The sequence below is a fragment of the Schistocerca piceifrons genome, chromosome 6 (assembly GCF_021461385.2).
Source record: "Schistocerca piceifrons isolate TAMUIC-IGC-003096 chromosome 6, iqSchPice1.1, whole genome shotgun sequence".
Classification (NCBI taxonomy): domain Eukaryota; kingdom Metazoa; phylum Arthropoda; class Insecta; order Orthoptera; family Acrididae; genus Schistocerca; species Schistocerca piceifrons.
The window spans coordinates 69,232,100-69,376,278 of NC_060143.1; the positions used below are offsets into that span (position 1 = coordinate 69,232,100).

A 144,179-nucleotide genomic window follows, 5' to 3' on the forward strand; every position below is an offset into this window, starting at 1 on the left:
GTAAACTTTCGATTGAGCCACCATCGAAATGGCCTCAAATTTGATGCGCTGGGCTACTTTAGCAAGGAATGCAAGACTAATTCAGCCCATTACATGTTAACTCAGCTTCAGTTACACATTTACAAATTTTAGATACTTTTATCAATTTTTCAACTGATTTCAAGAAAATTTTTCTGTAATTTACTAGACCCCAGCCAGCTGCTGACTTTCTCCACATGTAACAGCAAACAGGTTTGTTCCAACCATGGGAACTGTCACGGAGGTGCTAAAAAAACTGAACTGGCAGATTCTTGAATATGAGACGTGAACTATCACGAGAAAGCCTACTTCTACAAGCCCTCGATGTATTGATCAAACAGGTATCATGAGGACAAGATTAGATTAATTACAGCACGCGCAGAGGCGTTTAAGTAGCCATTCTTGCGCGCGCTCCGTACTTGAATGGTACAGGAAAGAAACCCTAATAACTCGCACAATGGGATGTGACCTCCGCCATGCACTTCACAGTGGTTTTTAGAAATAGTTGCAGACGTAGATGTACACAGCACTACAGTAAACAGTGTCTTATGAATAACATGTCATTATAAAATTAGATAAGACTTTTTTTGTATTTTTGCCCCAATTTTTACGATGGAGAGTGGAATAATTTGTAATTTTTATGTTTTCTTTCTTCCATTCAATTTAATACGTAACACAGTTTTATTTAAGCTAGAATAATACAAGATGTATAGTTCTTTGTGCTTTCACTAAAAGCTTCAAAAATCTCGGGAATTTATTTAATGCAAATTCTTCCTTTCTTTCATATTTAGCACTGGAATAAAAACATTTTTTTCTGTTACAGAGAACCGGGTATATGTAGCAATTTTGTTAAAACAAACCAGAACCCATCTCCACCATCACTAGATTTATATTTATTTTAAAGTTGTCACCAAGAGACCAAAGAAGGCAACTAATGTCAGGGGGGAGGGGAGACGACGCCAAATGATATTATGTCTGTTGTGTACCTCCTTTTTCAGCAGTGATATTATGTCTGTTGTGTACCTCCTTTTTCAGCAGTGAATTATTTCCTTATTTCTTCTCCTATTACATTTTTCCCTCTGTCGCTCACTCCTTGTTCCCTGTGTGTCTTCCTTCATTACACGCACTCGCTGTCGTCCACTGCTGCCACACTGAGAGGCTTCATATGCCCAGCTGTACGATTAGCTCTCCCATTCTCCCTCTCACAAACAAACTTCAACTGCGTATTAGATTGTATCTGATAGTCTTATTATTCTTTCTAAATGTTACATTTCACTTAAAATATGAGACCTAGTGGAACACAGTAAGAGTATGAAAGAGAGTGCCTTAAGGCCTAGTATTTTATTTTATTTTATTCATTTGATACTCTTAGAACTGGGCCATAGCTGTTTCTGTCGACGTTTTCCCAGTACATGTTCCAGGTGATGTTATATGCCGCTTGAGGTACAGAACAATTCGCTGTAAGTTTGAAGAAAGACTTTCTCCACCACACTGTGTATAATTTTTTTTATTTTTCACATTACCAACTTCGTGCGTTGTCCATTCTCAAGTATGTCTCTGGCAATTTAAGTGACTAGGGACACACTTGAGAATAGGTGATGTCCGAAATCGGTAATATATATAGTCTGGAGGAAAAATGTTGTTCTTCAAATTACGGAGGCTGTGGGGCCCAAGTAGAAGAAACTGATCGATGTAAGTGCTCTTCAAGACAATGGTGGTCTTTCTGTGTTGATCACCGTTGATTCTTTTCGTTCTGTCGATAGTCTGGATATTTGTTCTGTTATGTAACAGGTCTTTTACTCCTTATTTTAACCCTGCATGTTTAAATGCTGTACTACGTGTCTGAAATTTTCATTTGTTGGAGTTCTTGTACTGAGTGGTGTGACAGTGTCGGACGTTCGTTTGTTGTACTGAAGTAGTAATCCCGCTTAACTGGTCTGCCACCACATTACCACGAATTTCACCATAGAGTAGCATCGATTAAAATATTACTTACTTCTCTCCCTTAATAATTTATTTCCACTAGATATTGTTTTGACGATGGCTAACATTTTTGGATGTTCTTGTAAGTACACTGCTCGAAAAGCCCGTGTTGAACGCTCGAAATCGCTAGTTACTGAAACTAATTTTGTCCGAACAGACAACTAAGGCAATGCAACATTTACGACCTGAAATTCATTGTAGTAATTGATGCATAATTGATAATAATTGATCGTAATAATTGATGTAACTCTGCAAACGTTATGGCAGAAGGAAAAGAATTGTTTAGGCTTACACATGGTGATTCCTTAAAAATGTTACAAATTTTCAGGGATTATGGAGAAAGGTAAATGTACCAATTTTAGGTGAGGGATGCTGGTCTGGAAACGACCGAGTGGAAATCAATAAGCGAAAATCGTTCCGATACCTCTGACAGTGTACGTCTTCTACTCCAAGTTTTTGCATGTCCATCCTTTTGACAGGAGGTCTTGCAGACGACGACCGTTTACTGTTGTGAGAAAATGAAACGCCTACAGCCGCCCTTATGATTTTATTTATTTACCAGTTTCGGCGCTTCAGTGCGCCATCTTCAGGCTGTAGTTGATGCTGAAGGGGTTGACACGACCCTATTTCCACCAGTGGCCAACATAACAGGTCTCGCAGGCTACCCATCAGCATCAACCACTGCCTGAACATGGCACATTGCAGCGCTGAAACTGATAAGTAAAATAAAATCGTGAGGACGGCTGTAGGCGTTTCATTTTCTTCTGCTGCAAGCTCTTTGGTTTCCATATTTTTGGAGGAGGTAGTATGGACCAAAACAAGGAAAATGCTCTGTAAACATGGGCTCTAAAGTACATACCATAAGAGCTATGCACACTAGTTCATCTTTGCCACTGCGATACGCGCCTCTTCTACTCAACAGGCGCTCATAGGCATTAAGGTATGCCCTTTACAGCCTATGTTTATTGGACTTTTTTTTCTTGTTTTGGTCCATACTACCTTCTTCCAAAAATATGGTAAGCACAGAGCTTGCAGTAGAAGAGATCCTCTGAAGGAGGCATGAGAACGATTTCCGCTTATAACCTTCGACTCTGTCGTTTCCGGACCAGGGTCCCTTACGTCCGTCATCACTCAAAATTGGTAACGTCACCTCGGAATCGTCGTGTATAGTACAACAACTGTCGTGCCACTTCCTTTGTTACAGGGATCCGATCTTGTTAGGATAAATGAATAAATCTTTGACTAAAGGGAGTTTATTTAAAGAAATATTAGCTGCGTAGTTACTTTAATAGCTTAGGAACAAAACACCTCTCTAGTTTGTCCCCTGAGTATGAGCATTCTGCTAAGGGCATTTAATGACTGATGTCAGGAGGTTGTCGCCGGCTCTGGAGTGAACAGTAATTCACGTATCAACTTTCATTTGTTGGTTGTTTTAATTTTGCACCTCGTGTTGTCCGTACGACGTCATTACTGGTACTGCAGTGTTATTTAATCGGTAATGATGGTGCTCATTGCGGCGCGCTCGGACAAATAAACGAACTCAATTGTCGACTGTCCAGCTGGCTGCTCGGCGCGTCCGCCATCAGTGAAGCGAAACGGACTCGAAGAAGGGCGAGTGTTGGCGGAGGGGGAGGAGTCGGTGGGGAGGGGGTAGAAGGGAAGAGGGGGAAGAGCGAGCGTTGCATTCGAACGCATGGGAGAGGGAGCAGGCGACAGAGGCGGGACTGTTGAGAGGGGAGAGGATGCTGTCGGCGTGTGGAGGGCTTCGTTATCTCGCGCATCTGTCGTGTGGGGTGTAGACGAGTGACACTGCACATAGAAAATACTTGTCACCTGTGCACACACACTCCTCCAGGACGAGGGAGTAGTTTCCAAAGAAACGTGCTTAAACTTTAAGTCAGAGTACTCCCCAAGTGATTGCACGAAGATCAGTTCACACTTGTCTAAAACGTTCACCAGCAGCGATTCCTCATTTTACAGTAGAACTCTGTGACATCTTAATCTTCATTGCTTTGCTTCGATTTCGTGACCCAATTGATGGTTGCACGAGGACTTGGACATTTCTCGTACAAGTGTTTTTACGCAGAACAGGTCAAATATTCTGAAGTGGAAAAGATTCACATTTTATAATACCTAGACAAAGAAAAATCCCAACTGTTCGTAAATAATAAAATAATATTAAACAATATTCATTAAAATACCTTTTTTAATACTGAAAAGGTGAGCTCTACTGAAGGAGAAAAATCAGTTGCTCACGTTATTTGCGGCGTGGCGGGGGGGAGGACACGACACTGAGAATAAAATAGGACAGTAAAATTAAATATTGTTTGTATGTGCATATATTATCGATCAAACTCATGGTGTCGTGTACGATTCTTTCAATTGTCAGCCGTGAGCAAAATTTAACACACGATCTTTGACAAGAACATCAAGTATGAATTTTGTTTTGGGCATTAATGAAGTCTATCATTGCTAATTCCTTAATTGTGGTACTACATTACGTCATATGTATCACAGATGGTATCTCGTACCTTCACTATTGACGGTGACGTTCCTTTCAGTTACATTGAGAACCAGTGTAAATCGACCTACTGAAACTGAATCGCACGATCAAGTCAAGGTGAGCCCCGCACCATGCGAATTCCGACGTCATTGCCGCGGGCCAGTGGCTTAAGGCTTACATCATCTCTCATTCGCGTTATGCGCCTCTTCTCGTGTGTATGGCGTGGACGCCGTGGTAAGTGCTGAGGCAGTGTGTTATGGCTGGCTGTGCACGGCGATGAAGGGAGAGGGCGAAGTCTGGTTCTGACACAATTTCAAGTACCAGTCGGCCTAAACTGCTTTGTACAGAAGACAGGTCACCACTCAACAACGCACACAACAAGACTAATAGTGTTTATCACGCTTGCGTTACGAATCGTAATAGCGTTACCAGCAAAGGCAGATGAAGACATGCTACAGAAGCACATTAAGAGAAACAATTTCGGAGCTGAAATTAATAACGTAAAAACACTTTTGGATAATTAAGTATCACACTAAAAATTAATAAAAAGATTGGTCAGATGCGAGTAGGACTCGCGCACTGAGGGTTATTATGCCTACAGACAGTTCATCCATTAAGGAGTCGAGAATGTCGACCATTTTTTCCCGCATCGACATTGATGCTGCCAAAATATCAGTGCCTGGAATTCCAAGATTTTCGAGAACATTTTAATTTCACTAATATAAATGTGTTCTAAAGTCATGCAGGAAGCAGGCGACCATTATTATAATAATCAGTAGTTTTCCATTCAGGCCGACTGGGTCACAGTGGTAAAGTCAAACTGCAGGCAAGGAATGACTAGTCTGCGATTGTTTATTTCACATACAACTTGAAACGCCAGCCATATCTACGTGCATATCTATTGGATATATCGTGATGGATCAATTACGAAGCTCGACATATGAGCAATCAAGTCGTTCCTTGCTCGATGTTTGACTTTTACCATTGCGACCCGTCAGTTTGAATACATAACTAATGATTGTTTTAATTTCAAGTTTGACATCGGGTAACAGATGACAAAAGAAATTTTTTTTCGTGTGATATAATTACAGATTAAAATTTTCGGATTTTGTTTTTTCCTTTACGTTTACTGTGAAACTTTGCTTCTTGCCAAATTTTTTTATTATAGGTTAACGGGAAGCACCCTATAGATTTTCGTGAGTTTGCGAGTATCAAAATATGTGTCATAAATTGCCGTACCTTTTGATTGTATTCATTTAGAAGGTAAAGTATTTTTATTTCGCTAAGGGACCATGGAAACTACATACGTCTACTCGTTCCTGAGAAAAAGTGTTTTGAATAGTCGGACGGACAGACAAATACAGTAGGTAGACAGACAGGCCGGTAGGTAGGTAGGTAGGTAGGTAGGTAGATAGGCAGACTGAATGGCGGGCAGGAAATTGATCGTATAAGGGTTCCTTTTTTACCGATTGAGGTAGGGAACCCTAAGCAAGATATTTCGAAAAGATTTGTCAGCAGCGTTTTGATATTTTTACAAAAATGAACAGAAACATATATTTTTAATTTTTTGAACGTGATAATTACTAGTATAGTTACGATTTTCGCCGGGCTTGGAGTTTCTGTAGTGGGCTTACGAGAGTTAACATTTGGATGCGTTTACCCTTTCATTGAGTAAAAGGTCTCAGCTGACCACAGAACGTGTAACAACCATTCCTTACTATTTTTCAGTTGCAGGAACGAGCACAATGACGTGTAACGACTTTGTGACCTTTTCGATGCTTTCTGTAGCTTATGTAGTACAATATTTTCGTTATTAAAGAAACTGTGTATTTTTTGCGCATTCCTGAGAAAAAAGACACTTGCGCTGCTCGTAAAATTCTACGGTTTTGTCTTCGTTTCCTTATCTGTAACTCATTTTTAGTAATATAACAATACAGTTAAAAAGATACTCATTCCCTTGCATACTATGATTTGCTGAACACAGTAGTTCGACGATTTCACTCCGTTTTAAAGCATTAAGGTACTCTCCGGGAAATGAACGAATCACCTGAAACAGGCGCCATGTTAAATTAGGATTACCAAACCACCCGTTTTATCCGGATTCCACGTGGTTTTTAATGCTCTATTTCAACCGTCGATTGAAAATTATAAAACAATAAAAAAAAAGTTTTTCGGACTTCAATATCAAGTTGTTGTATGATGTCAAGTGTCATCTGGCGTACTGAAGTTGTGAATGGGCATGAATTGGGAGAGATAACGACAGGTTGGCAACACTTCAGGCAACTGTCGTGGCGAGTTACTGGTATTAGCTGTTGTGATTGTAGAGAAAGTTTCGAATATGCGTAAATGTGACTATAAATGAAAATTTAGGGAAAATTACGTGAATGAATTTCCATTTCCGCGAAAACGAAGAACTGTATATGAGGCAGAATGCTTGATGTGCTGCTTAACGTATCGTATATAAATAAACTTGTGCACGAAAACAATGCGAGCAGAGCCTGCGTCCTGCGTGACCGGTATTTTACATGTAGCTTAGTCTCATTTTGAAGTCTATTTACTTCCAGGTATTTCTTCTCTGTATCACATGATGGGAGATCTGATATTATAGACCATATAATAATAAAAATCAGAGAAATATGTAAAGAAGCACAAGGCACATCGCAAAGAATCGGTGAGCTCTTGTCGAATATCTACAGTGAAAGTGATCTGAAGATAGCAGCAGCTGAGGCAGCACATGCATTTCTTACTGCAAAACAGCATCAGCGTTTTAGCTCGATGAACTGTAGCAACAAATTGGCTAGAAAGGATTTCCATGGCTTTAAAATTGCTGGAAACTTTTCTTGTGCTACAACGAAACGTGAGGCAGTAGTCAGCAATGTCTTAGCCCGTGAGTACCGTTATCAGTTAAAAGTTCAGTTGGAAGGAGTTAATTTTCTCGGTCTTACTTTTGATGCAAACAAACATGGAAATGTTAAACTTACTCCTGTGGTTATTCAGTTAATTTCTTTTAATCATGGGGCCGTATACATACTAAGCTAATCGACATGCAAAATTTTCCAAACTAAATGTGAGACACTGTAGTCAAATATAAAGAGGAAGTGCTTCAGGAAAAGAATCTGTCAGGAAAGTGTGTCGCATTTGATGGTGATAACGTCAATGACAGCTTTGGCAGACTGCAACGATCTGGTTCCAACAATCGACATGCAAAATTTTCCAAACTAAATGTGAGACACTGTAGTCAAATATAAAGAGGAAGTGCTTCAGGAAAAGAATCTGTCAGGAAAGTGTGTCGCATTTGATGGTGATAACGTCAATGACAGCTTTGGCGGACTGCAACGATCTGGTTCCAACAATGTGTTCAGTTGCGGGATAACATTTCAGGAAGTGGCTGTTCATGCCATATTATTTGTAATGCAGGTAGAATTGCTTCAGACATTCTGAAGATGAATGTGGAGGTTTTTATGCAGAAGGTATTGTCAGTTTTCAATTTTTACGGTGAGATCGTGAAACTTGGTCGAATTTTGTAATGTGGGACTGAAAATAAGACAATCATGGTAAGACAAGGTAGCTATCACTTATGCCTGCTACTGAAAGAATTTAGTAAATTTACGAGGCTCTTAAATCTTACTCTTGTCTCAAAATAATGTCTCCATTACAATTAGGCATTTGGTGGAAAATCCTCTGGTTGAAAGACACCTGTGGTTTCTCCACTTACCTGCACAAGCAAATATTGCGCATTGAAGGTGGGGAGAAAAAGGACTAGTGGAAGTGTATTCAGCCCAGAGTGATACTGTGTCAAGAGTGCAAGACACAGCTAAAAATAATTTCGTTCGCCTAAAGGTAAGAAATGTCTTCTCCAAATGTGACAATGCCCAGCTTGTTAATGTTTTCAGAAAAGATATGTATGATTCGTATTCTGCTTGTAATGATTGAATTAGCAAATGGATGAGGGAGTACAGTGAATTAACTGTGTTCGATTTGGTTAACTCTTTGCAAAGAAATTGATTGGGAAAGTGTGGAAAATGCTGTGGCCTATCTGAGAAATAGAAATATTCTTGTGGATGACAATGAATTGTCTGCTGAAGTAAATACCTTAAAATTGTTTCTAAGTGAACAGGTCAGATAGGAAACTAGATAAACCTTTTTAGAGAAAACTGTGTCTCTGATACATGGTGTGATTTCATGCAATACTTTTTTGGAATCCCTGTCCACAATGCAACTGTCGAAAGGATATTTTACTTACGAAATATGCATTAGACTGATGAGAGAAACAGACTTTCTGACAATGTCCAAAGAATTGATTGATCGACAGTTATAACTACGAAGATCTCATTTGTTATCTGTACTATGATACCATCAAATCCAAGAAAGTGTAACTTAAGGAGATACGAGGAAGCGGGAAATGTGCTCTTGTTGGAAAGTAAACCATTGTAATTCACATAAAGGTTGTTTGTAATACCTCCTGGTTTTGTGTTTGGTAATACGGTAACCCTATGTTAAATGGTATTTCAAGTTGCCGAGAGGTTAGTTTCAACAGGTTCTTTTAACGTTTTACATGACTAGCTGTGTAAACAGTATTGCGAACGACACGTAATTTTTGGCCTCAGAATAATACAGCTAACGGCTTGCTCCGCCTGTATTTGACGCAGCTGAACGAGTGTTCTCTACCTCCAGTGTTTAAGTAGACGTGCGCGGAGGGCAGGAAAGAAGGGGCTCGAAGACAGAGCGACCAACATCTATCTGGTTATACGTGGAGGTGGGGGGCAGGCGAGGAACATGGAGTAGGAGGCATGCCGTGCTGTCGCGCATGCGCAGTCTGCTGCAGCGCAGTGTCTCTCTCTCTCTCTCTCTCTCTCTCTCTGTGTGTGTGTGTGTGTGTGTGTGTGTGTGTGTTTTAACATTTTACCTCACGTGAACACCCATTTGCGGGTCTGTATTGCGCTACAGTACCTCTGCACACATCGCAATCAACGTTATGTTTTGCTGGGCTGCAGAGATACTGTGAAGTACCGCATGCCAACCCCTGTGTAGAATGGCGTTCTTGTTGCGGTGGTTTACGTCACGGGCGTTGTCAAACCTGTCTCGTTGACTGCCAGGGGCGATGAGATTTATTGACAGAATAGCATCACGGCAGTCCTGCCAATACGCACTGTTCCATTTGCGACACATCGCGCGTGCGCACATTCGTTCGGTGCTATTCCGCTGTAACTGCTAGCTGTGACACTGTTGGTGGCAAGTGTGAATTGCTGTCCCATGTCATATTCATCCGATTAATCAACAGCTACGCTGCATGACCTGACACTCAACTTCAGATTTAGTAGTCCCATAGGCTTAGCAAAATCTTGAGGAGACATTTTAACTTGTTATTTCCTCAGCAAAGCCCACAGGAAAGTGGCGCAGTTAAAAGTTTAAAAACGTTTAACTTTTGCATGGGCAACCATGATTTTAAAGAGAAAAAACTTTTCTTTTGAATAACGTCATCAGATACAACAACAGTTTGGTCCCATTACACTGAAAAATTCAACAGCATTCATGTTTTGCATATGTCCTCATTTCACCGTGTGTCCATTTACGAATTACCTGGACATTCAGAAAGGCAAGAACCTTGGTATTATAAAATGAATAATAAACCGTCATGAACCATAAATCGTGATTTTTTTTTTTTTACTTCAATACACGATGGATTTTTAGCCATCGGGGCTTAACTTAAGGTGCTTCATCAGTCTACATTGTTTTTCGAGTTTAGATTGCTACAGGTTCTGTTAAAAGAGTGCGTAGGTACACACATGGGCGGTTCGGGGTCATTTTCCACACAAGCGACATATCACTTGCCACCCCCCTCCCCCTTCCCCACCTCACCACTCATAGCCTCTTTTCTCTAGTACATAGTACACCTTCACCCGTGCCTATTTTTCGCTAGTAACTGTGGTACGCACAGTCCGTATAGCTCTCACTTGGGCACGTAGCGTCCCTCTTACACTACAAAGAGGCACCTTGTGACTACTATTTTCATGAAACCAAAATAAACCCGAAAAATCACTCATTGATTTCAGTAGTGGTTGCACAGTATTACAGCACGTTAGATATAAAACACATTTATCTACACACTATGTAAAGACAAGTCGTTGTTTGAAGTTTTGCTACCAAAACCGATTTACCTGAAATTTTTATACAATACTCTAATAAACAGACATAGGCTACACATTGTTAATATCTATGGCATATGATTACATACATACTATTTAAAGAGGAAATGTTGTTAGCAAAAATGTCGAAAAGTTCTTCAACGGTTTGCTTCAGAGTTTTACACGGTATACTAATAAACGTTCAGATGGATATAGGCTACAATGTTTTTAAACTACAGCGTACGGGTTTCCTGTGAAAAAAATCAACTGCGACAAAGAAAATATTGTGCTGTGAAAATTGCTGTTTCATTTTCTTGCTGCCGGCCGAAGTGGCCGAGCGGTTAAAGGCGCTACAGTCTGGAACCGCACGACCGCGACGGTCGCAGGTTCGAATCCTGCCTCGGGCATGGATGTGTGTGATGTCCTTAGGTTAGTTAGGTTTAAGTAGTTCTAAGTTCTAGGGGACTTATGACCACAGCAGTTGAGTCCCATAGTGCTCAGAGCCATTTGAGCCATTTTCTTGCTCGCAGTCAGTTTAACTTCGATAGCAGGGAATTTAAACCATTAGACAAACTATTTCTCCCATATATATTGTTCCTCCGTATTTATAACGTTAAAGAAAAATGGTATGACAATTCTGTGCTGTTTTGTTTTCCTCATCACAGTTGTATTTATGACTTGTCACCCTGTGACTAGAATACCAATACGGAATCTGTATTGTGCTTAGCAATCCTGCCCGTTGGCAGGTTAAAACTATGCGAAATACTGTCATTAAAGGGACTATCCTTACAGATCCAGTAGCAGGAGATACCTCTCATACCACATAAACCAGCGATCCCAACAGTTTTGCCTATTTTTTTTTTTAAAGCGACTTCAACTTAGAATAAAGTTTTCATTAGATATAACAATTTTGAACAAGGCTGAAAACGAAGGAGTAGGATATGGACAGAGAGATTGGAGGGGGATATGGACATAGAGAAAGGGAAAGAGGAGATGGACGGAAAGAGGAGGGAGAAGGAAATAGACAGGGACAGTGGGTGGGGGGAGGCGGAGGACGTGATGGACAGCGAGAGGGGGGGGGGGGGGGATGAGATATACAGCGTGTTACAAAAAGGTACGGCCAAACTTTCAGGAAACATTCCTCACACACAAATAAAGAAAAGATGTTATGCGCACATGTGTCCGGAAACGCTTAATTTCCATGTTAGAGCTCATTTTAGTTTCGTTCTTCCGCCTACGCTCAATGGAGCACGTTATCATGATTTCATACGGGATACTCTACCTGTGCTGCTAGAACATGTGCATTTACAAGTACGACACAACATGTGGTTCATGCACGATGGAGCTCCTGCACATTTCAGTCGAAGCGTTCGTACGCTTCTCAACAACAGATTCGGTGACCAATGGATTGGTAGAGGTGGACCAATTCCATAGACTCCACGCTCTCCTGACCTCAACCCTCTTGACTTTCATTTATGGGGGGACATTTGAAAGCTCTTGTCTACGCAACCCGGTACCAAATGTAGAGACTCTTCGTGCTCGTATTGTGGACGGCTGTGATACAATACGCCATTCTCCAGGGCTGCATCAGCGCATCAGGGATTCCATGCGACGGAGGGTGGATGCATGTATCCTCGCTAACGGAGGACATTTTGAACATTTCCTGTAACAAAGTGTTTGAAGTCACGGTGGTACGTTTTGTTGCTGTGTGTTTCCATTCCATGATTAATGTGATTTGAAGAGAAGTAATAAAATGAGCTCTAACATGGAAAGTAAGCGTTTCCGGACACATGTCCACATAACATATTTTCTTTCTTTGTGTGTGAGGAATGTTTCCTGAAAGTTTGGCCGTACCTTTTGTAACACCCTGTATATTTAACAGTTGCGAAACATTGCCAGGTTCGCTAGTAGACATGTACATACTCTTCGTTTCAGAGCCCATATATGAACAAAATTCAAATGAGTACAGGAATATGCTGATGTTATTTCTACATACACACACAGGTGTTGCTATTCCTAAGATGATACAAAGAGGTTATATTATAATTAACATTTACATGTCATTTGCAGGACAATTATTTGTGCAGAGATCAGATGTAATCTTATGTTATTAAATGGTTGCAGCTATTAAATAATTGTTTCTTTAGGAAAAAATAAGCTTTCTAAATGGCTGAAAAAAAACAGTGGCTGTTAAACTTTGTCATTTATGTTCTCAGAAAATTTTTCTCTGTGTGTGACAGTACTTATAATTGTTCTAGCAGATCAATTTATTACCCTTCATTTTTGTGTGGAATAATAAGGTACTCTCGTTGTCTTTTAATTTGTGCCTGTTAAGGTACAAATGATTAGCTTTCTGAAGATTAACCAAGTGTTCGAGATGAAAGTATCAGTGTGTTCCTTGTAACATGTATTGAAAGTTCGTCCTTTTTTCCGTATGTAGAAAACAGGGCAAATGTTATACTGTAATTTGTGTGTTCCACTGTGCTCTGTTATTAGGGTGTTTATGTTTGCTGTGTAAGGCAAGTGGTATCAAAGTTCGTTATTGGTGGAGAAACGTGTTTTTATATTGTTATTTCTAAATAACCTAGCAGTTTTTTGTGATGCGCGAATTTTGGAAAACTTGTGTACTTATATGTTGTCAAGTTGTTCTTGCTGTTGTGGTGCTAACATTGATGTTGGTCTTTATTTTGCTGGATAGTTTGTCAATTGATTTTACTGAATATCCTTTATTCGTTGCAGCCGCTTTCATGGTATCTATTCCTTTTGTCTGTGCTTTCAGTTTTAATGGTAATGAATGTGCCCTGCTCAGCGTGTCGTCTGTGTTGGGATGTTGTGATGATGGTACATGTATTGTGATATCTTTGTATGTTGGTTTCCTGTAGATGTAAAAGTTGTGTCCTTGTTGTTCATTAACAATTTTCAGTTTTAATTAATTTATGGACTGCTACGCTTAATGTTCTGTTTTGCACTTTATTATTTTATGGAGTGAAAAACAATGTCGGAAGTTTCTAAAGTTAATCTTATATGCCGTCAATTTGGAGTAGTCTGTGATCACATATCTCCTTTTAAAGGCTATGTTTTCCCTTCAAAAAAAATTATTTTCTAAGTGGACCACGAATATGTCGTCCTGTAGGTTTGAGATGATGTTATCCATACCTAAATTTCCTTTCTGTTGGTAGATCTTATCATGAAGTAGTACTAATTCAAGTGGATAGATAAATCTCCAGGAAGGTTAATCTATTGCGCTAAATAAGATTTTTCCAATTATTCTAATTGTTACTTTGACGAGTACGTTTTTTAGCAGATTAACAGTGTCAAATGGGGCATATCTATCTTCTCTGGGGTTTTATACCTTTGATGAGAGTTGTTAGTTCATGTGTATTTATTATCTAATGCAGGGATTCACAATGGTAATGTTCGCTGAGGATGTGCAACTTTATAACAATAGCATAGTGTTTATTGAGTTTACGTTTCAACTGTTTTAAAAGTTCGTTTTCTTAACAGATTGTATTGAAGCATCGTTTTTACTTTCTTTATTCGTATACAATAATTTCATTAAAATTATGTAGTAAGGCAATCTGTTCATTATGGTTCTGCTTGATCGAACCTGCAGATTCCTTAGTGGTCATTATGATGTTTTTTGAGTTATAATGATTAAACTTTGGTGCGATGGCAGTGCTCAAGACCTTTGTTCAATAAGGTTTTTCCCGTATTTATGAAACTAATGCTGGTTATCTTTATGACTGTTTCGTAGAAATTTTGTGTTTTTTTTTTAGTTCCATTATTGTGGTCATTGCAGTATTTCTTTTGAATAGATTGAAGTTTTTCGTATATATGTCAACTACAGCAATTCTAAATAAGGCTGTAACACATTCGTCAATGTAATTCATTTCTAATGGATGTAGCTTGCTAGTGAACTCAAGATGTAGCTAGTAAAGGTATCTATTAAATTATTCCTTTTTGTGCTGTAGCTTTATATCTGTATGTAACTAGGCATTCACAAATTTTCTTTTGTCTTGGTATGAACAAAGTTTTAACAGCCACAGTGTTTTGAGCAATCTCAAAAGTTTATTTTTTCTTAAAGAAATAGTTATTTAACACCTGCAACCGTTTGACGACATGAGGACAAATGTAGTCTCTGCACAAATAATTGTTTTGCAAATGACATCTATGTATAAATAAGAATGTAACATCTTTGTGTCGTCTTAAAAATAACAGCACCTGTATGTTTGCAGGAGTAACATTTGACTCCTTTGAAAATGGTTCAAATGGCTCTGAGCACTATGGGACTCAACTGCTGAGGTCATTAGTCCCCTAGAACTTAGAACTAGTTAAACCTAACTAACCTAAGGACCTCACAAACATCCATGCCTGAGGCAGGATTCGAACCTGCGACCGTAGCGGTCTTGCGGTTCCAGACTGCAGCGCCTTTAACCGCACGGCCACTTCGGCCGGCAGACTCCTTTGATTTTCGTTCACGAATGTGCTATGAGAGAAAGATGTGTATATATGTTTATATATAAATCTATCTGCTCTTACCTTACTTAAGAACTTTAAGATCACTAGGTGGAAACAATAAGAGATTTTTCGGTCGTATTTTAGTCTTGTAAAAAATATTGGTCATAACTTGCCACCTTGTAATATGTATACCTATGTACTCATTAACAGGGTCAGTAGTAAGCACTCTAAGATTAGCCACCAGCGTTCGAAGTGCATCGTGTTTTCAAATAAAATTCACGGTTTCTGACTGAAGACGATTTGCTTCCTTTTTTACGAAAGTAATAAAGTCACAGAAGCAACACGGCACTAATGGAGAAAAGTAAATTTGGTATTATCTTCGGTATCAACCAGTTTAAAATGAGGTGAACTTAGATGTGGGTGCTCTCCAGGGTAAATTAAGAGCCTAAATGGATGAAGGCTGCTGGTATTTATATTGCAGCTTTTGCCTATGTTAAATCATACTTTAACCGAAAATGAATTTACACTTAAAACTTAAAAGATTTCGTTATGAATATATAATTCTAGCAATCAGTTTGCGTTAATATGATGTATAAAGTGTGTTCTTCTTCTTCATTGTAGGTCATTTGACGTGCGCAACTTGCGAAAGTTTCCTGTGGACCTTTCCATGTATTGCCACTTCGAGCTATACGCACCCACGTTTCTCCTCGTAGGGTGTGCTGTCATCAGCCACTCTATCATTTCTCTGTTGGTCCAGGGGACATCGGCAGTGTCAGTGAAATTCCACAACAGCTGTGTAACTCAAGATGTTATTTTATTTTGAAGGCTACCAGTCTCAGAATTTCACTATCCCATCTTCAAGTCCCAGATGCATATCTCCTCTAACATTCTGCGTGGTGTCTGTTTGTTCTATATCGTGTCTCCCTACCACTTTCGCGCAACGACGCTCTGAGCGTGTTTTTTGGGAATTGACTAGTTTGAACCTGGGACCTGTTGCTGGTAAGGAGACGCCAGACCACACATGACAAGTAGAGTTCAGAAGAGTTCAGTGAGACTAGCGATGATATAACCAAATACCTAATGATTTCAGCGTCAGCTCCACTGCACTCCCTGTAAAAGAATCTTAATACTAACTAAATTTAGTGGAAGGGGTTCAAGGCTTTCCTATTTTTAGTTAGCTGGTAAAATAACGTCGAAAAAGCAGTTAAGTTTACCATTGGAAATTTTATTCTATTCACAAAACATTGTTTATAAATTGCACTATTGATAAAAGGAAATGTTTTAATACAGGATGGTAAAAACCAACTGCTTTCAACAAAAATGTGAACGAATATTCCCTGAATGGGTTTCCAAGTTCTACAATGGATCGAAGGATGACCTATGCCATATCTAGGTTTAAATTAAGTTTCACAAAAGAGAAAACTATCAAAATGGTCTACAGTGACCCTCAATTATCTTTAATTACTTATCTAACTTGTCATAAATTACAGTGGCTGATGTGGCTTCTCAGTAACTATAGAACAGAAAAATCATCGCGTTTCAGATTTTTACTTCAAATGGCAAATGTGAACACCATGAGCTTTAATTGACGATCGACACTAGTATTACGCAAAAAGGGGGTGTAACAGATGAGACTTCTGCAGTTCTGAGTGAAGCTTTATGCGCTGTTATGCAGCATCGCGTGCGTTCATTACCTTGTCGGTGTTCGTCAGGGGGCGGCGGGCAGCGCGGCTCCGCTCACCTCACCGTCTCCAAAGCAACTCTGTCCTAACTTCTCCTTACTACAATTTACAGAAGTTGGTTTAAAAAAACTATCTGGCTGTGTTTTCATCTGACCAGTCAGGGTCTCAATGTTAACCTTAAGCTCCACTTACAAAAATTCTGTCTATTCAATGAGAAACGTTATACTTTTCGTGGTGGGGCAATGTTTTTAAAGTTTGCAACGTAACAGAGAAGTCTCACGCTAAAACTTGCAGCTGGTGTGGTCCTTTTAGCGTTATCGTAAGATCTATACTGTTCTTCTGGAGGGCTCTAGCTTTTAACATGGGCTGGGGGGTGGTCCTGACGTAACAGAGACGCGAAAAAGTCTCACGCTAAAACTTGCGGTTGGGGTGTGGTCCTAGCGGTTAGCTGGCGACGTGGGTGTCCGTCCCTTATCGTAGGGCCTTCCAGCTTAACGCGGTTCTGCTCTCGGCTTCTGTTCTCGTTTCTCCCCTCGGAACTGCGTCTGTCTCACGGTGGGAAGGTATGACATGCATTTAGGCATTCGTGTGTTAGTCTGTGGTATTCTATTTGCTCACTCGTTACTCATATTACTTTGGTTAATTTAATGTCACGAGTTATTCGGAGCTATGTGACATACTACTGGATTTGCTTATCATGTCAGGGTTTTCATGGAAGGTGTTGGATTTTCCTGACACCTTACACTCCAAATAAACGAGAATGTCATATAGAGCCACAAGTCTCTGGATGTCGTGAATTCATTCGTTACACTAGTGCTTCATTCGAAGACCTGATAGATTTTCGGTCTTTTCATTTGTTTGGAGAGATGCAGCTGTGGCCTGAAGATGGCATAGTGAAATTCTGAAACCGTTAGCCTTCAAAATAAAATAACATCTTGAGTTATACACCTGTTGGTGAATTTAATTGACATTGACAATTAATCTTTCATTTGATCATCCTCTCGTTCTGCACCCGTCATTCGCAAGCGAACAACGAGCTTGTTTGGCCAACCTATCATCCATCGGCCTGGTTACATGTCAGCTTACCCAATTTCATCTTCATTACACTCATGATGAAGTCTTCCAGTCTAACTTTTTCATACAAACTTATTTTTTGAATTTTTTCCTGCCTCCCGTAGCACCGATAATTCCCAGTATAGATATTTCTTTCGCTGACGTAACAGCCCTCATAGCCACGTTAAAAGTGCATGGTTCACTGATAGTAAATTTTCCGTGAAAGACACGCTGGAATTTTGAATTTGAAAACCGTTGGGTTTACCAAAAGCAGCACGATGTTCTGGGAATGAATGGATATAAACACTACACAAATACAGGAGGATCTACGTACAAATTGTGGTCTTATGTTCCTCATCTAGATGTCAGAACTGGTGCTACAGTGTGTCCACCACAAATTTCTCCAGCTTTCTTCATCCCACTTGGCCAGAAGCTCGGTCTCTAAGGGACCTTCAAATCGCAACAGACTGAGATGAGCATACTTTGGACGGGGGTCACTTGGTGACGTGATGATTGAGATTCGTGGTGCCAGGGATTGCTAAGTCTCTTCGGTTAAATAAGTCACCTGACACAGTCTGTTCATTTCCATACACTTGTTGTCCATGCATACACATTCCGTGGCCGTCCAGTGAGACAATAATGTTAATTGCGTCTGCAGACTGATTTATACTTTGCACATCGCAGAATTGTGTCGAATTACAGCTGCGTTTTCGGGGCATTACATGTTTTTGAAGTTATTGACAGTCAGGGAAGTAGAACTCTCATCCAGAGAAAAATTTATGGCCTCCGTAGGACTTAACGTCTACGTCTTCGCCATTTCCTACTCAGTCTGCGTACTGGGCAGCATTTTTTCCCCCTAGAGATCAATGTCAATAAAGTTACGATATATCTGACAACACAGACCAGACTTTATTATTATTTGACCTTACAGTTAATTATTTTTAAAAATTTCTTCCATCTTTGCAAGTGATACTTAAGTCCACCTGGAATCCACAAGAGAATGAATGTTAAGTGAAATATTCTGTGCACTTTTTAGTGGAATGCCACAGTGCTTTGAAACACATGCAGTGGTCTCGAGGGAAGTTCACAACGAGGATGCACACTACTGCAGATATTTCGGCATCGTTGGTTTCCCAGGAGCAGTGCCCTGATGATGCAGCATAGCCTCCGCAACGCCTCATAAAAAAAGAAAAAAAATCTTAAAATTTACATTGTGTTGTTATTTACATTTAAAACTGTTTGCCTTGGAAACAGCATGTTTATGTCTATAAGAAAAAGTTCCAACTTTGACGTATTTCCATTTACTAATATGGTATGGAATAGTAGGAGTATCTGCATTCTAAGACAGTTCTACATGATCCAGGAAACATCGAAGGAAAGTGTAATGTACAATAACAATGACGCATTAAAAGCGCCAGCAGGCGATTATTTTAGCAGCTATGCATGCTAACATTTCTGAGCTTTGGAATGAGTTGAACAGGCAGAATGACTACTGACTGCGCTTGTTTCGCCACTTTACCAGGCGGGACGCGATGGAAATGCGACGCTGCAGCGGCTTCAAAGTACTGAGCCACTCGTGTGTGTGTGTGTGTGTGTGTGTGTGTGTGTGTGTGTGTGTGTGAGAGAGAGAGAGAGAGAGAGAGAGAGAGAGAGAGAGAGACAGACGGTGGGTCGATATGCCGGCTGGTGGGGGGAGCGAGCGGCGGCTGCGCTCTGCTTAATCCGTCCCCATCTGTATTCAGCAAACTGCACTCCGTGCTTGGCGGACGGTATTTGACGCGCTGTATAATTAACTGCGATGTTGGACGCCATCGGACGATGAAAATGGGATTTTGAAGTAACTTGTTAGCGGTTATAAGTTTGAAACTCTCAGGAGAACGTACATCGAAGAATTCCGTCATTTGCGTAAAGTACGGCATAGTTCCACAGTTGAGCTACTTGTGTCTCACGCAAACGTGTGGAAAAAAAAAAAAAAAAAAAACGGACTGCCACTTCCTGCGTAATCTTTGCATGCTGCCTCTGTCCGAAGTACTGCGTTGCTCACACATCGCTTCGAATGCGCCGTTTCAAAATTTTGTTATCTCATTTACAAACTAGCAAACTACAAGCATAGTAAGGGAAATACAGTATAGGAAATAATTTTTGTACAATATTTGCGTTATACAGTGGCGGAATACATTATAAGTGTAAAATAAAACAACAAGCACGGCGCTGTACTTTTTATTTATGTGAAAAAATACCCTTAACCATTGTGGTATCAAACAAATCTACGTTTTCTGGCGTCTTTTAGAACAACTTGCATAAGAATGTCGAACATATTACTTTTGTTAGGCCTTTCGCTCAAAAATACATCTACATGATACCCGTGTTTGATAGTGTATGAAGCAGGCAATAACGGCGTTCACTTTAGTTTTCTGGTGGCCGCATTTGTTTGAGCTGTATTGTCACACGTTCACAAATATTGCGCGTTAACGGAGAGTTCTGTATCCTCTACCTTGTTCAGAAACTTGCTGAACAAGAAGACAATATGCGGACAGGGCATACTGTCTTAAGGGAATGCGGTCTCCTTCTTGTAAACAATTTTTTAATTTTCATAATTTAAGCCCATTTTTGTTATGATAATATGGTTATTACGTTGCGTCAGCAAGGGTGCTACCTTGTCCGCCCTCCAGAGTAACTCAGCACAGTACTTTTGCACACGAAATTTTTCATGCACTTGGAAAGATGCTGTTACAGGATGATCTTCTTTGCTTACTTTCAGTGCTCATAGATACACGAGAAGACGCAATCAGTAACTGTGATATAATCATATGTGCAGTTTTCGCCGTTCAAATGGTTCAAATGGCTCTGAGCACTATGGGACTTAACTTCTGAGGTCATCAGTCCCCAAGAACTTATAACTGCTTAAACCTAACTAACCTAAGGACATCACACACATCCATGCCCGAGGCAGAATTCGAACCTGCGACCATAGCAGTGACGCGGTTCCAGACTGAAGCGCCTAGGACCGCTCGGCCACCGCGGCCGGCTCGCCGTTTACAATGTTCTCCTGTTATCATAGAAAAACCTAGACGACGTGATTTCACAGTTACCTACCAACGACAGTAGCGTTGAAAACCTTTTTCCATATGTTGAACGATACGTGGAGGACTTGTCGTTTGAGATTCTTATCTGGAATCCATTTACTGTGGTTAAAGGATAATTCTGGCGTAAGTTACAATGAAACGCTGGCAGAATTAACACAAAGGAGAATTCCATGAAGTCGAAGTAAACAGGTTTAGCGCACGAAGGAAGAGAATACACCAACCACCGACGATTCAGGCTGTGGACCACACTGACAAGGAAGACAGCCCTACCTGTGTATCTGAGCGAAGCAAGTCTTTCCCGCCAGTCGTCATTACATTGCGGTTAGGCCTAGAGTTAAGATCCATTTTCAATTATACTTTAAGGTTGCCTTCTTCTTTAGACACATCGACTAGTCTTATGTTTACTTTAGTTGCGAAGATTTCCAATTTCTGAACCCGAAAGAGGAAACGGAACTTTCCGTGAACATGGAAAATATATGTATAGGGGAGGCTGGGCTGGAGGGGAATTACGGACTGGCACCAGAGACAGATACATAACCTTTTTCTGTCCGTTCGTTGAATTTACTCTAAACTGCAGAAATGTTGTTAACAATTTGTGATTTGCATTGATGCCTCCGCCCTCGTCACAAGAACCTTTTAATAACACAGACGTAGTTTCCCCTCCGCGACCGCTTTCTCGCCTAATTTTCAAAAGATTCCTCTTCAAAAGAAAGCCTCTCCCTTTACTTTGAGGAAAGAATTATCTGCTTTTAATCGTTTTTACTTTTTGCGTCGGGGGTATTGGGCAAAACCGAGATCTCCATTTCCACGACTTGGCGTGAAATCTTCTTTTTCGTTCAGAAAAGCAGATTTCTTTTCTGCGGCCGTTCTTCTTCTTCTTCTTCTTCTTCTCTTCTTTTTTACTATCACGAGGAAATTGATCAAAAACATAGGCACACCATGAACATGGCCATAGTGTTAACCAGTCGGATGCTGTATCACACACAGGAAGTGAAGACGAGACAAACACACAATCCTATCAAAAGTAAGCGATGGTTCTACAACACTAAATCGAATCAGTCTGAAAAAAATATCTCTGAGTAGCAGTTTGTTATACTCTTTCGTAGCATATAACACTATATGAAGATGTGACACTTCTTCATCTTTCGCTGCATCAAGTGTTACAAGGCTCGTAGTCTTACCGAGCCCTCGCTCCTGATGCAGCTGACTATGACATTTTAAATCAGCTCCTGATCTCGACTGTTACTTAAATTCGGAAACACTTTATAACCTAACTAATCAATACATTAAATTAAGTATTACCACTGTCAAGACAGCATATGTAACAGACGTAACCATACAAGCAGAAAGTACAAAGGGAAGAACTGTCACAACATATCTAAGTCAAATTTCCGTCTCTTGTTTCTTCTGTTAAATACATTTTAAATTTTAATTTAAAATACTTCCAAAATCTATTATGTATCTTATATATTATGATTATATATGTGAGCAACAAGTTTAAATTAAATTGTGTATATGTATTTGTACTTATATATATATATTCAGTACCTAATGACGTCCTTCTTTCAATCTTGACAAAAGAATGCTACACAAGCATACAATATAGCGTCACAGGCTCATCTTACTCAACGTAACTCCAAGAAGACGACAGAGAAATTAGTGCTCGGTCACTACTATTTATACTCATTGTGACATATTCTCATCTTTGTTTGATATTTAATTAGTATCGTCTGTGGCGGTTTCAGTAATCACCGACACAGATATTATCTTTAAAAAAATCGGTCATAACTCTATACAAGTATAAAACATGACACACAATGGTTTCTCTTTATTACATAAAGTTCACACAATCGTTGTCCACGCAATTACAATCGTCCAGCTCAATTATTCTTTTCTCCTTTTTTACCACATATAATATGTGTTTTGCTAGGAGACGTTACAGGCCCCAAATAATCAATATAGAGCTTGTACATGGGAGAGGACTCTCGTTCAGAACTCAAGCAGCCTTGTTGAAGGGCATTGTTGGGTTTGGCTACGCTACACAAGCGGCATTGAGCTACCCTTTCTCTAACCCGCTAGTCCACAGAGGGCCAAGTTAAATGTTCCTTGATCTTTTGGAGCGTCTTATAAGTCCCTAAATGGCCGCCCACCAATGAATCATAAATATAACGAAAGACCGGACGCACCAAGGTAGCTGGCAAACAGATCTTAAACTGCTTAGCATTGCCCACCTTCCTGCAAAGAATCCCCCTCTTAATCTCACATTCTTCCGAGAGCTCTCCTGCCAACATACGTTGCTTAATACCAACCCATACAGGGTCCTGATCCTGGTGGTGCGCATTGTCTTGAAACAGAAGGGGAATTTCACCTAATATCATACAATTAGGATTGTCGCCGTCTACCTGCTTGCTTCCCTGACTAGACACGTCTTCGGTAAACATCCGGCTGAGAACATCCACCAAGACATTTTCAGAACCCTTCATATGTTTAACTTCGAACTGATATGCCGAGATACGTACTGGCCACCTGGCAATACGACGAGTCTTACGCGGGCTCGCCAGCACCCAGCTCAACGTTTGATTGTCGGTTTCCAGTTGGAAAACCCGATCCTCAAGGTAGCACCGATACTTCTCTAATGCGAACAAAACGGCCAAGGCCTCGCACTCATGGACAGAGTCCTTAAGCTCGGTGTCTGCTAGCCGCCGAGACGCGTAAGCTAATGGTTCTCTCTACCCCTTAAATTCTTGGAGTAGAACAGCTGGAATACCGGCATTAGAAGCATAAGTCTGCACAATAAACTTCTTGCTAAAATCGGGTACTCCAAGAACCGGCGGGTTGACTATCGCAGTCTTAACATGCTCAAAGGCGGCATCCTGGGCAGGTCCCCACTCAAAACGCATGCCCTTACGGCGTAACTGATTTAAGGGTGCCGCCAACTGACCAAATTGGGTACAAAACGTCTAAAGTAATTCGCCATGCCTATAAATTTAGCGATTCCCCGCTTATCAACAGGAAGGGGCAATGCCCGCAGGGCTTTCGTCCGCGAATACTCTGACCCGAGACAATATGGCCCAAGAAGGATACCTCCCGCCTAGCTAGCGTAATTTTACTAGGTTTAACAGTTAGACCAGCTCACTGTAACCTCCAGATGATCCTCAAACGAACGGCCATAGATAACCAAGTAGTCCAAATAATTATAGACGCAAACTAACTTCAAATCCCCAAGAACATTATCCAACAAACGAGTAAGCACCGCCGCTCCGGTAGCTAACCCAAAGGGGACTCTGTTAAACTTGAACAAGTTCCAGTCAGTACGAAAGGCAGTACATTTTTACATTCCTCACCCAACGGAATCTGATAATAGGCCTGATTCAAATGAAGAACAGTAAACCAAATTAGCGCCGGCAAACGAGGTAAAAGAATTATGCAAATCCGTCAAGGGTACTGATTCGAGTACAACCTTGGCGTTCAAACGCCGGTAGTCAACAACAGGTATATATATATCATAAGTCGTCGTGTTCATTGCTGAGCGTCGTGGCCCCATGAACCAAGCGTCTCCATCCCAGATGTTTTCCAACTTCCCTTAGTGCCTGCTAAAGAGGTAGACCAGAGATCTTCTTGATTTGATCTACCCATCTGCTTGCTGCTCTTCCTCTTTGTCTCGTACCCTCGATCTTTCCTTGAAAGATTATTTTCTCTAGATTTCCTCCATCTCTTCTCACAATATGGCCAAAGAACTGGAGAATTTTTTCGGTGACTCGAAAAGAAAGGCGTCTGGATACATCGAGTTGTCCAATAATGGACACATTTGTTCTTTCGGTCCATTTTATGCGTAGCATCCTACGCCAGCACCAAAGCTCAAACACATCAATGCGCTGTTTGTCTCTGGCCTTGAGTATCCATGTTTTGCAGCCATAAAAGAAGACGGAAAACACGAGTGTTTCAACTAGACGGAACTTTGTGCTATTTGTTATTCCTCTGCTCTGCCAGATCTTGGTGAGCTGCTTCATAGCCACTCGCCCTAGTGTATATATATATTATTTTTAATTGATCCTTTTGTAAAGTTTTGAACAAAAGATGTACTAATAAGAAAACTGACTTTCTACGATATAACATGTCAAATGTCCCGCTGTATAATAACAGACAGCAGTTCTTTCCTGGAGAAATAAATAAATGAAAAAAATGACCTGTTTTCTCATATTGACGGCCTGGTGTGAGAAAGGAGACAATATGCTTTGCAGTGATTTGTAATTTGCCATTTTCTCCGTTGATGCCCGAGATCGCTCTTCCATTTTCTTATTATTCTTTTTCGTGTTTTTTTCCGTGCTAGACTACGATGTGAGCATATGTTTCGAGCTTCGACCATCGTTCGATTTCCATCCAAGATACCTACAAACAAATGAACTACCAACTCATATGAGACAAAAAGAATCTGCGGAAAATGGTTTAAATCCTCTCGTTAGTGTAATGTTCATGAGGCAAGTCTCGTCCTGTATACATTTACGGCGCTGTATGAAAAGGCCGCGCGTAGAATCGCGGTTTGGGAGCGTCTTAGTGCTCGGTTGTTGTTTAAGATGGGAACGTAGTGTAAAACGTTTTTGGTTTAGCCTGAACCAGCGGCCAGTGTATAGACATTCGAAAATTTGTAGCTATGTTACAGTATATTAAGCAATGTTTGAACAACGAACCGGAGATGGCGCCCAGGCAAATTGTGCAATTCGATTAATTCCTCTTCCAAAAGATTTTAACTGGGCTGAAATTAATGCTAGTCAATGACGCAATTTGTATTTCCACCATTCGGATTTTACGTGCAAGAATACAAGGAAAGGTCGTCTTGTGGGAGATTTTTGAAGCACGCCTCTTCTGCGTTGCAGACTTGTGTAAACAGGTTCAAATTTTGTAAGAAAGTAGAAACATTTGTAATAAATGGTCGTCCTGTTGTTTTGTGAAAGCTTGATCCGTTGCCTCAATATAAGCAAAATGGTTCGGAAGATAGTAAGAAAACATATACGTATTAATTGTCACCCCAGTCAACAAACAGCCACATCGGTTGCCAATCTACGGCGGTCTTTTGTATTTGTTTTTTATTCGTCTCGTAACATACATTAACAGATCATCCGATCATGCTGTACAGGAGACACGTCATTTTAGCCTTTTGTATACATAATTCCCTAACACTACCTTTTACCAGTACAAGTTGATATTGGACGTAGTAATATTATTAGATGGTTTTTCTTATGACGTAAAATTACGTTATTTTTATATATTAATACAATGTTATACGCAGTTCATAAATTCCTCAGTTGAATAGTAGCATTTTTCCACTAGGAGATCATGTCGTTTTCTCTTCAGTGAAACTATCTCCAGGCTCAGTACATCTCTACCCTTGAGTTTATTGTAAATTTTCAATCCCATGTCATGGGGTGTCTGTTGGTAGAGTTTTCAGCGATGTGATGGAAGCATAAAGTTGTACATGCTGTATGTTTGAAATGGTTTTCTTCCATTAGCTCAGGGTTACTATGTAAAAAGATGATGATTTCAAATATGTATAATGCAGGGATAGGTAATATTTTTAGGTTCCTGAGTAATTGGTGACAGTATGTTCTTGAAGGGGCAGCACACATTTTTCTAACAACCTGTTTTTTGAAGTAGCAGGATTCGTGACATGTAGCTTGAATTCCCCCAGAAAATTAATCCTATCTAATTATGGATTCACAGTAACTGTGGTACACCACTTTTCTGCAGCTTATGTCAGTTACACCAGATAGAATATCCACTGCAAAGGCAAGGCTGTTTAATTTTGTAGTTAAATAGTCTGTATGTGCTTACCAGGCTAGATTTTTGTCCAAGTTTAGTGCCAAGAATGTAATGGACTGAGCTTTGTCCATAACTTGATTTTTATGTACAGTACTGATGTCACTGATTTTTGATTGTTTGGTTCTAACTAAATTGTGTAAACAAGGTCTTTGAAATGTAAAGTTTAAGGCCATTTTGTTGAAACCATATATCTAGGTTGTTCAGTGTGTTTATTACACCATCTGGAATTTCTCCCACATTTTATTTTTCAAGTGGTAGGGAGGTATATTCAGTAAAGGTGGCTGGCTGGGCATTGATATTAAGAGGTAAATCATTTATGTAAAAGAGAAACAATATTGGCCCTAAGATTGAGCCTTGAGGGACTCCTTGTGATATTGTACCCCACTGAGATGCGTAATTTATGGTGTTAGATTTTATGATTACCCTTTGCGTCCTGTTTGTCAGATAAGACCTGAGCCACTGCAGGGCATTTTGTCTTATGCCATATCTATCTAGTCTATGAAGCAGCATGGAGTGATACACAGAATGGAATGCCTTTATAAGGTCCCAGAAGATATCTGCTACTTTGTTGCTTTTGTCTAGTGATGAGCAGATTTTTTTCAATCAATTAATTAATAGTACTCGTGGTGTTTTTCCCTTTTTGGAACCCATTTTGGTTTTTAAGGATAACACCATGTTTCACAATAAAATTTATTATCTGGACTGCAGCTATTTTGATAAATTCTTTGGATAGGACTGGGAGGATGAAGATGGGGCGGTAATTTCCCATATCCTCTCTTGATCCTTTTTTGTGTAGTGGTTTTACCTCTGCATACTTCAGCACATCGGGGAAGTTGGCTTGCTCAAATGGCTGATTGATTATTAAGGACAGAGGGTGCGTAATTTTGTCATATACAAATTTAATTACTTTGGTGATCCCACACTGCAGAGTTTTTTTAAAGGAGAAAATAGGATTTTTTGCATCTCTGGCTGAGACTTTGTTAAATGTCACATGCGGTTCGCTGTTGTGGTCAAGGCCAAAGAAATTCACATTGTTTTGATAAATAGTCACATTTACTGACGTCAAAATTATGCTAGCTAGAATGGAAGTTTTGAACCAGAATGAAAAAATGCTCCGATCATAGCACAAATAAGGGAAGATGTCCTGGATATAGTTACGGATGTAAAAGAAGACGACTAGATTTTCGACTTACCTAGCTTCTACAAATACATTTAAATCAAAACAGTTTGATATATTCACGCTTTTTTACGAGTTACCCTACTTCCCCAGCGCAGTGAGCTCTCTTAGCTGCAAGGTGCTGGCACATCTATATATTGCAATTTATAGCCAAAAATCCTTAATTGTGTGCCCAAAAACCCAGAAGATTCGCTAGCCACATATAGCAATATGTAATATCATATGGCTGAAGAGCATACGTGTAATAGCTAAAAAAATGTGTGTGTGTGGAGGGGAGACATAAGAGTCTGAACTTTATCTTACTTCAGCTTCTATCCTTATGACATGAGCAGTTTTCATTCTGGTAACCTTAAGGAGTAACCATAATCACACTGTGGAGGGCAAGTATGTGGCTGGTAGCTGTTTAATGCCTAATCTAGGACAGGAAATGCTGTAATAACTGTCTTGCGTTTTTTCCTTTTCTCTGAGTTTTTAGGAGGCTCATCCCTAATTTGACGTTATACACCAGTGAGCACAAGATGGAGACCGTTGCCGAAATGTATTGAGCCAACAGAAGGATCATCACAGTAACTGTTGCAGTATAGTAATTACAGTTAGCACGGAAGGCACTGAAGCTAAATCCATGATTTACCAGCGATACTTGCATTATCAGAAAAAATGTTTGGTGTTGTGGTCCTCAGTCCGAAGGCAGGAATTTATGCAGCTCTCTGGGCTTGTGTATTCTGCGAAAGTCTCATCACTTGTGCGTAACTACTCAGCCTGCATGTATTTCAACCTTCTTTGTGTACGTAAGCCTTGTTCTCCCTATACAGTTTTTACCGGCCATACTTCTTTTCATTAGCAAACTGACGATTCCTGGATGCCTCAGCGTGTGCTCTATCAACCGACCGCTTCCTTTAATATAGCTGTGCCCTGAATTTCTTTCCTCCCCAGTTCGATTCATTACCTCTTCAATTACTTACCTGGTCTCTTCCCATGTAATCTTCAGTATTCCCCAGTACCGCCATACTGCAAGAAGTTACATTCTCTTCTTGTCAGGTCTGTTTATGGTTATGTTTATATTTCATCCACACACCAGAGAAATATGTATGAGCGTAAAAATTATAACGCAGCCTACGTGGGTTTGTATCAAGAGATCTTATCATCGCGCTGGGAAGGAACAGAATCACTCTGGCTTACGCAGTGTTATCTAATCGGAGCTCTAGCGTCCTGATACAGGTGAAATCACCTGGTACAACTTTTATCAGTCGTGTTACAGCATCATCGTTGCTTTTCGTGGTTACTCGGCGCATGCGCGGAAACACTCTTCACGAGCAGAATTAGCTGTTTCTTGTTTCCAGAGAATAGCGTGCTTGCTAACGGCTCTTCTCTTTGGCGCTCTCTCTCTCCCTCTCTTCGTCCCTACCTCTCCCCCCTCCATCTCCCTTTCCCTCAAGGCAGCACATGTATAATGTAGCCGCCAGGCAAGTGGAACTCCACGCGTTCCCTGCAATAGCGAGACACGGTCTGTTCACGGCGACCGCCGCACCACTCCTGCGATATATCTTTCCATTATACGTATTGAGGTGCTCAAACTAGCACAAAGAGCTAAGCAGCCGTATCGATTAAGGCACTGGCTTCCTATTCCAGTGCAGCGGGACTCGGCTTCCCGTGTAGCCATAGCCGTCCTAGTGTACGTTGTCCTGAATCGGTTCGCCCGAGTTGTGTGTAGTCTAGAACATCACACCACTAGTACAGAATGGACAGAAAGTTTCTCCGTCAAGATCTCTTTTTAAAATTTTTTATTGCACAGAACCCTTCATTCTTAAGGAACATTCGTTTCTACATTTGAATGAAAGATTCGGACAGTCATCTGTTCCCTCTTTCCATTATTTTGTATGTCGTCCTTGATTATGACGACGTTCTGCAACTTGTCTGCTAAAATTCTCTGCAAACGCAGCTGTCTCTGTCTGCGACTGAGTTCTGTTTCCACATAAGCACCTGCAATAAGCTGGTCTCAGTTGCACATAGGTGCTCTGTGGAATTTAGGTCTGGACTGTTTCCAGGTGTTAGTTCCATCAAGCATTATTCTTTCACCAAATGCCTGACGATCAACAATATTTTTTTTTCTGGCAGCATGCGTTTTGTGGGCTGGATATAAGCATCTTTTCCCCTGGATTGTCTACGAATAACGTCTTTTACAGTTGGTCCACCAATGATATAGCGTCTTTGCTGTTAGTCATTTCAGCATTCAGACCTTTTGCAACTACTATAGTACCGACGCCAGTTTTTCTCCGTCACCATGTGTGTGACATTGTTTTTGTTGGTCGGTGCGAGTTTTGTTGGCCGTCCAACTCTGGATGCTCTCACTAACATTACCCACACGTCTATTAACTCAGAGTCTAACGATTTTTTAATCAATATCCAATGTTAAAACAATTTTCCTGTTAGACATTTCACTGGCATGGAAAGCTTGTGTTGGAAAGTGGACATGTTCATGTCTTTGATCCAATTTTTTAATGATTGCACTAAAACAAGATGGAAAATACAAATTACCTTAGAGCAGTATACAGACTTAAAAAATTAATTCAAGCGAGCAATGTGTAAATCCATTAAACTTCAGGTAATTTAACTTTCTCATCACTGTCTTTTTTATCTTCCCAATTAGAATGTAGTAATTGATTATTTTTCTGTTCTTTAATTAGGTGCAAACATAAGAATACCTAATAAATTATTGAACGACGTATTTTCATTAACTTAACAAGTACAGGAGTGTTAATTTTATAAAAATGGTGTACTTTGAAGTGCACCATCATAACAACACTCGCTAGTAACAGATGAACAAGTGTGGGAATATGTTTACGATGATTCAGCAACTGGTAGAGACTAGCGTGAAGGTCATACAGCCAGCGCCATCTGTTGGTGCAAAGCGGTACTGTCTCCAAAAATCATCAGATCTCGGTGGCTCTGTTAAAAAAACCGGTGGGACACTTTCTGTCCACTTTGCTGACTGCACTGCAAGGCTTGCCAGAAAAAAAGAATCAGATGTTTGTACCGAATGCCGGAGATTCGCGGACAATACACGTGGCAGGATAGCCGATTCCGAGAATTGCGGCTGACGGCTTGCGCGGAAGTGTTCCAGAATCCGTCCCCAATACCCGTGGCTCGTCTCTAAAATCTGCCCAAACCGACATCAGCGGCAGTCCTGTCAGTAAGATTGTCGCACAGAAAGGTCATTTCCAGTTACAAGCAAGTACCGGGATCATAGATATTTACGAGCATAGGCCATCTGCAGTGTCTTACAAACAACAAGTGTTGTTGCTGTTCCTGAGAACGTCTACGAAATTCCAAAGAACAGTATTTCCTTACCAGATTCTTGCTACCGCCAGCTGTTGTAGGCCAAGTCCCACAGCATACTGTTTAGATTCTAGTGAACTGAGGTACGGCCATCTAGTTTCATCATTAAACTGTGTGGAATTTCTGTTGTGGCATTGTAATTATGGATATAGTCATTCTTTGTGAACTGTAAACTGTTGCACGAAGCCGGCTGTAGTGGCCAAGTGGTTCTTAGGCGCTACAGTCTGGAACAGCGCGACCGCTGCGGTCTCAGGTTCGAATCCTGCCGCGGGCATGGATGTGTTTGATGTCCTTAGGTTAGATAGGTTTAAGTAGTTTTAAGTTCTAGAGGACTGATGACCTCAGCAGTTAAGTCCCATGTGCTCAGAGCCATTTGAACCATTTTGTTGCACGAACTACACGAGAAAGTGTGTACTGCGAAGTTAAAGATGCAATGTATAACTACTCATCTTCTACTAGATCGTGTGGAGTACCGAGAATCATTCTTACGCACGTTTTTATCTATGTAAATTCCACAGGAATAACTTAATAAAAATAAGTGGAATACTCTGTATTATTCATTTGTTTCTCGCAGTCGCATTAGTTGATATTAAGTGCACAAATGCACGATCCAAGTTCGTCCACTTTTGTTTTTAATTTAGATTTTCGTCAATACCTATATACCCAAAGCTATCAACGACTGAGCGTTAATCACTAATTCTGTATTAATTTATTCTTACGTAGAGTACGATAGATGTAATGTTTTCATTTTCTGTTGTACCCCTGATGTGCAAAATTGCATATTCTGTGTTGTTTTTTTATTTTATTTTACTTTAACATTAAGAGCGACGTTGGTTGCAGGAAAATTACGCAGTGATTATTTTAAAGACAGTATCTACAGTTTCTTCTCTTCCTTTATTTTTATTGACTTTGTCTATAGTACTCATTAGCAAAAAAAAAAAACAAATTTGCGTGATGTGCTGCGGAAGGTCAGTTGCATTAATGAAAACTGAAGGTTGTCCAAAGATTTAACCTTGTGGAATTCCAGTACTGATTGTTACCTTGTCACAAAGTGTTACCCCTGCGATTTTGTTCAGATACGTGACAACAGCTTTCCTGCATTATTTTCTGTAAATATGACGTGAAACTTCCGTTATTTACGCCATTGATTCAGTGTGTAACAAATAGGTGATAGTAAAAAAAATGTGATTTACGTGATGCACTCAGTCTCATGAACACGTTGGTGGATCATTCAGAGAGGTGCTTTTTTGTTGTTGTCTAGTATGTATTTTGTTGGTGGCACAACCATATCGTGTCCCACATATCGTATTGTACGTTTCAGTTGGAGGAGGCAGCTGTCGATTACGGTCTCTTCACTCACCCTGCCCGGTTACAGTATAACCACACAGCCACAATAGACGAGCCTGCTTACCTGCCCGAACACCAAGACCAGAAGACAAGTGCGCGAAATACACGTTGGTAATGGTGGGCTGGCGGAAGCAGTTGCTGTAATACTACGGCGTTCAACCCAGTTTCGATTCTTTCTGTGGTCTGCCGTGTCGTTTATTATTATAAATTAATTAGTGCAACGCACAATGAAGTGTGTGTGCGTGTGTGTGTGTGTGCGTGTGTGTGTGTGTGTGTGTGTGAGTGTGTGTGTGTGTGTGGGGGAGAGAGAGAGAGAGAGAGAGAGAGAGAGAGAGAGAGAGAGAGAGAGAGAGGGGTTGGTTAACGTGTTATTTAGACCACTCTCTCTGTGTCATGTAAGGATTGTTCACATCAATGAAAAATTATTTATATGACTGCATCTTCATAGTAAGAATGAATATTCGCAAGCAGGTACCAATTTCTGTTCGGGAATACCCTGCGGAAAAGAAAAAGCTGACGCGAAGAGACCCCAGTGATATGAATTTGAACATGCTGTTAATTTGCCAGGACATCTGTGTGCGGATGTCTATTGTCAAAGGGATATATTGCTATGTAAATGGTTCAAATGGCTCTGAGCACTATGGGACTCAACTGCTGTGGTCATCAGTCCCCTAGAACTTAGAACTACTTAAACCTAACTAACCTAAGGACATCACACACATCCATGCCCGAGGCAGGATTCGAACCTGCGACCGTAGCAGTCGCACGGTTCCGGACTGCGCGCCTAGAACCGCGAGACCACCGCGGCCGGCATTGCTATGTATTCAAGTCCTTTCTACACCAGACTTCAATTCTCAAGGGGATACAGCAGATAATCAGTCTCCTATTATCGTCACCGTCGTCATTGTTGTCTTATTCTTATTCTTAATTAAAATAATAATCATCAGTGAATTTGTTACGGGTCTCTCGCATCGCACTAGCCACTCTTACCGGTGTTCCGTGCTCCACACGGTTCCCCCAATTTCCGTTCCCAAATTTCGTGTAGTCCGTCCTCTCTCTCTCTCTCTCTCTCTCTCTCTCTCTCTCTCTCTCTCTCCCCCCCTTGTCTATCTATACATCTCGGAATGTCTGTTCCATAGGGTAAGGCAGCCAAGGCCTCTCATTCCAAATATATTCGTGACGACTAAATACAGGCTGTTAAAAAAAAATCGAACTTTGTGACGCGATAGAATGGACCAAAACAAGAAAAATGTTTAGTACACATGGGTTTTGAAACGCGTACGTTAAGAGCTGTGACCACGTGTTCAGTAGAAGAGGTATGTTTCGCAGTAGCAAAGATGAAGGAGTGCTCGTAGCTCTTCAGGTAAGCGTTTTGGAGCCCGTGTTTACTGCTTATTTTTTCCTTGTTTTTGACCTTCTTCTAACACCCTGTAAACAGAGGTTCTGTTTCTGCTGAGTTGTAGTGGACAATGTGGATAATTTTCTGATCAGTGCAATTAATTTTTAACATTTATAGCTGCCGAATTATGACAGAGTCTTTAATGCAACAATACATCTGTTTCCGTGGCGTTGCAAAGGGCCATCGAAGAGGACGTCAACGACATACGTAGAACTTGAATCAAATAGGAGCAAAATCGCAGCGCCACATACCGCTAGTATACTTTCATTTTTTTCCAAATTCGATAGAAGCCTATTTATGCAAAACCAGTTGATAATTTGCGCAGAAACATCGTTCCCTCTTTTCTCTGGTGATGCTTTTTGCTCTCCTCGGCAATAGCTGTTCTATTAACAGCAAAAAGTATTAATTGTGCCCCCTGATTCGAATAAATCGGCACACTATTAACGTACAACAAGAATAGCAGTAGAGCTAAGGACGACGGACGCAGAAATGCAATAGTGGAGGTTGTGACGTAGAGAGGAGAGGTGGAACGTGAAGGGGAGGCAGGCATGCATCAGGTATGGAGAGACGTATGTTCATCTAGTTCCCTATTTCTGGTTTATGTGCATTTTCGAAGGAATCTTGGTTGATTCTTTGTTTTACAATAGTAGATTCGGCAATGCTCTGCGTTATTGACCTTCATTTGTATGGTTTATGATTGGTTTGTGTCTGTCCCCCGTTCATCCCCTTCCCACACTCCGAAATAAACCACCTGATTTATTATTGAGCTTCTGTTTAGATACTTCTGACTGGTGATTTTAGTTTTCACTCTACCTCTCATGTATGTTTTTAACGCCACTACAACTATACATCGGCGCCACCTAGTACCACGGATTGATAGTCAGTTTTTTGAAAGAACATCGCGGCGTAAGTTGAATCCAGATGCCGAGAATGTAATTATGTGACACAATACTATGTATTAAGGCATTTTATATGTTGTGTAAATTTAAATGTGAATATTTTTAAATATTTTTAGCTATGACGTCATGTTTATATAGTGCTTGTATTCTCATGATTTCATGATAGTGTACTGACGGTGAACTTCGAACGTGGTCAGGTGATTGGGTGTCACTTGTGTCATACGTCTGTGCGAGGTTTCCACACTCCTGAACATCCCTAGGTCCACTGTTTCCGATGTGATAGTGAAGTGGAAACGTGAAGGGACACGTACAGCACAAAAGCGTGCAGCCGACCTCGTCTGTTGACTGACAGAGACCGCCGACAGTTGAAGAGGAGCACACATGACGCCGGTAAATGCCAAATGACGCCTCGCTCGGTGTAAGGAGCGTAAACATTGGCCCCTCAGGAAACTTAATTTTTAACAAGTGATCTGTTGATTTTAGCGACCTACCAAAAAGAGTTGATGTAAGTAGCCCGCAAAGTAATTCAGAGTAGTGTGCTTGCTAGCCAGCACACAACGATAATTTCCGAACAAACATTAGTACACCCCTAGAAGCGGTGTCTATAGTGCGACGCGCACTGGCCAAGTACGTACACAGCGGTACTGGCACATTGCCTCTCGCATGCCATGAGTGAGAACGCTATTTGACCGAGTTACGAAAGGGTCGGTGATATTGACACGGGGATTGAAGGAGGATGGATGACTGGGTGGGTTACAGCTCCTTGCGTTTTTTGCGTGCCTATGCAACGAAAGTGCTTCGAAAGTGTACTGGTGGCAGATACAAAGTGAATAACGGCTTAGAAGCTGCGCAGCTACCCGTAGTATTGGATGTAGAAGGTGAATGTCAGCTACGACGGCGAGCGAAGGCCAGCCGAGGCGCCACGTCGGAAACAGAAGTAAAAAGTCTCAGACGCTACTGCGGTGTTTGTAGCAGAGAGCCGCAGTCACGTCCTACGGGGCTGCAAATGTGCACTGATAAGCCATAACATTATGACCACTGCACACCGCGAGGTTGGATGCCACCTGGTGGCGTTGCGGGCACGTGATGCTCTATGAAAACAATATAAGCGCAGCAGAACCGGATAGGGCTTACAATAGCGAAGGTATGGGCTGTAAATGGGGAGGTAAGCGAATTTGTCCGATTATTATTCCGCAAAGCCTTTGAACGAGTATCTCAAAAAAGGCGAAGCTGGTCGAATGTGCACGTGCTACTGTCGTGAAAATCTACGGAAAGACGTAGGACAGTGAAACTACCATTACGCACTAAATGGTTGGAGGTCCACGACTCTTCACAGAACGTGGTGTTCCGAAGCTTGTCAGCTCTGTAAAGTGGGATGGACGGTGCTCTATGGAATGTCTGCCAAGAGAGTACAATGTTTGTCCACGCACAAGTATTTCGGAGCACACCGTTCACCGTACTCTGTTCAACATGGAGCACCGCAGGAGACGTGTTCATATGTTCACCCTAGGACATCATCAGTTACGATTAGATGGAACACGGGACCTTCGGGATTCGACTGGAGATCAATGGAAACGTGTCGGTTCTTCGAACGAATCACATTTATGCTACACTAGGTCGATGGTCGTTTCCACAAACGCCGTCATCGAGCTGAACGGCGACTCGAAACTTACAGCGCGCCACGGACTCAGACTGTTGGAGGCAGTATTGCGCTACGGGAGACATTCACCTGCGCTTGCAGGGACCTGAAGTGGTAATCGAAGACACGCTGACAGTTTCGAACCACCTGCATTTTTCATGCTTGATGCCTTCTCGACTGCGATGTCATCTTTCAGTACTAGAATTGTCCTTGTCTCGGAGCCAGAACCGTGCTACAGTGGGTTGAGGAGTATTATAGTGAACTCACGTTGACGTCTAGACGACCGATTTCGCACTATGTAAATCCACGGAGCCCATCTTCGTCGCTACCGGGCGCCATCAACGCGTACGCGAAACAGCGACCCGTTATTTACGCGAATTACATGACTGTGTGAAGACATCTAATGCCACGTACCTCCACAAACCTACCAAGAAACTGTCGGATCCGTGATAAGCAGAATCAGTGATGTATTTCGTTTCAAAGATGGACGAACACGCTATTAAACAAGTGGTCATAATGTTTTGGCTCTTCGGTGTACGCAGGAGGGACACAACTTCGTGGCCAACTTCGCTAAGACCAGCCAACGCGAGCAGCAGCCAGTAACTGAACATTAACCTGTTGTAGGGGAAGAATGCCTTTGCCATTAGCCCAGTGACGATATTCCTCTGACAAAACGGCAGCAGCTTGAAAGTACTCGGCCCGGCACATCGTGCAGTTCGCTTGTGATCCGTGCTGTGTTACCCGACCAACAGCTAAAGTGCGTTGATGTCAACTGCCACTGAGTCATCGGTTTGCAGCTTGACTTTAGCGGAGTGTGTGAGACGGCGATTTATTGTGGAACTACCTGGGTTTCAATTTTCTTAGCTTGTATTTGTCCCTTTTATATTGTATTCTATGTCCTCATGGTACAGTAACAAACTTTGAACGTTTATGCTTTGTGTTACATTGTTGTTTGGTCAGAGTGTGTGAACAGTAGACCACGTAAAGCAGTTAGCAATGGTATCCTTCGTCGTTTTCTTCTTAGTATCTTAGAACTCTTCCACGTTTGCTTTTTCCATTTTCTGGTAAATCCTGAAGGTGTTTAAATTTAGGTTCGGAATGTCTGCATTCGACATATCAATCTTTTATTGTGTAATTTTTTTTTAACTTCTATTGAAAAATTTTTGCACTGTTTTTTCATGTTGAAGGGTGGGGAGACAATGACTTTACTATCGCATACTGTCACGAGTTACGGGATATTTCGATGAAGTCTTTTTATGGAATTTCAGAGTGTATCTGCCAACATCTATTGTCGGCCATTTTATTACCAATATTTATTTTGTAATAGCATGTAGCAAGAAGTTTTATTTATTTATTTAAACTGATCACATTTGTTCCTTCAGGTTTTTCTCACTTCTGTCCAGAATATTTTAAGGAGTCATTTAGGAATTTTCATTGTAGTTTCGTACCTTGTCAGTTCGTCTCAAGACATTCCCAATTCGCTGGCTGTAGCAAATAATCTTAAGTAAAGATACTGCGAAGTGAGATTCTTATCGTTATTTTTATTAGTATTGTTATCACTGTTAAATTTGTGTACTTTTTATTCAGTTAACGTCATGTAATATTCAGTAGCCAGGTGTCAGTAATTTAGTGATGTTACTAAATAAACAAAGTGTTTTGTGACATCTGCCGCAGTAGTAGGTAGCGAAGGAGAACACCATGGTAAGAAATACAGCAAACGGACGCTCTTTATATATCTTTATTTATGCCAGGACGCATGGCTTTTCATCTATCTTCAGTTGGCGTAATACTTTTGTATCTTCATCAGTGCAGCATTGTTGTCAACTGCATTTTAAACGTCGCAGCTGGTCTGTGTAAAATAACAGTACAGAGGTACGGAGCTCACCTACCATTATCACGGTTAAATTAATGTTAAAACAGATCCACTTCATTGTACAACAATTTTTTTAGGGGGGGGGTTGTATAAAATTGTAGATCCGGTACAGTGGACGTAAAGATGGACACGTGTGTAAAAACATACAAATAAAAATGAAACTCGGTACAGGATGTTAAAGGCATTTGAATTTTTTTTAACTAGGCGTTCTTGTAGTGTGTGTGTTTGTGAAATGCTTCTGAAAAGCTCGGACCACGCAGGCGGGACGCCCCCCCCCCCCCCCCCCCCCCCCACGAGCCAGCCTGCGCCACGTGTGTTGCAAAGCACTCTCGTCCCCTTCCTTTTCCTCTCTTCCCCTTCGCTGCTCCCCTCCGCAGCACTCGGCTCCCGCTCCCCCCACCCGGCCAGTATCCCCCCCTCCCCTCTCTCACTGTATCTCCCCTTTCCCGGTCCCCACTCCAGCCACCCAACATTCCATTTACTCACCGCTCCGCTCCTTTCCTTCTGCCTCTTCCTCCGACGTTCCTTTTACTCAGCACCTTCCGTTTTCTCTTGTTTTATTATTTCCATAGAAGCATGATGCACGCTTTAGGAAATGAACATCGCAGGTCTGTACGTTTTATTTACTTTTCGTGGCACGCACTTGATAACACAAAGAGGTTTCTTCACGAAACGATGCGGTACGCATTCCAGATTTCTGCATCTCTAGAGCGACACATTCCAAAGATCGCTCGAACGAAAGGAGGTTCGTTAACGATGTATCCCTGATCCATGAAAGGTGAATCGTTTAGCTATATATGAGTCACTTTTCCTCCGTTGCACTGACAGTCTAGTGTTCCGCTCCAGCATCCTTGTCCAATAATTTAGTGATAGAAACGTATATTCAATGTACAGGAACACCAAGTGGAACTGCATAGTACCATACTTGCCGCTCTGAACAAACATAAACACTATGTAGATAGTGGTTCTGTAGGTAAGAAATTCGTTCTAAGCTGTAATGTGTCGAAATCTGAAACCGAAAATGTTTCCGGCTTCTAAATCTTCTGGTCTGTTGTGTAAAATAACTGCTTAAAAATAGTACGCTTTATTCAAGGGTCTTGATTGCCTGTGATTTGCTGTCTAACATTAATGACTTCCTATCTGTTATTCTCCGCCAAACTGAAACTTATAGAGCTCCGTATCCCACCAACACGTTTTCTTTCTTTTTTTTTTCTTTTTATCATTTAGAACAAAATATGCTCTATCATCGGCACATCACTTGCCGCCATCAGACGAGCAAAATATACTTTCCTTCTAAAGTAATCTCGCTCTCGCCGATAACTGAACAAATAGAATACTCAGACGGAGACCAGAGCATAGATTTTTTCCTGAGCGACCGGTGAGAGACAAATATTTACGCATTGTAAGAGACTTATTTTTGTTCTTATTTTTTGCCGTTAGGGAATGCAGTGGAGCTGGGTCCACTTTTCATACCGGATTTAGAGTAATTTTTTACTTCTAGTAGTAGTAGTAGTGTGTCTTTCCTTTCACATCACAGCCTCACTTTCCCCTAAGATGGGAGGAAAGTTGTATTCTACATGTGTTGAGGTTTTGGCCTCTGTGTCAGACGAATAGTCGGGGATAGCCGAGTCTCCCCATTGCGGCACTCTTACACGCTACCGCACTACACGTAACACTGAACTAGAGTGTCAGCTCTTCTTCGTGACACACGAAGCTGAAAGCAGAAATTCCTGCAACCCAGTGCCCGCAAGTATACTGTCACGTTCGTGCGATTAGCCAAATGATAAAACTCTTGAACACAGTGTGCAGTATCTATAATCCACGATTACATTGGAACGTATCCGTGCCCGTTCCACAAAACAGGTGCAGGAACTGTGACGGAAAGGTCGTGACACAGACAAGTTTCAGTGTATTTTTCAGCCCGCAGAGACCACTCCACTTCAACAAAGGCGCTTTGCGGAAGCCATTAAGGGAGCCCGCCAGGAAATGAATGTGCCAGGGACAGCGGCTGTGGAATAAATTGGCAGCTAATGCTGTTAGCGCTCTGGGCTGCGAGGTTATGCGGCAGTTTAAGTAATCAATAAATTAAGAAGGCCGCTGAAAAATGATTGCTCGCCTTTGGTGGCTTCCCCACTGCGTAATTGCGGGTGAAATGCAATTGTTATAATAATTGCGAGACTTAGAGTTGGCCGCAACGGCTTCGTGGTTTGGTGGCCGCTTATTCAACTCTCAGAATGCGAATTCAACGGAGGTTCGGTACCCTATGGGATCTGGTGTTTTGCTTCTGGCAGTACTTCTTGCATGTGGAGAAATCAAGTTGCGGTTGGAATCGCATGGTAAATCCTAGATCTTCCTGTAACTGGCTTGCAAGTCGGGAAGTCAAGGGCATGCCACTTCCAGTAGTAGTGACTACAGAAAAGTGCAGTGGTGTCCAAAACGAGCCATCGGGTTCAAGACAACCTTACATATAACTAGCCGAGGAAAGCGAATGAAAACCACCTCCGTCAACGAGAATGCGACGAAACCACTATGGTCTTTTCAACAACCTTTTTATTGTACAACGACAGTTCATAAACCGTCGCGAACAACAGGTGATAATGTAATGTCCTAATATCTGCGGCGCTTCCTTCTATTTTGATGGCTTACTGCTGTTTTCGACGTTGACACTATTGTGTTCTAGTTTTGTGTCGGTAATGTTGCCTACGTTTTTGTGCAGGGCACGCTGGTATGTTCTGTTTCCTGTGACATGCTGACGTGTTTTCCCGTCGTTGCTTGATGGAGCAGTGACGTGTATATAAATGAAAAACATAAATTGTCGCCGGCCGGAGTGGCAGAGCGGTTCTAGGCGCTACAGTCTGGAACCGCGCGACCGCTACGGTCGCAGGTTCGAATCCTGTCTCGGGCATGGATGTGTGTGATGGCCTTAGGTTAGTTCGGTTTAAGTAGTTCTAAGTTCTAGGGGACTGATGACCTCAGTAGTAAAGTCCCATAGTGCTCAGAACCATTTGAACCATTTGAACATAAATTGTCAATTTGCTCCAATATTAATTTATATAGTGAGTCAGATTTCTGCTTAAAAGGCTATCATCAGGCAATTTTTATATGTTGATGCCCTTTTTAAGCCGAAAATCTGTTCACGAAATAACTGAGGCAAAATTACGTTATACAGTACTTTCTCCTATGAGCTGATGATGCCTGTCATTATGTATGGTTTTAATTTCACTTTGTGATTACAGGTATCCATGAGCTCTTGGACTTAACATTCTGGCATTTAGTAAGAGGGACATTGTGAATTCAGAATTTGTCATTTGCGACGTGCATGACTGTATTGTAGTTTTACGCTTGAAAAGGCCGTGTGAGCTGAAAATAGTTATTACCACTTGTTCAAAAACTCGTTACCAGTTAAAACGTTCCTTTACTGTTTGTACGGTTTGAGGAAACCAAACAAAGAATGTGTGTGGCAGCAGCGCCTCTGGTAGGATACTTGAACTTGCGCGTGCGACAACCTGATTGGCTAACTTTAGTGCTAATTAAATCGAAAAAGGCACAACGCATCGAATATTTTTCTTAACATTTATTTCTCAGCACAGTGTAGCCTGCAACGCCGTTCATACTGTTTCTGGGAACAATGAGTACGACGTGAGCAACGTGGGCGCTAATAAAAGTATAGGTGCCTTAAACAAATTTGTGGCCTTAGCGAAACGTTCTTTGGCACTGGTGGTCAGTTTTTGATGAAATGTGAGTTCTGTCTTCTAATCGGGCCTCTGTTATCTTTGTCTGTAGACTTTCAACTTAAGCTTGGACGATAAGTGGGGGAATGATGATGACTGTGGTAAACACCAACTGACCTGTTAATGTTTTTCGCGTTTCACAGTCATTCATTTTTTTTATTTTTTTTTGTTTTCTTCTATTTTGTAATTGGGAAAGGGGTTATGTTGTTGTTGCTTTTGGCGTTTCTCGACTCTTTGTTTGGGAGAGAGAACACCATTAACCTCTCACTACACAACCACGTTACATGGAGCAATGACTGAATTACAGCAACGCCAGCGAGGTGACACTTTGGTTAAGACTCTATTTGTAGCGTTGTAGAAGGTTTTTTGTCCGTACTTCTCGCCTAAAGAAATTGGAGACCAGGGTCTCATATAATTGTCTAGAGGAAGTTTCCTCCGAGAGTACGCTGTGCATACTTTTGCTTTCGAGGAACATATCACAGGAGAGAAAAACAAGGAAAGGGGCGAGGTTTCATTATGATGGACAACGCAAGATGATGCGGTAGCTCGAACAGTGAGTTCAGGTTGTGATGATGTGATGCTCAAATCCCCGTCCGGCTGGCCAGATTAACTCTTCCATTCTTATTGAAGCCAAGTAACGGGGTGACTTCTTTCAGAAGAATGTGGATGATTTCTTTCAGTTTCCCTCTCCACCAGGTTGTCGAACCTTATCTTGGGTTATTGCGGCTCTAGACATTATCAGATCACACAGTGTCGAAAGAAAGTGGTTCTTACCAGCATTGAACTCGATGATTCCAATTGCTGTACAAATGGGCGAGTGAAATTACCGTCGAACCCAATTTTGTGTGGTAGAAAATGGAGCTTAAGATGCAGTGGAGAATCCTGGATATTATGTTTAAGAGATGTGAAAAATACTTTTAAAAATGATTTAAATACAAAATCCAAATACTTTTTGTGTTTGAAATGCAAAATACTAAATACATTTTTGATTTGATGTTTAAATACAAAATACGTATTTTCCACATACCTTTATGAAAATACTTTTTAAAATACAGTGCCATAATCATTGTTTGATTTCAAAATAATTAGTTTCACAAACAATTCGTCATTAATTTTCCTCCTATGAGGCCTCACTGTCATTCCCCTAAAGAAAAAAAGACGTTCTACTGGAACAGAGCTTGGTAAACAAGTATTATACTTTACGAAAATTTTCTTTACTGATGGGTATTTATTAAGTGAATCCAAATTAGTGTCATTATATTTTCAGAACTACTGTCTCTAATTCAGTGGAAGTGTTTCTGCTGTGCCGGCCGAAGTAGCCGAGCGGTTCTAGGCGCTGCAGTGTGGAACCGCGCGACCGCTGCGGCCGCAGGTTTGAATCCTGCCTCGGGCGTGGATGTGTGTGACGTCCTTGGGTTAGTTAGGTTTAAGTAGTTCTAAGTTCTAGGGGACTGATGACTTCAGAAGTTAAGTCCCATAGTGCTCAGAGCCATTTGAGCCATACCGTCTGTAAAAGTCTTAGTCGTGAGTTACAGTCTGTAAAAGTCTTACCTTGGGGGGGGGGGGGGGGAAGCAATTGTAGCAATGCCGAGTGCTAGCAGACTACTACGTTACGGTCATCTACTTTGAAGAAATGTCACACAGAAGTAATAAGATTTCGTAAAAGTGCGGTATGAAGACGCCCGTGTTTAAATATCATACTATTTGTAGTGGTGCACATGACATTAAATTTAACCTGATGAACACTTGCATTTACTGTTCTATCGCAACAATGACAGTATTGAGAAGTGCCACGATGTCTAACAACAGCTGCCAAGCGGAACTAGGGCAGGTAAAGCCACTAAGACTTGTAAAGACTGTACAATTTTGTTTGCTAGTTCAATTAAGAAAAGTCGCAAGCAAAATAAGAATAAAGACAATGCCTAGTCACTTGATGTTACTTTTATTGTAACAGTTTCTAGCGAAGAGAAAAGCCACGATACTTTTCATACGTTTCCTCCTAAATATATAAATTATAATTACAGTACGAAGAAGACTAACGAGACAATTGAATCTCTTATTCAGATTAGGTAACTGTGCAAATTGTCAGTTAAAGAAGGTTGCATTCTACAGTCATTTATACAAGTAACAGATAATACTTTTTGTACTGACATATCGAAGTTTCACGTATAAGGAACAAATAGCCTATAAACAATCCCACAAGGAAAAATGCCAATGAAACAATACAATCTGACAATGAGTGCTACGCTACTCGTATGGTCACTGTTTTCAGCAGCAACATATTAATACATTTTAAGAACAGTAAACATTCCGGGAGGAACTTTCCAGTGTTCCCAGCTGCAGCTGGTCAAGGCACCTGGTCGCCAGAAGAACAGTTCCTCGTACAGGGAAACTGAGGGCGCATCTCGTAAAACGCTTTTGACATGAAGTTCCAATTCTTCACTGCTGGGTACCACTCATTGTCACGTAGTGCAGATCGCACGTTGGAAGTTGATTGTTTACTAACGATAAATATATGAACTATTCGAGTAATTGTAATGTAACTAACGTTTCAAGGTAAAAATAACATTGTGCGTATAACGACAGTTTGTTAAAAGGAGTAGGAATGATGGCGTCTTTTGATTTACGTATATAGGAACATATCTCCAAAACTGAATCGAAATCCGATTCAGGCCGTAAGTGTATAATTCACCATTGAAGAGACAATAATCACAGCGAAATTTACTGATTTAGTGAGCACAACGATAAAAAGTTCTATTTCGAAATCAGCTAGAGAATCAACATATTATTCGTAGTATTGTACTTATGCAAGTCGTAAGAAACAAATAAAAGCAGTGCTTTGACAAGTTTAAACAATAATAATAATAATAATAATAATAATAAAATAAGTGAAAGACAATTTAAGCTGGTGGGGCTTACTAAATTTTGTTTTGAATTGGTTTCCATATTGAAGATAGAGATTTAGTAACACAGGAGTTACATGAATCCACGTCAGAGAGACCTTCAACTATCAAAATCATTTTAAAAAGACAAAATACATTTCAAAAAGTATTTTACACAAAATACAAAGTACCTTCATTGAAAAGGTATCTCGAATATAAAATGCAAAAACGTTTTAACACGTCACATCACTGTTTGCTTATAGGCTCCGACACCTTCCGTGCCAGTTGGCTGCGGCAGGCCAGAATGAGAGTCCACTTAGTCGACGTGCCCTGGCTTTGTCTTTGTTTTCAGTGGTCAGACATCGCCCACCTGTCGATTGAAGCGCCACTTCTGAGGCGCTCTGCCCTTGACAAGCACAGGAGGAACATCATTCTGAAAAACGAGAGCCAGATTGAGTCTCCTGTATCGAGCGTGAGATGAATGATGGCCAACGTGACCGACTGATAGACATTCTCAGCATGGCAGAGAACGGCGTCCCGCGACGCCACGCTAGGTGCCGGGATGGGGAAGCCGTGTCAAGGCGGGGGCAAATCGCAAACTAACCCGCAGAAGTTGGGACTCGAGGTCGCCCGGCACCCGTCGAGCAATCCCGGTTGAGGTCTTATGCGGATTGTTCAAATCATTTGGCCGATTTTCTTTGCCAACCTTGCTCTGTTGATCCATCGCGGATTCGGGATAGCGGCCGGTCAGATATTCACCAAAGAAGAATCACCAAACAGCCGTATATTCTCAGAAGTTGTTATTTTACTTAGACGACCAATTTTATCATTTCATTAATGCCAACTTCACGCCCCTGTATGTTAAAAACGATTATACATGTAGTGTACATCAAGGTATACCACAGCTGACATTACAGAAAATGAGGAGTAATAAAAGAAGTCCTTAAAAGCAACAAGATGCAACATTCAGCGTTAAGTGGGGTACCTGTGCAGATAAAGGACAACAAAACAATATCTATACATACTGGTTAGCATCGAAATTATTTCGACATGACAGAGTTATAATAGAATAGGCCAAACTTTACAAAAATCCGAAAATCAGACAGTTTACAAAAACAGAAGAGCAAACAAATAACAATTGTCTAGCAATTTTTTCCTTTTCCTTTCCTTTCATTTGTAAGTTTTAACTTTTTTATTTCTTATGTAAAACATTTCTAATTCCTACTGGTAAGAAACATCGTAGTTTTTAGTAAGACCTATCCTCGTTCAAATTAAAACGTCGCGATGTGTGCTAACCAATGGATTACACAACAGTGTGCGTATATGTCGCCCGCGTATCATCACCACGAGTGATACATCAGAATTAGTTGTCACAATGCCAGTTAAGAATTGCGAATATTTTTATATAAAAATAAAAAATAAACAATTGAACAATAAAAGAGGGAAGAAAAAGAAAAAAAATAGTAGACAGCTTTATTCGTTTGTGCTTTTGATCTTATATAGTGCCAATTTTTTGATTTTTTTGTAATGTTAAAAAGTTTAGATGCTAACCAGTATGTGTACATATTCTATGTTGTGCTTTGTGTGTAGAAATGGTTCAAATGGCTCTGAGCACTATGGGACTTAACTACTGAGGTCATCAGTCCCCTAGAACTTAGAACTACTGAAACCTAACTAAGCTATGGACATCACACACATCCTTCTACTCCATAGAGGAATTTTTAGATATAAATTAAGAAAAAAAGAAAAAAAAACCAAACCGAAAAATTATAAAAAAATTAAAAAAAACAACAAAATTAAAAAGTTGTTATATTAACTTAACTATGTTGTTAAATTAACTTAATTATGTCATGTATTGGAAATTTGACTCATTCCACATCATTACGAAATATAGTATTCATGATCCATGGAACTAATATTAATCTAATCTTATCTAATCTACCATGCCCGAGACAGGATTCGAACCTGCGACCGTAGTGGTCGCGCGGCTCCAGACTGTAGTGCCTAGAACCGCTCGCCCACCCCGCCCGGCTTTGTGTGTAGAGGTGTTTTCCTTAACGCTGCATACTGCATTTTGTCGGTTTTAAGGACTTTTATTATTACGCTTCATTTTCTGTAATTTCACCTGTGGTATGCGTTGAGTATACACTACGTGTATACTCATTGTTTTTAATATGCGGGGGCCTGAAGATGGCATTAATGAGATGCTGAAACTGGTCGTCGAAAAAAAAAAATAGCAGCTTCTGAAAAAATACGGCTGTCCGGTGCTTTTTCATTGGTAAATTGCCCAACTGATGTTGTGTGGTCCTTTTAACAAGGGGAGGCCGCCAATTGTGAAATTCAGATTCGATTCATACTGCGCATAATAAAAGCTCATGGCCAGATGTGTAATGTGGCAAAGCACCAAGATGCACTTCTCAGCCGTTGTCGAGAAAATCGACAGTTAAAAGAAAGAGTTGCGGTGAAATACTCTCTACGGTTAATAATTTTCCACAGCGTCGTGGCGCAGTGGTAAGCGCTCGGGTTTGAAATCAGAAGGTCGCCGGATCGAATCTCGCGCCATTCAACTTTTTTTTTTAGTATTTGTTTTTTGTAATTCAGATATATATATATATATATATATATATATCCCGGCAATCAGTTGCAACAATTATGCATATAATAAGTTGTTGAAAGTCGTTTGTCGTGGAAAAACTGGCGACTTCGAACATCATTATGTTTTCTGCAAACAAAGCTGTATTTCACAAATGTTATTAATTGTCTTCATAATGTTAACCACGTATAGTTAACGGAAGACGTAGAAACGATATTCCGAAACGAATACGTATAACGTAAGTCAAACATTCGAATTAGAAATGAGACCCCACGAACACAAATTCGCTGTGGCAGGTATGAAATATAAACTCCGTTACTCGCTCGTTACACTTGAAGGACAGATGTTGAATGGACCGAAACGAGCCGCCGCATAACAGCATAGTTGCCTGCTAACTTCGAAAGAAGGTAGATGCGGTCCCTAGCGCAACTTATAACATCGTCGAAAATCAGTGCGGACGGGAGAGTTTTGGTACACCCTGTTAAAAAAACGGAAAATTGGGGGCGGTACAATTGGAGAGCGATCTGCCTTCACCAACATGCATAAGCAATTCATTAATAGTTATATATATATATATATATATATATATATATATATATATATATATATATATTGAATTACAAGAAACTAATAATAAAAAAAATTGCATGGCGCGAGATTCGATCCGGCGACTTTCGGATTACGAACCCGAGCGCTTACCGCTGCGCCACGACGCTGTAGAAAATTATTAATCGTACAGAGTATTTCACCGCAACGGTTTCTTTTAATTGTCGACTTTCTCAACAACAGCTGAGAAGTGCATCTTGGTGCTTTGCCACATTACACCTCTGGCCATGAGCTTTTATTATGCGCAGTATGAATCGAACCTGAACTTCACAATTGGCGGCCTCCCCTTGTAAGACGAGCCCGACGCTGTAGCGTTATTCTTGTTCCCGCGGTGCTTTCTGGTGAGGTGACGGCGTGCGGCGTGTTTCCAGGACGAGGTGCTGGCCATCTCGGAGAAGGTGGTGCTGCGGGCCGCGGACCTGCTGGAGCGCATCATCACGGAGGAGGCGCGCTGGGAGCGCGGCCTGAGCGCCGTGTACCAGCCGGGCTGCCCGCCGCCCGCGCCGCCCCTCCTCGTCTCGCGCACCGTGCTCGACTTCCAGGACGTCAACCGCGAGAAGCAGGCGCTCGGTGAGTCTGGCGGGCCGCGGCGAGCCGTGTGCTCCAGTTGCAGTTACTCGCTTCCTCAGGACTGTTCGCAGGTGTCGGGATACCGCTGTTCAATATGGAATTGACCTCTAGGTGTCACGAGGAGCTGGTCTGGCAATGCAGAAGAAGTCGGGAGTACTGCGTTTTCAGTATAGAACGTGTAGCGGCATCATGGGTTGGTCAGGGAGCTCAGTGACTTCGAACATCGACGTTTCATTGGATGTCACCTGCATAACTTTCTAAAGCTCTCCGTGATCTGACTGTGAAGTGGGAAGGTGAGGGAAAATTAAGACGGGGCAGGCCTCATTTAGTGAAGGATAGGGACCGTTGAGCATTCTGAAAGGGGGGGGGGGGGGGAAATCACTCACGAGTTCTGAAGTGCTAACCAGCAATACAGCTACACACTGACTGTGTGTTGGGATTTAAAATGAATGGGGTGCAATGGTCGAGCAGCTCTCCCTAAGCCACACATTTGTGTAGTCAATGCTAATCGACACTTGAGGTTGCGCGTAGAGTGACTCACTGGACAGTTGATTAATGTTCATACACTATGTAATGGAACGTATCCGGACACCTGTCTGAAAATGACTAACAAGTCCGTGGTGCCCTCCATCGGTATTGCCGGAATTCAGTATGGTGTTGGCCCACACTTAGCCTTGATGACAGCTTCCACTCTTGCAGGCATACTTTCAATCAGGTCCTGGAAGATATCGACGGGAATGGCAGTCCATTCTTCCGGGAGTGCTGTACTGAGGACAGGTATCAATGTCGGTCAGTGAGGCCTGGCACGAAGTCGGCGTTCCAAAACATCCCAAAGGTGTTATACAGGGTTTTACAAAAAGGTACGGCCAAATTTTCAGGAAACATTCGTCACACACAAAGAAAGAAAATATCTTATGTGGACATGTATCCGGAAACCCTTACTTTCCATGTTAGAGCTCGTTTTATTACTTTTCTTCAAATCACATTAATCATGGAATGGAAACACACAGCAACAGAACGTACCAGCGTGAATTCAAACACTTTGTTACAGGAAATGTTCAAAATGTCCTGCGTTACCGAGGATACATGCATCCACTCTCCGTCGCATGGAATCCCTGATGCGCTGATGCAGCCCTGGAGAATGGCGTATTGTATCACAGCCGTCCACAATACGAACACGAAGAGTCTCTAAATTTGGTACCGGTGTTGCGTAGACAAGAGCTTTCAAGTGCCCCCATAAATGAATGTCAAGAGGGTTGAGGTCAGGAGAGCGTGGAGGCCATGGAATTGGTCCGCCTCTACCAATCCATCGGTCACCGAATCTGTTGTTGAGAAGCGTACGAACACTTCGACTGAAATGGAGCTCCATCGTGCACGAACCACATGTTGTGTCGTACTTGTAAAGGCACATGTTCTAGCAGCTCAGGTAGAGTATCCCGTATGAAATCATGGCGGTGAATCGAGGAAGTACAGTACATACTGACGAAACTAAAATGAGCTCTAACATGGAAATTAAGTGTTTCCGGACACATGTCCACATAACATCTTTTCTTTATTTGTGTGTGAGGAATGTTTCCTGAAAGTTCGGCCGTTCCTTTTTGTAACACCCTGTATAGGATTCAGGTCAGCACTCTGTGCAGGCCAGTCCATTACAGGGATGTTATTGTCATGTAACCACTTCGCCACAGGCCGTGCATTATGAACAGGTGCTCGATCGCGTTGAAAGATGCAATCGCCATCGTCGAACTGCTCGTCAACAGTGGGAAGCAAGAAGGTGCTTAAAACATCAATGTAGGCCTGTACTATGATAGTGTCACGCAAAACAGCAAATGGTGCAAGCCCCCTCCACGAAAAACACGACCACACCATAAGACTACCGCCTCCGAATTTTACTGTTGGCACTAGACACGCTGGGAGATGACGTGCACCGGGCATTCGCCATACCCACATCCTGGCGTTGTGGATCACGGGCAGCATTACGATGAAAACTTGTAGAGCAGATGTTACAAAACCAATAAAAAAAGCGTAATTACCCTGTCCCTCGCAGTTCTCGCGTGATGAATACAGTGTGTACGCAAGCATAGCGAAAGCTGTTCTTCCCGCGCACCCTCCGTTATATAATGGGGCAGCTTGGGCGAAGTGACTGTTGATCGCTATCCTGTCCACGCCACGTACCATGCCGTAGCGAGACCAGTAAACAAGCAGGCGTGAATCAGGAGCGCGCGCGCCGTCACAGTACCTCACAAGGGAACCTCCCCATCGCATCACCCTCAGATTTAGTTATAAATTGACGCAGTGAATAGGCCTTGAAAAAGTGAACACAGATGAATCGAGAAAACAGGAAGAAGTTGTGTGGAACTATGAAAAAATAAGCAAAATATACAAACTGAGTAGTCCATGTGGAAGATAGGAACATAAAGGACAAGGATCGTTGATGAGCGCCGTGGTCTCGTGGTTAGAGTGAGCAACTGCGGAACGGAAGGTCATTGGTTCAAGTCCTCCCTCGAGTGAAAATTTTACTTTCTTTATTTTCGCAAAGTTACGATCTCTCCGTTTATTCATTGACGTCTCTGTTCACTGTAATAAGTTTAGTGTCTGTGTTTTGCGACCGCACCGCAAAACCGTGCGATTAGTAGACGAAAGGACGTGCCTCTCCAATAGGAACCGAAAACATTTGATCGCAAGGTCATAGGTCAACCGATTCCTCCACAGGAAAACGCGTCTGATATATTCTTTACGACACTGGTGACGGCATGTGCGTCACATGACAGGAATATGTTGTCGACCCACCTAACTTGCACACTTGGCGAATGGGTAAAAAGATTCTTCTACCTTGCCCGATTTAGGTTTTCTCCAAAAAAAGTGATGAAAACATAAGAGTTTGTCACATAAAGTGCATCAAATGAATGCAACAGTTTCAGAGTCGCACAGTTTTCCCTGTGCTCTGTCAAAACATATGTTTTTTTACGTTTTCAAATGTTTCCGTGCGTAGACCGTCAAATTCTGTATATGTCCAAGCAAATCTGAACATGTCCTGGAATTTTGGAGAGCGAAGTTGATTATGTGTGAGTGCCTGAACTTTGATAATTATCTGAAAATAAAAAATTAAAATTTTCACCCGATAGAAGACTTGAACCAAGGACCTGTCGTTCCACAGCTGCTCACGCTAACCATGGGACCACGGCACTCGTAAGCTAACACTTTCCTTGATGTTGCCTAGGTTGCGCATGGACTACTCAGTTTGTATATTTTGCTTATTTTTTTCATAGTTCCACACAACTTCTTCCTGTTTTCTCGATTGATCCGTGTTTAGTTTTTCAAGGCCTATCCCTATGCCAACTTATAACTAAATCTGAGGGAGGTGCGATGGGGAGGGTGCCTTGTCAGAACAACGGCCAGTGCGGTTCCCTGATGGCTGTCAATACGTGAAGCCCACGCGACAGGGTATGCTGACAGGCGCGTAACGGATATAGCGCGCGTGGGCGCTCCATTAACTTGTCTCACGCTGTTGCTGAGCGTTAAGTACTCTGTATCAGTGTGTGCGAGAGAAGTCAGCCTTCCCCTATTCTAGAGGCGCGCTAATCCTCTTAACAAGTTTATACCGCACCAAGCGGAGAAGACAGCACACAGCTATTAGCGCTTTCTCCCATGAGGATACTAAAACCGAACCTGTGCACACATCTACAGATAAGATGTATTGATATAATAGGACCACACGGCCAGTGTCTGTTTAGATGAACTCCTTTAAAACAGTGTGTTAGTCTGCGTTATTACGACGCACTGAAACGACCATGAAGCTGACGTTCGGGCTGTCTTTGCAGCGATCCTCTTCGGGCACTTTATTTGCCCCAGAGAGGATTGATGCAAAAACAGTCGAAACGTCGCATTTATAGTTGTTTCACTGTTTCATAACGATGCGAACTAAGATGGAAAGAGATTTTTATTCAGACACATTGACAAGAACGGTAATACAAACTACTCACAGCAACTACTTCTGCATTGGATTCGCCTACTCCCTCGCCTCCTAGCTCATACAGATTGCGTTCCATAAGTAATGCGACCAATTTTTTTCTGACGCTACGGAACACGACAGCGTGTTGTAACCGGCTGGGCTAAGTGGAGGGGGGAGTTAGCTTCAAAATGCTCTTCGTCTTATTCGACTGCGAGCTGCCGGAGAGTCAGGACCTGTGTTTCCGTCAACCCCGTTTTGAGTTTATGTAACCCGACACAATGGAGCATTCTGTAGAGCAACGGTACGCTATGAAATTTTGCGTTAAACTTGGGAAGTCCGCCACCGAAACGTTTCCATTACTTCAGCATGCCTTTGGGAATGATTGCATGTCCAAATCACAAGTATTCCGATATCACGAGTCGTTCATGGAGGGCCGAGAGGAGATCACCGACGAACCTGGCAGTGGACGGCCATCAACCGCACGAGTCGACGAAAATGTGACGCGTGTGCGCGATTCTTTGAACTCTGACAGACGGCTGAGCCTGCAATTGATAGCAAAAGCTCTAAACATGTCAAAACAACCGTTTTCCGCATTGTGACCGAACATTTGAACATGAGAAAGGTGTGTGCCAAACTCGTCCCAAAAGTGTTGACCGACGAACACAAGCATGGTAATGTGTGAAAATGATCCTCATTTCTTAAACTCAATTATCACTGGTGATGAGTTTTGGATTTTTGAGTACGACCCTGAGACAAAAAGGCAGAGTTCAGAGTGGCACACCCCATCGTCGCCCTGTCCCAAAAGGCACGCATGAGCAAGTCCAGGATCAAAACCGTGCTCATTGTCTTCCTTGACGTCAGAGGCATTGTCCACCACGAATTCGTACCTGCTGGGACTACAGTGAACTCAGGTTTCTACTTGGAAGTGCTCAAAAGACTGAAAAGGAGGGTCTCGCGCTGCCGAAGCAACATCGAGGACACTTGGAAAGTTCACCACGACAACGCGCCGAGTCACAGCGTCTTCATTGTCAACGACTTCCTGGCCAGGACCGAGACCCCATTGGTTCCCCAGCTTCCCTACAGTCCTGACTCCCGCTGACTTCTTCTTTTTTTTCCCCTCGGTCAAAAGGAGTCACGAAAGGAAAACATTGGAACACGATTGAAAGCATCCAGGTGCATGATGTTACATCAGCTCTAAAGGACATTCCGGAAAAGGCATTCCAGGATGCCTTCTAGGCGTGGAAACACCGCCTCCAGAAGTGTATTGACGCAAGAGGGTGCCATTTTGAAAATTTTTGATTATTTGAACGAATATATTCAATAAATGATTTTTTATGAACTTGGTCGCGTTACTTATGGAACGCACCTTGTATTTACTGACTGGAACCGCAAGACCGCTACGGTCGCAGGTTCGAATCCTGCCTCGGGCATGGATGTGTATGATGTCCTTAGGTTAGTTAGGTTTAACTAGTTCTAAGTTCTAGGGGACTAATGACCTCAGCAGTTGAGTCCCATAGTGCTCAGAGGCATTTGTATTTACTGAGAACCGGGCGCTGGTGCTCCTTTTTATTACGAGGGCGTGCTGAAAACTAATGCCTTCGAATTTCTGATGTGAATACTCTTAAATTATGTCTACATACTTATTCCTCAATATAGTCACACTGGCAACGAAGACATTACTCCCAGCGAGAGACCAGTTCGTTGATACCGTCACTGTAGAATATTTGGCTGTGTTGACGGAGCCATCACTTCACCTCTGGTTGCACCGTTTCATCACTATCAAAGTGATATTCTCGAAGGTGTTTTTTAAGTTTTGGAAACGGGTGAAAATCTGATGGGGCCAAGACGGGACTGTATGGAGGATGGTGGATGACAGTTAAAGCATGGAAATGAAGTCCCATGTTTCTTGACAGAGCGTAGGGGAACGATGCGGGAGGTCCGCACCGCCGTACTAGGCAAGGTCCTAATGGAGGTGGTTTGCCGTTGACTTCCTCCGACCGTAATGGGGATAAATGATGATAATGAAGACGACACAACACCACCCAGTCATCTCGGGGCAGGTGAAAATTCCTGACCCCGCCGGGAATCGAACCCGGGACCCCGTGCTCGGGAAGCGAGAACGCTACCGCGAGGTCACGAGCGGCGGACTAGTTAAAGCATAGCGCTGGATTTTTGCTGGTGTTGCAGCTCTAGTGTGTGGTCTGGCGTTGTCATGCTGACGGAGAGGTCCCTCTGCGACTTCGTGCTTTCAGTTTTCTGGGGGATTACAGCACGCTGATTCTCGCGCACCGACATAGTTACCTTGAAGATCGCCGTGTTAAACACTACAATCCGGAGCGGCAGAGGTTTGCAACTTGGATCTGTGAAGCGGGTAAGTCGACCGAGTAATACGCATGAAATGTTGTACCTTAATCGATATTCAGGACAGAATAAAAAATTCTGAGAGGTGCAAGTTTTAGACGCTCGCCAGGACAAGGAGCGATCAGTTTGCGGATTGTCTTGTGTGGGCGTTTGCCGAGACCAGGTCAGCGATCTGCTTGTCGTGGTGTCGTTTGCGCTGGAACGTAGATGTCATACTTAGCGGGAAGGCAAGAGCAAATAGTCAGTCCTGCGTGAGGGTCGAGAATCAACAAGCCACGAGGTGCAATACAACGATGTAAGAAGTTCAAACCATGACGTGGAGCTAAATGGCTCTGAGCACTATGGGACTTAACATCTATGGTCATCAGTCCCTACTTAAACCTAACTAACCTAAGGACATCACACAACACCCAGCCATCACGAGGCAGAGAAAATCCCCGACCCCGCCGGGAATCGAACCCGGGAACCCGGGCGTGGGAAGCGAGAACGCTACCGCACGACCACGAGATGCGGGCTGACGTGGAGCGAACTGCCTGCAACAAGCTCCTAGTAAAGTCCCATGGACTCATAACCACACACTACAAGAAAAATATTCGCAGAACTGACCTCTCATCCTACCGCGACAAATGGACGTGTTAATTCAGTATCAGTTTCAAGAAGGTCGGAACGTGGAGTGGATATGTAAGCCCACTTGCAGCTAGTGCATCCAAAACTACTACTCGTGAAATTTATACCCTGTTTGGTCATCCACCGCGAAACTGACGTGAGTCGCAGTTCAGATCCTGGGTACGCCCCTGGTCGCATCAAAAAGAGAGAGTTCTGCCACTTTACTAACACATTAGGATAACGAGAATTTGTTCCACGTAACCAAACATTCATTTCGTGGAGAGTATTTCAATGTTTTTCGCTCTTAGTTATTAGTATAAACAGGAACACACAAAATAAATTTCTGCTGTGGGTACACTCTTTGCTCGTAAGCGTTGCTGGACGTAAGAACATCGTACAGTGAAATGTGAGAATTAAGCACGTGCGTTTAATTCAGTAATATCTTTATCACACAGGAATAACCTTTTGTTGCAGAGAGCAATGGATGAATTACTAGACTTCATATAGGGAGGGATTGTGGAACTGATTTACTTTCGTAGGTTGCAGTCTACCAGTTTGTAAGCAGTAGTATAAGTAATACTATGCTGTGACAAGAAAACACTTGTGATTTTGCTACGAAACTGAAATGTTGCAAACACACCTCATTTCCAAGACTCAGCTGCATTTTCGGGCCACAGTTGTCGATTTCGACTGTTTGGCATTGATTTCGGGAAACATGTTTGGTAGCTGTGCTGCTTTGTCACATTTTCGCTGTATTACTTACTCTAGAGATCGCTGCACCTGTTTGCTACACGATTTTCAGCTAATCATCACCTCTCTGAAAACAGTGTAACGTTCAGACGAGAGCTGCCAACAACAAAAATACAACGCACAAGGGACAAACTGTAGAACCTTCGGCGACCTGACAGGTTTGCCGAAGAGTTATAACCGAACCACCATGGGTTCAGCCTCCGCTTCATGTCCGGTTACGCCGCAGTTTTCTTGCTTCAGCAATTAAGTTTCCGATCACAGACAACCTTCATAAATACGGTGACGCGCTATTTCCTTATGCACTCGCATGATTTGTTGTTATTCGAAGTACTAGCAATGTATTTGAAAAATCACAAACTCCGCTACACGTTCACGGCGACTCGAAATGCCGCGAACGTGATTCTGCTGTTGTCGCTGAGAGTCGGTTGCATATCCTGCAAGCGACTGTCACTCGATGGGTGGCAGCAGCGCAGAGAAGCAAGCTTTCGCACACAGCCTTGCTGTCGGGCGTCACGAGTAACAATGTAAGGACCGCGTGGCCAGGTGGGCGGCGGTCGCCACGGAAACGGCGGGACGCGACGGCTCTCACGCAGGCGCACTGCGCCAGGCTCCCCAACAGGTGTGTGCGTCTATGTGGGACGGGCAGGCAGATAGCGAGTGTACGAGTGAGCGTGCAACCGACGATGCGATCACACTGTGACGGCGGCGTCTGAAAACATCCGGCCGCTGGCGCATGCGCAGTCTGACCGCAGGCGCATGCGCACACAGAGCTGTTCGATAGGCCGGCTGGAGGGGCAGGGAGGGCAAACCGGCACACTCCCAAGTACAAAAACGAAGGTCGTTGGGAATTAGCCTCTCTCTGCTGCTTTGTTAAACAGACGAGTCCATGTGAAAAAAAATGAGTCAACCAAACTTAGTCCTCACAGCTCCACATTTCTCTTACCATCCGGAAGAAAACGCTTTATTTCCAGGTTTACAGTATACCTGGCATCTTCTACCGCAAGACACTTTCGATCATGACGGGCTGCAGAGATAAGCAAATCACCAAGCACTCATCAAGAAAACTACCCTGCTTTCCTCCCCTCCCCCCTCGCCCAAATCCATCTTCGACTGATTTGATGCGACACATCGTAATTTTCTTTCGTCTGGTGATCTATTCATCTCAGACTAGCACTCGCCCACCATATTAAAGCCCCCAAACAGAATAAAAATCTCGAGATGATGGAAAAACTGATGTGGCTCATAACAGATTTCGAGCTTGAACGTAATGGAATGATTTAGCCAGGGGTGGACACTTCAATATTTTTAACTGCCCCCATTGTAGCACGCTATACGTTAGAGCAAGACGACAAAGGGTAACTGAATATGATGGAAAAGAGATAAGCAGAAAATACCATGGACAAAAGCCAACGAAAGTATACCCGAAGCTCAGGTTTCACACAGTTATTGTGAATAGAAAGTTTCGTAACACATTTACGTTTCAGTCGTGACTCATTTACATCGCAAATAATGTGTACTGTCAACCGATCTCTTCTTTTTTTCCGAATTGTGCAGTAAATTTCGTTTTCCCAACTTCGATCCAGTACCTCATTTGTTATTCGATCTACCGTACCTAATCTTCAGTACTTTCTGTAGCACCGCGTTTCAGATGCTTTTATTCTCTTCTTATTCGAACTGCATATCTTCACTTCCGTGCAAGGTTACTCTCCAGACAAATACTTCCAGGAAAAAATCTTTCCAACACTGAAATCTGCGTTGGATGTTAACAAATTTCTCGTTTTCATAAATTCTTTACTATCTATTCCCAGTATGCACGTTATATGCATTCTGCTTCTTCCATCATTTGTTTTGCTGCCCAAATAGCAAAGGTGGTATACTATTTTTAGTGTCACTTCCTAATATAACTCCCTCAGCATCGCCTGATTTGGTTAGACTCCAGTTCATTACCCTTGCTTTACTTTTTTCGATTTTCGTCTTAAAATCTCTTGTCAAGACACTTATCCATTCCGTTTAGTTGCTCTTCCAAGTCCATTGTTGTCTCCGACATAATTTCGGTCTAATCGGCAGATCTCAGGGTTTTATACTATTTTCTCCCAGAATTTTAATTCAATTTCCAAATTTCCTCATGATTTTATTTACTGCTTACTCGATGTACATCTACGTATCTACATCTACACCTAACGGTGTGTGGCGGAGACTGAGTAACGTTGGGGGTACAGACTACAACTTACAACCATATCTCACTCGCTTCTCACCCATTGCTGTCCTTTGAAGTCCATCGACTCTCATAACTGCCGTCTGATAAGTACAAGTTCTAAAAACGTTTCGCTCCCTATATTTTATCGCTTCTGCCTTCAAATTTCCAGAGTATGTGTTCCTGTCTACATTGTCAAAATCTTTTCTCTAAAACTACGAATGCTACAAACCTAGGTTTGCGTCTCTTTAACCTACCTTCTTACATTGTCTCGCGTGTTCCAACACTGATCCAGAACCCAAACTGATATTCCCCGAGGTCGCTTTCTGCATTTTTTCCAATCTTTTATGAAGAATTCGTGTCAGTATTTTGCAGCGGCCACTTATTAAACTGATAGTTCGGTAATATTCGCGCATGTTAACACCTGCTTTCTTTGGAATTGGAAGTATTACATATTTTTTGAAGTCTGAGGATATTTCGCCTATCTCATATAATTTACATACCAGGTTTCCAGTTGTGGCCAGCTCTCCCAAGATTGTCAATAATTATGAGAGATTATCGCCATGTTGCGGTATAGGTCTCTCAGTGTTTTGCGAAATTCTTCTCGCAGTATCGTATATCCAATCTCGTCAAGTGTACTTGCCTTTCTAAAATATTGTCTTAAAGTTCATTTGCTTCCACCTTTTATCTTTCTCTTGTTTGGTTAGTATTGGTTTGCCATCTGAGCTTCTGATATTCAAATAGCTGGCTTTGTTTTACTCCAACGGCCTCTCTTAATTTTACTATAGCTGGCATCTGCCTTTCTCGTATTGATGTGTGCTTCTGTAGCCATGCGTTTCTCGCGTAGCCTTTCGTGATTTGCCTTTCATTCTTACATTTTCTCGCTTCGTGAATTAGATTCAGTATCTCGTGCGTTACCCAAGGATTTGTACTGGGCTTCCGTCTTTTCGTTATTTGAACCTCTACTACTTTTACTATTGCATATCTCAAGGACACCGATCAGTCTTTTACTGCGTTCCTTACCGTTTTCAGTCAATTGACACTCGCAACTACCTCTGCTTCCTTCAGTTTATCCAGGTCCCACCGCTTCAGTGTAATTTATTCAGTTGTAATCTGCAGTTCATTACCAATAAATTATGGTCAGAGTTCACATCTGCCCCTGGAATTGTCTGAAGTTAAGTACACACCTTTAAACAAAATAGAGCGATTGTTTATGGGCACAGTCACTGACACTTAATATTTTTTGGCCAGTTCTTCGATAAATAGCTGCTTATTGTTGCGTTTTTTATATCCCGGATTACTTACTACCTGCAAACATGATGCTGCATGAAAATCGTTAGCCAGCTGCAATGCTTTCTCTTTTGGTCACATCTTGATAAGTGACTTTTAACAGTAAGAAAAACAAAAACAATAAAAAAAAACCGACGAAGCTTTTTCCACGTCGCAAAGAGAATAGCTGGAGCCCACGTCCACACTATGAAACGTTGCGCAGTACTGTCTAAGAAGTGTCTCATCTCTCATGTCTATTTCTAACGGGAGTAAGAAGTACTGCGATTTATTTGCAAAAGCGTGTCTATAGATAAGAAACGTCTCAGTCGTTTGTATAAAAACTCGCTAGGTTGCCTTTAGACACTGTATGGATACAAAAATCGCTGGACTTTGTATATTAATGTGTACAAGGCCTTAGAATCATTATAGGTAGAGAATGTAAAACATTTGCCGGCCGGCCGGCCGCTGTGGCCGAGCAGTTCTAGGCGCTTCAGTCTGGAACCGCGCGTCCGCTACGGTCCCAGGTTCGAATCCTGCTTCGGGCATTGATGTGTGTGATGTCCTTAGGTTAGTTAGGTGTAAGTAGTTCTAAGTTCTAGGGGACTGATGACCTCAGGTGTTAAGTCCCATAGTGGTGAGAGCCATTTGAACCATTTTTTGTAAAACATTTTGAGGATGAAGTATGGAGACCATGAAACTGAAAAACATAATCTGAGAGTATTGTACTGTATAACACAAGAAGTTTGTATTTACGTTGATAAATATGAAATACTTCTGTCGAGAAGAAATGCTTTAATCAAATAGTTTATCAGATATAATACGCCATCACTGCCCGAAAGAGGCAGTCCTCCTCCTTCAAAATTATATTTTAATACGCAAAACAACAGTGAAGCCTAAAATGTAAGGAACCTTGTATTGTAGGGTCCAAAAAGAATCCTGTGACACGGACGTGGCCATACTGCTGAACAAGTCGAACGTAGAACAGTCTTTTCTCCAGTCCTACAGAAATCTCCAAAGAAGAGAGAACCAAAGGTATGAAAGCATATACAGTTCCGTCGACTTGCGGTTCGTTACAAAGAATCAATTTATAATCTGTGACGAGTCGTCATTGGTAACTGCGCTCTCTAGGGTGAGAGAGATCTGAACTTATCTATGGAGGCCGTTCAGGATAGTCGGCGGGTTATCTGAAGCTATTCCCTTCTAAATGTGGGTCTGTTAACCCTTTAGTGACCAGTGGGAACAATAGTTCCCACTTATTTGTTATCGCTGTAAGTTCGGTGGTAATCCGTGTTCCCACTTCTAACTTGTTCTACCATCTCTGTTAGAGTGTGCTAACTACGTGTAGATTGTCACCGGTTAGGCGAAAGCTGTTGTATTTCTAGCTTGTTATTCAATCAATGCAGAAGCGCGATTCCCGCGTAAAAACGAGTCGCTGTTTCGACAGCTACAGCATTTTTTGGATGTGTGCTTTCCTTTTGCGTGTGAAGTGACTTGGGTTGTATTTATCTACTTTTATATTTATGAGGGAGATAGTGTTCATGTATATTTGCAGGATTTGACTGAAAATTACATAAATATTACGAGGTAAGTTAGTGGGAACTATTTTTCCCACTGAACTTGTGTGAAGTGCATTGCATATGGCTGCGCAATCGGCATCATAGTTATTGTTTGTTTCTTATTGTTTAGAATGCCTGGACTGACACCAGAAGAGGTTTTCAGAATTTTGTATGCTTTACCAGAAGATGTAGAAGATTCAGATATCGATGCTGACTCTGATGATGATTCTGAATCACCAAATACTTCTCAGATTTTGGACGAAAATAGTGATAACGTTATTGTTTCAAATGAAGACAACTGTTTCAATCTGACAATAGACACTAGTGAAATTGGGAACATGTCTCCTTGTCAAGCAAGTGTATCCGATTCTACCCCAGAAACAGTTGCTGCAACATTTTCTTCTAGTGAAAAAATGTGGAATGAGAATATTTCCTATTTTGAAAATCAACCACTGAAATTAGAAGAAAGCGCAGAACATATTGCAAATTTCTCAACGTCTGATAAAGAAATAAAATATTTCGAGTCTATAATTACAGAAGAGCTGTTGCTTCACATTTGCAATCAGACGAACTTATATGCAAGGCAGGAAAGGTGTGTTTTGAAGTCAGGGAAGAAAACAACCAAAGTATCTTCCAACTGGCGGGACATTACTGTTCCTGAGCTAAAAGCTTTTTTGGGAATGCTTATTTTGATGGGTGTTCATCAGCTTCCACAACTCGGAAATTATTGGAGCAGTGATCCTATTCTTGGAGTAACTGCTATCTCATCGGTCATGACAAAGCTTCGATACAAAAAAATTGCTGAGAACCTGCATTGCAATGACAACAGCACGTGCGTCAAAAAAGGGAAGCCAGGTTATGACAAGTTACACAAAATTCGACCTGTCATCAGAGCAATATCAAATAAGCTTTGTAAAGTCTACAAACCATCTTCTGTTTTAGCAGTTGACGAATGTACGGTGGCCTTCAAAGGACGGTCAACACTCAAACAATATATGCCAATGAAACCAGTGAAGCGTGGATATAGTGTGGTGCTTAGCTGATGCTAGTACTGGGTTCATCATAAATTTCGACATCTACGCTGGAAAAAGAGATACAAATGATACATCCGAATTTACTTTGGGTGAAGAAGTTGTGCTTACTCTAACAAAGGCAATGGCAAAGCAAAAGGCTGGTAGCTTTTGACAATTATTTTACAACAGTACGAATAATGGAAGAGTTACAGTCTCATGGACTTCATGGCATCGGAACTGTTCGTCCAAACAGGAAGGATTTGCCTGATATGCTGAAAAAAAATTCCAAGCTTAGCAGGGGAGAATTCGAATTTGCTGTCAGGTCATGTGTTGCAGCAGTGAAGTGGCAGGATAGTAAACCTGTTTGTATATTAGCAAATTACCACAATCCCAAACACGTTGCAACTGTTTTGAGAAGAAACAAAGATGGAAGCAGAAGTGAAGTATTCTGCCCATTGCCTGTGGCAGAGTATAATAAAATAATGGGAGGAGTGGATAGATTTGATCAGCTGCGTGAACGGTGTGCTGTAGGCCGTCGTTCATGGAAGTGGTGGCACAGACTGTTTTTCTTTCTGGTAGATTTGGCAGTTGTCAATTCCTATGTTATGTGGAAGCTACAGAAGACAGGAGCAGACCAGCTAACATTGAGATTGCACTTGGCAAGGCAGCTTATCTCTGGCTTCTCAAGTCGTAAGAGAAGAGGAAGCCCCGTTCATTTTCAAACACCAAAAAGAGGTGTGTCTGGAGTACCAGATGAAGTTCGTCTGGAGAAAGTTGGAACTCACTTCCCTACAAAAGGTACAACAAACAGAAGATGCCGCCAATGTAGCACCAAGAATAAAGAAAAGAGAACAAAGATCATGTGTAGCAACTGTCGTGTACCTTTGTGTGTAGCACCATGCTTCTCGAAGTTCCGTAGTACATCATCTTAGTGAACTCAAAGGACAATATGAACTAATACAAATATAAATGTAATGTTTAACATGTTTTTGCACTAAAAAATAAAGGAAATACATTTTTTTAAATTAGCAAGTGAAGTTACTCCAGAGTTCAGTGGGAACAATAGATCCCACTAATTTTTTTATTCTCGTAGGCTAAACTCTCACTTTAAAGATTTAAACTATGATTTTATGAACGGTTTCTTAGCCCAATAAAGTGTTCATAAAAAGTCTACAACTTCTGGAAATATTTTGGTCACTAAAGGGTTAACTTCTGCTAACTGTGCTTTTTGTAATTGTGGTCGGAAGTTACTTGTTGAAAGTCGATGACCCATGTATCCATTGTCGACATACCACTTTAATCAAATGTTTCGTAATTCGTGTAGAGTACCGGAAAGACGTACGAAAATCAAGGGTGTCAGAAATCAGGGCATTTGGCAGATACCATGCGACGCACAGGTATACTATAACTTGTTGTTTGTGTTGTCTTTGGATCGAGAATCGCGCGAAGGAAGTGGTAATCCCGGCACTGAGTGTAAAGCAGGGCCTTGTTATCACCTGCGATGGTATTGGCGGAAGAAATCTTTTTGTTCCATAGGTAGGTATCCTATCTTTCAGCGCACTACTACTAACGCAATGATAAAGTAGTTGAAAATATTATTATTAATTTAGTCGACGCCAATGTGTTTTAGACTCACCATTCATTGTCTTAAGCTCTTACAAAAACACTATTTGCGTCCGCTTAGTTCAACCATTGGGAGAAGACAAATTAGGTCTGCCTGTCCCACTTTTCATTTATTTCAAGACCATCGAATAAGAGTCGGCAGAAGATATAAACCTGATCAAGTGAGCGCCTAATAGATAGTAAAGGACACTTGACTACAAAAATACGAATGAAAGCGCCACATAAACGAAACTAAACGGAGAGAGGCGTGTTGCAACCAGCGCACGTGTGATATATTACAACGGAGACACGGAATTGCTACAGCCGTGGCATCGTCTCGAAAATCTGTAGAGCGGAAAGGAAGTGACGTACGTGATGCATGTTCGTCAGTAGGGCGTTGCAGAGTTTCGTAGATGCAGTCGAAGTTGAGAATTTGTCTTTTGAAGTTCATTTATTTTTATGTTTAAAGATTTTGTACAGTTTATTAATTTGTAAAGTAAATTTCTTGCTGATTCGCTTGTGAGTAACACTAGTTGAAGGTACATTTTGTCGCTGTGCAACAAGATTTTTCTTCTAGAACCATGTCTTTCGTAGTATCACTAAATCGATGAGGGCGAATTCGAGAGTGGCTGCCTTCAAGACGACATGACTAGGTTACAGCGATACCCTTTTCAAATTACAGCATGTGGTACATCTATCTGCAAGTACTCATAATCGGCAAGACGTTCAATCCTTTATCTCCCCTCCTTCAGTTTTTCTGAGTTTCAGTAATGGTACATGACTAAAGATAACTGTAGTACTACGTAAAAAGAAATTGTTGTTTAACGTTGTAACCAAAAATGTGGAAAAGTTCTGGACCGATTTACTTCATATTTTTACACGCTACTCTTAATAAACGTTCTGACGGACGTAAGCCACATATTATTTTTTAAAAATGTGTATGGTTTGTAAACATAGATGTACTATATACAGAGGAAACTTTGTTATCAAAGACCTTAGAGTTTTTGACGAATTTACTTTAAACTTTTACACGACACTCTAATAAACAGTTGGACGAGCATATGTTTCTTATTTTATAGATATAGCGGAACAGTTCCTGCAGCAAGAGAGGTCTCTTATATCCCGTGTACAATGATCCCAACCGATTTCCCCATTCATTTTAAACGACTTCAATTCCCGATCAAGGATTCGTTGGCAGTAACAATAAACAAGGCTCAAGGTCAGAGAGAGGGGGAAGAGGAGGTGGCAGAGAGTTGGGGAGGGGTAGGAAATGGATATACATAGGAGAGGAGGAGGTAAGAGAGAGAGAGAGAGAGAGAGAGAGAGAGAGGGGGGGGAGATGGGTAAAGAGAGGAGATAGGAAGGAAAAGGAGATTAGGAGGTGTATCCAAATCCTCTAGATATTTAGTAGTTCCGAGGTATTGCTGGGTTAGCTAGTCTTGTACAAATGAATTTTACCTGTATTTGCTAACTTGATAATTTCTGGCATGCAAACTGGATTTAATCTCCTTATAGTATAATTTATCATAATGGCCCAGAAAGTGTTATATTTATAACTATTTTAATAATATAAAAAAGACTTACTTCGAATATGCTAGTGAAATAATGACTGCTTGTGTTCTTCCTTCTCTAAGCAGTAGATCGTAGAATGTACATGTTACGCTCCACACTTTGATCTGTGACAGTGTTGCGATTCTCATGAATACAGATGGGGAACCCTTCTAGCAGGCTTTTATTTTACTTCGTCTGTTCGTGTGTTTTAGACGTTTAGCTGCCGCCATATGTTGATGCTTGACGGCCCACTTCTTTCCTTGTGATAGTCATTGTTTTCCAGACAGTAGCTCATCCTTTGTGTTGTAGAATTCGATTAATTGTGCCTTTATTAATTCGTTTACAAATGGTTCAAATGGCTCTGAGCACTATGGGACTTAACATCTGAGGTCATCAGTCCCCTAGAACTTAGAACTACTTAAACCTAACTAACCTAAGGACATCATACACATCCATGCCCGAAGCAGGATTCTAAACTCCGACCGTAGCGGTCGCGCGGTTTCAGACTGAAGCGCCTAGAACCGCTCGGCCACAATTCGTTTACACCCCACATATTGCTTGCTTTAGATAAACTGAGTTACTTAACTGAACGCCTCAGAGTGTACATCCATTCAAGAAACTCGGATAAGATTGCACGAAACCAGAATCGTAGTCTCTTCGCAGTAGCACTGCGCATCTCGCCTTCGTCACTTCTGTGCTCACTCACACCGCTCCCTTATCTGCGTGTTGGCCAAGATTACGAGAAAGCATGTTGTCGTTGTTGTTGTGGTCTTCAGTCCTGAGACTGGTTTAATGCAGCTCTCCATGCTAGCCTATCCTGTGCAAGCTTCTTCATCTCCCAGTACCTACTGCAGCCCACATCCTTCTGAATCTGCTTAGTGTATTCATCTCTTGGTCTCCCTCTACGATTTTTACCCTCCACGCTGCCCTCCAATACTAAATTGGTGATCCCTCGATGCCTCAGAACATGTCCTACCAACCGATCCCTTCTTCTGGTCAAGTTGTGCCACAAACTTCTCTTCTCCCCAATCCTATTCAATACCTCCTCATTATGAGACCTGAGTTTCTCCTGGCGTATACAACTTTCAAATAACTTCCGGGAATTCAGCCAGGTAACACTTTCAGCGACCGCCGATATTTCGGCGGGAGAACACCCCGCCATTTTCAAGGCAAACTGCAACGGACAGGCGACGTACATGCAAATTTAATACCTCGGTTCTCGGACCCAAGCAGGAAAGATAACACACACACACTGAACACTAGTGCCACCAAAGATGGCCAAAGTCAGAGCTATCGATAGTGACACTATGAATTCGCAGGTGAGGTAGCATTGAGTCTGTCCCTCTGTTTCTTGACAAGGGAGAGAGCCGGATTCCAAACAGAGTTTAAACAGAAACTTCCATCCCTGTTAACAAGGCTGCTCGCTAATTTAATCTCAACTGCCTCCCGAATCACACTGTCCCAATAGCTGGACGTGCACGCCAATATCTCGGCGTTATTATATAACATGGAGTGACCAGTATCCAAGCAATGTTCGGCAATAGCAGATCTATTTGGCTGCTGTAATCGTGTGTGCCGTTTATGCTCAATACATCTGTCCTCCACGGTCCTGATAGTTTGACCAATATATGCCATGCCGCAGCTACAAGGGATACGATATACACCCGCCTTACGCAGTCCAAGATCATCCTTAACGGAACTCAAAAGTGCTCTAATTGGTACACAGGGCACATATCGTTTCTGACGCTGAGACTTTGCCAGCTGAGCTGTCCCATCTTGAAGTTACATTTCGTCAAAATGGTTACAGTGATAGACAGATTGAACGTGCGTTGCGCTATCGACCAACTGTACATCAGGTGATTGATGATAATTCTGAGTCAACACCTAAGTCTACTGCCTTCTTGCCTTACGTAGGAAACACGTCCAATAAGATCGGTCGTATTTTACGGAAATACGATGTGAAATGTGTTTTCCCACCACCATCTAAAATTAGAGCACTTTTGAGTTCCGTTAAGGATGATCTTGGACTGCGTAAGGCGGGTGTATATCGTATCCCTTGTAGCTGCGGCATGGCATATATTGGTCAAACTATCAGGACCGTGGAGGACAGATGTATTGAGCATAAACGGCACACACGATTACAGCAGCCAAATAGATCTGCTATTGCCGAACATTGCTTGGATACTGGTCACTCCATGTTATATAATAACGCCGAGATATTGGCGTGCACGTCCAGCTATTGGGACAGTGTGATTCGGGAGGCAGTTGAGATTAAATTAGCGAGCAGCCTTGTTAACAGGGATGGAGGTTTCTGTTTAAACTCTGTTTGGAATCCGGCTCTCTCCCTTGTCAAGAAACAGAGGGACAGACTCAATGCTACCTCACCTGCGAATTCATAGTCTCACTATCGATAGCTCTGACTTTGGCCATCTTTGGTGGCACTAGTGTTCAGTGTGTGTGTGTTATCTTTCCTGCTTGGGTCCGAGAACCGAGGTATTAAATTTGCATGTACGTCGCCTGTCCGTTGCAGTTTGCCTTGAAAATGGCGGGGTGTTCTCCCGCCGAAATATCGGCGGTCGCTGAAAGTGTTACCTGGCTGAATTCCCGGAAGTTATTTGAAACCTCCTCATTAGTTGTGTGATCTACCCATCCAATCTTCAGCATTCTTCTGCAGCACCACATTTCGAAAGCTTCTATTCTTTTCTTGTCCAAACTGTTTATCGTCCATGTTTCACTTCCATACATGGCTACACTCCATACAAATACTTTCAGAAATGACTTCCTGACACTTAAATCTATACTCGATGTTAACAAATTTCTCTTCTTCAGAAACGCTTTCCTTGCCATTGCCAGTCTACATTTTATATCCTCTCTACTTCGACATCATCAGTTATTTTGCTCCCCAAATAGCAAAACTCCTTTACTACTTTAAGTGTCTCATTTCCTAATTTAATTCCCTCAGCATCACCCGACTTAATTCGACTACATTCCATTATCCTCGTTTTGCTTTTGTTGATGTTCATCTTATATCCTCCTTTCATGACACTGCCCATTCCGTTCAACTGCTCTTCCAAGTCCCTTGCTGTCTCTGACAGAATTACAATGTCATCAGCGAACCTCAAAGTTTTTATTTCTTCTCCATGGATTTTAATACATACTCCGAACTTTTGTTTCCTTTATTGCTTGCTCAATATGCAGATTGAATAACATCGGGGAAAGGCTGCAACCCTGTCTCACTCCCTTCCCAACCACTGCTTCCCTTTCATGTCCCTCGACTCTTACAAATGCCATCTGTTTTCTGTACAAATTGTAAATAGCCTTTCGCTCCCTGTATTTTACCCCTGCCACCTTCAGAATTTGAAAGAGAGTATTCCAGTCAACATTGTTAAAAGCTTACTCTAAGTCTACAAATGCTAGAAACGTAGGTTTGCCTTTCCTTAGTCTTTCTTCGAAGATAAGTCGTAGGGTGAGTGTTGCATCACGTGAGAAAGCATAGTCCTCTTTATATCGTTTTATGGTGTATCGTGAGTGAAACAGCTGTTTCTCAGGTTTTCATGTTACGTTTTTCAGTAAACTCTTTGTGCATCATCAGCTCAGGCGGTTTTGCTATGTAGCACTGATGATGTACAGGTAGCATTCACTGTGAAACGAGATGATAGTTCTGGTAATGAACTGTCTGCAGCAGAAGAGAAGCGTTGATAAGCTGCCTGGCTGGCCGCGGTGGTCTCGCGGTTCTAGGCGCGCAGTCCGGAACCGTGCGACTGCTACGGTCGCAGGTTCGAATCCTGCCTCGGGCATGGATGTGTGTGATGTCCTTAGGTTAGTTAGGTTTAAGTAGTTCTAAGTTCTAGGGGACTGATGACCACAGCTGTTAAGTCCCATAGTACTCAGAGCCATTTGAACCATTTTTTATAAGCTGCCTGTAAATAACTTCTTTTGTCTTTCTTGAGAGGCTCTAACTAGCAGTGTTTCTCCTTGATAACGGCTTCGTTGCAAGATTAACAATCGTGTAACATATCCAGGTTCTGTCGGTGATTAAAGATAGACCAACAAACGTGTCATTCAGAAATAACACAATACACATTTACTTTTGGGATGTATAGTTTGATCTCTGTGACACATCTCGTTTCTTGCACGCGTAAATTCATTTCCCTATTATCTGTTACAGTTCATTGTCGTGAGAGCTTGTGTTTTGTTAAACGTCTTATGTCCCAACATTATATTTTGTGGCTATCTGGACAGCATCGTTGGGATGTTATTTGTTCGAGATCCATTGTAGTGACTCCCGTAGCATCTCCGTCGCTGTTGATATTGGCTGGCTCTTCCCGTTAGTTTCTGTAAGCTCCTGACTTTTTTACAGTTGGCATCTTCCTTGATGGCAGGATGCCTACCGACGCAAAACCGTTTGTGCCGTCATAGGATTGATGTCATAGGAACAGATCATCATCAACAACAACAACAGCATCAACAACGGGGTGATATCCCGCTACGAGGCACATACAACCAAATTGTACTGTTGAAGAACTACACCCTTTTAAAAACAGATAAGATCGTGGACTCGTAATCGGGATTTATCAACACACAGTCCAATTCGATCGTGCGGTAATTTGGAATCACCTTGTAACCAGTTTTTATCACAAGGAGTGGTTCTCGCGAATGGCCTGCGGGATCTGCTTGTGGTCTTTATCTTTCCAGCAATGGTCAGACGCACTTTCAGACTCCTTTCCATCCGAAGAAGTTTCATCGAATTCCTTATGATGACAAGAGTTGAGTGCAGGGAATTAACGTCATTAGAAAATTTTTACAAAAGTGTGCGGGTAGATACGCTGATGATCGATGATTGATACAAAGCAGACAGCAGACGCTGGAAAAGTAGAGCGATGCCCGTTAACGGAGCCAGAGGCACGTTAGCAGAGGCACAGGGAAAAGACCCAGTGTCCTTTGAGTGTGTCATTCATTCTACAGCTAGTGCAGATAATTTTTTTTCTTTGTCCATTGACTACAGGATCAGCTGTCAGTGACTCCAGTCAGTCAGAATCGTCATTTATCTGCCTTCATCCAACTCGGAAGAAGGGTCGTATTTATGATGTATTTATCCTTAGGTTGCCCCTGTTGTGCTAGTCATACGAGGAGAAATTTTGTCACAACTAAACTGCGTTTTAGAGTAAGTTTCGTATGAAAAGCTTATAACTCTTCATTTAAGACCGATTATTTAGCTGTGTAAAACTCTTAATGTAATGAATTGGTGTAATTAGAAAACTACAGCACTGAAATCTTTAAAATATTCAACGCGATTTATTAACATTGCCATGAACTTGAGAAATGTAACAACCGGAAAAATTTTACTCATATTAAAATTAGAAACAGTGTGTATTACTAACCGACTAATCTGATTCGTGGCACTTCCAGTGACAGTTTGCCTAACTTCCTCCAGAAACAAGAAATTGTTTTTCAGTATTTCGTGTAATTACTGACTGAATTTAAATTTTCAAATTCTGTCTTGGTCTACTCATAAAGAGGTATAATGTCATGTTAAAGACAATAAGACACGCACTGTAGACTTAAAAACCGTGTACTAGGGCGTCCTGAAAAGTAATGCTTCCGATTTTTTTTTATTCTGTTCTCAAAATCGGTTGAGGTTATACTTGTCACGGATATTACTCGGTTTACTTTCCCGCTTCGCTGACCCAAGTTGCAACCCTCTGCCGCTACAGGGCTCCGAATTGTAGCACGTAACATGGCGGCGTGTTACGTAACCGTGTCGGTGCGTGAGAAACTGTGTGCTGTAACCGAGCTTCTAACCGCAGAAAACGTCCCTCTAGTTGGAAATCCATAGAACAGTGAAATCTGTTTGCGGTGGCAATCGTATCGACATCAGTACTGTGCGACGTTGGGTTGTTGGTGCTCTTAATGCAGGAAACGGCGGTACCAAGCTAATCATGTGCGACAGTTCGCAGTGAACGACCGCGTGCGGCAACCAGTGAGACTCATCGGAGTCGCGTTGATGAACTCATTAGAGAAAATCGTCGGCAAACACAGTCACTGCTCTCAGGTAAGTGTGGCTTATCACGAGAGCGTGTATAGACCATCATGGCGAAACTGGGATGCAGAAGGCTGGGTGCCTTGAATGATCACTCCTGACATGAAAACCACGAGATTGGACACCTGTCAACAATACCTTTTGCGTTTTGAACATGAAAGATGATTAAAGCTGGATTCACCATTTTGATCGCCAAAACTTGAGAGCATCACAGGAGATGCGCCACAAAGGATCACCGACACCAAAAAAGTTTAAACCATCCCATCAGCAGACGAAGTCGTGCTCACAGTGCTATGGGATGTTCAAGGTGTGGTGCAGTTGGAATTCAAGCGTAAAGGCTCCGCCATGAACTTTGCAAAGTACTGAGAGACCCTCAGAAAACCGAAATCACGAAAACGGAGAGTCCGTCCACACACGGAGCACCCTCTTTTTCAGCATGACAATGCCACGGAGCTGCGACATCTGCAAAAATCCAATACTGTGCTTTAACTGTCATCGACCATCCTCCATACAGTCCCGACTTGGCCCCATCACATTTTCACCTGTGTCCAAAACGTAAACAACACCTTCGAGGACTTCACTTTGATAGGGCCGAAGCGGTGCAAGCAGAGGTGAGGTTGTGGCTCCGTCAACAAAGTAGAACATTCTACAGTGACTCTGTCAACAAACTGGTCTCTCGTCGGAAGAAATGTGTTCATCACCAGGGTGACTATGTTGAGATATAAATGTGTCGACGTGAAGAATGAAGACGTAGAATGTTAATAAAGTTCGTTTTATTTAAAAAGCTTTAAGAAATTTTACGTAAATAATTCGGAGGCATTACGTTTCAGCATGACAAGACTCATATCTCAACAGAAATGTCAAAGGTAAAATCGGAAATAAAGCATGACATTGAAGAACGTTTTGCACAATACTCATTGCAGCTGGCTGATGCGCCATTGAGAAAGTTTGTTTAAAGTTACGTTCAGATCTCAAGGAGATGCAGAAAAGTTGCGACGCCTCCGCCAAGGAGTCTGAAATACAGATGTGGAAACTCACGGCGCCTATTCTGACTATATTCTCATATTCTCACAATATTTGATAATGGGAGCATTTCGTGTCTTGCAACGAACTTTACCCGTAATTTCAAACTCTTATGAAACTTTTTTTCGCTGACCCCCCCCCCCCCCCCGCCCCCCACACACACAAAATGATAAAAGGAAAAAAGTTTATCGCTTAGTACATTTTCGCTGTTTACGGAGTAAAACATCAGTATGAGGCATGGCGTTTTAATTTATTACTTCTTTACTGTTAACTCTGTTCGGAACACATTTTGCGCACAGTATCCATAAATAGGTCCTACCACTGAATGTATTCACTAAGTCCTATCACTGCAAGCCGTGTAGTTCGGAAGGTACGACTTCATGAAGATTGAGATGCGAAGAAACCTAGCTTTTGCTTAAAACGGAGCGCAAGTTACCCAAACTATACTCATCCAGTGTACAATAGTAAGAGCACTTTGCGACTGCCAACATTCTTTAAACATAATATCAAACCCTTTCTAAACTTTTGCTCACTGGCCTGCTTAACATCGAATATTTAACACAGTGACTCATTTTTATAGTAATCAGACGTTTCAAGCTGTTTTATACATTGGAGTGCAAGTCTTTAAGGTACTGGACCATTCCTAAACGATCAACTTGAGATGAAAGTTTCAAATGATGTTACTAATAATTGGTTTGTTTTTACACTTCACACTTCTAAAGGTAATAATAATGATATTATCGCGTGTCAAATGAAATTTGTGACTGGATGTAGCACTTTTTCGTAGGGAGGACGCAATATGTTACCTTGGATAGAGAGTCATCTTCAGATGTAGAAGTAACTTTAGGTGTGCCGCAGGGAAGTGTGTTGGGAGCCTTGCTATTCATGCTGTGTCTTAATGACCTTGCAGACAATATTAATAGTAGCCCAGGCTTTTTGAAGATTATGCAGTTATCTATAATGAACTGCTATCTGAGAGAAGCTGCATAAATATTCAGTCAGATCTTGACAAGTTTAGCAACTTGCTTTAAGCGTTCAGAAATATAAAATGGTGCATTTCACAAAACGAAAAAAAAACTTAGTAACCTATGGCCATATATGACTGAGTCACTGTTGGAATCGGCCAACTCACTGTAGGGATATGAAATGGAATGATCACATAGGCTCAGTCGTGGGTAAAGCAGGTGGTAGAATTCGGTTTAATGGTAGAATACTGGAGGAATGCAATTAGTCTACAAGTCTTAGTCTTAAGAATCACTCGTGCGACCCATCCTAGAATATTGCCAAGTGTTTGGGACCCATATCAAATAGGACGAACAGAGGATATTGAAAGTATACAGAGAAGGGCAGCACGAACGGTCACAGGTTTGTTTGATCTGTGAGAGAGTGTCACAGAGATGCTGAAGGAACTGAACAGGCAGACTCTTTAAGATAGATGTAAACTATCCCGAGAAAGTCTATTAACAAAGATTCAAGAACTGGCATTAAACGATTACTCTATGAATACTACAATCCCATACGTATCGCTTACATAGGGATCCTGAGGATAAGATGAGAATAATTACTGCATCCACAGAGAAATTCAAACAATCATTTTTCCCGAATGGAACGATAAGAAACCCTAATAATGGTACAATGGAACGTACCCTCTGCCACGCACTTCACAGTGGTTTGCAGAGTCTAGATGTAGCTGTAGATGAATTCATAACGGAGCAGCTGCCATAATGTTGTAATAGGGATGTCGACAAATTTTGGGAATTGTTTTCTGTTGGTTTTAGTATTATCAATACGAGCAAAAAATATATTTTATAAAAATACGTTCGTATCATTTTTAAACGTATTTGTTCATTTCACTTTTAAATTTCTCATCAATAAAACAATCACGCTGGTCGCGTAACCTACCTTGCTACGACGTCAAGACTCAGTAACTTGTCTGCCAGAGGTTACGGAATCGTGAGTGATTTTGTACCTTTCCCGCAACATCTCGCGAAGGAGTAAAGTTTTTACCAGGTTCAATAACTCAAGATTGTCAGTATGGTGACAACAACTGGAAATAAAATAATGGGCTCTAGTTTCGATGAAATGAGAGGGACAGAAGAACTGGGCTTTCTGTGAAATCTGACTCACACTGGACTAGCAGAATTCCATTAAAGCCTGTGCGATTCCTGCAAAGTGAAGTGCCAGTCATTGGAAGTTAACGGCGCGAGGGAGCGCAGGGTTTGAGAAGTGAGTGCTGAACTGATCCTTATCGGCTGTCCACCGAAAAATTCAGCCGAATAAGCCCGCACAAAATAACTTCGTATGCGTCTGTTACGCTTATCAGACGGTTCGCGCCTTGGCATTAAAACTTAAGTTTTAGTTCATTTTTATTTTTTTTATTGTAAATATTTGTGGTGCGGGCTCCTAGACTGCAACGTAGATAACCTGCTCGAAGGAATCCTGATTACCGAGGAGAGCGCGCCTACTCGCCATCGCCGATTTCCTCCAAATTTATGGCACATGCGGGACATGGGCGGAAATGAAAGTGACGGATATGGGAGCGCAAGATGGCCAAGCGTGTAGAAAAAATCGCGTCTTCGGCGCGGCGATACAGGAGCCATTTCCAGCCAGCGCTTGGCGCAAAGAATAGATTACGGAAAGGTAACCCGAGGGTCATGGGGTCGAGTCCTAATGTTCAAACTTTTTTATTTTCAATTTTCATGTTACTTAGGAAGCAGATAAAATGAAAGACTGCGCAATATATTGTATTTATTAATATTTTCGTAAGCAATATGAAAAGGAAAGGCGAAAAAAATTGGGATAGCAAACAGATTTTTAAGAAATGGTTGTAACCAGAGCCTACAGGACTTTTTCGTTTCCTTCGACCAGCGTTATGCGTAGCTTACTGCCAAATTCTGCGATGAGAGAGAACCGTTTGTGAATGTAAACCAAGTTTGTTTTTCTATAGAAACGTTAAAACAATCACATAATTGTAAAAATGGAGTGTTCATAGCGGCCGGCCGCTGTGACCGAGCGGTTCTAGGCGCTTCAGGCCGGAACCACGCGTCTGCTACGGTGGCAGTTTCGAATCCTGCCTCGGGCATGGATGTCTGTGATGTCCTTAGGTTTGTTAGGTTTAAGCAGTTCTAAGTTCTAGGGGACTGATGACCTCAGATTTTAAGTCCCATAATGCTCAGAGCCATTTGAACACATTTTTGTTCATAACGTGTGCAAGATGCCGAGAAAGTAACTGCCTCTCCTGTTTTTGGGATGGATATAACACAGGTGCGTAAATCATCAATGTAAAATAGTAAAAGGATCCTATCCTCGAACTCTTTCCGCTGCGCCAACCACTGCCTGCGAGTTACGCAGACATCGGCGCCTCAAGCCTCGCCTGACCTGCACCAACAACGCTATTTCTTCTAAACGTTTGGTTATCTGGAGCTCCCACCTCTATCAGTTTTCTTTTTGGTCAAGCCTTGCATATACCGTAAATTTGTACGAAACTGGTGCTCACGAGTAGGCGCAGTTCCCTTCTAAGTCCAGTTCATTCATTCGTGAAGAAGGTCTACATCTACATCTACATGGATACTCTGCAAATCACATTTAAGTGCCTGGCAGAGGGTTCATTGAACCACCATCACAATTCTCCATTATTCCAATCTCATATAGCGCGCGGGAAGAATGAACACCTATATCTTTCCGTACGAGCTCTAATTCCCCTTATTTTATCTTGGTGATCGTTCCTCGCTATGTAAGTCGGTGTCAACAAAATATTTTCGCATTCGGAGTAGAAACTTTTTATTGGAATTTCGTGAGAGGATTCCGTCGCAACGAAAAACGCCTATCTTTTAATGATGTCCATCCCAAATCCTGTATCGTTTCTGTGACACTCCCTCCCATATTTCGCGCTAATACAAAACGTGCTGCCGTTCTTTGAACTTTTTCGATGTAGTCAGTCAGTCCTATCTGGTAAGGATCCCACACCGCGCAACAGTATTCTAAAAGAGGACGGACAAGCGTGGTGTAGGCAGTCTCCTTAATAGGTCTGCTACATTTTCTAAGGTCGCTTGTAAACACTTAGTTCCGCCGCCAATTCTCGAGGATTTATTTATTGTTCATCGACCTACCTGCGACTAATGATCATGTGCTAATGTGCTGCAGCACACTGTAAATATAAACTGAAACGTACAAAGATATGTTGTGAAGTGCTCCGTACGTGATAACGAGATACCTTAAGTCGAGTGCTGAAATTAGTCCGCCACGCTAGGATAGAGAAGTGACGCAGCTGTCTGTTTTCGACTGCGCATGTTGTGGCGATACCTGCCGGCACTAGATGGTACATCGCTCTCAGCACCAGGTCAGTATTTTTTTCTTCTGCACAAAAAAAAAAAAATGTCGTGTGACTAGGGCCTCCCAATGCTGTCGAGGTTGCCAATTTTCGGGCTGATTACATACAAACAGGTAACTAGCACTAAATGTAAACTTTTTTTATGGGGCCCGTCACGAATTCCTCTCCTGTGCTAACCTCTTCATCTCAGAGTAGCAGTTGCAACCTACATCCGCAATAATTTGCTGGATGTATTCCAATCTCTGTCTTCCTTTACAGTTTTTGCCCTCTACAGCGCCCTCTAGTACCGTGAAAGTCATTCCCTCATGTCTCAACAGATGTCTTATCATCCTGTCCCTTCTCTTTATCAGTGTTTTCCATATCTTCCTTTCCTCTCCTATTCTGCGCAGAAACTCCTCATTCCTTACCATATCAGTCCACCTAACTTTCAACATTCGTCTGTAGGACCACGTTTTAAACGCTTCTTTTTTCCTCTGCTCCGGTTTTCCCACAGTCATGTTTCACTACCAAACAATGCTGTACTCCAGACGTACATTCTCAGAAATTTCTTTCTCAAATTAAGGTCGATATTAGATATTAGTAGACTTCTCTTGGCCAGGAATGCCCTTTTTGCCAGTGCTAGTCTGCTTTTGATATCCTCCTTGCTCCGTCCGTCGTTGGTTATTTTACTGCCTAGGTAGCAGAATTCATTAACTTCATGTACTTCGTGGCCATCGATCCTGGTGTTAAGTTTCTCGCTGTTCTCATTTCTACTTCTTCTCATTACCTTCGATTTTCTTCGATTTATTCTCAATCCATACTCTGTACTCATTAGACAGTTCATTCCGTTCAACACATCTTCTAATTCTTCTCCCCCTTCACTCACTATAGCAATGTCATCATCGAATCGTTTCATTGATATCCTTTCACCTTGAATTTTAATTCCACTCCTGAACCTTTCTTTTATTTTCAGCATTGCTTCCTCGATGTACAGATTGAACAGTAGGGGCGAAAGGCTACGTCACTGTCTTGCACCCTTATTAATACGAGCACTTCGTTCTTGGTCGTCTACTTTTTTCAGAATTTCGAACATCTTCCACCATTTTACATTGTCGAACGCTTTTTCCAGGTCGACAAACCCTATGAACGTGTCTTGATTTTTCTTGAGTCTTGCTTCCATTATTAACCGCAACGTCAGAATTGCATCTCTCGTGCCTTTGCCTTTCCTAAAGCCAAACTGATAGTTCATCTAGCGCATCCTCAATTTTCTTTTCCATTCTTCTGTGTATTATTCTTGTAAGCAATTTGGTTGCATGAGACGTTAAGCTGATTGTGCGATAATTCTCGCTCTTGCCAGCTCTTGCCGTCTTCGGAATTGTGTGGATGATGTCGCCACACTCATACATTCTACACACCAACCAACGTGAATAGTCGTTTTGCTGCCACTTCCCCCAATGATTTTATAAATTCTGATGGAATGTTATCTATCCCTCCTGCCTTATTTGATCTTAAGTTCTACGAAGCTCTCTTAAATTCTAATACTGGATTTCATCTCTCTTCTAAATCGACTCCTGTTTCTTCTTCTATCACACATCAGACAAATCTTCCCCCTCACAGAGGCTTTCAATGCAATCTTTTCACCTAACCGCCCTCTCCTCTCAATTTAACAGTGGAATACCCGTTGCACTCTTAATGTCATTACCCTTGCTTTTAATGCCAAACTGATAGTTGTTTTGACTTTCCCGTATGCTGAGTCTGTCCTTCTGACAATCATTTCTTTTTCGATGTCTTCACACTTTTCCTGCAGCCATTTCGTCTTAGGTTCCTTGCACTTATTTATTTCATTCCTCCGCGACTTTTATTTCTCTATTCCTGAGTTTCCCGGAACATTTTTGTACTTTCATCGATCAACTGAAGTATTTCTTCCGGTACCCATGGTTTCTTCGCAGTTACCTTCTTTGTACCTATGTTTTCCAACCCAACTTCTCTGATGGCCCTTTTTAGAGTTGTCCATTCCTTTTCAACTGTACTGCCTACTGAGCTATACCTTATTGCTGTATCTATAGCCTTAGAGAACTTGAACGTATCGCGTCATTCATTAGTACTTCCGTACCTCATTTCTTTGCGAATTGATTAAAAAAAAAGGGCTCTGAGCACTATGGGACTCAACTGCTGTGGTCGTAAGTCCCCTAGAACTTAGAACTACTTAAACCTAACTAACCTAAGGACAGCACACAACACCCAGCCATCACGAGGCAGAGAAAATCCCTGACCCCGCCGGGAATCGAACCCGGGAACCCGGGCGTGGGAAGCGAGAACGCTACCGCACGACCACGAGATGCGGGCTGCGAATTGATTCTTCCTGACTAATGTCTTAAACTTCAGCCTACTCTTCATCACTACTATATTGTGATCTGAGTCTACATCTGCTCCTGGGTACACCTTACAATCGAGTGTCTGATTTCGGAATCTCTGTCTGACCATGATGTAATCTAACTGAAATCTTCCCGTATCACCCGGCCTTTTCCAAGTATACCTCCTCCTCTTGTGATTCTTGAACAGGGTATTCGCTATTACTAGCTGAAACATGTTATAGAACTCAATTAGTCTTTATCCTCTCTCATTCCTCGTCCCAAGCCCATAGTCTCCTGTAACCCTTTCTTCTACTCCTTCCCCTACAACTGCATTCCAGTCCCCCATGACTATTAGATTTTCATCCCCCTTTAAATACTGTATTACCTTTTCAATATCCTCATACACTTTCTCTATCTCTTCATCTTCGGCTTGCGACGTCGTTATGTATACCTGAACTATCCTTGTCGGTGTTGGTTTGCTATCGATTCTGACAAGAGCTATCCTGTCACTGAACTGTTCACAGTAACACACACTCTGCTCTACCTTCCTAATCATAACTAATCCTACTCCCGTAATACCATTTTCTGCTCCTGTTGATGTTACCGTATATTAATCTGACCAGTAATCCTTGTCTTCTTTCCACTTCACTTCACTGACCCCTACTATATCTAGACTGAGCCTTTTCATTTCCCTTTTCAGATTTTCTAGTTTCCCGACCGTGTTCAAGCTTCTGACATTCCACGCCCCGACTCGTAGAACGTTATCCTTCCACTGATTATTCAGTCTTTTTCTGATGGTAACCTCTCCCTTGGCAGTCTCTTCCCGGAGATCCGAATGGGGGACTATTCCAGAATCTTTTGCCAGTGGAGAGTCATCATGACACTTTTTCAATTACAGGCCACATGTCCTGTGGATTGACGTTACGTGTATTTAATGCAGTGGTTTCCATTGCCTTCTGCATCCTCATGCCGTTGATCATTGCTGATTCTTCCGCCTTTAGAGCCAGTTTCCCACCCCTAGGACAAGAGATTACCCTGAACGCCTGTCCGCTCCTCCGCCCTCTTTGACAAGGCCGTTGGCAGAATTCTTATGCCAGAAGTCTTCAGCCGCCAATGCTGGTTATTAATCAAAATTTAAGTGACGGGATTCGAACTCGGGACCGAAGACGTTTTGATTATGAATCAAAGATGCTATCCCTAGACCACGGGTGCAAAAATAAACTATTATCATACGTCTGTAATTGCCTCACATTGTATCTCTATCTCCTTTGTATGTATATAATAAATTTTTTTGTTTAGTATCTTTTTTTCTCTTTTTGTCTATTCTGCATCAAAGCTTTTGACACGAATAAATAAATAAACCACTGTAACAACAAAAGAGGAACACAGTTCAAAGTCAAAATAGCAAACGCCACTGAAAACCACGACACTCAAATCTGCAAGACAACAAAAGAAATTTACTGGTATGAATTAACGCTAGCCAATCCAGGCACTTTTGTCCAGCGCCACCTCCAGCTAGCTACTGCCTCTGCGCTACGCTCTGAGGTGTGTGTTTACGTTAGAAGTCCATGCCCACTAATTCGCAACACTAGCAGAGGAGAATACAAAAATGCCGAAGCAGCATTTCACAACGCACTTCGCGTTCTCTCTGTCTTGTGTGCTGCAGCAAGTAACCTAGTTCATCACAAAGGATCAACTACTCTCAACTTCAGAAACACACAACGATATGGCCATCTCCACCCCAGAGGGCACAGGGCTCCCTACACCACGCGAGGGCCGCCGGGCGTCACCACGGTTTCGCAAGCTACAAACTGCGCCACGAAATTATTTAACACGTGGACTTTCGAGACAATCCGAAATCTAGAGCAGAGTGTAGGGGCTCTCAATGGTAACTTCCTGCTCCTGTTTACAGAGATTCTGTAATGTGCTGCCTCCTGACGGGTCTATATGAGGATTAGAGAAAGCTGAGGCTAGCCTCTTAGCCAAACAAAAAACCCCTTCCTTCAGGAAGCGGAAACCGGTTGAGGCGAGTAGAGTAGAACGCCTGGAAGAGAAATGACTCAGCCACATAGTTTTATTGTCTCTGGAGGCTTCAAAACGATATATACTCCACAACTGAGTGAATAGTTCATTCCGTCCCTTTCCCGTATCGTTTCCAACAGTAATTTCTGCATCGCTGTTGTGTTGACTAAGCGAAGCCAGGATGCATCACGCAGTCCTGTTTTGAATCTTTCCTACTTCTTTCGAAATCGCAACTTCGTTAAGTGTCCCAGGCAGTAGCTGTGCATAAAAATGTGGTGGTCTATAGCATTTTGACTTACAATGGTAATAATCATAAGGAAAACTGTTTAAATATATTTAAGTTTTGTAATTATTTGTTAAATATCGCCACGAATAAAATAAAATGAAAAAAGGAAATGGTGGCAGCAGTGGGAATCGAACCGGACAAATTGCCACCCCATGCGCTTAACCAGTAGGCTACAGAACAGATACACATATCGTTGCTCGAAAATCCCGCCTACTTTGCGCTTTTTTTTTTAAGTACTTAAATGCTATTGGCGTGTTTACGCATCCTGTTCCGCCGAATCGCGTTTGTGTTTGTTTAATCACGTTTATTTTTATGATGAAAGGCGTATAGCAGCATAAAGCAAGCAGCACAATGACGACAAAGCCGATCTCAACACGGAATATAGAGAGCACGTGTGGGCAAGCGCGCAGTGCAGGCAACACAAACGTGTTTCTTAAACTTCCACAAAGGCAGCTATGTGTAGGACAGAGTTAATCGTCAGTTAAATACTTCGTGCTATCGAAATTGAGATCACTGTTTGTACTGACATATTAAATAAAGACATTAAGTCTTTACGTTATAAGTTACCGTATCAAAATAAATGCGGAATTAGAAGTACGTAAAAGAACAATTTATGACACTAGGAATGGAAGATAACTTTCTGTTTACTTTTTGAATTTACGGGATACCACAAAATTCTGCAAAGCTATAATAACATTCAACACAAATGTATAATAAAACAAGAATGAAACAGGCCAATTTTGCTGAAGCTCCTGATAATTCTGATGCGCTAACAGTTTCACGTTGTAATAGCTTTCTCTGACTCGTCACGTGTATCTTAAGTACCGACGTCGACAATGAGGTTGTCAATGGCTATTTCCATCACACCGTCATGCCTCCAGTACTGCTGCTCAAGCTGTTATACCGTTTTGCAGTAACCTTTCCAGTCTTCCTCAGTAACAACCTGAAAACAAGCGCTTGCTGGAGTCAAGAGATTTTCAGATGACATGTCACCTGCAATGTTGCGCTCCCGAAATAGCCTTTTTATTGTTGCCCACGCTAGCTCAACGGCATTCAAATTGCAATTGTATGGCGGCAAGCGAATTAATTTGTGGCCCTTTCTTGTTGCCAGTATGTCAACTGCATACGACTTCGCTGCCGCCCTTATTCTCCCAAAGTCGGGAGTACAGAGCCTCCTTTGGCATACTATCATCACATTGGATTTTTGTATTCTGCAGCAACTGTATCATAGATACTTTCCTATTGTATTTGCTGAGCGGCTTGTTCGGTTGTCTGCTGTGACAAGGTGCATTGTCCATGTTTATTACGGAGTGTGGAGGAAGATTTGAGACTACAATTTCTTGGAACCATTTTTCGAAATTAACAGAATTCATCTGCCTGTGGTAATCACCCTAGGTGGATCTGGCCCAGAACTTTAGCTCTGCCTGCCTAACGAATCCGTTTGTAGAACCCACACTTCCAACTATTAATCTTTTGGAGATGCTTCCCCACGCAGTAACACCCACAACATTTTTTTTTTTTTTTTTTTTTTTTTTTTTTTTGCCAGCATTTGCCGCACGTTAGGTTACTGTCCATCCAGGATTCGTCCAAATAAAAAATTTCTGTGGCAGCCTCCCTGATATTTTTCAACTCGACAAGGAAACGGGATGGCCGATGCCTAATGTCGCCACGTTCCAATAATAAAGTCCTCCTGTTGAAAAGACACGAAACCAATGAACTTTAACACTTTTCTGAGAGAGGTAGTATTCCAACTCCAACCAATCTTCTGTTCAAGAACTGGCGTAAGTTTTCGCACAGTAAGTACAACCTTTTGCACAGAGTAAAATTCTTCCGGATGACTCTTTTGTTGAAGTTCTCAACAATTGCTTTAATTTCCTCGTTTTTTTTCTCCCTAAGTTGAAGAGGATAAAACGCTTTTTTTACGAACTGAAATACACTCCTGGAAATGGAAAAAAGAACACATTGACACCGGTGTGTCAGACCCACCATACTTGCTCCGGACACTGCGAGAGGGCTGTACAAGCAATGATCACACGCACGGCACAGCGGACACACCAGGAACCGCGGTGTTGGCCGTCGAATGGCGCTAGCTGCGCAGCATTTGTGCACCTGTGCACCGCCGCCGTCAGTGTCAGCCAGTTTGCCGTGGCATACGGAGCTCCATCGCAGTCATTAACACTGGTAGCATGCCGCGGCAGCGTGGACGTGAACCGTATGAGCAGTTGACGGACTTTGAGCGAGGGCGTATAGTGGGCATGCGGGAGGCCGGGTGGACGTACCGCCGAATTGCTCAGCACGTGGGGCGTGAGGTCTCCACAGTACATCGATGTTGTCGCCAGTGGTCGGCGGAAGGTGCACGTGCCCGTCGACCTGGGACCGGACCGCAGCGACGCACGGATGCACGCCAAGACCGTAGGATCCTACGCAGTGCCGTAGGGGACCGCACCGCCACTTCCCAGCAAATTAGGGACACTGTTGCTCCTGGGGTATCGGCGAGGACCATTCGCAACCGTCTCCATGAAGCTGGGCTACGGTCCCGCACACCGTTAGGCCGTCTTCCGCTCACGCCCCAACATCGTGCAGCTCGCCTCCAGTGGTGTCGCGACAGGCGTGAATGGAGGGACGAATGTAGACGTGTCGTCTTCAGCGATGAGAGTCGCTTCTGTTTTGGTGCCAATGATGGTCGTATGCGTGTTTGGCGCCGTGCAGGTGAGCGCCACAATCAGGACTGCATACGACCGAGGCACACAGGGCCAACACCCGGCATCATGGTGTGGGGAGCGATCTCCTACACTGGCCGTACACCACTGGTGATCGTCGAGGGGACACTGAATAGTGCACGGTACATCCAAACCGTCATCGAACCCATCGTTCTACCATTCCTAGACCGGCAAGGGAACTTGCTGTTCCAACAGGACAATGCACGTCCGCATGTATCCCGTGCCACCCAACGTGCTCTAGAAGGTGTAAGTCAACTACCCTGGCCAGCAAGATCTCCGGATCTGTCCCCCATTGAGCATGTTTGGGACTGGATGAAGCGTCGTCTCACGCGGTCTGCACGTCCAGCACGAACGCTGGTCCAACTGAGGCGCCAGGTGGAAATGGCATGGCAAGCCGTTCCACAGGACTACATCCAGCATCTCTACGATCGTCTCCATGGGAGAATAGCAGCCTGCATTGCTGCGAAAGGTGGATATACACTGTACTAGTGCCGACATTGTGCATGCTCTGTTGCCTGTGTCTATGTGCCTGTGGTTCTGTCAGTGTGATCATGTGATGTATCTGACCCCAGGAATGTGTCAATTAAGTTTCCCCTTCCTGGGACAATGAATTCACGGTGTTGTTATTTCAATTTCCAGGAGTGTATTTTCAGAAACGCGTTAAAGTGTACGATTAGTCATTACTATAAGAATCTGTCTTTCTACTCAATAAAAGAGTACACATTTTAAATTAATTACAACCAAATGTGGGCCGGCCGATGAGGCCGAGCGGTTCTAGGCGCTTCGGTCTGGAACCGCGCGACCGCTACGGTCGCAGGCTCGAATCCTGCCTCGGGCATGGATGTGCGTGATGTCCTTAGGTTAGTCAGGTTTAGGAAGTTCTAACGTCTAGGGGACTGATGACCTCAGCAGTTAAGTCCCATAGTGCTCAGAGCCATTTGAACCATTTGAATAACCAAATGTGGAGCTATTTAGAAATATTTTCTAACAGGATTATAATTGAAACTAACCTCTTTTTGCCAGGAGTTCCCGGGGATTCGTCTGGGATATTCCTGGCAAATTCTCTAACTCTTGCAATACTATGCATCTCAGTGTACGCCGCAGCTGTGAGGGAAGACTACCAAATCGGGTGTAACCATTGCAGCACTTCACTACATTCATCATCATTTTACCACAAGCGCTCCTTATAACCGGATTTTTTTTCCGAACTGGAGTCGACGGTAGCTGCCGCGATGGGCCAGCAACCGGAACATCACTTATTTTCGAAACAGTGAAGACGCAGCTACTACACATTGAAAGCAACAGCACAGCTACGCGACCGACATAGCAGGCATCAAGACAGACGACAAATGCAGTTTACGCGGCACAGTTGACAACATGTAGAAATCGCCACGCCACGCCATCTGCCGACTGCAGCCGATACTTTTCGATCCGAAACTAGGGGGCCCGCATGCCGGTTATAGTTCCCATACAGCAGCGGTCAAAGGGTTAATAGTTTAACTTCGAGAAGAACAAAAATAATATGGATAAAAACGTGTTGGTAGCAGCGAGATTCGAACCTGAGCTGAAAAATTGCCAGTATATACGCTACACCAATTAGCCATTGCACCGTTGTTACAGCTTTTGCTCATACTGCATATTGGCACGATACTTTACACGCAGTGCTGGAAGTCAATCCTAAGGGCCCGGGCTCGATTCCCGGCTAGGTCGGAGATTTTCTCCGCTCAGGAACTGGGTGTTGTGATGTCGTCATCGTCATCGTCATCATCATCATCATCATTTCATCCCCATCGACGCGCAAGTCGCCGAAGTAGCGTCAAATCGAAAGACTTGCACCCGGCGAACGGTCTACCCCTCCCTGGCCCGCACTAGGTCCTCCAGCATGCAGGAAACATGGGGACTGAGGACAATAGTGCAGGTACTTGGTGCTCTTTTTGCGTCATATTCACATAAAGTTCATGGGTCGCGAAGATTATTCCATTTGGCCATATTATCCTTCGTTTTACCAGCCCAACTTCTTAGTCTATAAAGGGACTTCCACGTTTTCCATTGCAGATTTTCGCCTGGGGATAGGGCCTCCGAAGGTAGGACCCATGAAGCCAAATCTGCATTTCTGGTTGTCCGCAAGTTTTATCGTGCCAGTGACGGTGATGTTTTATCGCAGCGTTTAGTTCGACTTTGCAGGTATTCGCGGCAGATTTGCGTCTTACATCTGGTGGTGTTATCCCCGCCAGGATGTAGAGTTTGTAGATACACGTTGCCAAGACCGTTGCTGGGTGTTTCGCCGCCATAGGCTTGAACTGAAAAATGACGCCCCCTCTTTTTTTATTAGCAACGGTCTCCCCCCATGAGCCAGCCGGAGTGGGCGAGCGGTTCTAGGCGCTACAGTCTGGAACCGCGCGACCGCTACGGTCGCAGGTTCGAATCCTGCCACGGGCATGAATGTGTGTGACATCCTTAGGTTAGTTAGGTTTAAGTAGTTCTAAGTTCTAGGGGACTGATGACCAAAATAGTTAAGTCCCATAGTGCTCAGAGCCATTTCTCCCCAATGGCCCGGCCGCCCCCCTTCCACCACCACCAATATACAACGGCACCACAATGCAAATCTCCTGTTATACTTTTAATGATTAATCTAAGGTGACTATACGTCCTCATTTTCTCAATTCAACTGACGCACAACAAATGATGTGTAGAGACAAAAACAAAAAGGCGGACCGAGGGAGGTATGGTATCAAGTTGCTATATGATTGCAAGCCAACGCACGAGCCCAACCCCAGCGCTTGACATAGATGAATCGAGCCCGTGTTTGTTTCCTTTTTGTACTCAGTAGCGGCTGCTTTAATTTTGAGGTAGGTAGAGGCAAAGTGTTTACTTTCATCAAAGTAAGTAGAGACTTGAGTTAGTATGCTTTTGAAAACAATTCGGTATTTTAATTTTTCCTCTTTTTCATTTTTTCTCCTATTTGCTCAGTTTTTTCTCTGTTTGATTTGAAATTCATTTTTGGCACCCTTTGCCGCCCAAAAATTTTGCCACCGTAGGTGACCGCCTGGTGTTGCCTAATGGTAGAAACGGCCCTGCGCGTTGCCCTCAAGCGTCCTGATGTTATTCTACGTCTCTCATTGAGGACAACGTCCACATGAACAGAACTGTACCAAACGAGGCAGGCGTATTCAGCGGCAGAGTAACATAATGCAAGTGCCGATGTTCTGAGGACTGTCGGGGACTGCCCATCCACTGCTCGTGAGCTTTCTGGTGATGTTATTTCGGGCGGATACTTTTATTTTGTGCTTACGCAGTGGTGATGTGATGATCAGTGGCAACCGCTAGTATCCAGTTGAAGATGGCGTGCTCAGCTGTTGGCAGCGTAGCTCTCCAGTCCAACATCCATCTCTGGAAGTGCGTGCTGGTTTGGACGGTGCTTGTGGCGCAGAGCAGTTTGCAGCGTGTGCGTGTGTGCGCAGGCTCGCCGGACGAGGAGGAGTGCGCCGTGGTGGTGTTGAGCTTCCCGCGCTACTGCCGCTACCGCGGCATCCTGAAGCGGCTGGAGGGCGTGGCCAGCCAGTGGCTGCACAACGCGCTCGTCGTCGCGCTGGGCGGCTTCGCCGTGCCGCGCCGCAACACGCGCGTCCTCTTCTGCAAGGACACCTTCGACTACCCGGACCTCGAGGGCCACGAGCTGCTCTGCAACCATCTGGGTAAGTGCGCCAGCCCACCCTCCGTAGAAGTGGTCGTCTACCGCAACGCGACTTTGTACACGCCTCTGTGACAACACCTCGTCTCTGTAGACGACTGCCGTTTTCATGACTGAATTCACAATTCACTGGTGTAGCTTTGACACCGCCAGAAGTCGTTTGCACTTGCCAGTTTGAAAACGGGAACCATCGCTGCCGGCTAGCTGTCAGGGCTCGTCTTTCGCCTTCCAGAGTGTAGTGAAGGATCAGAAATACCTTCACGTGGCCCACTGATAGATGACAAACTGCCATACAGTAAACACAGCGGAAACCACTGAGAAGACTGGAATGTTGTAGTAGCGTGAACAGACTAACATTATTAGCATTGGTCGATTCAGAGAAAGTTTCTGATAATGTTTACTGTGTTGCAGTCCTTTGAAATTCTGGGGGTAGCAGTAACAAAATACAAAGAGACAAAAATTATTTACAAGGGTCGTTGAGAAAGTCAGGAACGTTTTGGCATCTATATAAATAAAAATCAGTTGCCACATCTATGAAAGATCAACAACTGAGAACTGCCTGACCGATTTGATTAATTTTGTTATGTTTGTTATTGTCAGGACAAGGTTTGTACGAGAGAGAGTTTTTGGAAAAGCCATCGGAAAAGTCTGAAATCAAAATCAGTTGTGGAAGGCCATCATCTGAGTTTGGCTCGACCAACTTGATTTTTGTGTGTGTGTGTGTGTGTGTGTGTGTGTGTGTGTGTGTGTGTGTGTGTGTGTGTGTGTGTCAAGGAGAAACGTTGTTACCGAAAATCTCAAAAAGTTCTTGACCGATCTACTACAAATTTTTACACAACACACTAACAAACATAGGCAGTTAGGCAGTTAGGCTATATACTTTTGTAATATACAAAATGTATAGAAACATATTTAATATATAGAGGGTGAAGCATTGTCGCCACTAATCTTGAAAAGCTGTTTACCAATTTATTCCCAGTTTTTACACAATACCAGTACTCAAATGAACTTTTGGGTAAACATATGCTATACATTGCCCAGAAGATCTTGACACATTTACTTCAGATTCTTACACAATATTCTACTAAACAAATAGACAGAAATTGACCTAGAGAGGGGAGAGGAAGAGATGGAGAGAGAGAGAGAGAGAGAGAGAGAGAGAGAGAGAGAGAGAGAGAGAGATATGGGGGGGGGGCAGAGGAGGTTATGCACTGAGAGATGGAGGAGGAGGAGATGTACAGAGAGAGAGGGGAAATGACAAGATGAGTGGAGAGAAGGGAGAAAGGAATTTCGGATTCATATGGAATTCCTATACATATTTAGCAATTGTGGAGCATTGCCAGGTTCGCTATTAGCTACATAAAAATGAAAGATATCAACACAAAACTTTATTTACATATAATACCTTTCACTGTTTTCCAATGTACACACTACAGCTGTCAAGTCATGTATTGTAACATGGGACCAACTTTTCAACTTCCATGTTGCATTCCTCTACTGCCAAAGATTTGTGCCAAAGTCTCACTGTTTGTTTGAGGTCTTCATCATTTGTGAACTGTTTTTCACTCACAAATTCTTTGAGTTTGGAGAGTAAGTGTAAATCACTTGGTACCAAATCAGAGCTGTAAGGAGGATGCCCAAAAAATTGCCACTCAAGACTTTAAGTTCCTGCTGTATTTGAGCTGACGCATGAGGCTGCGCATTGTCTTGAATAAAAACTACCTTTACTGACAACATTCCATGTCACTGAAGACTCGTTTAGTGTGCTGTCGCCATAAATAGTTTTCATTTGCCAAAATATTTCTATAGGCCAAAATTTTTGTGCCTTCAGACAACAAATGACTCCATACATTTCACATTTGGTGGGAGTTTCAGTTTACAGTGCCAATTCGAAAGGTTGCAGAACACAGAGGTGTGACTGCTTGGCAACAAAATTTAGCTCACACTGAGACATGGGAGGAAGCTAACTTGCACACCTGCGATCATGGAGGTAGCACTGGGTGTGGTTCACAATTGTTCTTTACTTTCTGGATAACCCTCATACATCCTGTACAGGAACCACAAGGCAATTATAAGAGTCGAAGGACATGAGGCAGAAGCAGTTGTTGGGGAGGAGTATTATTCAGTCTGCACGTTGAGCAAGCAGTAAAACAAACCAAGGAGAAATTAGTAACAAGAATCACAGGTAATGGTGAAGAAATTAGAACTTTGATGTTTAACGATTCTGAAATTTGGTCAGAGACAGGAAAGGACTTGGAAGAACAGTTGAATGGGAAAGATAATGTATTCAAAAGAGGTCAGAAGTTGAACATCAACTAAAGTAAGAAAAGGGCAGATGGGTGATAGTAAGCAAAATGTTTCTGGAAAACAGAAATTTGTTGTCATTAAATATAAAGTCCTTCTCAAGGAAGATGTGAAATGTAGCTATGTACAAAAGTGAAGTGAGGACAGTAAACAGTTCATACAAGAAGAGACTAGAGGGTTTTGAAATGGGGTGCCAAGAAGAATAGTGAGTATTGAACAGACAGATCAGGCAACTAATAAAGAGACACGGAATAAAATCGGGGACAAAAGATCTTTATGGCAAAACTTGAATACAGGAACTTGATAGGGCACTTACTGAGGAATTAATAATGGAAGGGGGTTGGGTGGTGGCGGGAGAGGTGAAAGTTGTAGAAGGAGGCCAAGACATGACTACAATAAGCAGATTCAAATGGATGCAGCTTGCAGTAATTATGAAGAGATGAACAGATACAGATTAGAACACCATGGAGGGCTGCATCAAAACCAGTGTTCAGACTGAAGACCTGGACAACAATGGACATACAAAGCTGATTTGTTAAGCTCTCTGGCTAATTTAATACAGTGGCCTGGTTTGTTAAGTTTCTAACAAAATGGCACTCTTAGACAAGATATCTGAGAGATTTTGTGCTGCCAAAGGACCTCAACATGCTATACCAGGCAATGAGGGTAGCTATTGAAATGATATGACTGAAAACATCTCCAGAGGTCTTTCATTCTTATTTTGACCCCATTCTACATCAAGCAGTGGTTGGCTGGATGTGGTTGTACGCTATAGTATAAAACCATAAGTTAATTTTATTTTCTTTGTACTGCAGATACACTTTGCAACAGTGGAGTGCAGCAGAATGGGTAGCTTCTTCTTTTAGTTATTGGACACTAAATACTTCATAGAGTTTGGAAACCGAAGTTTCATATAGTGCCTCAATTTGCTGTTACAAATATATATGTCATTTTCGTAACATTGGATATGATTCATTTACTGTTGCATGCATTATTTAATGCTTCAGTTCTCCAAAGGCATAACAGCTACACACAGAAAGTTGCCAAAAGTAATTGCTCTCAATTGGAAATCACTGTGAAGTACACACTTGCTCCTCCCATACTGACTCACTCCAGTGAACTACGGAGTCTTTCAGCAATGGCAATAATCAGTGGAATTATTGATAAAATCTTTGACTTTGTTGCTCTTTTAAAATGTGAATTTTTTCTTAATCACACTATATGTTCTGACTACTGCTATTATCAGACAAAATTTGTGGAAAATCACAAAACAGTTCATACTGCAGCATACAGTTCATTTGTATACCATATCTAAGTGCAGTGATTAGGGATTTTGTTATTCCATGTACTTAAAATCAGAAGTGTGCTGTTCAACACAAATCGTGTGAACTGAATGTCTTTACTTGATGATACTACCATAATTTGATTTGAAATGTTTCACAACTTCACATCACAAATTACGTGAAAATATTTGTGTGGAATAAGTAGAGACTGTAGCTGTACATATTGTGTGCACTCAACTAACCAATGTCTCTTGGCGGTTGCATGTCATGGAATAGAGTAGTGCTTGTAATTGTGGAATGACCAACACTCATGAAAAAATTAGTTAAACAATTGACGACTTAAAATGTGTGCACAATAAATTTATCTGATGATGCTGCTGATAAAAATACAGAAAGTATGCACTAACACCTAGCTTCAGTCTGTCAGTGTTATTGGTAATTTACGTTAATGCCTAGTCCCGTTTCTTCAGTTTATATCAGTGTGTGCCTTTAGTGTAGTAGTAGTAAACTTTAGTAGTAATGGATTGATAGCTTTAAAATTAAAGTTGTCGATGTGTAATTTTCTGTATATGGATACCTTTTACAAACTGAGGATTTTGTGTTTGGATCTTTGTGTAATTAATGATAAGTTGAACTGAACAGTGTTTGAATTCCTGGACTTCACTGAGTGTACTTCACATACTTCGAGAAAGGTTTTTGTAGGTATATCATTCATAAAAATAGCCCATACTCACTGATTGCTCATCATGTCTTACTACAGGGTTGGTTAAACTTTCTGAAATAACTTGGTAAGGTGTATTAGTAATAAACAGATAAGTGGAAGTGCATTTGGAACAAGATGCGTGGTCTAGGTGTAAAGGTAATAGGGGCAGTGTTGCTGACTATTTTTTGTTTGCCAGCAAAACTTGGAACACATTATGATATGTGTTTATAAACCTTTATGAATTATAATTTCTCACTCCACAGCGCCAAATTTGAAAGGACGGCCAAGAAGAAAACGAAAAAAGCGCAGCCTGTCACCCGGTGGCTCCGAATCAAATGAGTCGGAGTCATCACTGTCCACCGTATCATCCTCAGCAACAAGGGTATGTAGCAGATACATATCTCTCATTCTGTTAAGTAATAACTTAACAAGAGAAACCACATCTATGGAGGTTCACGTTGAAATAGGTGCAGCAAGTTGCCCATTTTTGAAACCAAGTATTCAAAAAGAAGGTTATTGGACCTGTTTGGAACAAGAACTAGAGTTCAAGTAGTATATCTACCTACCCAGTTCAGATTCAGTCCAAATAATTGTTGCAATGTGAACATGTACACCTTGTTAAATGTCTGTAATCCATTCAGAAACATGTTGCTTCCATATATATAATTTCCGTGTGACCTGATGACATGATCAGTTGTCTGGGTGGCCTGCTATGTATGGAACGTTGTTCACCAGTGAGCTTTACACAGTCACAGCTTAGCTAATTCAACCACACCACAGTGTTTGTAATAGATAGCCAAATGTCTTGGTAAGGTGCCGTGACAGATACTTGGAGAAATAAAATTTATAATGAAGTAATTTCGAAAGTTTACAGAGATTAAAAAACATACAAATATTTGACAGCAACATATAAGACGAGTAGTATATGATGATGGTGTGATGAAAGAAAAGCTGAAGGAAGTTTGACAAGTCACATTTTTTTTCGCCCTATTCATTAGTCATGCTCCTCCTTGTCGTCCTCGTCCTCCTCTGTGAATCGTGGAAGTAAGTAGAGCAAAAGAGCCATCAGTATAGGATTCTTTGTGATTATGATTAAGAGCTTGTTTCACTACATTAGTATTACTTCCAGATAGTGTAACTTACCTTCTGTTTCTTTGTAGTGTGTGAGGTGGTGCAGTAGTTAGAGGAACAGGGTTCAAATCGCTGTTTCACTATAGAGATTTTGATACTCCATGGTTTTCCTGAAAGACTTACTATGTGTTCCGGGCTGGCACTTTTGGAAAGAACTTGTCTAGTTTCCCTCCACAGTCAAATTTCTCTCCGCTGCTAATGACATCATCATCAATGGGACATGAAATAAGATCTTTCTTCCTTTTATTACTTTGATGTTACTTGGTCACCATTTCTCTAAATGCAAGAAGGTCATATGATATAAAAGTTTTTAAATCTCCTATGTTTCATCATGAAGTGTAGATAATTTGGATGTCAAATGTTACTAATGATCATTTTATTCCATTGATTGATTTGATTGTGTACGCTAGTCAAGTTAGGTTTTTCGTGTGTGCTCTCACATTGAACTTGTTGTGTTTGTTGATCTATTTACAAACAGCTCAAGATTTCGTTAGTGGAGTTTGTAACTGACATTAGATTTTCTAGTCTGGCAATCAGTTATAGTTTAACAGCTTCCACATACATTGACCCTGGAGTGGCATATAATGTTGTGTTTCTACATTGTGTCATTTATGTTCTCATCATTATGTGTTGTTGTCACCCAGTAAGATTTAATTCAAACTGTTTTCAGTCCATGACAGAGGATCCTGAGGTTTTCGGTTGTTGTTTTTGCAATTAGTATATTGTAATAAACAATACAGTAAATATTTACTGAAGTAGAGATGGCTAAGTATAATAGTCCATCACCCCATTTCATTCACGTTACTTTGATAAGGGCAACGGTGGTTGTTTGATATTTCTGAAAACCCTATTAATTAGTGTCAGGTATTTCATTTGTCCTTTCTGATTTGGTTAATTGATTATTCATTGTGTAGATGATTGCCTTTGACAGCACTGAAAGAACAGATGTTGATTTGTAATCAAAGGGGTGATGCAGAGTATCTTTCTTTTATAGGTGTGTGGGTATGGAATTAATACTTACTTAAAAAGTAGAAGGGACAGTAAGGAATCCAGTGTGAAATCTACAACACAAAACTACTTAACTGTGGCCCATGAAAATTGGATTAGTGGATTGATAATGACAATGGTTCATTTTGTTTGGTATCAAGTAAAAAATGTTTGCAGAGGTTGGTGTAGACCAGGTGACAGGAAAAAGACTTCGGGGTAGTAGACACTCAAATGATTTGTACCAACATTCAGTAGTTGGAGTATTTTGGTATGAACTATTTTTTAAAATATAAAATACATGTAAGTCACTTGAAACTGTATTTAATTATCCCAGTGCGTTTCCTGCTTTGTTTCAGCTGTTAATTAACACTGAATGTGTCTGTGTAACCATGTTTGCTGTATGATTTTCTGCCCATGTGCTGACTGGGAGGTGATTTTGTTGCAGGGGCGGCCTGGTGTGAGGAATGGGATAGCAGACCCTGGCCGCGCGCTGGCTGTGACGAGGCGCAGCGGCCGCCTGGCCTCATCGCCTGAGGAGCGGGACTTCCTTGCCAAGCTGCACAGCTTCATGAGGATGCGCGACACTCCCATCTCCAGGGTGCCCCACCTCGGCTTCAAGGAGAGTGAGTCTACTTACTTCCTGATAGAAATACCTGCAGAAAGCGTATTCCACTGGATTATGACATACTATTTTTATGCCAGAACTTATAGAAAAGGAAGAAAGAAACAAAGACTACTTATAAAATAGATGTGGCTTGTAGCTTCAGTACTAGGGAAGGCTGTGAATCTGCTACCAATGTCGTCAGTTTTTGAGTGCTGGAGAATCTTGCCAATTTTTTGGTCCTCCACAATTACATCACAAAACACTTGTTTTTGGCAGTTTTATGTGCTGCACATGTTTGAAGAATCATCAAAATGCCACTAGTGTTAAAAAGTAACTTGCAAAAAACAAATGTTAGCAAGCAAGAAACTTGTTAAAAGCTAAAAATAATGACACACATTTTGCGTCCTTATCTCTTCTAAATGATTGTTAAACTATCACTCAGTGGCGGCTCATATGTGGACTGTATTCTTGTGCCATCTAGCATTTAGAAACATAGCGTGCTTTTTCTACAGTGGATAGAATTGCCAGTGCCAGAAACAAAAAGAAGGATATATAACTCTATCAAAACATTCCTATTAAATCTTGATTAATGTCACATCAAAGGATAATTGAGATTCAGAGACATGGATTTGTGAGTGAAGTTCCATCCCTGATTCCCCATTGTTGTGAGCAGTGGATGTGAAAATTGTATGGAGTTGGTACTCCTACCATAGACTGAGCCAGTTAAGCCGCCTAGAAGCCCATTGGAGCTATATTCCATAGATGTAATGCACTCCAAACATCTGCCACAAGAAGCTATCTTGCATTTAAAATTAAAATTTAAAATTAATTATCATCTGTTTGGAAAACAACTCTTGATATCAACAGTTCCAAAAACATTGACTATCAGTGCTCAAATATGTTTGGAAAATATTTGACATGCTTCCTGATAGTTGAAATCCTGTAGTACATTGGTAAGAAATATATTTAATATATGTTTTGTGGCAGTTCCATTTCATGGGCTTTAACTGCGTGCCACTCTTGCTATGGATTATCGCACATGATCCACAGAAGGTACAGTGCCATATCAGAAATTTTGTAGAGCTGCATCATAGGAAGATCATTAAATCTTACCTGGCACATGTTATTTGAAAATAAAAGAAACACACATTTTAATGAAAAATTAAACTAAAGTACTCTTAAATGACTTTTTTTTAAAAATTCGTTGCACGTTACAGATTAGTACAACATTTTTCAAATTTGTCTGCTTGTTTTTGGTATGATGAACCTTCTGAAAGAATGATATCAAATTCTGAAGATTGATGTTATATAATTTGAATATATATTGTATGGTTTACTGTAGCTAACAGGATTTTTTGCTGTGTATCCATGATGTTAACTTCCAGAATTTTAAAAGACAAACTAACTTTCTAGTATGCTGTGGTTTTAGTGCAGTTGCCCTCTTAACTCAAGTGAAATATTTCTCTTTTAATACAACAATTGATTAATATGGACATCGCTCTTCTAGCAGCTAGCTGAAAATATGTTGCAGTAAAAAATACAAATTTCTCGTATCAGTTTATACCTACTCTATAAGGAAATGAATGTATGGAAGAAACAGTGTTTGGGAGTGCAAAGTGTGAATACCTTCAATAGTTTTGAAATAACAGTTTGCTCAGGGTGAAGATTATTAAGTGTTACTAGCAGTCTAATGAAACAGTATCATCATTAAAGAGAGTTCTCTAGACTTAATTTCTTGAAAGTAATATGCAGACCTGTGATGACAAAATAGTCAGTTCGTCTACCTCTACATCTACATGGATACTCTGCAAATCACATTTAAGTACCTGGCAGAGGGTTCATCGAACCACCTTCACAATTCTCTATTATTCCAATCTTGTATAGCGTGCAGAAAGAATGAACACCTGTATCTTTCCGTTCGAGCTCTGATTTCCCTTATTTTATCTTGGTGATCGTTCCTCCCTATGTAGGTCGGTGTCAACAAAATATTTTCCCATTCGGAGGAGAAAGTTGGTGATTGGAATTTCATGAGAAGATTCTGTCACAACGAAAAACGCCTTTCTTTTAATGATATCCAGCCCAAATCCTGTATCATTTCTGTGACACTCTCTCCCATATTTTGTGATAATACAAAACGTGCTGCCTTTCTTTGAACTTTTTCGATGTACTCTATCAGTCCCATCTGGTGAGGATCCCACACATCTTTTCATATAAATTCTTCAGTCATTGATGAAGTCCTTGTAACATAATGACACATTAAGGCAGTCTGATTATCTTGCAGTGAAATGTATTGATTTTGAACTCTTTATATTGCTCCAGACACACACAAACTTGGCTTGAAAAGTTTGTCTTTCAAAATGGAGAAGTTACAGTGGGTCACCAATTACTGCTCTGGAAATAGTCCACCACTTTTAATTTGCTTGATGGGGGACTGAAACATATTTGTGAAATGAATACTTATGGAGTGTTTTGTGTTTTCCTGACAAAAATTGATATTGGCATTTGTGCTTCATATTGTTGAGTTTTTAAGATGGGAAACAGTCTGATCAGAGGATGATTGTTATCATGGGTATGTATATTTATTTCTAATCATTTCCAATTTTACGTGTCCATGTAGTAATGTTAATTTAAAACATACCATTTGCTCCACAAAATGCAAATATTGTTTCATAAGATTGCTTTTTCTTTCAGTTGATCTCTTTGCATTCTTCACTAAAGTCCAGAAACTGGGAGGCTATAATGCTGTAACTGCCAACAAGATGTGGAAGCCAATCTATGATGAATTAGGTGGTGACCAAGGCAACACAAGTGCAGCCACTTACACAAGGAGACATTACGAGAGGTGCGTCTTGAATAATCCTTCTGAGTGTCCTGTGGCAACATAGATGCGTGTGTTGACAGCTGGACTAAAATTTGCTATTACTTTATTTCATTTACAGGTTATTGTTGCCTTATGAGAAAAGTGTGAAAGAAATTCCAAGCAAACAGGCCAGTAACCGACAACTTGTTAAACTTAAAGCTATAAAACCAGCTGAGAAGAAGGAAGTGACTATTGTACAAAGCAAGCAGACTGACACGAAGGTTAGTAACTCAGAATTTACCACTTTTCAGTCCATCTTCTATTTTAAGCCTGCACCATTCTTCTTTTACTATCAGATATACACCATGTAAATGATAATAAAAGACGGAGAATTTTGTACAGCTTTCCTAGTGTTGAAAAGTGTGCTGCTTGTGGTACTTATTTAGAAAGTTTAAAATGAAGACACATGGCTGTTGCTTTTTTGCACTCATTTGAAGTGGTCAGGTGGACTGAAGGGTAAGAGTAGGGAAAAATGATGTGTATATGTGGCAGTTCATCTACTTTGATAGAAAATTTCTGAAAGTGTGCTGGCAAAATGAAAGTGTATGAAGCTCATGCATACTCTACACTGGCAGTGAAGATAATTTATTTCCTGGGTTATGAATTGTAATATAGATGCAGAAGCTAGTTCTGATTTGAGACAGTTAACTCAATTATCATCTGTTGGAACTTATACCTATGCATGCCCCCCTTACTGCCCCTGATGTTTTACACAGTACCACATTCATGCAAACCACTCGATGAAGATTTTACTGTAGGCTCCCTGTGTAACGCTCATTAGGAAAGGATACACAGAGCTGGATACTTTTGGAGGTGCAGATTCATGACCACAGACAGTTTCTTTGAGTAGGAAGAAAGTATGACATGAGCTAGTTAGGCTGTAGTGTGGACAAGTCTGCTGAAACACAGCCTGTATTTTCACCATAATTATGATGAGCTAGTACATTGTCACTGTGGAGCAGGATCCCACACGGAGCTAATTTTAGAGTAACCTCTGTAGCCTGATTCCAGAATGTGAGCTGGGAGTTATTGTCTTTGCCTCACCCAAATTCTGTTAACGATGTGACCAGTTGCCATGAAGAATATATGTGCCATCTCTCTCTCTCTTCATTCTTCTCAAGTGGACTGCTTCTGTTAAAACATGAAATTGTGACAGCCATTTTGACTGCATTTGAGCACCCAGAATCAAGTTTTTCTAATATTTGCTGGTGCAATTCAGCAAGTTGAGTTTTTTGCTCAAGGGTAACTGCAGATCGTTTTTGCACGAAGATTGTGTTCCATGATTTTATAAGTTGCTGGCAGGCCAATCCCAAGAATGCACTCAATTTATTGACAATTACAGCAAAGAGCCCTCTTCAACCATCGTTCCAACTCCAGCTACACCCGTTACTGGCCATGAGGAATGACTTATGCCTTAAAGAGAGTTTCATGTGTGAATGTGTTAAACTCATGGAATAATGTTGCTTTGAAAGATGAGTAACTATCAAATGGCTGCTGCGAGCAGTCCAAGCACCAATTAGCATATAAGTCTACCTTAAAATTATATTAAAAAACTCATGGGGAAAATGCTTCTATTTCCACTCAATTTCTTCTACATTATAACAGGCTCCTATGAAAGACTAAAGGTCATCCCTGTTGGCTAAGCTTGTTGGAATTTTTAACTACTTTCTAGAAGTGGGTGTTGCTAAAGACCAAGTTTCTTTGAAATGAAACTATCAACAACAACCTAGGATGTCCAAAAATCTTCACAGTGATGCTCATATAATCCTGATATGTTGTTTGGACAAAAGTGGAACTGTAACTCTGGTCTTTATGGTTCATAATTGGATTATTGGAAGGAGAAGTTATAAAGGAAGGTAAAACCAAAAGACTGACACACTAGACTGTGTGTGCGCTTTCACTGGAATTGTGCTTTACCTCTGAGAACAGATGTCAAAATGTTGAAAGCACACAAATTGAAATTTAAATTAATTCAATACTAATTTAATGTCAAGTGATACCTCCCTCATCTCTTACTATAAAATTTGTATCAGTGAAAAGGAATGCTTATCAGATGAGAGACTTATCACATAGTAATGAAACCTGCATCTCTCATTGGATGGAAAAAATTAAAATAGTCTCTCACATTTTAGGTTTTTATAGCTTATAAAGCACTAAGCTTTAACTTATTACTATATCATATGTGCATGTTAATTAACATGCACATATGATACTATAATAGCTTAAAACTTAATGTTCTATAAGCTATAAAAATAAGCTATAAAAACTTAAAATATTTGAAACTAATTTAATTTTTTTCCTATCCAATCAGAGAAGTAGGTTTCATTTGAATATTTATGTATTTTCTTAAGTTGGAGTATGGTTGGTTGTATCCATCGAAATTTGTGACCCAAAAAAAGGCTCAGATTTTTGCTTTTTTTGGAGAACAATATCTTAATTGAGTGATTTTAGCACAATAACAAGAAGGTGGTTTTGGCAGAGTGGAGAGTTGAGCTAGGACTTGCAATTTGCTTTGGGGACTCAGCTGGTACAAGCAATGCATGTGAAAGGCACTCCTGGGTACGGGACATTTTCTTTAATGGTCAAGAAGATTCATAATGACACTCATATAAATGCTGTGTTACCCTAGCCTTGCTTAATCCATTATTACATCTATCTCAGAGACAACTTCAATTGGTCACAGCTTGTTACACACTTCATGCTTACTTTCTCTTGGTATTTTTCCTGTACCTTTTCTACAAGAAGTACATTAACTGTTTTCTGAAGAATTTTGCTGTGATATTATTGTATATATGCTGTTGTACTGACTTAAACTGATTGATCAGTATTTTTCATAAAATTCCGAACTGTTTCCTGGCTAGGTCAGGCATGCAACTAAATGTTGCCAAAAGTTAACTCAGTTTGAAGGACTCTTGCAAACTCAGAAATGCATTAGAATTCAGCAAGCCATAATAAATAACTAAATGATTCAGTGATGAATAAATGATGCTGTCAGTTTGAGAAGTTTTTTTTGTCAACGCACAGTGAAAAAAAGGGACTAAAAAATTAGGATTATGTTTTTGGCACAGAAATAAACAAAACTGACTGTAAAAAGCCAAGGCAGATTTAATTCAAAAGTGAATGACCAGGCATAGACATGCTTGTATACATTTCTGTCATGGACAAGATAAAATGTTAGTGAATGCCTCATGTTGTCTAAAATTATGACTGTAGGTGTAAACCTATCACAGATGTTTACCAGTGCCATTTTTGTGTCATGTTTCAGAATGCCATTACAAATGGGAACCGCAGTGATAAGGCTGCAGCAGATGTGAAGTCCTCTTCTTTGAGAAGTACACGTCCAAAATCAGAGAAGTCACAGGATGCTCCTGGCACTACTACTAACACAACAGAGCCTGCCCCACAAGGCAAAGAGAACATTCCAGTGCCCAACAAACCGGAGAGACCTGCCACTGATGTAAAATCCGAACAGCCGAGCAAAGCAGCTGAGCCTGAAATCATAGACTTGGTTTCCGACCAAGACTCACCGGTGAAGATTGGCAAGACTCCTGTGCCGGCACTGAAGAAGCGCAAACTGGAGATCCTGAAGGAAGGTGGCCTGGAGGTGACTGCCATTTCTTCCAGTGTGCCGGAAGCCACGGTCGGCTCAATAACGATTGTACCGGAGCGGCGGCCGTCAGTGATACAGCACGCGGCACCGGTGCCGTCAGCCGAGAACCAGGTGTCAATAACAGTGACTCCTGATGTCAGCCACATGATAGAGATGGCCAGCTCACCAAACACAGACTCAGCCTCTACGCCATCTCCATCGCCCAACTACGAGTCTGCAGGTACTGCCACCGGAGCTGCCAGCTCGCTCAACAGCCACCGTTACCTGCCCGAACTCAAGATACCTTCAGTGCAGAATCTTTATGGCAGCATGTCATCTCCTCCTCCAGCATCCTCATCTGCACATTCCAGCAGTTCTTGTGATAGCTGGACGCCTCCAAAAGTCGTGCAGTCACGCTCCATCTATGCACGCTCAGAGACTGTCATCTATGGTGACCCCAAGGACGAGATAGAACACCCCAAATACTACGTCCCTGGACGTGTGCCTCCGAGGCCACTTATACCGACCGAAGTCCTAGACCTGAGGAAGAAGGGTTCTGAGAAACCAATTGTGACTGTGAGCCGTATCCCCAATGCAGACCCTCCTTTTTCTGGACTGAGTACTCACAGCAGACCATCTCCAAAGCTGAACAACGGCCCCCAATTCTCTGTAATTGGTGGGCGGCACATTGTTGGCTCCAATTTGGAAATCACTGTAGTCGATGTGCCAAAAACCCCCGTGCAGCCCCAACCTAGACAAACCAGTCAGAGGAACACACAATCCCAAAAGAAAGGTGCATCTCAGAAATCCACGTCATCCAAAACGAACTCTAAAAGTGAGAACAGTAGGCAGAATTCTGCAAGCGACTCTCACAAGAGGAACAGTAGTTCTACCTTCAATGCAGCCCAGCTTATAATACCGAACCCGTACCTGTCGTCTACTGCAAACGGACGCAAAAACGTTGCCGAACTAGCCAGAGTTCGATCACAGCAGCAGCAGCAGCAGCAGCAACAGCAACAGCAGCAGCAGCAGCAGCCACAACAGAACCACCACCAGCAGCAAGCACAACAAAACCATCAGCAGCAGGTGCAACAACAGCAACACTCAGTAAGGCAACAACACAAAAAGAATGTGAACTCATCTGAAGACTCTGTGTCGTACTTGCCTCCCAGCGTACAAGGCTGCAGTGTTTCCAGCTATCCACCACATGCCGAGTCAGTGAGTGGAAGCACAGCCAAATCTCCTCCCTATTTGCCAATTGTCGACCCTATGTACTACCAGTCGGTGTTTGGTGGAAGGACTCCTGCATTGTTTTCAGCGGGCCTCTTGCCACGTGTGCAGTCGTCGGCATCGACGCCGGTGTTTGCTCCCACTGCTGAACAGTTACAGTTGTACAAAGAGCTCATGAACCACCACCACGGGGGACTCTCGCTGAGCCAGCAGATTGCAGCTACTGGTAACTTCTTAGGCCTCTTGAGGGATGGGTCCACCTCTATTACACCAGTCAGTCCTACGCAGTTCCCCACATTCAAATGACATCAGTAAAGATGTGCACAGTATCATTAAATTCTTGTGACATTATGGTGACTGTAGCATACAGAATCCCCTGTTAAATGACCTCTCATTTCACAGATAATTTTTATTTTGACTGATAATGGCATGGTATATCTGTCCATTATACCATTCGTTATTTTTCTTTGAACCCATTTATTTCAGAAGATATCTGTCAATAGTACTTGTACTATACCCCGAGCAGTTTTTATTCTTTTGTTTTAGAAGAATTGACTGTGCTAAAATTATAGTTAACAGTTGCCAAATATTTTATATGTGTGTCTCCAAAATTGCAGTCACGAGTACTGTGTCTAGTAAGAGGCTTTAAATCAAGTTTGTAATATTGTAATATAGTTGAACTTTTATTCATGAAGAACTTGTTGATTGTTCATTAGTTTCTTCACAATCAGTAGGTTATGCTGTAGGATGTGTACAGTATTCAGTTTGATTGATTGTAGTGTTGAGTGAGCACATATAGGGGGAAACAGAGGGAGCTGTAAAATAGGAAAGCTGAAAAGCTACATCTCCTATTTCTTCATTAAATGTGTTTCCGATGATTTTATTTGAAGCATGTGTTTCAATAAGCAGAAAGTTATTTTTTTAAGAAGTAAAACTAGAAGAAACTAATAGTGTGAGGGCATTACAGGAAAATATGTTTGTGTGTTAAAATTCAATATTTTTATTCTTGGGCATTTATTTTTATTGATTTGAATAGTAATATTTTAGCTGGATGCCAAAGAGCAGATTCGTTTATCAATACATATTTTGTACATTCATTGGAATTAGCTTTCATAACTCACTGTAGCACTGAGATGCGTTACACGATGTGGAAATGATGACACACTGAGTGGTGGCTACAGCATCGTTACATTTTATTTTGAGAGTGGATACAAATGATTATGAAGTGGCAGCTTGTGGTATTGATATGTACAAACTGTAGCATGCACTGATTATATAAGGCACAGTAATTGTCTCTGTGTGAGAATACCGAAATGAAGACAGGTAAAACAGTAATGGTGTATGTTACTGTTACATTGGAAGTATTCATTTTGTATCAAATTCTAGAAAATCTTGCCAGCAACAGAAGAAATGCTTGTGAACCTGGTAATCCCAGAAACTAAATATTACAGACTCAAAGTTCTCATTGAATAATAAGTGGTTTGCTTCTCCAAGCACCTTTCCAGTTTCTGTGTATATGATCTCACTATGTACCTGGAGTTTTTCAACCTATTTCATGGCTCATTGTAAATATCGCACTTTCATAAATTACACAGAAAATTCCCAAATATCTACAGTGTTCAAATGTGGCCATAAAAATACCTCAATGTAATGCACTGATTTTGTTCTTTTCTTCAAACTTTTTCTTCTGTGTTCAATTTTTAACCCTTGCATTTTATTTTACATTGGAGAAAGATCACCTGTGTATGTGTGTGGTTCATGTCGTTATGTAATTTATGTACATATCAGATTTTTTGCTTTATTCTTACTTTAGTATATTTTGGCTTGAACTTATTACAGAGAAAAGATTTTTAGATTAAGAATATTTAATTTTTGTTATGACATTATTAAATTTTCTATTTAGTTATTTAGTAATATCAAATTTATGCTTATAATTTTTTTAGTTATTTTGAGTTATGAGAAATATAAACAAATTTTGTAATAATTTGTTATAAAATGGCATGGACTTTATCATGATATTGCATTTCATTGCAACTTCAGAAAAAAGTGAATGATTGTGTGTAGTTGTTAGTCATTTGCAGTAATGTGCAAATGGTTCTTTCTTGTATATTAAGAGCCTGTATGTAAATACTGAATCTGATGCAACTTGCTGTAATAATCAGTGTGAAAACTAACCTTTTACACCATCTTAGGTATATCTGGATAACCTTATTGCAAAAATGCATATATGCCAGTGCAAGCACAAACATAAATTATAATTATACATGCTGTATACTTCTGAAATTAACCACCAATGTCGAAACATCAGGATACATTTCTCAATTTCTGCATCTGTGGTAGCATGTAATTCTACATGATGTGTGGCCCAATTTTTATGAATAATATGAAACCCCTTACTTTTTAAATTAAATGTTTGTACCTGTGTTAAACTACAATCACGACATTCATCAAAGCTGGATAGGAAAGTTTATTTTACTTAAACATTATTCTGTTTGTATAACTAAATTCGAATAAATTTGTTAATTCAGAATGTAAGTTTCATGTATAAAGCTTAAATTGCCCATCAGAAATAACACCAGGGGATGAAAAGGAACTTGTTTAACAGTTGGCACAAATTTCTGAGGTGTACAGCTTTTAAAACTGTCCTGAAATTCTATAACAGTTTTTTTGGTCTGAATGTGTTCGTATCTGTAGTACTTTCAATCAAATTTAAGAGAGATAGTAAATCCGTTACATAGCGTAACATGAAGGTCCAAACAGCATATATCACAGGCTGCTACTGAAATGTTTCTTGTTTCTTCAGATGACTTGCAGGAAGTCTTCAATTTTTCAACTGTTCTCTTAAAAAATGAGAGAGCACTCAGGGATTATATACGCAATGAAGACAAAAATTTTGCCATAGTTGTTTTGAAGTAATTTTTTGCTGTGTCTTAGGTTGCCAGAATGAATTGCAAGAACTATACCATGTAACTTATTTTCAGTACAGTATACCATTAAATCTTCTGTTGTATTTTTTGTAGAGGCTGACATTGGTATTATGTCTGTATGTGAAGTGTAATATAATTGTGATATTGTATTTTGTTAGTGGTTTAGTCCGGCAGCAATGCAATGTGAAGTACATATTGTGTATATTGTTTTACTTTTATAATAAAAATCTTATCTGCCTAAACTTATTTGGAAGCTGTAAAATATGTAATAACACCTAAAGTAATTATTGAAAAATATAACTACAAAAAATCCAGTAAAGTGTGGAACAAGTGTGACACCGTATGTTGTGAATTTGCATAGAATACTACATTTTACTGCAGAACATTCCTGTGTCTGTGTAACTGTACTACTCTAGTGTCATTGCTATTGAAATGATGCAATACAAAACAAATACATTTGTGGCAGCTATAAAAATTATGTCAAGTTATATTATTTATCTTTTAAGAGCTTCACTGCCCTCAGTGTTATAGTGCAAATTTTCTCAGTTTTCCTTTCAATATAATATTCTCCTGTGTGGACAACTATCTTCTGCGCTGGAATGTGTTTGACAAGAATGCAGTACATTTGCATCTCAGTGTAGATCTCTGTAGTGTAACAGCAATGGTGGTGCTCTCCAGCATCAACTCTGTGCTTCAGTAGTGCTGGGCTTGGGAGAAACTTTTTACTTTCTCTGAAACTCATGCCTTAGAATTACTTGCAGTCAGTCATTATTACGTAAGTCATAGGTGATAATGTAATTGTGTAGGAGTTTGGTGGAACAGTTACACATAGGAGCTTGGAGCTACAGAAGAATGTCATTTATCTGAGAATCAAAACTAAATCTGTGTGATGACTAGCACAATGCGATTTTAGAAGGTGACCTTTCAAGTAGAAAATGATCTGCAACAAAGAGGGATACTATAAATATAAAAATAGGTTGAATTTTAATGGCAATGAAAGACTGGAATTTTCAAGTAAGAAGTAGATGCAGAATAAGGACAAAATGAGGTATAATGTTAAGCTGCTAATGATGCAGGTGAAGATCAAATAAATGTCTTAAATTTATAGTTAAAAAGAATCCCAAAATGGATAAGGGAAATGGTTCTCTCAACAGCATTGTGTTAATAACTTCATGGGGTACCACAGTAGACAGACACTGGACGTGTGTGTGTGGGAGGAGACAGTTTAAATCTGTGTCCCACCACCCAGATTTAGACCAAGTTAGGTGATGCAGTGGAGTGGTTAGTGCACTGGTCTCGCATTCAGGAGGATGACAGTTCAAATTCCCGTTCAATCATCAAGATTGGTGTTTTCCATGATTTCCTGAAATTAATCCAGGTAAATGTTGGGATGATTCCTTTGAAAAGGACTCGACCAGTTTCCTTCCCCATCCTTCCATAATCAGAGTTTGTGCTCCATCTCTAATGACCACACTGTTGACAGGACGTTAAACTCTCATCTTCATTCATTCATTCAGTCCTTCCTTCATTCTTCCATTTGTTCATTCGTTTGTTCCTTCCTTCCTTCAGTCCAGGTTTAGCTTTTCCATGCTTTTTATAAACGTAAGGACAGTTTCCCTGAAAGGGTGTGGCTGGTTTCCCTCTCCATACTTTGCCTATTAAAGCTATGCCCTAACCTCTAAGAGCTCATTATCAAAGAGACAGTAAACCAAAATCTTCCATTCTTGTTTTAAGGGAAGTTTTAGTTTGCCGCTTATTAGAAAAAGAATGAAACAACGTAATGGACATAGTAAAAGAGTTAAAGTAGTAGGAAACACAGTGATGAAGGTGTGGGAAACTGTGAAGCACTTTTAATGTGTATTGATGTCGGGTGAAAATATTAAAATTCAGGGTATGATAAAAGAAGCCAGCTGTGTAAAGCTACTTTAACTGTGGACAGAAAACTGCTGATCAGTGCAGAGAAAACACTGATCACATGGGAGGACACTTCTGGAGGTCTGTTTAAGGAGGAGAACCATCCCATCCCATAAGATGATGGAATAAGCACCTTGATTGTGTTGATTAGTAAAGTTGGCTGTGTTGGAGACATGGAAGAGATAGGAACAGCCAGATATTATCATGCTGGTACGGAATATGGAAGTGTGTGCAGTAAGGCACCGATCACAGGAGGAGGCTACTTGGAGAAACATGATGAAAATAGCACACATAGAAGGTCAATGATGTGTAGTAAGAGAAAGAGATCAGGTGTGGAGCCAGGGTTCAGTTCTGAGGGGGAGGTCACTGTTTTATAGTATATGCTCCCTCTCCTGTCCCATATACACATACCCACATTTAATGTGTCATAGATGCAAAGGGATTTGAATAATACCAAAATAAAATGATGTTTAATGTAACCATAATAACTGGCTTAGATCAGTGGTTACTACCGTGCTTTTGCTTTTAGAATCTGCACATGAAAGATATATTGGCATGGATATGAAAGTCAGTGGAGATGAACATGTAAAAGGAAGGATGGGATGATGAGTGAGGTAGGTACGAAGACAGGATGCTGACTTACTGGGAGCTGGGAAGAGGCTAGAGGAGACACAAGTGGACATGAGGGGATTGTGGACAGGTACAAAATACAGAAAATCTGATGTTTGGGGGTAGTGGAAAAGAGTTGGAATGTGTAGTAGCTATTGAAGTCAACTACAGTAGCTTGAGTAATGTGCCCAGCAACTGGCCAGAGGGTAGCAGTGGTGATTCATGTGAGTGCACATTTCCATGTGATCATGTTCATACAAAATTCTGACTAATGCTGATTCATTCAGGCAGATAGATTTTTCGTTATACCTATGTAATTTAGAGAGAGGAAAATGGTTTTACGTGGATGAAACAGTTGATCCTAGAGGCTTATGTGGAACGCAGCAGAAATAAATACAGAAATACATGCATATTACACAGCACAATTTTAAACACATTTTAACTAGAAAGCACATGTAGATAGCTTTGAGATGTCAAACTGATAATATGATACTTCACGTGAGAAAGAAAGGGTAATATGCTGAATGTAACACTGGATTCCATGCCATTTCTTAACAATGTTATCCAACAACCACTGGAATGTAGAAATCTGTTCATGATCTTGACTAAATGAGCACAAGCATTTCTGGCTACATAGTTTATGTGGATGTGACTTAGTGGTGGACTGCCAGACTGCATATCCAAAGATCACATGTTCAGTGCTCTATCTGTCCTAGGATTTTTATACTGTGTATCATTGTCACTTCTTTCGCCCCTGGCATTGTTAGTAAATGTAAGAAATACTGGCTTGCTCCATGGTTTGGAGTCAACATTAAACTGCACATCCACCTTTAACTGGCTGGCAAAGTCAATTCAAAGATTGGAGGGAGCAACAGCGTACCATCTTCAGTAATATGCAGTATGGTGTTCAAACCAATCTTTTGGCTGGTGACAGCTTTACCTTATCTTATATGGAAAGGGAGGAAGGGTAGTAATCCAGATACTTTAGTGGTTTGCAAAACGAGAGTTAAGTTTAAAAACTGACGAGTATGTAAAATATTCACAAAACCAATTTTCTATAGTAGAGAGGAAAATCTGGAATGGCACACACATAAAAAATCTTACTTAGAGAAGAAATTTATATATACTTATATATTTGGCACATCAATACAAAGTGCATGATAGAAAATTCTTATCTGGTCCAGTAGTTGAAAGTACACTAATGAACAAGATTTTGTGAACAGCATGATATCTCATAAGGAGGTAAGGAAGATTTAGAAACATTACACAAGGTAATAAAAAGATCATTTACTGTTGGAAGTGTCCACAGAAAATAAAAGATAATCAAAAGCAATTAGCAAAATCAAAGCTTATAAATGTGTAACCTGCAAGATCTTAAAGATACAAACTCATCCAAAGAAGCAAGGGCAAGAACTAAGGGTAACATGCATAAATGAAAGGTTGTTCAATAAAACAAATTTGGATACTATCTGATAACTGATGTGGCATTGCAGAAAAAACTTCTAAAATCTATGTGAAGAACAGTACTACACAGATACGATATAGGCAATAATTTTTGGAGAATGTGATACATTTGCATCATAGGAGGATACAGAAAATTATGTAGACAGGCAAAACATTGAATGAAGATTCGATCTATGAAATAGACAAGAAAAAATCTTCAAAAATACTACACAAACAGAAAAAGCAGATTAGTGGAACCTATCACGATATTTGGCATTACTTACTGTGGAGCAGAAGCAGTAAGATACATAGTGGAAATAAAACAACTACCATATGAAACATCCACTGAGAACATTACCTGTAAAGTTATGGACAATCAGGTTCAACCACATGAAAGACTATAGTAAATGAAAAGGTATTATCATTGTAAGTTCAATGTAAAATGTGTAATTATTCTCAGCTTTGTGACATGTTTTAATTTAAGGAGCATAATTGGATTTTGATCAAGGAATCGGATACAATAGTTTACCCTTTTTAGGGGAAGTAAGAAAAAATAAAAATACATACTTCTCAATTTCTCTATTCTCTACAGAACACAAATACACAAATAAAATGTTAGAAAAACAGGAAGAACAAGATATTAGATGTGTGGATTATCATTAGAGATCGAAGAAAATGTATCAGGGTAGAACAAAATACTGGTGAAAGAAAGGAGGTAATTGTTGGACAACAAATGAGTATAAGGTCACTGTACTTCGGTGTACTTCTGTGATGATCAAACTGTTAAAGATAAGAACAAGGAAAACAATAGAGGCATTGACCTAAGACCTATTTCTGCAGGAAACTGGTTGCTGTTGTCTGCCTTTTAATTTTCTATCCCTCATCAGCTGTAATCCCAGCAAAAAATAATAGTATAAATAAAGACAGCTGGATACCTGGTAGAAAAAGCAGTGAGTACTATGTAAGTACACAAACATAAATTTAACATGTATAAGCCAATCTACTTCTCATGTATCCTCTACCTTGTTGGTGGTTTTCTGTACTTGAAGTATGGTTTGTGTTCCTCCCAGCATTTTCCATCTCTGGCTTATTGCCACTAAAGCACTAACTGCACTGTTGTAGCAGGTGGAGAGGTGATAGTCCTCGTGGTATGACCATGTTGATGGATAGCGTGGTCTCCACTGGCTTGTTGGCAGACTTGATCAAAATAAAATAGCTCTTGCAAACGAAACACATCAACCCAAGCGTAACATCAGGCTTTCTCCAAGGCTTACAACCTTAGCAGTATCTTGATTATTGTGAAACATCACTGGTCCTAACCGACAGTTTTTCAGTTGTTGCAGGCATGGAGGAAAGTTCAGCAGCAGCTAGTACCCCACCTGGCAGGCAGTCCACTGTCATCTTGAACAACATAAGCAGGCGTTTGGATTCTGAGGAACCTGCACCGACATGCTCAGAGGTATTGGAGACTCCAGGAAAGATCAGATACAATTGCTGAAAGGTTTTTGCTTCTTTCAGCATGGACTCCAATTCTAAGACTGGCAAATTAGAACAAGTCACTGATGCCTTGTATCAATATTAGACACTGATTACACCAATACAGGAAAAAAGATTCACCAGTGAATGTTGCTTAAATTTACAAGGTTACAGAATCTTCAAAGGCAAGACTAATAAATATGTTGTAGAAACCATCACACCTCTATGTAAAGGAGTTATTCTCAGCAGTATGCTTTTGGGCTTCATAAGGACTTCAACTTTCCGACGGCTCAGTCTCTACTCTTTCTTTTCAGTGCGCAATAGAGTTTACACAGTGGTGATCATACATGCACCAATCAATCAGGTGAATAGGAAGGATCCAAAAGGAACAGACACATTCTGTGAGGAGCTAGGAGATGTCGTTCCAAACATAGCCAACAAACACACCATCAGTCTGCTTGGAGATTTTAATGTGCAGTTTGGTGAGGAAAGAAAATTTCAAAAGATTATTGGAAACTACCTAGATCACAGGAGAACCAACAATAATGAAGAGAGACTAGTTATGTTATGCAGAACATTTAACCACATTCTGTACTCAAATGCTTTCAAACACCTTCCCAGAAAATGAAGACCTGGACATATCCAAACGCCAACCTCCGTGAATTCTAAATTGACCACATCACCATGGAAAGTGAAACGAGATCCAGAAAGTAAAGCTTTTGAGAAATGTGAACGTAGACTCAGATTGCCATCTTATATAAATTATAAGGTCAGCAGAGAAAAGCTAAGGAGCAATTAAGAATTCACTCACAAGTTGGGAACTTTAAATTCAGAGGACTGGTAACTACAAACTATAGTTAGAGCAATCTCTCTCACAAAATCAAGAAGGCGTGCTTGGTGGGATAAAGAATGTGATGCAGTAGTACAGTTGAGACAAGCTGCTAGTCACAAATGAAATTGCCAGAAAAATGAAGTGAACATATCAACTTCCTAAATGCGAGAAAATCTGCCTCAAAAACCACCTGTGTGATGAAGTGTACCTGTCCTATGAATCAGCTGGTACAGACTGAGCAAGACTTCCAAAAAAATAACACCAGTAACTTTTATAAAACCTTCAAGCACACTGAACAAGTAGAAACTCCTGAGTGGACTGTTTGAAGGTCCCAAAAGGAAACTAGTCTATAGTGATGAAGATAACTGCCAGATTCTACCAGTTGCTCTGAATGCTTCCTCAACTACAGGGCTCCACAGACCATTTGTTTACAACAATCCTAACATCCACCCAGATTCATCTCCACCTGCAAAGGAAGAAACCAAGATCATCATCCAAGCACCAAGTGAAGACCAGATAATTGCTGAACTATGGAAGCATGCAGGGGACAAGGTAACCAATAAACTTTCTGCAAATATTCAGTAGATTTGGAAGAGCAAACAACTTCCAAGAGAGTGGGCTTCTGCTGTAATTCATCCACTACTTAAGAAACGGGACAGAACAGATACAAAAAGTTGCTGTGGCATCTCTCCCCTTTCACAACTTAAAAGATCCTTTGAAAAGTTTTACAGAATAGGGTGGTACAAAAAACTGACTCACAATTTGGGGAATCGTAAGGTGGTTTCAGGAAGGTATGATCATGTGTTGAGCAGATTATGAAACCGAAATTGATCATCTCACATCTGAAACTCAGGAACAGGGAACTCATGGTGATCCACATTGACTTCAGGAAGGCATATGATCAATTGATTGAGCCACCCTACTTCAAATCTTTGAAGAGAGTGTCTTAGATAACATAGCAAATGGAATTATCCAGTAAATCCTTACTAACACCACCTACAAAGTGAAATTCAGAGGAGAGATATGTGATGCCTTTGGAATCAGGACAGGGGTGAGACAAGGAAGTGGACTGCCCGTTCTGCTATTCAACTATGTTCTAGAAAGTACCACTTCAGAGTGGCAAAAAGAAATGAACAATTAAGGGGTAGAAACTGGGGTAAGGCTAGGGTACAAGTATTTGAATTTTGCAGTCGGGTGTCTAGCCTTTGCAGATAATTTTGTGATCTTTTGAGATTCCACGGATATGGCAGCAAAACAACTTAACCAACTGAAGACACAGGCAGTGAAGGCTGCACTTCAAATCTCCTTTGAGAAGCAGCACTATATGACAAACGTAAATTCAGCACCATGAGAAGTGGAGGTTGGACAAGGAAAAATTAAGCAAGCAGAAAAGTTTAAATACCTAGGTGACTGGACGATGCCTAACCTATCAATGAAAGGAGCCTTCATATCACACATTAACAAAATGGTAGTGGCCTATCAACTAATTAAAGGAATATAGAATAAGAGATTGATATCTTAAATGCCAAAATTACACACTACTACACTGTTGTCATGCCAGAGGCTCTGTATGGGACAGAGACTCTCACAATGAACAAGGTAGGTCCAGTGGAGAAACACGAGACCAAAGAAAGAAAGAAAGAAAGGTAGGTTTCTAGAAAAATCGTGGCTCACATCAAAGGAAACAGAAAGTACAGGAGACATCACTAACATGAACTATATAAGCACGTGGGGAAAATAAGAAAAAAAAATTGGAAAAAGAGTGCCTGTTATGGCCTTGTGTCACAGGTGAGCCCAGGAAGGATATCTAAAAGGATATTAACCTACCATCAAGATAAGAAAACCAAAGGTACATGGTTCACAGAAGTCGAAAAAAATCTACAAGCACTGGAAATTTCTCATAAAGATGTCCAGGAGTGTGATCCACTTCATGAAAATTTATGAATGTGCAAAGGGTTCCAGGAAAAGCCAGAACAGAACACAAGGAAGGCTTGGGTCCAAGAGAAAAAAGAACAACACTGGAAATAAATGTAGGAGCACTGTGTGAAAGGTAAAACATGGAAAAAGAGACAGTTGAAATGACACGGTCCCTAGTTGGTCAAAATGAAGAAAGAAGAAGAAGAAGAATAAAGGACATTTGTGGGATGGATTTATGACAAATGTTAAAGTATCCTGTTGTAAATCACAGACTCGATATTTTACCCTGTGAAAAAAAAGAAAAAAAGAAAGAGATTTATGCAAAACTGAACTTGTCATTCAGACAACTTTGTTGGTATGCATGATGATTTGATTGATAATTATTCACAGTTTCTTTAATGTGTTACCAAATGGCCTTGATTCTGCAGAGAGATGTTACTATATGCTCAGTTAGGCTCCCTAAAACATCTAAAGCAGTAGAATTATTGGAAATCTATAGTCAGTTATGTTTTGAACTGTGTGTGTAAAATTGTGACAATGTTCTGAAATTGTTATGCCAGTATTAATTACTCACAAATAAATGAATAAAAAGCGTAGATTTTTTTGCTACACTGGACTTTTTTTTTTTTTTTTTTTTTTTTAATAGAATGCGGCAGACAACTGTTGTTAAAAATCAGTTTGTCATGTACAGAAAAATTCATTGTGTAGAAACTGTTGGTACAAATTAAAATTTGCATCATGAAGAGTTCTTTCAGAGGGTGGATTCATAGCTTCAAATGGAGGTAAGATAACTTTAAACTGGTACCATCAATTGCCAGGAGTTAAATGTTGCACCGTTTCACCAGTCAATGAAGAATTTTGCAGTCAAGGCTTTCAGCAACATCTCTGCTTTTCTTTCTCATCTTCAGAAGTAAATTAACACTCAGTTATCACTGCTGCCTTCTATGTGGCCTGTTTTGAAATGTGACAGAAGAGACTGATATTTTAATGAAGTGTGAGATGTGGTCATAATGGAGAAAAGAATAAGTGAGAAAAAATACCATTCTTACAAAGCAAGAAGGACAACCATGGAAAAGGCTCAGGTTTACTTATTCAAGAAACAGGTATCCATTGACTCTGAGGGCACACATTTAAAATGATCCTCCTCATTCATAAACTGTCTAGTTATTTGTGTGAATAAACATGTCTTCTCCACACGCAAAAATGTTATACATTCAGCAAAGAAACATTGTGATCAGTCTGTGGTGTGTATACATCTTACGCTAATTCATATCTGTTAATTTAGTTCGTAGCAAAAATTTTCAGAAAGAATAAAAATAAAAACTAATCTAGTTCAGTGCACAGATACATCCATAAATAATGTTTTTTTTGTAGGTATGGGAGCATTAGCTATAGATTGGCTAAAGTGCTTTACATCTGGGAATTATTTGCTGACATCTTGTTGATTTTAATCCCATGGGAAAGAAAATTTTCAACACCAGTATTTGGCCAGTGAAGATGGAGCAGGTGTCACTGTAAACTTCCCAGTCAATTCTGTGTGCCAGATTCCTGAGTTAAATTCAAAATATCTCAGGATTGCATCAGGGGGTGAGGGCACATTAGCACTGTGGATGCTGACCTGCCTATCAGATTGATGGCTGGGTGTTCACTGCTGGGCTGTTTGAGAGGAGTGAGCTTTGTGTCACAACTGGGTTCAGCTTTCTCATTTCCTCTTATATTGTACGGTACTACCCTGCACAGTCACTCATTGTAGCCATTCACATAATACACATGCCCAATTGAGGCTATGTAACAGAGTAGGGGATGAACAACTTCAAACTGATTCCATTACGACCTTGTCCAAGACAGCAGTATGAGGTATGTGTATATTGCAAATCCTCATTGCCTGACTTTGTCTTCAATCCAAGTTTTGATGCTACATTGTTGGGAATATTTTTAGAGTAAGGTATGATCAGGTTACAGCATTATTTATGGAGTAGGTATAAAACATTACCCTCTACTACAGCATGTAGCAGATTACATTTCCTGTTCATTTCGGCAGACTCTGTTATGGTTGTATCCAGTGGCCTCAGATCCACTAGCAAACATGTATTTTCTTAAATTGTGTGCAGAATAGTATCACATACGAGGTGGAATGCAAAATTTTCGGGACTGGTGCTGCCATCTGGAAAGTAGAAGTAGTAGATCTTTGCACCACTAGGTGGCGAGAGCTACATGTCTGATGAGTCAGTGTACGGAGTGGCATTCAGCTGGGAGGATGTGTTGCGTGTCCACAGTGATTTTCGTAATACTCTGTGTTTGATGTGTGTCGATTTTATGATGGATACGCGAACAGAACACTGCATATGTATCAAATTCTGTGCGAATCTCAGGAAAAGTGTGCTACGGAGACCCTTGCAATGATTCAAGGGACAGAACATGAACGGTACGCATGTGTTTCAGTGGCATGCTCGGTTCAGGGCCATCCGTACAGACGTCGAAGATGATGCTCAACCTGGAAGGCCCATAAGCTGCACAACGCCGGACATTGTTGCTAAATTTCAACACTTGGTTCATGTGGATCGACGTCGAACCATTCTAGACCTTGTGGATGAAGTGGGTATTGGTTAAGGGACATGTCAAAGAATGTTTGCTGATGAATTGGGCATGCCAAGGATCTTGACTGTCGATCAGAAGGCACAGCATGTTGAAGTGTGTGTGCATGGATCTTCATCAGACCGCATCTGATGATCCAAACTTCTTGTCACGGGTTATCACTGGCGACGAGAGCTGGATTTACGATTATGACCCAGAGACAAAGCAACAATCATCCCACTGGAAGAGCCCAGGCTCTCCAAGACCCAAAAAAGGGAGACAGGTGAAGAGCAAAGTGAAGAGCATGATCATCGTTTTCTTTGATACCAAAGGAATCGTGCACAAAGAATTCATTCCACCCAATCAAAAAGTGAATTACACGTACTACTGTGACGTTTTGCGATGGCTCCATGAAAACGTGTGGCGACGACAGCTTGAACTTTGGCGTCAAGGGAAATGGCTGCTGCATCACGACAACGCGCCCTGTCACACGTCCTTGCTCACCAGGAACTTTTCGTCAAAAAACAACATGGCGGTTGTACCCCACCCACTGTACTCGTCAGATTTGGCACCTTGCGACTTTGCGCTATACCCATAACTGAAACTCTAGTTGAAAGGCCGTCGGTTCGACACTCTAGAGAGGATTCAAGAAGCATCACTGGCGGTGATAAACACCCTCAAAGAACAGGACTTCCGGAAAACGTTTGACCAGTGGCAGAAACGCTGGGACCAGTGTGTACATGCAGATGGGAACTATTTCGAGGGTAAGGCTTTCAACAGGTGGCAGCACCACTCCTGAAAATTTTGGATAGCACCTCGTATACTAACTCAATGGGAGTGATGATACAGGAGGAATACTGTTAGCTCACAGCTCAAAATATTAGTGAAAGCACCTTAAAAGTGCACACTGGTTGCTTGGTGTAAAATTGATGCCAGGTAACCATATGATCCTCCACAACTGACGTAAGTTGTGGCCTTGAAGTGACGTGTATGTTCCAGTGGGTCATATGGAGTCAGCGCATTAAGATGGTACAGTGTGGTGAAATGAGTGGGAGAAATGAGCTCTCATGTCTGGACATGCCCATGGAAACACCATGAATTAAATTGCCAAATTTATTGGCGTATCAGTGTGGACCAACCAACATATCTGTAAGGTATGATGTACCACTCACAACCAAGTTGTCAAAACATTGGTCATTGAGAGATCATGAGTGACAGACCAGCCATGAATGTCACCTCTTATCAGTCATGATTAGTTTAAAACCAGCAGAGATTTGCTGCTGTCTGTGATGCAGATCCATTTCAACCAGTTTCCAATTGAACATGGTGACGGGAAATGCTATATGCCTGTTTGATGGACTCTCGGGCACGCTATCACACCTTTACTGGCCTGATAAATCAGCTGATCCTAACCTCGTAGGAAATGTTTGGAACTACTTAAAACAGTAAGAGAAATGTAGAAAACGACATCCCTGCAATTTGGTATCTCTTTGGGTTGTAATGAGTGGCTTCAGCGGGATATGGCGTTACTGAAGAAACTTATGGACTGTCTCCCTCTCCAAACTGAGCCCATTATCGAGGATAGAGGTGGTATCAGTGCCATGTCTCCTAAGAGTGACCAAATGTTTTTCCTGTGTGCTTATTGTTATGTGTGTTGTTGAGAAAAATGGTATCACTTTGGGACTGAACAAGAAATCTTTACTTCTTATTTTTAAGAGAACCATGTCAGAGAAGAGCAATATGCTGAATCCTAAGAATCCACTTCTAAGTTCCCAATTGTATGATACAGAGTCTTGTGTGAAGCTGAAATGAAACTGGAAATAGAAGACAAGTTCGTTAGTAAAACTTCTACAGCAGTGGCAAAGCTAAAAAAAAGAAGAGGAAGATGTTTCTCTATCACGTTCTTTAATTTAAGCAATTGTGTTAGCCGAAGTAATTGTGCTTTTGTCGCTGTAAGTGTCATGAAAGTTAAGAACAATATCAGTATTTGTCCTGACCACTTAATTGCTGAATTTGTTTTTCCAGAACACAGCATTTCTAGGAGGATAATTGTGTATGCCAGAAGGCAGCATACTGTGCGAAAGAATGGGGACTTCGATGATGAATTACTGTTTCCGTCCTATCCCCATATTCGTTAAACATCATGTGCACTATTTTCCCGTCTGGAGGACCAAGGTTTTGGAGGAAGTATTATCTGGATCTGATTTATTTAGGAAGAGATTTGTCATTTATTTTGTATCCAGCTGGATAAATGGCTGCATCTGGAAAAGATAATAGTGAAGCAAGAGCTGGCTTGCAGTGGAGTTTCCCTGGACCCATCAGCTAGAGGGAGTCACTTTGAGGCCTGGAGTGCCCGACTCGCTATGAATTCCTTCACAGAGGATTGTCAACCTTTGGATATGGTGGAGTGCACCGTAATTGTTGTGCCTCCTGTGATAATGGTGTAATGGTGCTGACTTCATTTGTTGTTGTCTTCAGGATTCCCTTTTGATGCTGTCTTCTCGTCCTCTGGTGCTGACATCATGGCGGTGCTGTCCTCCTGTGTAGGTGCATGGAGCAAGGGGCTTAAGCCACCAGCTGGAGGGGCCCATCGTCAGTTATGTTCAGTGCACTGTGTGTTCACACCACTTGTACCCTGCCCAGCATTAAAGTCTGATGTTAGCTCCACCACAGTTTGCCATCTGTATCGTTTTACCAATCTACCCGACTATAATGTCTGCCATCTGTAATGAGGTGCGGCTGCCCGACCCCCCGAAGTCTGGATGTTGTTACACCTTGGTTTCGCTATGTGTTAAGACACTCACTGAAGCACTCCTCGACCACCTGACAAGTCATGCAGTTTCCAAAATGCTCTTGCCGAACCTCTGGGCCATCACAATTTGCCCTCCGTCAAACTCAGATCTCAGACAGATCACGCACCTTCCCCTGTGTACATACAGACAGCACACTCACTGGTACTACATGCACCATTCGCGTGTCTGACTAACAGTCATTCCTCACCAGGTGACGCTGTTGCCGCCTTGATGGGTTTACACTACTGGCCATTAAAACTACTGCACCACTAAGTTGACGTGCTACAGTCGCGGAATTTAACCGACAGGAAGAAGACGCTGTGATATGCAAATGATTAGCTTTTCAGAGCATTCACACAAGGTTGGTGCCGGTGGCGACACCTACAACGTACTGACATGAGGACAGTTTCCAACCGATTTCTCATACACAAACAGCAGTTGACCGGCGTTGCCTGGTGAAACGTTGTTGTGATGCCTCGTGTAAGGAGGAAAAATGCGTACCATCACGTTTCCGACTTTGATAAAGGTCGGATTGTAGCCTATCGCGATTGTGGTTTATCGTAACGCGACATTGCTACTCGCGTTGCTCGAGATCCAATGACTGTTAGCAGAATATGGAATCGGTGGGTTCAGGAGGGTAATACGGAACGCCGTGCTGTATCCCAACGGCCTCGTATCACTAGCAGTCGAAATGACAGGCGTCTTATCCGCATGGCTGTAGCGGATCGTGCAGCCACGTCTCGATCCCTGAGTCAACAGATGGGGACGCTTGTAAGACGACAACCATCTGCACGAACAGTTCGACGACGTTTGCAGCAGCATAGACTATCAGCTCGGAGACCATGGCTGGGTTACCCTTGACGCTGCATCACAGACAGGAGCGCCTGCGATGGTGTACTCAACGACGAACCCGGCTGCACGAATGGCAAAATGTAATTTTTTCGGATGAATCCAGGTCCTGTTTACACCATCATGGTGGTCGCATCCGTGTTTGGCGACATCGCGGTGAACGCACATTGGAAGCGTGTATTCGTCATCGCCATACTGGCTTGTCACCCGGCGTGATGGTATGGGGTACCATTGGTTACACGTCTCGGTCTCTTCTTGTTCGCATTGACGGCACTTTGAACAGTGGACGTTACATTTCAGATGTGTTACGAACCGTGGCTCCACCCTTCATTCGATCCCTGCGAAACTCTACATTTCAGCAGGATAATGCGCGACCGCATATGGCAGGTCCTGTACGGGCCTTTCTGGATACAGAAAATGATCGACTGCTGCCCTGGCCAGCACATTCTCCAGATCTCTCACCAACTGAAAACGTCTGGTCAATGGTGCCTGAGTAACTGGCTCGTCACAATACCCCAGTCACTACTCTTGATGAACTATGGTATCGTGTTGAAGCTGCATGGGCAGCTGTACCTGTACACGCCATCCAAGCTCTGTTTGACTCAATGCCCAGGTGTATCAAGGCCGTTATTACGACCAGAGGTGGTTGTTCTGAGTACTGATTTCTCGGGATCTATGCGCCCAAATTGCGTGAAAATGTAATCACATGTCAGTTCTAGTATATATATTTGTCCAATGAATACCCATTTATCATCTGCATTTCTTCTTGGTGTAGAAAGTTTAATGGCCAGTAATGTAGCTCTTGCATGCCTACCTTGAATTCGTGCTTTCCTTTAAGAGTACTAGGGTAGTATCTGTTTCTTGCATTAGCATGCTGCACTAGCGAGGTTAGTACTTGTATGTTTTCATCGTGCGACATCTGCTGAGATGAAATCTTTGACAACGGATCGCTCCACTCATTTGATTCTTTGCCATCGAACATAAGCTCGTTAGGTGTATAGATTGTGTCATATATTCAGGTAGTTGTGAACTTCTTCAAAAGGTGACAAATAACTTACCCAATTAGAATGCTGTGTATGTGTATGTGTCCTCATGAATCTGTTCAGTTCTCTGAAATTCGTTCAGTATGATTAGATTGTTGGCTAAACTTAGAGATAAAGATGCTCTTAATGCTATTGCCCTGTAAGAATTTACGCCATTTGTACCATGTATAGTATGCGACGTTGTCAGATAAAATTGCCCTGGGTTTTCCCATGTGATAAATGTAGTCACGTGAGAATCGTATGATGATTGCGTTAGAAGTTGCAGATTTTATGGCGTACAGCATAACATCTTTAGAAGATATGTCATAAAATGCTAAAATGTAAATCACACCACCACTACTTGTAGAACGTGGATCACTATTGCCCGTACTTACAGTCTCCAGAGTTTGAATTTCTGACAAGATACGCACGTTTTGAGTACATTGTGAATTTTTCATCTCATATTAGCGAAATAACAATACGTGCTAAGTTTTTCGTTCCACAATGTCCCCAAACTAAGTGTGTGTGCCAGATTAAGTTGTGTTCAGAGTCCCTGGGAATACATACACACCAGTTAGAGCTATCAGGATGAGGATGATAGAATAACACATCATTATATTTCAGGTAACGGCTAGACAGTGGATGGTCAGGTTGATCTATGACTAAAGTTCTTACCTTGTTCCAGTGCGGATCAGATTTTTGTAAAGCTGCCGTATTTCTACACAAATCAATGTAATATCGCTAATATTGTTTATCCTGCATTGGGAGTATTCTGTTGTCATTCACATTATCAGGATCCTTGTTACAGTCATCCATACCTTGTGGAAGACAGACAAAGCATCAGCAATGATGTTGTCTTCACCTTTAATGTACACAATCTCAAATGAGTAATTCTGCAGAGATAAAGCCCAGCTTGATAATCTAGGATGAACTAACTTACATGTTAACAAAAATGTCAGAGCTTGGTGATCTGTATAAATTTTCGTGTATTTACCGTACAAATAATAGTTAAACTTTTTGAAAGCCGAGACAATAGAAAGAGTTTCGAGTTCAGTGGTTGAATAAGTACATTAACATTTACTTGAAGTGAGGGATGCAAATCCAATGCTTTTTACCTGTTTCTCTTCTCCGTTCTTAACTACTTGAAACAACCCAAGCCACTGCATGATGGGTCACACATCATACAAAAATCTAAACTAAAGAGTTGATGATCTAAAATGTTTGCATTCTCCAATGTGCGCTTAATGCTATCAAAATCTTGTTGGCACTGCTCAGACGAGATCCATACTTATTTCTTAAGTAAATCTAGGAGATGCTTGCTGTTCAACAGTTGTTGTGACAGGAAACGTCGTAAGAAAGAACAGAGTCCTAGAAATCACTTCAGTTAATTTTTTAGTGCGAGGACTAGGAAAATTCCTAATAGCGTCCAACTTACTTGGATCAGGGCGTACACCTTGTGCATTAATTATGTGTCCAAGATACCTAATCTTACTACAAGCAAATTTTGACTCCTTTAGGTTAGCTGTGACACAAGCTTGTGCAAATTTATCCAGAATCTTTTCAAGGATGTCAAGATGCTCATTCCAAGTCTTAGTAGTTATCAAACGATCATCGACACAATTTGTAACAGTCTCGACTAACTCGCCACCAAGCACAGTATCCAAAGCAGTAATAAGTATGCCTGAAGTGACGCTCAGTCCGCAAGGAAGAACTCAGAATTGATACGTTCGCCCCCCGAATATGAAAGCAATATATCTTCTGGAATCAGGAATGATTGTAACTTGCCAAAACGAATTTGTCAAGTCGATCGTGGAAAAATACTTAGCATCTAAAAATTTCTGTAATTGTTCCTCTAAATTTTCTGGTTTAGTGCGTACAGGTGGAATAATTTCATTTATGGCACGAGCGCCCAACACCACTCTAATATTTCCATTACGTTTCTTGACAACAAGTAATGGACTACAGCAGGGAGACGTGGCAGGTTCGATGATCTCCACTGTAACATCTTGTTTAAGTTCTTGCTACGTCGCAACTCGTTGAGACAATGGTATATTATAGGTTTTGTGTTAGAAAATTTGGTGAGGCTTGGCTTCAGTTTTATAGACATATGTGTTAATGACATCTGGTCGTTTAGTAAAGACCTGTATATATTTAGATAATACTTGATAAAGCTCATTACGTTCATCACCAGTAATAGCAGTGGTTTCACTTAACTTATGGCTAATCGGTGTTTTCAAATCATCATATTCTGTATCAGGTGCGAGTGTCTATATGTTTGTTTCGTAGCTCTCTTGCAAAAATTGAATTTTGTATCCAGTACAATACTTGTCATGTTTGAGAGTCCAGGTATCCAAGTCAATCGTGATATCACTGCCCTTATGTCTAAGGAAACATTCACGTTTCGGGAAGTCGATAATATTGTCCTCCTCACATAACATATCTAAACCTATAATACAATTAGTAACTAGATTCTGGACCGCGAGGAATGGCCATTGTATAGTTCCATTACCTATCTTAATGGTCGCAAAAACCTTTTTCGTAACTCTAATAGACATTACCTACGGCAGTTAAAATCTTACACTTTTGAACAGGAAACTCTGGTACAGGTTCAAATTCAGTCATTTTCTTATAGAAATTATACGACAAAACACTCACAGCCGCTTTTGCGTCCGAACAAATACTGGTTGGAATACCTCCTACTATACCAGCAGTTGTAGCTAAAACTATTTAATTGATAGATGAACGACATTGTGTATTTTCCTGTAACAGTTCATCAGATAAGCTCTCATCATGATTGTAGCGTATGAATAACAGTAGTTGCTGCTTAAAACTGTTTGCTACATAATCATTGTGTTGTTCACCAGTGGGTGTATCAAACAATGATTTTGATATGGAAGTCGCCCCCCAAACCTTCAGCCACGACCTGGGGCACAGTAGTGACAGTATTTAGTTTGACGTCGTCGTAATTGGTGCAGGTGATGATACAGGCGGAGGTGGAGTTTCACTTGACAAAAAAGTAAAATAAAAATGTCTCTAAGCACTATGGGACTTAACTACTTAAACCTAACTAACCTAAGGACATCACACACATCCATGCCCGAGGCAGGATTCGAACCTGCGACCGTAGCGGTCGCGCGGTTCCAGACTGTAGCACCTAGAACCGCTCGGCCGCCCCGACCGGCTTCACTTGACACTTCTATTATGTTTGCATTAGGGTATAGTGTATTCCAATCTCCAATCTGTTGTGGCTTTTGTGGTTGAGCACCTTGGCTTACCTGCTGATTGGTGGCTCAAGTCCAATTTTGATTTTGTACAGGCTGTGGCGGCGTTTGCCACGGGCCTGTGTTGATTTACTGAAATGGTGTACCAGTATTTTGGTACGCATTACCGTAGTTTCTGTTCCAGTTTTACTGATTTTGTACAGGATGATAATTTTTTCTGTTTTTGTTCCAGTTTTGTTGTTTCTGTTTCTGTTATTTCCATTATTGTTGTTGCGGCGCCTCTTGTGTGGGTTGTCGCTTGTTGTGTATGATACGTTATGAATATTGTTCATAATGGGGTGTAAGGAAGCTATTGATTCTGCTGCGCTACGTGACCGACAGCGGCCGGCGCGCCGGTATAAAGTAGGCTAGCCGCGCGTTTTGCGTGCCACTGACGCAAACATTGTTGCAGCTGTTTTCCTGTGCGGAACGTTGATCCTCACATAACATATCAACAGAATGAAGCACAGTCAGAAAATATTCTGCATCATTGTCTGGAATGTCTTTAATGTTTAAAGGCAATCTGGCTTTCAGTGCGCGGAGTGTATCGGCGCGTAGCGACAGGTTTACCAAGAAGGTGTCCCATATTCAAATATTTCTCGAAATATCGGCGCAAATTGCCATGTTTGGCATTGCAGGCTCTGGTTCCACAGTATGCTTCCTAAGACGTTCTTGTACCAACTGCGACCAAAATTTGGCCAAGAAAGCTCCTTCAAATTGCTCATATGTCACGCATCTGTCGGCTTCATTATACGAGGTGCATTCAAGTTCTAAGGCCTCCGATTTTTTTTCTCCGGACTGGAAAGAGATAGAAACATGCGCATTGTTTTAAAATGAGGTCGTGTTCATTGTCAATACGTCCCAGAGATGGCAGCACCATACGGCAGATGGAATTTTACCGCCAGCGGCGAGAATGAGAACTGTTTTAAATACTTAAAATGGCGACGTTTTCCTTACTTGAACAGCGTGCAATCATTCGTTTTCTGAATTTGCGTGGTGTGAAACCAATTGAAATTCATCAACAGTTGAAGGAGACATGTGGTGATGGAGTTATGGATGTGTCGAAAGTGCGTTCGTGGGTGCGACAGTTTAATGAAGGCAGAACATCGTGTGACAACAAACCGAAACAACCTCGGGCTCGCACAAGCCGGTCTGACGACACGATCGAGAAAGTGGAGAGAATTGTTTTGGGGGATTGCCGAATGACTGTTGAACAGATCGCCTCCAGAGTTGGCATTTCTGTGGGTTCTGTGCACACAATCCTGCATGACGACCTGAAAATGCGAAAAGTGTCATCCAGGTGGGTGCCACGAATGCTGACGGACGACCACATGGCTGCCCGTGTGGCATGTTGCCAAGCAATGTTGACGCGCAGCGACAGCATGAATGGGACTTTCTTTTCGTTGGTTGTGACAATGGATGAGACGTGGATGTCATCTTTCAATCCAGAAACAAAGCGCCAATCAGCTCAATGGAAGCACACAGATTCACCGCCACCAAAAAATTTTCGGGTAACCGCCAGTGCTGAAAAAATGATGGTGTCCGTGTTCTGGGACAGCGAGGGCGTAATCCTTACCCATTGCGTTCCAAAGAGCACTACGGTAACAGGTGCATCATACGAAAATGTTTTAAAGAACAAATTCCTTCCTGCACTGCAACAAAAACGTCCGGGAAGGGCTGCGCGTGTGCTGTTTCACCAAGACAACGCACCCGCACAACGAGCTAACGTTAAGCAACAGTTTCTTCGTGATAACAACTTTGAAGTGATTCCTCATGCTCCCTACTCACCTGACCTGGCTCCTAGTGACTTTTGGCTTTTTACAACGATGAAAGACACTCTCCGTGGCCGCACATTCACCAGCCGTGCTGCTATTGCCTCAGCCATTTTCCAGTGGTCAAAACAGACTCCTAAAGAAGCCTTCGCCGCTGCCATGAAATCATGGCGTCAGCGTTGTGAAAAATGTGTACGTCTGCAGGGCGATTACGTCGAGAAGTAACGCCAGTTTCATCGATTTCGGGTGAGTAGTTAATTAGAAAAAAAATCGGAGGCCTTAGAACTTGAATGCACCTCGTATGCCCAGATAGCTGTGTCACCACGGATGTAACCTACAACAAAAGAAATTCTCTTTCGGTCATTCCACGCTCTTGGGAAGGCATTTCTAAACGCTTTCAGAAAAATTACTGTAAGTTTTTCTGGGGTGAAAGGTTGAAATTTCCAATGTTTAATCAGACTTTCTTCTTCTGTGGTACTGTAATGTCGATTGCTTTCACTGTAATTATTGTAGTAATGGGCTGGTGAATGGAAAGGAATGTACTGCCCATAAATGTCCCGATTGTAAATTGGTGTCATGTGTACAGGTGTGTACTTTTGTTGCTGTGAGTAGTGTGTTGCGTATGGAGGATACGTGTCATACATGTATCTGTTTTCATTACCATGGAGTCCGCCCTGGTAGCTGAGTGGTCAGCGTGACAGACTGTCAATCCTAAGGGCCCGGGTTCGATTCCCGGCTGGGTCGGAAATTTTCGCCGCTCAGGGACTGGGTGTTGTGTTGTCCTAATCATCATCATTTCATCCCCATCGACGCGCAGGTCGCCGAAGTGGCGTCAAATCGAAAGACCTGCGCCAGGCGAACGGTCTACTCGACGGGAGGCCCTAGCCACACGACATTTCCATTTATTACCATGGCAAGCATTTTGATTATTAGCATTACTACACTCCGGTCGTATGTCATCATTTAGTTGTTTCTGTTGCGCTGAGTTGGACTGAGCTGCCTCAGATATGACATGTTTATAATTTTTGACAAATTGGGCTACAGTGTCGTGCACAACCGTTGGTAATTTTTCCTCTATACATTGGTAAAAATATTTATTTTTCTGACCAACCTAGCCAAGAAACCGAGCGAGGTGGCGCAGTGGTTAGACACTGGACTCGCATTCGGGAGGACGACGGTTCAATCCCGCGTCCGGCCATCCTGATTTAGGTTATCCGTGATTTCCCTAAATCGCTCCAGGCAAATGTTGGGATGATTCCTTTCAAAGGGCACGGCCCACTTCCTTCCCCGTCTTTCCCTCATCCGATGAGACCGACGACCTCGCTGTCTGATCTCCTTCCCCAAACAACCCAACCCCCCTCCCCCCCCCCCCCCACCCATGAAATTCTTTATTTATGTTGGCAAGGGGTTGTCAGCGTGTAATTGTAGTTTGTTAAGTTGTTTATCCATAGTGTTAAAATGGTTAAAATGGCTCTGAGCACTATGGGACTTAACATCTGAGGTCATCAGTCCCCTAGAACTTCGAACTACCGGTATTTAAACCTAACTAACCTAAGGACAGCACACACATCCATGCCCGAGGCAGGATTAGAACCTGCGACCGTAGCGGTCGCGCGGTTCCAGACTGAAGCACCTAGAACCGCTCGGCCACTGCGGCCGGCTATCCATAGTGTTAACTTTGCCTTCAATTACAGTAATAGGTGTTTTTATCGAGTCGGGAACTGACGGATAAGATTTGACTTTAGTGGCAACAGCTTCGGATGTAGCGTTTAAATGTTTGACTTCAGTCTGAATATCTTTTACGTGTATTGTGGTTTTTTCTGCTGTAAGTTCAATTTGGAAAATTTTGAGTCAAGTTCGGATACTTGGCTGCTCAGTCTCGTGTTAATCTTGTCTACTCTTTCACACAAAGTGTCATTACTAGTAGTGCTCTCAATTCAGCCTTAATCTCGTCATGTCGCGTTTTTAAAACTGTCACGTGTTCGTCAATGTCTTTTTTGTTTTCAGTCATCTGATTTTGTACTGTTGTCATGTGATTTTGTTTTGAGTCACTTGCTTGATAATAGCGTCAAACATGTTGGCGATATATGTCAACTGAAACTGCTCTGCCTCCTCCAAGTCGTTTGACATGACGTCACGGACAAGAATGGGCTCTGAGCTGGATTTAGCTATTTTACTAGTGATCGGTCTATTCACGAAATTTCCGTCATTAGACATGTTAACTGCTGATTGATCGTTACTATTAGACTCACCTCTGGAGTCATTGTCACTGTTTTCTTCAATGTCGAAGTTGGATTTGGTTTACGTCTGTTGTCTATCCTGTTTCATTTTTGCTAACTGATTACGTGTTACCATCATGCTAAACGTAATGTATGTTGCAAGAAAAATCTTCAAACTCGTTTGAGAATGAATTCATGAAATTAATTCCGTATGGCAACAATGTTGGCTTAATTGAGCAAGAACTGCAATTAATGGTGAAATAATCAACATTATCGTTTGAGAATGAATTCATGAAATTAATTCCGTATGGCAACAATGTTGGCTTAATTGAGCAAGAACTGCAATTAATGGTGAAATAATTAACATTATCGTTTGAGAATGAATTCATGAAATTAATTCCGTATGGCAACAATGTTGGCTTAATTGAGCAAGAACTGCAATTAATGGTGAAATAATCAACATTATCGTTTGAGAATGAATTCATGAAATTAATTCCGTATGGCAACAATGTTGGCTTAATTGAGCAAGAACTGCAATTAATGGTGAAATAATTAACATTAATGGCTGCTTATCATTTTACGGTCCTCATGACGCAATTCGGCCATTTCGTGGAATGGTATGACTGCATTGTAATAAACTGTATGATAAAAATAATTTGGAATACGCAATCTCACGCAATAATGACTGCTACGGTTACGGAAAATGTTGATGAAGCTAGGAAGCAATCTAGAGTTACTGAAAGCCCTTTGACTAGTGTGCTAACGTAAAAATGCGATGTCTTCCCTTGGAACCAAGTACGCAGTGCATATTACAGGTTTCATCAACAATTCCAATGGCTCATCTTTTTGTTTGGTCCTTATAAACATTCAATGGCAATGGCTCGTCAGATAGCCATAATCCGTGCAACAAAGAAAAACAGCGTAGCAAATACAGGGGGTACATAAAGTCCAGGAACACTTTCAATTATTTATTGCACAAGAACTGAAGATATATATATATATATATATATATATATATATATATATATATATATATATATATATATATATTTTTACAAACATTCGATATGCCCAGCATGGTATCGTCGAGTGTGACAGTCGCTTCCCGTATGCCTTCCCGGAGCTCTGCAACATCACGTAGAGGCACTATAAACACCAGTTCATTAATGTGTCCCCCACAGAAAAAAGTCACACGGAGTGAGATCTGGTGATCGGGGAGCCCATTTCATGAAACAGCTGTCCCCTTCTGTAGCACGGCCCAAGGTCCGTAAAAAATCCATCGATGCGGCAACTCCGTGTTCATGTGTCTACGAACTTCACGATGGAAATGAGGTGGAGCCCCATCCTGCATTTGAGGCATCAGTCATTGCTGCAACATGTCCAAATAGGAATATCCCGTGACAGTGCTCTCGGCGAAGAAGAATGGCCTGTACAGTTTTCGACGTGACAAGGCACGAAAAACATTTATCTTTGGGTAATCACGTCAAATTCAGTGCATTCGTGTGGATGATTTGTACCCCAGATTCGACAATTATGCCTGTTCAGTTTCTCACTAGTGTGAAAAGTGGCGCCGGCCGTTGTGGCCGAGCGGTTCTAGGCGCTTCAGTCCGGAACCGCGCGACTGCTACGGTCGCAGGTTCGAAACCTGCCTCGGGCATGGGTGTGTGTGAAGTCCTTAGGTTAGTTAGGTTTAAGTTCTAGGTTACTGATGACCACAGATGTTAAGTCCCATAATGCTCAGAGCCATTTGAAAAGTGACTTCGTCGCTAAAATTAAGCGATCAACAGTGCCATCCCCATCCTCATTCAATTGTTGCAACTGCGAACAAAACTCAAAAAAACGCTTGTCTTTGTCGTCATCATTGAGCTCCTGCACTAGCTCCAATCTGAATGGTTTCATAGACAGCTTCTGTCGCAGGACCTTCCACGCTGTCATTGGAGCCATTTCGAGTTCACGGGATGGACGACGCACCAATTTCTTTGGACTACTTATGAATGTCTCTCGTACGCGCTCCACATTCACTTATTCTGGGACGTCCGCTTCTCTGTGCCGGGCACAGAGCAACCCGTCGTAACGATTTTGTTGTGCCAGTGGTAATTGGCCTCCCTTGTTGGTGGCTTCCTACCGTACTTGGTTCTAAACATCCGTTGAACAGCTGTAGCACACTTGTTTTTGTCGAACTCCAACACACACAAAGCTCGCTCCGCGTCTGAACTCGTCATGTTTGAGGCTAGTGCCGACTATCGTCAAATTAGCAAATTACGCTGTGGCCGTACACATGAAAAAAAAACTTTCAGGGTTTCTCTTCAAAATCACATATGTATGATATCTGTACAATGTTTGGTTCTTGTGCAATAAACAATTAAAAGTATTCCCGGACTTTATATATGCCCTGTAGAGTAAAAGGTCCTAACACGAAATCGCCAGTTTGATTTATCTTGGCTTTTCCTGTCTGGTTGGAGAATATCAGAAAACAGACAAAGAATAATAGGTAATGATAAATGGTATGTAATCAGTTTATACAGATTTTGCGCGCTTGGCAAAGTGTTTTTGCATGAGGTCTATGAGGTCATTATAAATTGGAGCGTGGGTGATTTTTCTGAAAATATATCTTAATCGGACTTCGTCGATTGAATAATTCTAAAGCGTTGGTTCGTGCTCGACCATTGACAATATTTATACCATGGAACCTTTAGACTTGCCAAAACGCCGTTTTTTCGGAACAATAGCTTGCAACATAAATGAAACACAAGGTTAAATAATATCACTGCATTCACGAAAATATTATACTAAATTAAATTACATAGACTCTTACATTAATTCTGTTGCTGTGTGTAACTGTGAGTACGCCTAGTGAGACTGCGTCTCAATAGAATAATAAATAAAAATAAAAATATAAATAATAAATAATAAATAAAATTTGGCGGTGTGCCAAATAATTATCTGCAGCGATGGCAGATATGCGTCCGATGTAGGCTGCTTCAATAGCAAAAAAGGTGCCGTCTTCTCGGCAAGATAACTGAACTGCGTAATTATTCTAATGTTTCAGCGGTTGCACACCACAATCGATACAACCGCTTATACTGATTAATATTTTAAGTAATTCTTTATTTATATTCTGGACTTACATCTACGTTTTTACAATATATCCAAGCGTATCCTGCAAATGTGCCTTTTAACAGACCACGTACACCCCTCTGTGACGATCATGTTTCCCAGCTGTAGTGGCATTTTTCAACAAGATAATGCGCCATGCCACTAGGCCAGGAGTGTGACGGAGTAGTTCCGCGAACACACTGGCCAGTTCCAATTGATGTGCTGGCCCCAGAACTCGCCAGATCTGAAACCAGTCGAACATCTCTGGGATACGATCGGACTTGGTGTCGGGGTTCACCGCCCCTCTCTCCTGTATTTACAGGAATTACAGGGCTATTACAAATGATTGAAGCGATTTCATAAATTCACTGTAGCTCCATTCATTGACATATGGTCACGACGCACTACAGATACGTAGAAAAACTCATAAACTTTTGTTCGGCTGAAGCCGCACTTCAGGTTTCTGCCGCCAGAGCGCTCGAGAGCGCAGTGAGACAAAATGGCGACAGGAGCCGAGAAAGCGTATGTCGTGCTTGAAATGCACTCACGATGTCAGTCATAACAGTGCAACGACACTTCAGGACGAAGTTCAACAAAGATCCACCAACTGCTAACTCCATTCGGCGATGGTATGCGCAGTTTAAAGCTTCTGGATGCCTCTGTAAGGGGAAATCAACGAGTCGGCCTGCAGTGAGCGAAGAAACGGTTGAACGCGTGCGGGCAAGTTTCACGCGTAGCCCGCAGAAGTCGACGAATAAAGCAAGCAGGGAGCTAAACGTACCACAGCCGACGGTTTGAAAAATCTTACGGAAAAGGCTAAAGCAGAAGTCTTACCGTTTACAATTGCTACAAACCCTGACACCCGATGACAAAGTCAAACGCTTTGAATTTTCGGCGCGGTTGCAACAGCTCATGGAAGAGGATGCGTTCAGTGCGAAACTTGTTTTCAGTGATGAAGCAACATTTTTTCTTAATGGTGAAGTGAACAGACACAATGCGCGAATCTGGGCGGTAGAGAATCCTCACGCATTCGTGCAGCAAATTCGCAATTCACCAAAAGTTAACGTGTTTTGTTCAATCTCACGGTTTAAAGTTTACAGCCCCTTTTTCTTCTGCGAGAAAAACGTTACAGGACACGTGTATCTGGACATGCTGGAAAATTGGCTCATGCCACAACTGGAGACCGACAGCGCCGACTTCATCTTTCAACAGGATGGTGCTCCACCGCACTTCCATCACGATGTTCGGCATTTCTTAAACAGGAGATTGGAAAACCGATGGATCGGTCGTGGTGGTGATCATGATCAGCAATTCATGTCATGGCCTCCACACTCTCCTGACTTAACCCCATGCGATTTCTTTCCGTGGGGTTATGTGAAAGATTCAGTGTTTAAACCTCCTCTACCAAGAAACGTGCCAGAACTGCGAGCTCGCATCAACGATGCTTTCGAACTCATTGATGGGGACATGCTGCGCCGAGTGTGGGAGGAACTTGATTATCGGCTTGATGTCTGCCGAATCACTAAAGGGGCACATATCGAACATTTGTGAATGCCTAAAAAAACTTTTTGAGTTTTTGTATGTGTGTGCAAAGCATTGTGAAAATATCTCAAATAATAAAGTAATTGTAGAGCTGTGAAATCGCTTCAATCATTTGTAATAACCCTGTAGATGACTTGTGTGTGCAGACGTGGTGCCAACACCCTCCCGCGACCTACCGAGACCTCATTGCTTCCATGCCACGACGCTTCGCCAACGTTATCTGTGCCGAAGGTGGACATACTGGTCGTTAGATGATGATGCTGAGGTCCCAAACTCCGAGGAGCGTAGGGGACGATGCGGGAGGCCCGCAGCGCTGTACTAGGCAAGGTCCTAGTGGAGGTGCCTTGCCATTGCCTTCCTCCGACCGAAATGGGGATGAATGATGATGATGAAGACGACCCAACAACACCCAGTCATCTCGAGGCAGGAAAAATCCCTGACCCCGCCCGAAGTCGAACCCGGAAACCCTTGCGCGGGAAGCGGAAACGCTACCGCAAGACCACGAACTGCAGACGGTTAGATAGGTGGTCAGAATGTTCTGGCTGATCAGTGTACGTGGTCGACTTGCTTCGTTGGCCACAGGAGTAGAAAGAGCTCACTCGTCTACCACAGTCTTTACCTAACGGACGTCACTGAAGTGTGGGATGCTGGCAGCAGGCTTCATCGTGCTCACTCCTCCGCTCGCCACAATGGGCTGGCGTTTGCGGCGGTCTTGCTGCACCTCTTTGTCATTGTCTCACGACTTTCCCGCAATTCCTGTAACTACCTAGACTTCTCAAATTCCTGTATAACAGTAGCAGTAGACAGCGGTGTCAGCCAAAGTCTCGTGGTTCCACTGGTACACTGGAGCAGGGAGGAACGGACTCAGGAAGGGTACGTCAGGCTACCAGTAGCCTGCTGCTGCTTTTATGGGTGCAACAGTGCCGCACACATCCATCTCTTCTAGCGCCTCCAGCCTCTGCACCATCACGATGGTGATTTGAAGCCTGGAGATGGTGTGTTGGTTTAGCCCAGTCCACATAAAGTTTACTTTAGGAGATACACAATACAAGCTGATCGTTGTTGTCAGAGGCTACCAGGCTCGTTTAGCAGTCAGAGGTTTTCCCCTTTACTCCAGGTATTTCTCCAGCCCTGTTAACAACTTGCTAGAAGTCGAGGCAGGAGGCAAAGTGCTCTTAGTGGGGGAAGGAGCTGACTGGTGAGAGTATTGACGTTTCATTAAATGAATTCGCAATTGCGAATGAGGACAACCATCAGCTGTAGAATAGAATGACGACAGTGAAAATCAGAATAGCAGAGGCACTGCAATATCGTATTTATCTGCCGATAGCGAGCAAGCGACTTTCAAGTGAAGCGTCTGACCCGTACGGGAATATACAGGGTGTTTATAAATGAATATCAGGGTTTTAAAGCTTTATAATATTTATTATATTACACTTACAGTTATATATGATATGTTAATTGAAAGAGCGACTCAAACAGTTTTACCATGAACCTTATAAATGTTCCATGTGAGTATGATTTGCCACACGACACACATCAAGTCTAGAGCCGAGTTCTTCCCAAATGTTGATAAGCGTGTCTTCAGTGATTGTAGCAACAGCTGCTTCAATCCGGTTTCTCAATTGCTGGTAGCGGAGGCATGTACACAAGATCATTGATGAAACCCCAAAGGTAAAAAAATTGCCTGGCGTTAGGTCAGGTGAACGTGGAGGCCATGCAAAGCAACCCCTGTCATTGGGCCCCTTGCGGCCTACGCAGCGCTTGGGTGCAGTGAAGTTCTAGCTGTCTAGCGGATTGCGGCGGAAACATTGCGCGCTGCGCATGCGCACTGATGCCAAACACAACTGTTTGAGTTGCTCTTTCATCTGACATATCATTTATAACTGTAAGTTTAATGTAATAAATATTATAAAGCGTTAAAACCCCGATATTCATTTATAAACACCCTGTACGTAATGGATGTACGAGTACAGGTCGCAGACGCATGGTTGACATGCTGATGTTTGGGTCTGGCCGTGAGTCGTGCACGGATAACCAAATGGTGTGTCTGCACGGTAGCTCAGAGTGTTTGGTCAGAGAGGAAAGGAATCAACGATCAGCTTCAACGGATGTCATGTGACGTCCGCCCAGACCAAACGCAACGAACAACACCGAACAAAATAAAGGAAAAAATGGTAAGGTGACCGCTCGCGATAAGCGGGAAATCCGCGTTCGAGCCCCGGTCCGGCATAGATTTTCATTGTCGTCATTCCATTCTACAGCTGATGGTTACCTTCACTCGCAATTGCGAATTCATTTAATATATTTCATAGTGGCTGCAGTCGCCGGTTGCATGTCCAAAGGAACTTTGCGTTGTAATCAGAATAATAAAGGCACTGCAATATCGTATTGACGTTTCTGTCAAAAGTGAACCGTTCTGCTTCTGAAGCCTGACTGGCTGTAAATACATTTTCGCTCGAATTTTGTGCTTACCAAGCCGAGCAGTCGGTTAGCAGATCTTATGGACGTAGGTTCAAAATGGTTCAAATGGCTCTAAGCACTATGGGACTTAGCTTCTGAGGTCATCAGTCCCCTAGGACTTAGAACTACTTAAACCTAACTAACCTAAGGACATCACACACATCCATGCCCGAGGCAGGATTCGAACCTGCGACCGTAGCAGCAGGGCGGTTCCGGACTGAAGCGCCTAGAACCGCTCGGCCACAGCGGCCGGCTATGGACCTAGGAGGCAAATCGTGTGTCCTCAGGGTATTTCACCTGTCTCACACATCTTGCACGGCTTGTAGAATAGTTTCGCCGTGGCTGGTTCCGAGAGAGTGTCGCCTACTCCAGGGCCCTTGTTTAATGCTGTGTGGAGGTAAAGCCGTTAAATATCCAGACTGGCTCCTTTTTAGAAATCTACTCCTCACGACCAGCCACAGCCTCCGGTAATTGAGTGAACCACGCCGGGTGGAAGTAATGCACTCCGCGGTATTCGTCGCGGTGCGCTGAATCCAGATGCAGCATTTGAAATTTAGATTAGAAACAGCCGCGCCCTAACAAGATTGGAGCTCGCGATACTTGTGCCTGATTTCCCTTTAATTAAGGACAAAGCGTAACAAATATGGCAGAAAGAACGGCTACCGGGCGAGACAGATTTTCTCGGGCTAGTTTCTGCCCCTTCCTACCTCCCTCCGCGAGGGGCAGTAATTGCTCCCCCAAAGTCTTTGGGCCGACGAGCAGGCAAGCAGGGCGAGCTCGCTTTTGTTTGCATGACGGCTTTCGCGGTGATTAAGGCAAGTAAAATCTGCACTAATTGTCTCGTCACAACCTTCGCAGACCGGGGAGGCTTCTTTGTTTACAACAGGGGATAGCAGCTCTGCGGGCTATCGCCTTGTACATTATTTTTTCCTTTCGCCGCCGCCTTTATCGACACAGAGATTGGTGTGAAAAGTAGTCACTCTTTGTTGTTCGGTGCAAGTAGAGCGTCTGATATCAAGCTGTATAGTCTGTGGTTTGAGCATTGCCCAGGCAGCAGCCCAGAAATCAATCCCAGGAAAAAGCAAATTAAATAAAAAACAGTAAGCCTGTGGTTAGATGATGAGCAGGGTTAACTGATGTGGTAATAATTAGTAAATTTTTTCGGAGCCAGTATACTACTCAATCATGCGATAACCGTACATGCTTGATTTGAACATTGTTTTTCTAATTAACTGTGTCAAGCAAACGAATAACATTACGTCAGAAACAATAAATACAAGACAATTACATAAAGGACGATCAAAACGTTTCCTTTCGAAGGCGTACGGTCTACAATAGGTATACCAATCAGGGAAAATCGCGTGAGGATTGAGGCAGTTATGCCACCGACACACCATGGTGGAGATACCATTTGGTAAATCACCGTGTCCTGTAGCCTGAAGAAGTCCCTAACTGTCTGGTGCACAGCGTCGCCCGACAGGAATCTTCCGCCCTTCAAGACCTTTTTTAAGGGATCGAAGGCGTGATAATCGCTTGGAGAGTGATCAGGATCAAAGGGCGGGTGCTCGAGTGTTTCCCACTTCGCGTATCTTCTGCGTTACGACATCTGCGATGTGGGAACGTGCGTTGTCATGAACTTGACGAACCATTCTACACTCAAGCGCCAAAAAAACTGGTATAGCGATGGGTATTCAAATACAGAGATTTGTAAACAGGCAGAATACCGCGCAGCTGTCGGCAACGCTGTTACAGGACAACAAGTGTCTGGCGCAGTTATTAGATCGATTACTGCAGCTACAATGGCAGGTTATCAAGATTTAAGTGAGACTGGACATGATATTATAGTTGGCTTACGAGCGATGGGACACAGGATCTACGAGGTAGCGATGATGTGGGCATCTTCCCGTACGGCCATTTCACGAATGTACCGTGAATATCAAGAATCTGGTAAAACTTCAAATCTTCGACATCACCGTGGCCAGAAAAAGATCCTGCAAGAACGGGACCAACTGACTGAAGAGAATCGTTCAACGTGACACATGTGCAACCCTTCCGCAAATTGCTGGAGATTTCAGTGCTGGGCCATCAACAAGTGTGAGCGTGCGAACCATTCAACGAAACATCATCGATATGGGCTTTCAGAGCCGAAGGCCCACTCGTGTAAACTTGATGACTGCACAGCACATACATTTCAGCAGGGGATTGTTCAAGCTGTTGGAGGCTCTGTAATGGTGTGTGGCGTGTGCAGTTGGAGTCACATGGGACGTCAGATACCGGTACGTCTAGATACGGCTATGACAAGTGGCACGTAAATAAGCGTCCTGTCTGATCACCTGCATCCATTCATATATGAGGATGGTATCTGTTCTTTCGGACGCGTTCTAGTCCCGATCGGGGCACACATATTCAATTGTCCCAGTTGATACACTCCTGGAAATGGAAAAAAGAACACATTGACACCGGTGTGTCAGACCCACCATACTTGCTCCGGACACTGCGAGAGGGCTGTACAAGCAATGATCACACGCACGGCAGAGCGGACACACCAGGAACCGCGGTGTTGGCCGTCGAATGGCGCTAGCTGCGCAGCATTTGTGCACCGCCGCCGTCAGTGTCAGCCAGTTTGCCGTGGCATACGGAGCTCCATCGCAGTCTTTAACACTGGTAGCATGCCGCGACAGCGTGGACGTGAACCGTATGTGCAGTTGACGGACTTTGAGCGAGGGCGTATAGTGGGCATGCGGGAGGCCGGGTGGACGTACCGCCGAATTGCTCAACACATGGGGCGTGAGGTCTCCACTGTACATCGATGTTGTCGCCAGTGGTCGGCGGAAGGTGCACGTGCCCGTCGACCTGGGACCGGACCGCAGCGACGCACGGATGCACGCCAAGACCGTAGGATCCTACGCAGTGCCGTAGGGGATCGCACCGCCACTTCCCAGCAAATTAGGGACACTGTTGCTCCTGGGGTATCGGCGAGGACCATTCGCAACCGTCTCCATGAAGCTGGGCTACGGTCCCGCACACCATTAGGCCGTCTTCCGCTCACGCCCCAACATCGTGCAGCCCGCCTCCAGTGGTGTCGCGACAGGCGTGAATGGAGGGACGAATGGAGACGTGTCGTCTTCAGCGATGAGAGTCGCTTCTGCCTTGATGCCAATGATGGTCGTATGCGTGTTTGGCGCCGTGCAGGTGAGCGCCACAATCAGGACTGCATACGACCGAGGCACACAGGGCCAACACCCGGCATCATGGTGTGGAGAGCGATCTCCTACACTGGCCGTACACCACTGGTGATCGTCGAGGGGACACTGAATAGTGCACGGTACATCCAAACCGTCATCGAACCCATCGTTCTACCATTCCTAGACCGGCAAGGGAACTTGCTGTTCCAACAGGACAATGCACGTTCGCATGTATCCCGTGCCACCCAACGTGCTCTAGAAGGTGTAAGTCAACTACCCTGGCCAGCAAGATCTCCGGATCTGTCCCCCATTGAGCATGTTTGAGACTGGATGAAGCGTCGTCTCACGCGGTCTGCACGTCCAGCACGAACGCTGGTCCAGCTGAGGCGCCAGGTGGAAATGGCATGGCAAGCCGTTCCACAGGACTACATCCAGCATCTCTACGATCGTCTCCATGGGAGAATAGCAGCCTGCATTGCTGCGAAAGGTGGATATACACTGTACTAGTGCCGACATTGTGCATGCTCTGTTGCCTGTGTCTATGTGCCTGTGGTTCTGTCAGTGTGATCATGTGATTTATCTGACCCCAGGAATGTGTCAATAAAGTTTCCCCTTCCTGGGACAATGAATTCACGGTGTTCTTATTTCAATTTCCAGGAGTGTATTTATCAATGTCTGTATGCAGCTAAAGGTCTGGATTTCATTGTAATTTCATGCATCCATTCATGTCCATTGTGCATTCCGACGGACTTGGGCAGTTCCAGCAGGACAATGCGACACCCCACAAGTCCAGAATTGCTGCAGAGTGGTTCCAGGAACACTCTTCCGAGTTTAAACTCTTCCGCTGGCCAATAACCTCCCCAGACATGAACATTTTTGAGCATACCTAGGATGCCTTGCAATGTGCCGTTCAGTGAGATCTCCACCCCCTCATACTCATACGGATTTATGGGCAGCCCTGCAGGACTCATGATGTCAGTTCCCTCCAGCACTACTTCAGACATTAGTCGAGTCCACGCCACGTCCTGTTGCGGCACTTCTGCTTCCTCGCGGGATCCCTACGGTATGTTGAGCAGGTGTACCAGTTTCTTTGGCTCTTGAGTATAGTCTCTAATTGTAATTCTTGACTTACTGTGTTAAACCTTTAACATGAGATTATAGTTCTTAATGAGGAGATTATGACAGTATTATAAATTTTTAAATTCGGTCCATAATTGTATGAAATTCTGAAAGTAAAAGTTTGTTTTATGCCTGGTAACCGTTAGATACGCAACCTTCAGCTGTGACAGACAGGAGCCGGAAACTGGGTGATACAAGCTGAACATGCCTGTGTAAACATTTGCACCTGGATTATGAACATCTTCCTCTATTCTCAAGAATTGCGTTGATAGTGAAATACTTTTCAATTGAGCGTGACACGCAGTTGACGAATGGTTGGTCAGAAATTTCGCTTGTACCGCTCTTCCAGGTAGTACGAGCTCTGATGAACAGAACTAGGCACAAATCTACGGTTGGGTATTAGGGTCGGGGCTCCACAGTTTCTTACTTTCTCCTGGCATCCCTCCTCCCAAAATATGGCCCATGCTAGGTTCGAAGTGGCAAAATTGATGCCCATGGTAGAATGTGAATAACAAGTTTTCCGCGCGGGGTAGCCGCGCGGTCTGAGCAGTATTCAAGCAGTGGGCGAACCAGTGTACTGTAACCTAAATTAATAACGAGTTTATTGCTATAACATAAAAGCTTCTCTTCTTCTTCTTTGGAGCATCATCACGCAAACATAAGAAATAGCTCTCAAGCATGTCTCTGTCTCGAACTAGGTGTGTGCCAGCAAGTCCGGTGGACGGTCAACTATGGAAGACTGAATCACGATCTACATCTACATCTACATCCATACTCCGCAAGCCACCTGACGGTGTGTGGCGGAGGGTATCTTGAGTACTTCTATCGGTTCTCCCTTCTATTCCAGTCTCCTATTGTTTGTGGAAATAAATGTTGTCGGTATGCCTCTGTGTAGGCTCTAATCTCTCTGATTTTATCCTCGTGGGCTCTTCGCGAGATATACGTAGGAGGGAGCAATATACTGCTTGGTTCCTCGGTGAAGGTGTGTTCTCGGAACTTCAACAAAAGCCCGTACCGAGCTACTGAGCGTCTCTGTTGCAGAGTCTTCCACTGGAGTTTATCTATCATCTCAGAAACGCTTTTACGATTACTAAATGATGCTGTAACGAAGCGCGCTGCTCTCCGTTGGATCCTCTCTATCTCTTCTATCAACCCTATCTAGTACGGATCCCACACCGGTGAGCAGTATTCAAGCAGTGGGCGAACAAGTGTACTGTAACCTACTTCCTTTGTTTTCGGACTGCATTTCCTTAGGATTCTTCCAATGAATCTCAGTCTGGCGATTAATTTTATATGGTCATTCCATTTTAAATCACTTCTAATGCCTACTCCCAGATAATTTATGGAATTAACTGCTTCCAGTTGCTGACCTGCTATATTGTACCGAAATGATAAGGGATATTTCTTTCTATGTATTCGCAGCACATTACACTTGTCTACATTGAGATTCAATTGCCATTCCCTGCACCATGCGTCAATTCGTTGCAGATTCTCCCGCATTTCAGTACAATTTTCCATTGTTACAACCTCTCGATATACTACAGCATCATCCACAAATGTATATATATATATATATATATATATATATATATATATATATATATATATATATATTGTGAATAGCAATGGTTCTACGACACTCCCCTGCGGCACAGCTGAAATCACTCTTACTTCGGAAGACTTCTCTCCGTTGAGAATGACATGCTGCGTTCTGTTATCTAGGAGCTCTTCAATCCAATCACACAACTGGTCTGATAGTCCATATGCTCTTACCTTATTCATTAAACGACAGTGGGGAACTCTATCAAACGCCTTGCGGAAGTTAAGAAACACGGCATCTACTTGGGAACCCGCGTGGACGAACAGCGCGAACTGGGTACCACACGATCGTCTTTTACGAAACCCATGCTGATTCCAACAGAGTAGATTTCTAGTCTCCAGAAAAGTCATTATACTCGAACATAACACGTGTTCCAAAATTCTACAACTGATCGACGTTAGAGATATAGGTCTATAGTTCTGCACATCTGTTCGACGTCCCTTCTTGAAAACGGGGATGACCTGTGCCCTTTTCCAATCTTTCGGAACGCTACGCTCTTCTAGAGACCTACGGTACACCGCTGCAAGAAGGGGGGCAAGTTCCTTCGCGTACTCTGTGTAAAATCGAACTGGTATCCCATCAGGTCCAGCCATAGTTAATGTTTCACATGGTGTACTAAATTTCTCTGAATGTATGGGCACTAGAATACACCATAGTACCAAAGTCCTGGAGATCCTCTACGGTAAAGGCCAAGTCTTGGTGTAGCACAACAAAGACTGCTAGCATCTCCATGGAAGGTTACAAGTGAGAATCCGGTGTCGGCAAAATGGCTGGAATTGGAGAGCAGGCCGCTGGAGGTTCCAGGAGAGACTCTGAGAGATGGACTGTGTCAGCAGTTGTCAGAAAACTCGCCTGTGGAGAGTCTGATGAACTGCTGTTCCATGGTTGGATGGCAGTATAAATACGGTGTGGCACGGGGGTATGGTCCTACCTACTTGCCGGCACGTGATACACGAAGGTGAAATAGTGCCCATTATAGCAACACCGTGGTTCAAATGGCTCAAATGGCTCTGAGCACTATGGGACTTAACATCTATGGTCATCAGTCCCCTAGAACTTAGAACTACTTAAACCTAACTAACCTAAGGACAGCACACAACACCCATTCATCACGAGGCAGAGAAAATCCCTGACCCCGCCGGGAATCGAACCCGGGAACCCGGGCGCGGGAAGGGAGAACGCTACCGCACGACCACGAGCTGCGTACTAGCAACACCGTGGTCGTGGATGCGCGCACTACTGTCGGTGAGCCTGTTGCCTGCCTTGGCGACTACCGAACGTTCTGTGGACAACAAACCAACCTGTTTCGTTGCTGTCTGGAGTATTTACTAACACTTGAGCGAAACATTTGCCGGTAATAAGCTTGCCAACATGTAAACTGGCTGCAGAGAATGCAGCCTGATGCTCAGACACCTGTGGGACACAAGTTTCTGTCTAGACGGTGTGTAGCTGCGGATATAACATACACTGATAAGCCAAAACTATGAGCACTTCCCACCACGATGTTGGATGCCGCCTGGTGGCGTTGTGAGCACATGACGCAGTAACGGAAGTATGTAGGCGGTGCAGACACGGACAGGGGATCGCCCTAGCGAAATTATGGGCTGCAAATGTGGAAATCCATTGAGAAAAGAGACTTTGAGAAAGGGCTGGTTATTACTACAGAGAGCGTGTGAACGTGTGAACGATTGCCTGGAAAACGGCGAAGCTGGTCCAATGTTCACGTGCTACTGCCCAGATCATCTACGGAAAGGACAGTGAAACTACGAATAGGCGTCAAATGGTTGGACGTCCACGACTGTTCACAGAACGTGAGGTTCGGAGGCTTGTCTGCTCTGTAAAGTAGAATAGATGGTGATCTGTGGCATCTCTACCGAAAGAACGCAAGGCTGATGCGTCGTAAATGTTCAGGCAGTTTGATTGAACAAATGTGGATAAGTTCTGAGGGGCTGTATGGGTTTGACAGGTACTGATTCTCATGCAACATGTCTTCAAAATATTTCACAAGACTGGAAAATTCAGATTGTTCGAAATGTTTCATCATTATGATGCTATGTTTTACTCGGTCTTGAGTAGCTTGAGACCAATATGCTGAGAGGAAGGCATGATAAAATTCTCCTTCACTGTCACAATCGTGAATGGCCGATCGCATTCTTACAGCTGGTTCATTCTCTAAGTAGCCACACATAAATTCTAACCTGTGCTCCAATGGCCAGTTGGGAGGAAAACAATGAGAGAATTGATGGAGCCATGCTTGTGGATGAATGTCGTTGCCAGAATTCTTAAATGTTTTGAATTTACATGTAGTAATGAGCAGCTTATAGTCAAAATCATCATGTCGGCGAGTCGCACATCGCTCATTGTTACTTCTTTTCAGCGGTTCCATCTCAAAATTCGGTGTACCTTGCCAATTTCTTTCATAACTTCCGAAGTACACTGTGTTATTATTTTGTGGCTGTTCCATATTTTGGTATCCCTCTTCCTGTATTGGAGCGCGAGTGTCCTCTGAAATATGTAATTCTTGTATTACCTGTGCCAACTGATCTTGTACTTCCCGGATTTCTCTTTTGTACTGTGTATTGATTTGATTTTGATTTTGTTTGAATTTTCTAATTTGTTCACACTCTTCTGTGTCAGTGAAGACTACGGGTCTTGTGTCATTCAGATCATCATCTACCTTTGTAGATAAGTTAGTGAAGTGATCCGAAAGTTCGGCTACTTTTTCTGATAGTGATCTGATTTCCTCAGTGTGTTTTTCTGAACCAAGTTTCAGAGTGTCTAGTTGCGTTGAAATCGTATCT

The 144,179-nt window shown here is 42.0% G+C and overlaps 1 protein-coding gene across 1 annotated transcript; it reads left to right on the top strand.

Moving 5' to 3' along the window:
* Positions 1–43,921: 43,921 nt before the first annotated feature.
* Positions 43,922–105,947, top strand: LOC124803145 (AT-rich interactive domain-containing protein 5B-like). The gene is made up of 8 exons (XM_047264325.1): positions 43,922–43,957; positions 48,579–48,777; positions 87,847–88,080; positions 92,630–92,748; positions 94,930–95,107; positions 97,780–97,930; positions 98,028–98,169; positions 101,214–105,947. The coding sequence occupies exons 1-8, from the start codon at positions 43,922–43,924 to the stop codon at positions 103,071–103,073; spliced, it is 2,919 nt and encodes a 972-aa protein (XP_047120281.1). The 3' UTR covers positions 103,074–105,947.
* The last annotated feature ends 38,232 nt before the right edge of the window (positions 105,948–144,179 follow it).

What these genes read in the sequence shown, in the direction of transcription:
- LOC124803145 (XM_047264325.1), top strand. Translation starts at nt 43,922, where the DNA reads ATGTCTAACAACAGCTGCCAAGCGGAACTAGGGCAG. An exon ending in CCGCGAGAAGCAGGCGCTCG is followed by an intron (nt 48,778 to 87,846) that starts GTGAGTCTGGCG and finishes GTGTGTGCGCAG; the next exon opens with GCTCGCCGGACGAGGAGGAG. An exon ending in GCAAGCAGACTGACACGAAG is followed by an intron (nt 98,170 to 101,213) that starts GTTAGTAACTCA and finishes GTCATGTTTCAG; the next exon opens with AATGCCATTACAAATGGGAA.